The 144,179-nt window shown below is 36.4% G+C and overlaps 1 protein-coding gene across 2 annotated transcripts; it reads left to right on the top strand.

Annotated features, from left to right (window-relative positions):
* The first annotated feature begins 48,167 nt into the window (after nucleotides 1-48,167).
* Nucleotides 48,168-109,242, top strand: LOC131067819 (putative potassium transporter 12). Of its 2 annotated transcripts, none has more exons than XM_058002982.2 (9): nucleotides 48,168-48,627; nucleotides 58,112-58,337; nucleotides 58,631-58,876; nucleotides 66,843-66,893; nucleotides 67,380-67,640; nucleotides 67,763-67,815; nucleotides 67,954-68,068; nucleotides 68,160-68,414; nucleotides 107,588-109,242. In XM_058002982.2, exons 1-9 carry the CDS (start codon nucleotides 48,496-48,498, stop codon nucleotides 108,631-108,633), a joined length of 2,385 nt encoding a protein of 794 aa, XP_057858965.1. In that variant the 5' UTR covers nucleotides 48,168-48,495; the 3' UTR covers nucleotides 108,634-109,242. The 2 variants fall into 2 exon arrangements, with proteins under 2 accessions (XP_057858965.1, XP_057858966.1); XM_058002983.2 differs by lacking the exon at nucleotides 48,168-48,627 and adding an exon at nucleotides 50,249-50,397.
* The last annotated feature ends 34,937 nt before the right edge of the window (nucleotides 109,243-144,179 follow it).

Below are 144,179 nucleotides of genomic sequence, written 5' to 3'. Positions count from 1 at the left end.
GGCATTTTTGACAACCTAGCCTTATCAACTTGCCTAAACAACTTAGACATGCTTAAAAACACTAAAAAAACATGTTTCAATGCTCTTGAAGACATTAGGAGACCTTTTTGGCAATTTTTCACATTTTTGCCAAAAAATGTCAACTCAAGGCCTAAAAGGCAAAACTTGATCTCTAGAGCCCAAAATGAGATCAAAACCACTAAACATGACCCAAAACAACCTAAAACAACAAAATAAACCTAACACAAGACTTTACAAACATAAAATCATTAAATACCCAAAAATGGGAGTTTTACTCAACTAGGTGCTCCTGCACCACATGGTCTTCTTCCTCCATAGTTGTTTGGTCTCATTCTTCTTCCCATTTTTACACTTAGGAGCAGGGCTTACCATCTTCTGCTGATGGGCCTTTTCTTTTCTGGACTCCGCATCACAACCGGAAATAGTGCTATAGTAGCACACCGCATCCATCCCAACTTCATGTTTGGGGAATCTCTTGACATACCGGTTTTACCATCTTCTTCTGGTCATGCTGTTGTGACTGGCAACCAAAACCGGTGGACCTCTTGCTCTTGCAGGGACATTTCTCCTTTGGTTCCATGCAGGTCTCTGACTTCCATATGCTTTGTATTCACCTTTCTGCTGAGCATAGTTATATCGGCCTCCATGAGACTGCAGGTTCCTCTTCCTACACTCAAACTCTCTATGGTCAAATCCATTGCAGTTATAACATAAAAAAATAGATGGGTTCTTTCTAGCATACCCGGGAGAGGGGACACGCATGTATCTACTCTTGGATACTATTTTCTCATATGCAGGAAATCTATAGCCATCTGATTTTTTATACCTAGGAAGCACACTCTATCTATTCCTAGACTTCATTTTACACTCTTCTGCCCTATGGCCATAATCTTTACATCGAAAACAATAACTGGAGAAAGGAGGCTTATTACTTACAAATTTATTTTGCCAAACATAAGGTGTTCTTACTAGTTTGGCATCTGCATTTCTACTTCTTTAGGAATGGATCCAGGGTTGTCCATTCTTTGCAGATCTTCCATCTGATCTCTTCTTCTGCCATGCTTGTCTTGACTTGGTGGCAGCAACATTTCTTTGTCTTCTACCGGTAGGAGGTCTTCTCCTATTCATGCTACCGGTAACTCTATCTTCCCTCATCTTTCCTCTTCCTTTCAGATTTCTATTGTTTCTCCATGCAACACCATTCTTCATCCTCAGCTTGAGCTCATCTTGACATTTCTCAAGTTCTTTCTTGAGGAACTCCATTTCAACTATTCTCTGTTGATGCTCTTTATCCTTTGTCTCTAGCTCAACCTTTAGATCTTTGCACCTGCATTCCTTGGTGTCTTTTTGTTGAGTCTTTAACTTTGAGATACATTTCTCAGATTCTTCAAGGCATTTGATCAATCAATTTTGCTCAACAACTGCAACATTCTTAAACAATTTTTATTCATTTCTCAGATTCTCCATTTCACTTTCCTTCAAGTCCAAGACTAATTTCAAATCATCAGTCAATCATTTTGTCTCTTCTAGTTGAGTGGTCAATAAACCAACCTTTTGGTTTGATACTTCAAGGCAGGTTCTCAACTGGCTACAATCCTCATGAACTGATCTTTTGTAGTTTTTAAAATCATTTCTAACATTTTGAAGCTCTTCTAGAGCACTTACCAGTTCACACTCAAGATCTACTTCTGCATCTTCTTCTTCTTCATCATCATTTCCAAATAGATCTTGCTGGCTAGATCTATTTACCTTTTCTCCTACTTCTTCTTCTTTTTCAATATCGTTGTCAAACACATCATATCGGTGCGATCTATCTGCATCATCCCCTTTTGATGTGTGATTCGCAATGCCTGTCTCATGGGCCATGAAGAGATGAGTCTCCACATCACCAATGTTGTAGCAACACTCTGAACTCCCTCTGCCATCTTCACATGTATCTTCAGCATTGTTCTTCATACTCTCACAAGCTGATTCAGTTGTATAGGGTTCATTTCCATAGAGTTTCTTTAGTCTATCCCATAGACTTTTTGTTGATTTACATATGTCCACCTATGAAGAGACATCACTGGTGAGCCCACTGAATATAACCTTCATGGCTTCTTCATTGCACAAGCATCTTCTTTCTTCTTCAAATCCAATGGGAGGACTGACATTCCTAGGAAGACCATTAATAGCCGACATCTATACATCAAACCCTACAAAGGATAGGTAGACTTCCACTCTACAACTCCAAATAGAATAGTTTGAACCATCAAACACAGGAGAAGGGATTGATACTAAACAAACCATTGTGTCCTTACACCAGAATCTACCCAAGCTGGAGAAAGCTCGTATGACTGGGAACCTACGCTATGATGCCAATTGTTAGACATAATGCACCACTGAGAGGGGGGTGAATTAGTGGTTCTCAAAATTTTCCCTTTTACTATCCTATGTGATCATACCAGTTATTAGATCTAACTCAGAATAGACTTACTGGTTAGTGGGGAGACCAACACAAATGCAATCACACAAGGGGACATCACATAACACTAGTATGTATGAGGAAAACCCAAGATGGGAAAAACCTCGGTGAGCAATGCTGTTGGAGTCTACTGCTCCAATCCAGCCTCACAATGAAACTCTGTTACAATGTTTAGGACACCAACCCAAGGAGTACCAACCCCTGACTAATTTATGGGCACCAACCCAAGGGAGCTACAACCCGTACTAGTTTATGGGCTACAACCCAAAGGAGCTACAACACCTGCACCGAGCTACAACTCAGTGATCACAATAAACATTCAAATACAAAAGTAATCATACTGTTACAAGTGAGTCTTGTAACCATCTCATATACCTCTCTCTGCCAGTGAGACGCCTTCTCAGTTGTACCGGCTCATTCTTCTGTTGCTCTCATTTGTTGCTTCCTTGCCGATAAACTCTACCGGTTCACCTCTCTTCTGTTCTACTTTACTGGATCTCCTCCTTACTGCTCTTCTCTTCACCGGTACTACACTCTGTCGGTCCTTTGTTTGCCTTCTCTGCAGCTCTCTCCACTTCTGCTCTGCCGGTATAAACACTACCGGTTCTGCACTGCTACCGGTTGAACACTTCAACCTGGTTCACCCTCACTCCCAGTCTCTCTTCTCAGGTATGCATTGAGCACTTGACTAATTTTCTCTCACATGCAGAAGTAACACTCAATCACTTCACAACAGCTCTATCCTCTTCTCTTCAACAACACTACTCTCTCATCCAGCGACACTTAACAATATCTTTGGCTTGCATATTTATAGCCTGGTTTTCCTGCCAAAGGCCTATTCAAATTCTAGGCGATTAGGGTTTCCTCATCATCCTCGAGGAAAACCAAATCCAATTAGATCTTGTCTGATCCGATCGCCCAGACAGTTGTTTCTTCATCATCGCCATTGTCTTGCCTTCTTGATCACGCCATCTATCTTTGGCAATCTACTTTTTACCCTGTCAGTTGATCTCTTGGTCAAACACCATGATAGATCTTGTGGTTTCCTTCATCTGCCTCGATCTCCTCAATCAATTTGAGCTGGTTCTTAGTTGTCCTCCAGACCTCGAGCCGCAAACCTCTTCCATAGCTCTACAACACGTCTCATGATTTGTGGGATCTACCATTAATGTCGACCAGCCCTACAACTACTTCATTGATGTACATTCCATCTACCGCTGCATGTGAGTCCCCCACCTTGACTCCACATGGCATCCAAGTCGACCACCTGCTAGCTTGTATCTTCATGTTGGTCTAGATAGGATCACCGACTAAACATTCTGTCGATTCCTCTTTCATGCCAATTTACTAACCCTATCAGTATCTCAGATTGTACTGGTTAACTCCTCATGTCTATACTATGTTGAACTGTCAGTGGAACTCCTTAACTGGACATCAGACATGTCTATCCAAAGCATGCTCATCTTCATCTGGTAGGGAGTCTTCTTCATCTACACCTTATCCATATTATCAGTGACCATTCATACCGGTAAAACCTCTTGATGACACCATGTCATCAACCTTCCACAGACTCCATCTTTAATCGGGCTAATCTTCCTATATCTGCATCTACTCAGCCATGCCTTCTCCCTAATCAATTCTGGCCATATCTCTACCAGTTTGTCAAAATGACAAACTCATTACTCTTCATTTGTATTGGTGGAGTAACACCTAGTCTTCTACATCCTATAATGCACTTATGTGACTTCCCTGTTTGTGAAGCAAACCTTCAAACAGGCACATGTGATCCTGTGAGGTTAAATTCACTGTCAATCATTTCATCTCATGATGACTGCATCTTCATCCGGTGGAAGTCCTGTTGTTCTGCAACCATAGCATACCGGTGATCTATTCATCCTTCTCCTCCCGTGTTGATGTGATTTAGGTAACATTTTGCCTCTTCATCACAAAGAACTTCCAAGCACCTTTCTCATCCTTCTTGTATACTGGTCATGATCTTCGCAAGCTAAGAACCACTCACTTGGTTGATCTGACTTCTCCATGTCAACACATCACTTACCAGTTGACGTCCTTTCCTTATCGGTGAAACACTGTACCGGTAGCCTATCTACCTCATCCACACAAGTCAGGCACTAACTTGTGTACCGATAACACCAGTGGTCATCCATCTAAATGACATTCTCTTCCTTACCTTACCAGTGTCCTGCAACACAAAGTGATATCAAAGATATCTCAACCTGTACTCCTCCTTGATAGTGTTGTACATACATCTCTCATACCGGTAGTCATTCCATACCAGTTGACATCAATGACAATACAATGCCAACAGAGAGTGCATTTGGTCCATCATATGATACCACTTCAAAATATCAAATTGTTCCTTCTCCACCTATAGAGACAGTGGTTTTACCTTCATTGATTGAGACTAGTATTCATTTTAAGCTAGATAATTCATCTCTTGTTGTTGATTTATTAAGTACTATGAGTGAGTCATTGCAAGTAGTATCTATTTGTCTTCATGATTGGGATTCCTATTTGACAGATATTGCTTCATTGTTTGTGGAGTCTCACATTTTAAATTTGGAGGACACATTTGAGGGTTTGTCTCTCCTATTTGATGACAGTCATGGCACAAATATTGTCACATCATGTTTGTCTTTGGATCTTGTTCAAAATAAATTTCCATTGGATCCTTGTTTGTCACCTTATATTGTGATTGGGCATGTACCTGATTGGTTTGTGTCATCTTCATCATCCAAGGACTTGGTGACACATGAGTAGTTTTTATAGACATAATCCTACATTTGGATTCCACTTCCTACCAATTTCTATCTAGAATGGGAAGTATTCCTACATTTGTACTTGGTTTATCTTCTTCCTAAGGGGATAAATATTGTTTGTAGGCATTAGACTATGTTTTATCTTTAAACACTCACCATTTATGTAGGACATTATACATTATGGGGGACCTATGTAGTCTCTCTCTTTCCTTCCTATGGGGGAATACTTGATTTTATATATATCGTGTATGTAGTCCTGGGGGTATCATTGATTCCTCCATGCATCATCATTTCTTGTTTCTTTTTTCTCTCTTTTGGAGAAGACTTTTCTCCCACCGAGTTTTTCTCCTTTTCTCAGTTTGTGAGAGTTGCATTGGTTTGTTCATGGGTACCTAATCATGCCTTTTTTGTTGAGACACATTCATTATTGGATTCATCATTAGCTCTTTAGCATATCCCTAAGTGAATATTAATTAGGGGTGTTGGAATAATTGTGACACATTATCTAACTATTAATTAATTAGGTCATTTAATTACTTTATTCACTTAAGCTAAACTTAGTTATTTTTTCCTTTTATTTAATTAGGCTAATAATAGCTTAAGTTCTCTCATTCATTATGATTGTGACACTTGGCACTAGCTAGTTTAATCTTACATTAGGGTTTTGCATCTAGGGTTTCGTTCATCCTTTCATAAGGATTCATTCATTCATTGTAATCACAATCCTTTTGTGCAATCAATACAAAATTCTTAGGTTGTGTTGAGAAAATTATCCTTACTTGATCTTTCTTTGTGCAAGGTGGTGTGTTTGTAGAGGATTCTTGGCTTGTGAGGTTGAAATCATCAACTTCTACACATGTGATATCATATTTATAAAATAGTGATATTATTTTACAAAAAATATCCTATATATATATAGTTGTGCAGCTATTTAATTTAGATCTTGTTTTTGAGTTTATTCTGGTGAGGTAGTCATATGAGATTAAAGCACATGTTTCAATCTCACACTCTAATAAATGAATTGACTTGGTTAAGTGATTGGTCTTAGTGTTCTAATTTGTGAGTTTTTGTACTATTGAGTAGTGAGATGGTGACATGTGGAGCCATCTCAGGAGCTTGTGTTACTTGAATTATTTGATGACCAATCTAGATTACATTTGGAGGATTTTATCATTAAATGTGTAAGTGGTATTATTTGATGACCAATCTAGATTACATTTGAAAACCTAAGTTCAAACCCTAGCTTTAGCTTGAACCTAATAAATAAGCATATGAAGTTTGGGTTTGATTCTCATGCCTTAGAAAATCAATTGTTTCCACATAAAACAATTGGTTTCTCCTTCCATAAAATCATTCAGATCCCAATTATGGATAAATCATGTTCATCAATTAAACTACTTGTGTCAATCTCTCCTTAATTACTTACCTTGCCTTAGGGGTATATTCATATAGATAGATTAGCAAAGCCAATTTGGTTTATTTATAAATTTTCCCATATGCGAGCTCTAAAATTAAATTTGCACCTTGGCCCAAGGGAATGTAAGTAAAAGGATGCATACTGTAGTGTCCTAAAATTGCGACACTTGCAATTTCGACCGCATTTGGGTCTTCACGATGGCGACGCAACACTGAACCTGAATGGAGACCCCGAAACTTGTCCACAACATCAAAAACTGCATTTTTCCAGCACCCTGCTTGATCCCTCCTTGCACCCTGCTGTCCCGGGAGGTGGGACCAGAGTGCCCAATGCCTTGGTCCTTCAGGACCAGGGCGCCCAGCGCCCTGGTCCCTGGCCCTATTTTGGGCCCGGTCTCCTATGGGGCTTCGGGTCTTTAAGTTTGCAAATTGGAAAATAATCTTTCCTGGTTGGCCCAAGGTCAAAAAAATCAGTCTATCAACCCTAGTTGGCAAGTATATAAACTACATTTCCTCTCTCATTTTGGGAGGATGAGGGAAAAAGATGGAAACGATATTCAAGCATTCAAGCATTCCTTCAAGCAATTGATCATTCTAAGTCTCCATTCAAGGCTAAGTGTTGCATTCAAGACAAGGATTCAACCATTGAAGAGGAGATCACATACTACAACATACAACATACAACAAACAACAACATCTACACCTTCGCATGTAAGAATACAAACATTCTTACAACAAGGTACTAGTACTTGTTTTACATTACAAACATTTACATTTACAGCATTTCTCATTTCTTGGTTAATTCCAAAACCGGGGTTTGACCTAAGGGCAAACCCCTAATCCCTAACCCCCCAATCGTCTTCGCTTTTCTGTGTGTAGGTTGCAGGTACGCGGCTGAAATTGAAGATCTGGAATCCTTGTGCAGAGACGAACAGATCCCCCTTCATTTCGCGGATTTTTCGGAGGACCGTGTGCACGTCAAGCACCATCGTCCCGTCAACTTTTGCTCAAATTTGCAGGACAGCGCCATCTCGACATTTTACTGCTAATTCCAGGTCCGCAGCTTCATCCTATATCCCTATCTCAGTTTATAAGCGAATCTTTCTCACTTTCTATGCATTCCTAGCTTAATCATTCTATCCACATTCTTTACAAAAGAGGGTAGCCTTGTTGTCTTAACCCTTGAAACTCATTTAGAATCCAATCTTGCATTATGTGGGATTGGATCTTGTGGGTTTCAACCCCTCTTTTGAATGTAAAGTCTCCCCTAAGTGAAAACCGACAATCCTAAGTGACCCCCCCTTTTCCCCTTTGGACTGGTGGAGGGAACACTTAGGGTTCGCTCATGATTTTCCGCTTTACATTTTGGTGAACCCGACGTGAACATCCTTTCTGACTATTCATGGTTAGATCTGAAAATTGGCTTCCTTGATTACATTTCCATGTTTGATCTTTTGCAAATTTTAGAGGTTGATTGCATAAAAAACCCTAAAATTTTCTTTTTAGTAATTGAGCTTGTGAAATGTTTAATTGTTAATGCTTGTTTCAGATCTGCCCTTCTACTACAAATTATCAAATCATACCTGTGCTTTAATTTTGAAAATTAAGTGGTTAAGTGTCAAAACCCTAATTTTTAAAACCCTCTTGATTCAACCTTTGTCCGACAATTTCACTGATCAAAACATCTCCAAATCAGCTGTAACTTTGGAATCCGCAATAAAATCATAAAATCTTTCATCCCTGAAAATTTGGAAAAAAGTTGCGAGCACCGTGTGCACCCCGAGCGCCATCGTCCCCGACATTTTTTCCGAAATTTCGGGAGCTAGATCTTACTGTATTTTTCTGCTAAAAACCAGAATTTTGGCTGATTTTATCAATTCTAACACTTTCAAAATTACAGTCAAAGTTGGTCTTGTGATTGCTTGGTTTAAGGCTTCTAATCATTCAAAAATTGTTGAAACTGAAATTCATGTCAAAATTGTGTTTCTTACTATCCTAAATCTGAAAAGTGTGTTGGCATTCATTCGAAATTTCAGTGCTTTATTCAAATTCTTGCAATTTGTGACTTTTGAAATTAAGTGTTTAATTACAACAACTTTGATTTCCGCTTTCAAAATTGAATTTTGCGTGAAATCGAGTCAGTTTTTAAAATTCAAAGCTTGCATTGCTCTTAGTATTCCCTCTAAAATCATACAATTCAAAATTTCAGTTTCCCTCTCTTTTTCAAAATTCAAATTTTGCATTTTTCGACAATCTTGGTAGGGTTCAATTTTGAGATTGCAACTTTAATTTGGCCTATCTACAAATCATAAAATCACTCAATTTTTTCAAATTAGCTTTAAAATCATCATAACTTTCATCCGTGCAAATTTTGAAAAAAGTTGCGAGGACCGTGTGCACCCCGAGCGCCACGATCCCTGACATTTTTTTCTGAAATTTCGGGAGATTGTCGTGATTGCATTTAACAGCTTAAATCTAGAAGATTGGTTGATTTTACTGAAATTTGCTACCTCTAAAATTCAAAATTTTCTCTCTCTTTAGTGCATGAGTTTTACAACAATAAGCCCTACTTACACTATTCCCGTTAGACGAAGCCGTAGAATTAAGTCTTTCCGAGGTTTAATTACCGAGGAGATGGAACCTAATTTGAATAGCCTTTTTAACGAGGACACGGGTAATTCCTCTAATCCTCCTAATGATGAAGAAGCTCTCCATGAGGTTTCTGTAGAACAACTTTCGAAATTGGATAACCAATTTGACAATTTTCGACAATGGATGTCTCAAGAATACCCTGATAGTCAAGCTCTTCCTTTAATTGAGGGTCTAAAACATATGGTTCAAAGTGATAAGAATGGAATTGATATTTTGCGTGGTATTGCACACATTGTGGATTCAAATGTGATGCCTATGAAGAGTTGTGCTGAAACTTTGGGTTATACACAACCTCCTACTCAAGTCAATCATTCTATTCCTTTGACAACTTCTACTGCTAGCATACCTACCTTTACATCAAACATAATGACTACTTCTATACAAGACATTCCTCCTATGATCACCAGTCATGGGGGCAATCCCTCTTCTTCAATTAACCCTCTTCCTTCATTCAATCTGACTTCTTCATTCATTCCTTCAATGAGTGTTCCTATTTCATCTCCGCAAATGAACATGACGCAAGGGGGCAATTCGTTTAACCATTCCATTCCTCCTTGTAGTGTTCCTCCTTTTCAAACATCTCCTATGACTAACTATCATAGTGTCCTGCCACCTTACTCTCTACCTTCTTTCAATAACATAACACCTCCATCACAATCTAACTCTTCGACTGAAGCGACCATTAACAATCTTGCACAAACTGTCTCTTCTTTACAGCAACAAATTGCCTCTATGAATCAATCTAAGTTTAGTGTGCCTACATTTGATGTTGCAAGCCCACTTTCTCTTGACATTGTTCGAGCTATTCCCCCTAAGCATGTTGAAATTCCACATTTGGAGCTTTATAATGGTAAGGGTGATCCTCTAACACATGTTAAGACTTTTCAAACAATATGTACTGATTTTGCTTATGACCAAAGGTTGCTTGCAAAACTGTTTACTAGAACATTAAGAGACAAAGCTCTACAATGGTATTGCCTGTTGCCTTCTTATTCTATTACTTCTTTCGAACAACTTGCAAATGCTTTCATTCAACAATTTCAAAACAATATAAGTCCTAAAGTTACTTTGATCGATTTAATGCATTGTAAACAAGGTGTTAAAGAAAAAGTGACTGATTTCATTGGTAGATATAAGCATTTGTATTCTCAAATTTTTTTTCCAGTACCTGACAATGATATTCAAAGAATCTTTATTTCTAATTTACAAAAAGATATTCGAGATAAACTTCTATTTTCTGAGTTTACTTCTTTCCAACAGTTGTGTGCAACTCTTCACAATTATCAACTGACTGTGACTCAAATGGAACAATCACATCCTATGGCTCCGAGTGATAAGGGTGATAGTAGTCAACAACCATTTGGGAAGTTTAAACCGAACAGAGAGTCCATTAAATTCAATGAAAACATCATCAACAACAATGTGAATGCAACATCAGGTGTGCCTCCTATTTCTAAGTTTTTCAAGAAAGAAAGAAAGTTTACTCCTTTGAATGAATCATTGCATAGTATTATGAATAAGTTATTGGAACAACATGTGCTTACTCTTCCTCCTATAAGGCAAATTGATCCTGCAAAGATTACTTCACCTTATTTTGATAACAAATCTTTTTGTCAATTTCATCGTCAACCTGGGCATGATACTGAAAAATGTTTTGCTTTAAAGGGTAAAATTCAAGATTTGATTGATAATAATACTATCTCTGTTTCTGGAGTGAATGATAAAGGCAATACATCTGTAGCTCCTCCTAATCAAAATCTTCAGATTTTCACTGATCCATTACCTTCTCATACCTCTAATGCGATTGAGACTAATGATTCCTCTTTCTCATCTGATGGTCTTGTGTCTATGACTCCGAATGTGATTAACTTTATAGAGCAGCAAGAAAACCCTAAAGAACCTTCCATCACATTTGATTCTAGTGAAACTATCAGGGCACCTGATGGTCCTTTATACATAGTTGCAAAAGTCAAGAATACACCTTGCCGTGGAGTGCTTATTGATCCTTCGTGCATGGTTAATGTTATTACTGAAGAATTTCTTTTTACTTTGCAATTGAATCAAGTGATCTATGACAAAACAGATGTGGTTGTGAAATTATTTGATGCATTTTCTTCTCCTACAATTGGTTCTATTACATTACCTATTGAGGTCCATAACAAATCCCTTGATGTGAACTTTGCTATTATTCCTTCATCTGAACAATTTCGTGTGAAGCTAGGCTATCCTTGGCTATCTTCCATGAAAGCTATTGCTTCTCCTATTCACAAGTGTTTGAAATTTCCCCATAATGGTGAAGTTGTTACTGTCAATCATAGTCTCTTTAAACCAGCTGAAAGAACTTCTAGCATTCCTATTGATTATTTTTGGCCTAAACAATTCCAATCTCTTCCTCCGCGAAGTGATCATCTTTTCAAATCTTATCAAAAGTGGAAAACAGATATGATCCTATCTCTAAGTGAACCTAGAACACCCAAACTTGATATTCCTATCGTTCTTGAGAAGGAAGTTCTTCCTTTGAAAGATAAAACTAATGTCTTTCCTCAAGAAGATTCCCAACCCATCCCTATGGATGTGACTATGTCTATGCCTAATAAACTTCCTAAAAGTAGACCTATACCTCCTCGTCATGATGGACTTGGTCTCCTTCCTAAACCAAATATTCTTCCTTTATATGGAGCAGTTCCTCCTCCTTCTTTTTATAGAGAGAAGAGACCTTCTTCTTCTCCTATTATCCAACCTAAGAGACCACAACCTAAACACCCAAGTGATAAGGATGAGAACATTCCTCCTCCTCAATCTTCTCAACTTCCTACTAAGACTAGACGAAATCGTTCTGCACGTGAACGCCGACGAAAGCGTCATCTTAGAGCTCAAGCAGCTGCTTCTCAAACTTTGCAATCCTCAAAAACACCTTCAACAAGCATTATTCCATTTTCTCCTCAGCCGGAAATTGAGCCAAAATCTCCTAAACATAAGATGCATGATGGTCTTGATCCTGTGCGAGTTAAAGATCCTATTTTTATAAATCTTGATGATGATATAGATGAAAATGTTATTCATGATGAAAATGTTACTTCTCTTGTTTCTGATAGTGAATATGAACTTGTTGATATTGATAACCATTTATCTAATGAATTTTCTAAAGCACTTATCCTAGCTCCTAGACAAGAACAACGTGGCTTGGAACATGAACATAGCCCTTGTTTGGATCTTGTGATAGCTCCATCTACTGTGTTGGATGTTCCTCCTCTAGCGTGTTCCCTGCCTTCCCGAAACATTGATCAGCAAGATCGGGGGGTAGATGACGTGCTAGACTAGTTTCATTAGCATAGTAGATTCTCTCCTCCTCTCTTTTGTTACTTCTTCTATGTGTTATCCTCATTCTTCTATTTGTTGTCCTTAGTGTTGTCTACTTGAGGACGATGCAAAGCATTGCGACCTCTTTTGGTCTCTCTCATGTTGACTCAGAAGACACATGTGTTCCCTTCTTCTAGGTGACCTTCCTTGATTGGGGAATGAAGAACAATTATGCATACATACATATGATATACATGAATTATCGTACAGCATACTGACCCCGAGGAAAGCGAAGTCACCTCGTGCTTTGTGTTTTGTGTCTATTATCCTTGGGTTTATCTCACACTTGGGGGCTAAATCTTTGTGATAACGTGCTCCCTTCCCTTCTCATTTCTTATGTGTATCACTACCTTAAAGCAATCACCCCCGTTGAGGCGTGTGCGATCGCTTTAACATAGGGGGGCATACACCCTGTTCATATCTCTTCAAGATACTTGAAAATTTCTTGACAAATTTAGCTTTGCCTTGAAAATTTTTGATATCTTTCTTGCATGACTCATAGTGAGGGAACCTTACTACTGACAGTCATGGTTCTCCCTTGCGATCTTCCCTTTTACTTTGTCAATCGAAGTCGTAAGATCCTTAGTCCACTGGGGGCTTGGTGTGTCTTGCCTCCTTGACGTGGTGAAAGTCTTTCAATGTTGTTTCCTTGTACTTTATCGGAAGTATGAGCGTATGCTTATACTCCCGCTAAAGTGGGGGCTAAATTTAGCGTCCTAAAATTGCGACACTTGCAATTTCGACCGCATTTGGGTCTTCACGATGGCGACGCAACACTGAACCTGAATGGAGACCCCGAAACTTGTCCACAACATCAAAAACTACATTTTTCCAGCACCCTGCCTGATCCCTCCTTGCACCCTGTTGTCCCGGGAGGTGGGACCAGAGCACCCAGCGCCCTAGTCCCTGGCCCTATTTTGGGCCCGGTCTCCTATGGGGCTTCGAGTCTTTAAGTTTGCAAATTGGAAAATAATCTTTCCTGGTCGGCCCAAGGTCGGAAAAATCAGTCTATCAACCCTAGTTGGCAAGTATATAAACTACATTTCCTCTCTCATTTTGGGAGGATGAGGGAAAAAGGTGGAAACGATATTCAAGCATTCAAGCATTCAAGCATTCCTTCAAGCAATTGATCATTCTAAGTCTCCATTCAAGGCTAAGTGTTGCATTGAAGACAAGGATTCAACCATTGAAGAGGAGATCACATACTACAACATACAACATACAACAAACAACAACATCTACACCTTTGCATGTAAGAATACAAACATTCTTACAACAAGGTACTAGTACTTGTTTTACATTACAAACATTTACATTTACAGCATTTCTCATTTCTTGGTTAATTCCAAAACCGGGGTTTGACCTAAGGGCAAACCCCTAATCCCTAACCCCCCAATCGTCTTCGCTTTTCTGTGTGTAGGTTGCAGGTACGCGGCTGAAATTGAAGATCTGGAATCCTTGTGCAAAGACGAACAGATCCCCCTTCGTTTCGCGGATTTTTCGGAGGACCGTGTGCACATCGGGCGCCATCGTCCCGTCAACTTTTGCTCAAATTTGTAGGACAGCGTCGTCTCGACATTTTACTGCTAATTCCAGGTCCGCAGCTTCATCCTATATCCCTATCTCAGTTTATAAGCGAATCTTTCTCACTTTCTATGCATTCCTAGCTTAATCATTCTATCCACATTCTTTACAAAAGAGGGTAGCCTTGCTGTCTTAACCCTTGAAACTCATTTAGAATCCAATCTTGCATTATGTGGGATTGGATCTTGTGGGTTTCAACCCCTCTTTTGAATGTAAAGTCTCCCCTAAGTGAAAACCGACAATCCTAAGTGACCCCCCCTTTCCCCTTTGGACTGGTGGAGGGAACACTTAGGGTTCGCTCGCGATTTTCTGCTTTACACATACCTATGTGCAAGTAAATGTGTTTTGAAAGGAATCTATTTAACACTTAAAATAACTCAAAAACACAAATCAAAGAAATAATCAAGATTCGGCTAAAAAGAGACTGAAATGTAACAAAATCCATTGCAAGTTGAGTATGATGATCTCCTCATCATGCAGATTTTCCCAATACAATTGATTTTGATGTATGCTCATGGCATTTCAACAACATAACAATGCTTAAAGGATTTGGATGCAAGACTATGAAAAATGGCTAATTGTTGGTAGTATGAACGAGAGGGGAAATGGAATGAAAGGAATATGATTTGATCACGAGGATCAAGGTTGGATATGAGATATGATCTCTCAACTCACAAGATGGTGACAAGTGTCACCATGGGATGAGTTGATAATGGATTGGTACTTTGCAAAGTAGCCTTGGGATATGGAGAAGATCTTGCCATAAGGATGTTTCTTGTCCATATGCTCCAAAGGCATGGAATAGAAATGAATAAGGATATTTTTATTCCTTTAGAGTACTTGGGAGGACAAGAGTCATGGGGGTCTCTTCCTAAAAAGGGAATGCAATTAAGGTTGAGTGGTTTTGGAGGATAGCTATTTATGGCATGGAGTTGACCCCTCCCTAATCCAAGGGATTAGAAATGTGTAAATTATTAAGAAGGGATTAGGTGGAATATTAGGAGGTGATTAGAGGCAAGTGGGAAAAGCTGGAGGATGTGACTAGGGAGAGAGAAAAGGGTGGATTAAATGAATTTAAGAAATTCTTTTTGGAGAGATAGGGAACTTTTTAATTAAATTAAATAAATTGGGGAATTTATTTAATTCAATAGATGAAATAGTCAAAGGTTTATGATGCTAGGTAAATTTATTAAATTAATTACCTTAGGGAGGTAGGCAGAAGAAAATAGAAGAATATAAAAATTAATTATTTAATAATAAATTATTTTATTAATGATGATAGCGAGGCTAAACAAATAATATGAATAAAATTGATCAAATAATAGTGGTAAATTTTAGGGGTCCACAATACCATATTTTACCTTTAATCCACCCTTAGATCTCCAACTTTCCCAATATTGAAATAGACTAAGTTCAAGGTGAATCTTTCCTAATGAAGCTTTCTATAAATTAAGATTCGTAGATGCCTTTAAGAACCAAACTTTGTATTAACAAATTATTTAGGGATTAGAATTTCATATTGTGCACTTGGTTAGTCAAGGGACATCCCTATCCATCTATTGTTGATAATCCTTGGCAAACCTTGAAAATTTCCACATCCCAAGAAATTTAACCATGTTTCATATGGAGGTCAAGTCTAGGTTCGTTATCAAGAAATTTCATCTCTCAATTTTCTATGGAATGATTATCATGACTAGTTTTTTATATTTGAGACTCGGTTGTCTCTATTTTCCTTGACTTCCTAATTAAACATTATTATATTTTCGATAACTATGGCTAAATTAATTTATCCTAATAACTAACACATGTAATATTTGTTTTAGATTTAGAAAATGCCAAGATTCAAAAAGATCTTTCCCAAGGAAGATGTTTGTAAGGTTACTATTAAGGTTTTTGAAGGTGCAAGTTACAAATTATCTTGTGTTGATAGTAACTAAGATTCAAGTATTGATTTAACTCAAATGTCTATCCGCAATTTGAGTATCTATTTAAGTGTGAATATATGCTCATTTGATACTTTTAGGTGTGTAATCATTCAACTGTGTTATGAAAGAGTCCTATGATGATGTCTTTCTATACTTAATCCTAGATGCATAGTTCAAACTATTTGAGACCAAATCTATGTGTAATAGTTAGATATCAATATTTTCGATTTAGAAGCCAAAATTTTAAAAAATTTAAAATAGGGAATAAGACCACAGAAATGTTATAACTCATGCAATAGAATTGTATGAATTAGGCAAGACATGTCACATATTCATTGGAATTCAATACTTCAATAAATATATTGACACCAAATTATTTGTTAAAATCATACATCAAAGACATCTTAACAAAAAAATGTCAACTTAAAAATGTGAAGGTTCATGATAGTATATAGAAAATACTCTGATATTTATTAGTATATAACATTGAACAAAATAATGTGAACATAAAACTATTAAGATTTACAAAACTATTAAGATTTACAAGAATACATAAAAAAATACTTTGATATTTGTTACTCACTATTTATATAACCATAAAAACTAAAATACATTATACTTAAAAAATATTTTATAAACAATAAAACAAAAACAGAAAAGAAGTTGACTAACATTAACTTTGATAATTACTTGAAAAGAGGTATGAAAGTCTAATCTCACTTTATATATAAAAAGTAGGTTAGACAAACAACTTATTTCAAAACCCATATTTAAAACAAAGTGTTTATTATTTAGCCAAATATCTATCTCATATTATCTTGAATATACACTTTTTTTTAATGAACAAGTGTCTAAAATTCAAAAATAGTTGACTAACATTAAATTTAATATCACTAGATAACATTAACTTTAATAATTAGTTGATAAGAAGTGTGAAAGGTTAGGTAAAAAAATATATTTTAAAATCGATATTTAGAACAAACTTTTAATTAATTTAGCCAAATATCTATTAATGATATTTTGAATGTACTTCTTTTCTCAATAAATGTCGATAACTAAAAAATCATTGACTAACATTAACTTTAATATCACTCCTAACTTATTTCAATTTAAAACATATTCTTTATTTATTAAAACAAAATATTTATTTATTTAACCAAATATCTGTCTAATAATGTCTTGAATATACTCCTCCTTTTATGAACACTTATCTAAACTAAAAAAATCATTGACTCGTATTAACTTTAATAATTAACTAACATTAACTTTAAAAAAAAAAAATTAGATAAAAAAAACATTTCAATTTAAAACAAATTGTTTATTTATTTAGCCCATACCTCTCCAATATATTGAATAGACTCGTTTTCAAAAAAATAATCAATAAAAATGAAAAGCATTACCAAATAACAATAACAATAATAATAAAAGTGAAGAGCATTACCAAATAACAATAACAATAATATTAAAAGTGAAAAGCATTACCAAATAGGCGTAATAAAAAATTCATCAATCATGCTACTTGCCTGGACACGTTGCAAGAATTAATCCACGTTACCACGATGAAAGTGACAGCACATTTTAAAACATTATCTTGACAACTACCTAATAAAATAAAAAAATATTCTGTAATGTATTTGACATTAGAAACCGTCTTGTAGAGGAATTTTCAATTTTTTTCTAAGCTCAAAGAAATCCATCTATAAAATATTCGATTCCACGAATCAGAATATACCCTTTCAAGAATTCAAAGAACAAATTTATAAGCTATAATCAATTATTTTAATGGCAATTATTGCTTCTTTATTTATCCTATTCTGAGTCAAACCCCTTGTATGCTCTGAACAGAAGTATGGTGACGTCATGCTTCCGTCACCTATTCTTTTTTAAGGTTTATTTAATTGCGTCATCCCACGTGTAGGAATTTATTGCCGTTGCTGTCTTGTCTGAACGGAACGGTGATTCTTCTTATTTAATTACCGTTTCTGTCTTGTCAGAACGGAACGGTGATTCCTTGCTTTTTTTATCGTGCACTAACGGAGGTCCGTTGAAAGTAGCCGGTTGGGGAGTCGGTCACTTTTTTTGCTTTTTCTTACTTGTGGTAAATCGGGATACCTAGGACTTGTTTGTTACAATGGTAAATTCTAATTACTATTAAAATATGTTAATATTGGTAAAAAAAATTATAATGATTTTTTTTGTTATGTTAAATATATAATAATTATATTAAATTATTATGTTTGAATGTGATTTATATAAAAAAATATTATTGTAAGGTAGGGTTGTATATAAAGAAATATGTATTTTTTGAATTCATATAATATATGTCTCAAACTTATCATAGGACATTTTTTCTCAAACTTATCATAGGACATCATTGTGTTATAAAAATAAAAAATATTATAGTTTAATATTTTGTGTATAACAATTAATAGAACCATCTTACTTCATTAATATACAATTCTTCCAAAATATCCAGTAGTTTTTCTAGTATAAGGATCCCATAGCTATTAATGCTTGCTAGTGTAGTGTATTTAAGAAATGGTTTATCTAATTAAGTTATAGGTTACTAGTTTTGTAAAATTAATAAACTATTTTATATAGAAAATAATTGTATTTGGATAAAATCTATATAGTAAAATTATATTAGTTCTTATGTAACATAACATAATTTTGAACTAGAATGATGTCAACTCACATTTATAACACATATAATGGTGAATTTATTTTGTAATATCTTTTTGTATTTTAATGTTGCATATATTGATGTGGTCTTGAAGAATAGATTAACAAGGATATGACATAAAATTTGTGTGACATTGTGTATTAGATGAATATGTTAAAGACTTTAAAATTAAGTTCTAAATAAGGTTGTGTGACATTATCTATTAGATGAATTTGTTAAAGATTTTAAAATTAAGAAATTTGTGTAACATTGTCTATTAGATGAATATGTTAAAGACTTTAAAATTAAGTTCTAAATAAGGTTGTGTGACATTATCTATAGATGAACTTGTTAAAGATTTTAAAATTAGGTTCTAAATAAGAATCATATATTTCAGTAACTTATGCATATTTCCACCTAACCTAAATAAAATCATATCTTTATTTATTTTGACAAAAAAAATTAGAAATTATTTATTAGTGAAAATCATGTAGATAATCAATGTGAATAGTCTAATATATAGTGTTCAACTATGTGTAAGATGTGTGTTGCTTTTTAATTTGACTATTTGTAATTGTTTGTGTATGCAATTCATTTGTAATGTTAGATTTCACTTTTTTTAACATTTAGCTTTTAAAATACATTTTCATTTTAGTTATATATTTACACGTGTCTTTGAAAAGTAATATGTGCAATAGTCTCTCTTAAAATTATTACGTTCAATAATGTGTGTGTGTGTGTGTGTGTGTGTGTGTGTTTTCTTGCTTTGTAGTCATTTGTTATTATCAGTGTCCTTACATGTCTAAATGGTCATGAGTGGTCAAAAACTTATTTTTTTATTATACGATAAATAAATTCATGTCAATGGATAAGAACAAGAATTTGCACATGTAGCCAATACTACAATATGAGTCATGGGTTTAAGAAACACTCATAACCCAATTAATGTCCCTTCCTAGATACACTTGCACAAACCCAAATACTACACTTGATCACCTTAGGCATGTTTGCACATCTCTAAGGATCCATTCCAATCTACCAGATATATATGTGAGATTTGACCACCATAAAAAAAAAATTCTATCATTTGGCATCTTCAAAGAAAATCCTAAAAGGTTCTTATAAGAACACCAAGTCCATATGTTTAAATTTTAATGTAGTTAGAAAAGAGTACAAAGTTGTAGAGATCAAACTTGTAATCATATGAATGTTGATGCAATAAAATAACACTATTATTGCGATATGAACACTATCACATAAAAAATGATAGAGTTGTGTGGGTCATATCAGTACATAAAATTATGAGGATAATCTAGTTTATATTCCATCATTCCACTTCCAACATATTGAATTATATGTGATTATAAGTTACAATTAAAAAGGTATGATTGAATCAATGAATAGTTCGCTCTATCAACCATAAAAAAAGCATATACAATAAAAAAACACCATACAAAGAGGGATGCAACTACATGTAATTGCATATTGATAACAAAGAGACAATAACCGAATAACATAAAAATTGATACATGTTGAAACCAACTCTTGATCCAAAACCAAAATCAAACAATATTAGCCTTCAAAAATGACTAGACTTTATTTAAATCCTATCTTCTCACTTCTTTTCTACTTGTAACGCCCCCGTTGTGAGGCCCAGAGGACTTAAACAAATAAACCAATGAAAATGCAAATTTTTACCATACAAATGCATGGAGTGACATGATACAACATGATAAAGACATAGATGTACAAATATAACTAGCAAAAGTCCTCAAGGCCCCACAATGATGTTACTCAAGAACAACATTAACCAAACATACCAGAACATAAGAGACCTTGAATAAAATATGTTAACATTGTCTATTACAAGGATCATGGTACATAATACATTTCCATGAGATATACATGTATGATCATCAGTTACATCACAGGGTATCCATAAGGATATAATCTCCATGAGTACAAACAATGGAGTGAATGCATAAATCTGGTACAAAATGAAGGTCTTCAATCTCCTCAAGAGACATCACATTCATGATGCAGGATGAACCAAAACCCAATGGGTGTGAAAAGAAATCCACCCAACATGTGGTACCATTAGATCCACCCCTCATGCTAGGAGGTATTAGCCAAACCCAAGAGACAGAAGGAAGTACAAGATGATACAAATGAATCACACGAGGCTCACAAGACTACTGCCACAAGAGACTCACAAAATTACTATCACAAGAGACTCACAAGATAAACCAACCAATTCCAGAGGCCTCAAGCAAACCAAGGAAAATAAAGTAACCAAAAGAGTCCACTAGGTATGCAATAGGGAAGAGTGTCATCACTAGGTTGTCATTGGTTACCCTAGTGAGTCTTCACTAGGTCTCGGCCCCCATCTTGGGTTACCCTGGTGACCTCTACCGACCCTCAGCCCCCATACAAACACTAGTGGACCACACCAACCTTTTGAAAGGACAAGATTAGTGGATGTCATTTTAAGCCTTCTCTACTTACCTTAGACCTAAACAAGCACCCGAGAATAAGAGAGGCAACAATTAATCTTTTTAATGTGATCTAACTACCCACCCAAGTTCATTGTTTGAGATTTCCACTTGATTACAAAACCCTCATTGAGTTACCCTAGCGACCACTTTGGGTGTTGACCCCCAATGAGAGCCACTCCCCCTTGACTTGCACCTAGGAATCCAAAATTCAACACAGGGTCTACGACACCCAAAAACACCAAGAGTCAAGACCCCCCCCCTCTACCATAGCAAGGATGACTCACTTGCTAGAACATGATTACAAACAAGGAGGTACAATATGAACAAAGAATGATTGACTAACATAGAATTCATACAAGACACCAATCACATTACAATGAAGGACGAAGAGTAACCATACACAATTAAAAACTCAAACATTGTCCTAGCCTCTAGAACCAAAATACATTAAAACAACATATTTGAGTTTCCCACGATGATAGACAAGTACCAAAAAAAAATACAAGGTCTCATCATGCCAAACATAAGAGAACCCAATCATAATCAAATACCAAAGAGACCATAATAACTTCTATACATAAATTAATTCAAATTAACATTAATTTCAATAACCCAAAAATTTAAATCATTATAACTCATTTTATTCCTAATAATTTGCACAATAAACTGACATTTTATTATTCAAAACATTAAAGTAGTCGTAACTCATTCCCACAAAATTTTGCTATCATTATTTTGATCAACAACAAATTAAATGAAATTCCAAAGTTCATATATGTATACATATGTACACACACACACACACACACACATATATACATATATGTGTGTGTGTGTGTGTGTGTGTGTGTGTGTGTGTGTGTGTGTGTGTGTGTGTGTATACACACATATATACACACACATATGTGTGTAGATAACATATATAAATATATAATTATATATATACACACGCACACATATACATATATATATATATATATATATACACACACACATATATATATGTGTATATGTGTCTGTGTATATATATATATATATATATATATATATATATATATATATATATATATATATATATATATATATATATATATATATATATATATATATATATATATATATATATATATATATATATATATATGTTGTGGCTATTCCAATAAGTCTATTATTATTTTAATACCAATCAAAATAATGATAGCAAAATATATCTCATACTTAAAGTAGATATGTCAGTCCAAGGTCAGTACATAAGCATATAATCTAACATCTAAACATCCATAGAGATAAAATGCATAACCAACATCATATCATAGAGTCATGACAAAGGTCATTACATTAGAGAGTATCATCCAGTCACATAAACAACATAAGAGGTCGACCAGAGTCAACCTGGGTTAAAGAGAATCTGACCAAGGGAGGGGCATTACACTACTAAGAATGTCCTCTCTCTCTTTAGTTTAGAATTATGTAAAATTCTAATTTAATGTTTATTGTGTTTTGTTCTATGGTGAAAGAACCTCAAAAGATAAAAGGGAACTTTTTTATTTATTTTGGTGAAACTTTTTATACTAAATCAAAATAAAAGAACAATTACAAGGGAGAAGGCAACCAAAATGCTATCAAGAAAAATAAAAAAATAATTACATTATAACAACCCAAAAAATTCAAAAAAATGATTCAAATAAGAGCAACTCCAAAAGAACATAATTCCAATACATAAGAAGAGAATCAAACTCTAAACTTCAAAATATGATGTAGTTGTTTTGAACATATAGTATTTTTTTTCATGGACCTTTAACATTTGTCATTTGATCTTTTCCAAATGGTTGTTGATCTTCATATGTTCTTTAGGATACACTGTAGTTGAGAGCACAAAAAAATTGTTTGTAAAATAATGTCAAAATAGAACCTCAGCATTTATGTTTTTTGATGAATATTCTAGTTTTAAAAAATATCCACTCATCTACTTTTCCATATATCAAGTAAAATGATATGCCTCATAGAATTCACAATAGTAGTCTTCTAAAAACCTAAGCCCAGAATTACTTCTTTCCTAAAACATGATAAAAAAGTAACAGAGAGATAATTAAAAATAGCATTCCTATTTTTTTTGTCCACATACAATGCCAAAAAATATGTTTCAAACTCTCATTATGTTGACAAAATGGGCATTTATCTGGTTGAACCATAATGCATCTCAAGTTGTCACCCATATGATTTAACCTTAAATTTAAATCCTTCCAAGCCAGAATTTAGGCATTAGCATTAACTTTGGACTACGAAAAAAGAGTGCTCAACTTTTTTCAAGTCTTTTCTTGGAATCTACATTTCTTTTTTTGATTCAATCTAGGATTTAAATGTAAAGTTGACAAGAGACTCTTATATATCTTTTATAAAGGAAAACAACCAAAGTGATGTTTAGATAGCCACCACCAATATTTGAAGAAAATACATTGCAATGGATTGCAAATATTCATCTAACAAGGTCTATAGGAACCAAATTTATAAAAAAAAACAAAAAAACCCGAGGCTTAAACATGTTTAATCCAAGCTTATTCTTAATGTTTTGCTAGGTAGCCCAATCTGCTCCCACAAGCCCCTGCACTTTTGAACCCCTTTATCGAATAAGTAGTAAGCTTGTCTTTGAAAGAAAACAAGTAGTCGACCTTGATATTACATCATTATATTCCACCAAATAGATGTAGACCCAAAATTAAAACCATATTGCAATGAATAATTTTTCCAATTCAAGCATTTGCATTCTTGTTGTCAAGCCTTCCATATGGATTGTAAAGGACATGGATATTTAATATTGAAGAAAGAAGCTAACCACCCAACATATTGCCATTTACTTTTGATTGTTCCTTAGATAATATGATGATAAATTGAGTTTTTCCAAGGTTCTTCTCTAGTAACGACTCTAATTGTCAATTTCAATGATAGACGTTCCCCTTAAGTTTTGAGATTCAACGAGCCTGGCCCACCTTTATCTTTAGGTTGGATATAATGTAACTAGGAGGTGTACTTGAAACCAACATTATTGCTCCATATAGACCATAAAAAAGTGGTGAACATATTCATCTAGGCAACCATGATTTTTTTTAAAGCATCTAATAAGAGGAGTAATACACACCATGTGATTCCAAAATTGTAGGATTAACAACTTAAGTCTTGCCAATTAAAGATAAAAATTTATTTCACTAAGTGCAAAGTTTATTTTTCACCTTATTAAGAAGTCACTTCCACATATTGAAAAGGGAAACACCCAACCTAAAAGGGATGTGCAAGTAAAGAGATTTTTTTTTAGGTTTAATTTCTTTTTGCTATTTAAGAATCCAACGAGGAATTGGATCTTGTTGCATCATAAAAAATTCTATTTTGTAATTGGCTTAGAACAAAAAACAAAACAATAAATATTAAGGACTCCCATCACATTATTAATCCCTTCTTCAAAATTTTAAAGAAAAAGCATGCTACCATTAGCAAAATGTGAATTGATTATAACTACATTATTAGGGATGGCAATATTGTCGATCTTGTGTATTTGATTGTACTTTTATAGTAGGTAACCAAGGGCATCAATAGTAAGATCATAGAGAAAATGAGACAAGGGACAACCTTACCCAATTGAACTTTGTATGGGGGACGTGTCTGAAAAATCTTTATTTATTATCAATTGAGCATTGACATCATTAAATGGCATTTGAAAAATGTTTACATAACTTGGGACCAAAACCTAGCCATTGTAGCATCTTGAAAATAAAGCTCCAAAACATTATATCACAAGCTTCATAAAAATCTAGCTTGAGTAGGAGGGCATTTTGACTTGATTGTTGAGATCATTCTATAATTTTCCATGCAAGGACAAGATTATATAGGATAAATATCCCACCAAATAACCTCATTTTTTCTAGCTTGACAATCCCTTTTGCCACAAGTTTAACCCTTGAAATTATGACTTTAGCAATTTGATTTTGTAAGAGGTGTTAAGCAATGCAATGGGACCATCCAAACATAGTATCATCATTTTCCCTTTCAAAAGAAGTTTGATAAGGCCCTAATGAACATAGCTCCAAAGCATCCAAGTATAATAGATAAAAGTCATATTTAATATACAACTACATAGTTTGATGGAACTCCTCTAAAAGCCCATCAGTCCTAAGACTTTTATTAGCAACTGCAAAAAACACAACACATCCTAAGTCCTCAATGGAAAGATCATAGTCTAAAAATGAGCTATAATCAGTATCCACTTTCATGAAGATATGATCTGTAATTTAATATCTCACAAAATTGGTGAACCAAACAAAATTATACGGTTATTTTTTACAAGAGTTCTATAACATTTTTACAAAATTATATGGTTATTTTTTACAAGAGTTCTATAACATTTTTATTTATGCATTATTTATGTTTTTCTTTTATTCTTATTCTTATTTTATTTAGGTGTTTGGATTCATCTTTATGTATTATTTTCAAAAGATTAAACTTTGAAGTGTTTTTTTATTTGATTTTATTATGTTTTTCTAGTGATCCATTGAAAGCATTTAAGAGTTGGTCACCTTTTGTTTTTCTTCTTTGTTGTAATTTGATATAAGAATAATTTACTTGTTTAGTGAGTTGGGAGGTAAAATATAATAATTATTGAAAAAGCATTATGGTTTGATAATATGTAATTTTTAATTTAATATTATTTTTATATTAAAGAAGTAAAGTATTTAAAATGTAATTAAAAAAATATAATTAAAATATTGATAGTTGGATGAAACTTATATAAATAAATGTTATTCGAGATAGTGCATATACACAAGGAAATGCGTATTTTTTAAAATCATTATGTCAAAATCATAACTTTTTGTCTCAAGTAAATAAAATAGGTTATCATAGTGTTAAAAAAATAAATAATTGAGTAATATATATAAGACCACTCACATTGGTTATCTACACATTTTTCTACAAATAAACAAATATGTAATTTTTTTATGAAATTGTTTGATGATATGTAATTTTTACTTTTATATTATTGTTGTATTAAAGAAGTAAAGTATTCAAAATTTAATTAAAAACTCATATTAAAAATATTAATAGTTGGATGAAACTTATATAAACAAATGTTATTCAAGATAGTGCATATACACAAGGAAATGTGTATTTTTAAAAATCATTCTGTCAAAATCATAACTTTTTTTCTCGAGTAAATAAAATAGGATATCATTGTCAATGTTAAAAAAATAAATAGTTGAGTAATATATATAAGACCACTAACATTAGTTATCTAAACATTTTTCTACAAATAAACAATTTTGAAACTTTTTATCAAATTAAATTATTTTATTTGGGTATAGGTGGAAATAAAAAAAATTCCTCACTCAAAGCTTAATTTAGTTTTTTAATGATTCATCTAATAGACAATGTCACACTAATTTTATGTCATACTATTGTTATTTCTTTTCTTTAAGCCCATATAAATATTTATACATTTAAATATAAAAATATTTTTAAAAAATTATTGTTATACATTCTAAGTGTATGGTGACATCATTTTTAATCAAAATTATTCAATCATGTATATTGACTAATGTATTTTCATTATATACAATTTTGGTTTGAAATGTAATTGAATATGATGAAGGAGCTTTTTTATGATTTCATGTTGCTAGAGGAGAATGATGTAGGTTAATCCTTGCAAATAAACTCTATATCCCTAGGTCATAGTCAAACTGAAGAGAACTTCCTTCCTCTATCAAAAATAATCTTGGTGAAGGGACTTACTTAGTTAACCTAAAAAATCACAATCCACCTAACTATAACATGAAGCACATTATTTTCCCATGCAAAAGGGGGTTGCTCATGTTGGAAATATAATTACAAAGCTACCCATGCTAAATATCACAATCTTGAAGTAACCCAAGGAAATAAAGAGAAGAGCTAAACTTTGACCAATTTTTGTACATACAATGTTCATTCAATGCAACCTATAGTACATCAAAATAAAAAAAGGATATCAAAAAATAAAATGAGTATATAGGTAAAAAAAAAAGAGCTATCACTTTTCATGGTTGTAATACTGTTACATTAATTGGCCTCTTTGTTTAGGTTGAGTCTGGGATTGAGTGTTCCAAAACCATAAGACAAATTTTTTTACCTAACCACACTCCTAATCAACATCCAACTTTTTTCCATGGGTATCAAACTGAAATAGCCTTATCTCAATCGCATAATCAAGTATATTTTCTAATGTCTAAATCATAAACATGATTCACACCACAATCAAATTGCCAATGCAAATGTCTACATTAGGAGAACATGAAATGAAGAACCAAGTTTTTTTAAGTTGTCCCTCAATTTTAAGTTCTATTTCCTAAAGGTAGTAGAGGAGGTTGGCCATAAAAAAAATATTTGTCGAGATGACAACATTGGTTGTTTCTTAAGTGTAACATTGAATAGGATACTAAAATAAAATTTGATTGGACATAGTTAATTCTCTTAATAAATTTTCCATATAACACATATCTTGCCCCACACCACCTTTCAGTCCTTCCTTAACATGTCTCTAATACACCCATTATTAACATAGATCTACTCCCATAATTTTGCACTCCTATTATCGCACATTCCAATTAACATATCAGAACTCCATATTTTTCATTAGAAGGCTTGCATAAATAAAAATATAAATAAATTAGAAGAACCATTGAACGAAACTTTCGTGCACCACACCATACATAATGATTATTGCATTATCCATTATCTTGTGATGTCATATCACATCCTTCTCCTATAAGCCTTGATACACCATGTTTTGGTAGGTGTAGTGGCATAAAATTGTGACCCTTGCAATTTGCGACCACATTAGGGTCTTCACGTTGGTGATTTGAATCCCCAAGCCTGATCGGAGACCCGAGACTTTCTCATCCCCGGAAACTACACTTTTTTTGCCCTCTGCACTGCCTGAACCCGCTTCCTATCCCGAGACAAGGGCAGGATATGGGTGTGGCACCCCGCCCTTGTCCCTGCCATATTTCAGGGCCCCCCTTTTCCTATCTTTGCATTGGACTTTGGATAAAGTGGGAAAAAATTCCCTGTGTCGGCCTATGACGAAAAATCAGTCAATTAACCCTAATTGACGAGTATATAAGTTGCATTTGTCCTCTCATTTGCATAAGTTCAAGAGGCAATAAGTTGGATAAGAAAAGAGTGGGCATAAGTTCAAGCAATCAAGCATTCCTTTCCAATATTGAGCATTCTCAAGTCTCCCTTCAAGGCTAGGTGTTGCATTCAAGTCAAGGATTCAACCATTGAAGAGGAGATCCCTTTCAACATTCAATTCTATACAAGAAAATCTACCTACATTCTATCGACAACCTCCCTTGAGGTGAATTATATTTTAGTCTTTCATTTATATTTACTTGCAAGTACTTTCTTTCATCATGTGGTTAATTCCAAAATTGGGGTTTGACCTAAAGGAAAACCCCTAATCCCAATCCCTTTTCCTCTCTTTTTTGTGTGTAGGTTGCAAGTGTGCAGCTGTGTTTGCAGATTCAGACTCCATTTGCAGAGGCGGAAAAACCCTTTTTGTTTCACGGATTTTTCAGAGGACCGTGTGCACTATCAGCACGGTCCCAACAACTTTTCCTCAAATTCATAGGACAAATTTGCCTCGACATATTATAGCCAGATCCAGGTGCACAACTTCATCTCGTGCTTCTATTCCAAGTTATAATCAGTTCTTTGCTACTTTTACACTTATTTTCACAACACATATGCAACCATTTTCCATTCTAAAGGAGGGGTTAGCTTGTCATTTCTAACTCCATCATCAATTCATTTAGTATTCAATCTCTTCCCTAAGAGATTGGATCTAGTGAATTTCACCCCTCTTTTAAAGTAATGTGGATAAAGTGTTTGAAGGAAAATCCGCAGTGAAACTTTCATCTCTCCTTAGAGGGAAGGAAATCTTTCCTCTTGATCTCTCCATCATTCACTTTTCCCCACATCACATTAGCTATAATGGTTTAAAGAGGATCACTTGCACCATATAAATAAATTTTATACTATGTTCTTAACTAATACATGTGACTTATTTCCTAGCACTTCACAAGCTATGCCTTGGGTTATTTTTAATACTTTAACCCACATTTCAAATTATTATTTTTTGAATTTAGTGTAAGCATTTATTCATCACTTTTAATTCAACATTGACCCTGAGGGTTCACTTCACTTACAAAATTAGTATATTGCAATCAAAATCGGGTCAAGCATGTATATTATATAATTGATTCTATTCATCATTTTCCCAAATGGTATCTATGCTACCTAATAACTCTCTTTTGGCCTTTTTTACAAAAAATATTGTGCCAGTTATCCAAGAGAAATTTGTGCTTCAAATGTATCATTCATTTTATTGGCTTATTTATGCATACATCAATTTTAAACAAAAGTTATTGTAAATTAATATCCTTAAGTATAGGAATCCTCCTACCCCTGCTCCTCCATGAAATAAAATTCCTGCATTAATCTAAAGAATATATCTAAATATAGATTTTAAATTCTTACACCATGCATGAGATTATGCAATTTTCATTTTATTATGTTTAAATGATTCAATAATCAACATTTGGTAATATCATATTTTATCTTAATCCATTTCATTTTGTTGTACTCAAATGCCACATCTTGCAAAATGTACTTGTCTTCACATTGGATGCTAAATTTTCTCAACACTGATGTTTTGAACTTCAACAACCACATATTTTACAAGGAAAAATAAACTTCAAGTTAATAAATCGTTTTAGCTAGCATTTTATCTTAGTAATCTCTCCATCCCTTCCCTCAAATTGATCTCATAGTATTATTATGTAATAAAATTAAATGGGGCGTATGCATCATCCTATTCCACACTTAAACATTGATTGTGTAATGGTTATGTTCTATCCAATTTGATAATAACTTCATTCCTATCTCATCTAGCATGATCTCTTCTTTTTCCTGGTTCATATTATGGGGTTTCATGGTCACGACTCCATGAATATTTTATATAACATGATTTTATATCCTTTTCAACTTGCTTTCAAAAAGATATGCGGGACCACCTAGATGGTACATCTACTCAATTGCATAGAAGGATGGGAGATTTGTAGTGTAAACCTAGTAGGCATTAGAACTTGGCATGGATGATCACATCATAGTGTGTCCTAGTTGTGGCATGAGATAAAAAATAGTTGTGGCATGAGATAAAAAAATGAGTGTAAGTTTCCAAATATTACAAAACACCTTCAAATGAATACACACTTTCAAATGAAGGTCCTTCCATTAAAGGTGATGTCATCTTGACCTTGTAATGAAGGTCTACACCTTTTGACTAAAGGATTTCTTTAATTTAAATGTTTCATGTTTAAAATCGTTCATTTTAAGGACCTTAAAATGATGTTACCTTCATTCAAAGGTATTTTTGATGTTATCCTCTCAGGTACTCACTAAGTTTTAAAAGAAAATTGTGTTGGAAATCAAGGTGAACAAAATTACAACTAATAGAGGTTGATGCGATCTAATAGCAAAAGATGAATCTTCCAATCTTCATCACTATGAAAACATCTAATAATGCATTCACCTATTTGGAAATATTTTCCTTTTGCTAAAGGGATAATGACATCTAACACCTCTTATCTTTGATTGAATGCAATGTCAATGAAATTATAGGCAAACCTTTACCACCATCCATATAACCTATAAAAGATGCAAGGTTTTATTCACAAGACGAACAATATCTCTAAGTAGCTATGAAAACTTTGTTAACAATATGAATTATTTAGCAAATGAGCATGAAACACACATCAACGTCCATATAACTATAAAGATAAAATAATAGGTTTGTTTTTCATGTTTTGAGGTTCTTTTATTTAGATATAAGTATTAATAACCATTAAAGTATGCTTTTAGATTCAAAAATAAAGAAGGATAAGAGGTTTCTCATAGAAATGACATGAGAATATAAGGGTCATAAAGCTTAATGATTTTAAAAATTTGGCATTATTCTATTGTATCTTTTCTTTAGATTACATGCAATTGGGATTTGATATTAAAATCATGCATTTTTTCCTATCTCCTCAATTATCTAGCTATGTTTCATAAAGATCCTCAATTATCTAGCTATGTTTCATAAAGATGTAATTACACACAATTCTATCCCTTTTTTGCATGGTAGTGTCATTCACAACTAATTTTGATCATTTATAGAGATTTCACTATCATGATTCATAGATATTAAACCATGTCTTAGAATCTCGGCTAAAATTATATTAACTCAAATTAGAAAAATGAAACTTAAACTAGGTTGTCATTAGAAAATTTTGTATGGACACAACTATAAGTGTGTTTTTTCCTTTTAGTGCAATATTTTCCATATAGCCATAGTGACATCCTTAAATTGATTAAGAATTTGTATAATTATGGTTTCATCCTTTGTAACTCTATAATATTTATCACTTAAACAATAATTTTTTTCTATCAAGACTATGTGGTATTGTATGCACCTTTTGGGGCATGCCTTGAGGAGGTAGAATAGTAGAAATTCCTTGACGATGGCCAAATATTAACAAATATATTTGATAGATTTGAATGGGGCCTTGGAAATATAAATAATTTTCTTAGATGAGCACATGTAGTATCCAGGGTGGTCTCATGGATCCTTGTGAAAGAAAGTTGAGAATGATATAAAATCATGTTGTATATAATAGTTATGGAGTTATGACCAAGTTGATCTCTATGAAACTCTATAATAGGGCTTGGGAAAAATAAGAGATTGTGCTAAATGGCATAGTCATCAACTTGTTATTAGGTTGGATGGCATAACCATTGCATAATGCATGTATAAGTGTGGAAAATGATAGGATATATCTCCCCTCAAATTAATTGCATAAGAGAATTATGGGATCAATTTGAGGTGAAGGAAAGGAGAGATTATTGAAATGACATGCTAGTTAAAGTAATTCATTAACTTTAAGTGTATTTTCCTTTATAAAATATGTGATAGTTTATGTTTACAATATTGGGGATGAGAAAATTTAGTAGCCAATGTGAAGATAAGTGTTGTGCAAAATGTAGCATTCAAGTACAACATAATTGAACATGCCTTGATAAAATACATGATATTGCCAAATGTTGAGGATTGAACCATTTGAGCATAACAAAAAACCACAAATCCATGCATAGTGCAAATATTTAAGAATCAAATTTAAACATATGATTTTAGATTAATGTCACAACCCTCCTTTATCACTTTTTGATTTAAGTACAATTATATTATATTTTGGTTAAGCTATTTAAAATGATTGAATAAATGTTATAAAAGAATAAAAATGAATACACACACACACTTGGAGAATTTAATTATTTTTATTTATTTATTTATTTTCCACTCCCAATTATGGCACATGTTGTAGGAAGAATAAGAAGCTTCTAGAGGAATCTTCACCACTTTGCATGTAACTCCCCCACTAAGTTTAATCAATTTGCATGAGTCCGATATTGGAAAAGAATCTCCTTTTTAATTAAAATTTTCTAGATAGTGGAAGGGAGGGATTTTTCTTATAAAATGATATGCAAGTTTCAAAGAAGGGAGTTGATTATGTTTTGAAGGAAATATCCCAAGTTTTTCTTTAGTAGTCTCATTTTTGTTGCAAGATTTTTAAGTTGTTGTTTGAAGGATCTCTCTCAAGTTGCAAGGAAGGATCAAAGGATAGCTAGAAGATTCAACATCAAGCTTCAGTAAACCAGGTTCTCTCCTTTTGTCATATGAGGAATTTGTATTTATCAAAAAATATATATAGTTTCTAGATTCTTTAGTTGAATATAGTTTTCTGAAAGAAATCATTTTTTTATTTGCTAGATAGGAAGAAAATCTATTTGTTTTCTTTAAAGAATTGCAGTGATATAATTCCTTCTCTTTTTAAATACAAATGCAGACTTCTCTTGCATATTTTATTTAATCTATTTAAAAGGTAGAAAATCAGATTTCTACTTTTCTGTTTTCTCTTGAAAACTAGAGATGATATTGAATATAAAAATAAATAAATCTCTCTCTCTATGAATGAATAAATAAATCTCTCCTTCTTATTTAGGAATAAAAGGCAGCTCTATTATTTATTTTATTTAGGAAATATGCACATAATCTTGCTTTTTGTTTTTCCAAAGATTGTAGATCTGTGCAAAAATCATATTTCCTTTATTTTTAAATCTCTTTTCTGAGATTAAACTTCTTCCCTATGTGATTTGAATCTTAATCCTTATTTCTTCCCTCAAATTCATTTCTCTGGCTCTTCGAATAGAAATCTAAAAGAAAATCTCTCTGTGAATATCAGTTGAAATTGAAGAATATATCTCCCTGTGAATAAACCTCTGTGTTATTCATCCCTGTGAATGAATCTTTACTCTCATTTGATTTCATTATTATTTTTATATGTAGAAATAAATCTCTCTGTGAATAAGGAAATAAATCCCTCTCTGTAAATATTAGATCCTGAAATCCTTCCTCTGAAAGCTTTGTTTAACTCAGCATAATCATCTATTTTTCAATTATCTGTACATTGCTGGGAACAAATTAATCTCCCTGGGTTGTTTCATCTCTGTGATTAAATTCATATTCACATAAAATATTCCTTTTGTTATATTTATATCTCTCTTATATTGTAAATAGACTGGAAATAAAACAGAAATATATAACCACACACACACACACACACACACACACACACACACACACACACACACACATATATAATTAAATTTATATCAAATGAAAATGAACATATTAAACATTGCAAGCAATTTTAATTTTGAAATCATGTCTTTCAGAATTTATGAGTATCGAGCGACGTGCAGGCTAGTGGAGGCGGTTTAGTAACTGCCAGGGAAGTGGTACCCTCCACTTCCCCTGCGGTCACTGTCACGGCAGTGGCCGCAAGGTAGTGGAGGGGACCACGGGGTCCCCTCACCATTGCGGGCCTGCTTCCGCAGTACCCACAGTGGTGATGGGACCTGTGGGTCCCACTGCCACTTCCTCCCTTTCATCTTTTTTTTTTTTTAAATGCCATTTCAATTAAATTCGTGGCAATTTGTATAATGTTAATTTTTTATATATATATAAATTTTAGTTTAATAAAAAAATTTAACTTAGGTAAATTTTTAGATTTATAATTAGTTTTAGCAAATTTATAAATTGTAAATTAAATTATACCTTCTTAAGATCCACTTAGCAATTTATCCATGTCAATATGATTTGAAGCTAAATTCTATTTTTGGGACTAGTGACTTTATAGGTGATATTCTTGCATGTAACTTACACTACCTTCGCCTCATGCAAATTCCTTACGTTGATTACATTTATTGGCGTTTCCATCTCCATGCAAGTTACACGTTTAATTATTATTATGCAAGTTTCCTAATTGTAATTATTATGTAAGTTATAATTCAAGTTTTGAATAATAAATAATTTTAGTTATGGTTTTTATTCCATGTAATTCATCAAGTAGTTAATTCAATTAATTGAGCTTTGCAATGTCTAATTATACGCATTCAATTCATAATTATTTCCAAGTGTGATGTTTATCATAAGTTAGAAAATTAAATAAAAGATGTTGGAAAACCAAAACCTAGCAGCGTTCGGTATATACAGTGCCTTTGGGTCACGCTTACGGGTAATGTCGTCGTGTTGAACTACTGCACTTAACGCCTAATAAAGCTGCAACAACGACGTTTGTGGCATCGTCCCTATAAATCGTCGGGGAGTAATAAGGGACACTTGGAAGTTAAAATCCAAGGGGCGGGTAATCCCCCTTGGATCGATAATTTAATAAGATAATTCTAAAATGATCTTTCATTCGCTGAGTTAACCATAGTAAACCCCTGTTAGGGTTGATTGAATGGAATGCTTTTATAAAATTGATTTAATCTCGAAGAATTGTTGTCGATTGACAATTGGTCAAGGGTGATGCTTATGATAAGAATTAGGATCTAGTTGTTTTAGGCCACAAGCAATAGGCCATCTTGATCCTTTGCTTAAGCGCTACCATCGTGGGTAGCAACCGCAGAGAAACTGTCTAGGACATTGACCCTAGAAAGGGTTGCGTACCCACTAATTAGTTTACATCAAACCATAGAGTAGAAAATAGAACTACATACTTTACGCCTTGATCCCATGCCGAAGCGGGTATGTAGGCAGTCTTGGGACGGAGTTGTCCCTCATACTCAAGCGTTCGTGGGTGGGGTCTAGGCTTGGTAAAAAGAAGGATTGAGTAAGAATCCTAATTTGAAAGATAAGTATAATAAAATGGAAAAAGTAATTCAATGCATACTCGGAAGGAATCCCGTATGGATTCTCTTGACTTCCCGAGGCTTTAAGCCAAATTCCAAGGTGGAATTCAAGCTTGAATTATGTTATTTAATTACTCCTAAGGACAACGACCTTGGTGCACTTCTATTAGAAGAGTGTAGTACTTAGTGAGTGGCTCAGGACCCGAATGGTCCCGATGAGTATAAGTCTCTGGCCAGAGCACCTCCTATCCCGATTGGATAGATGCCTGCCCCGTATGGATAGATGCCTGCCCCGTATGGGTAGATGCCTATCCCGTATTGGATAGATGAAATCTTATGTCCTGTATGGACTGATGCCTAACCCGTATGGTTAGATGCTCATCCAGATGGATGAATGCCTAATCCAAATGGATGGATGCCCAGAGTATGCAATTGAATCAAACACAATGATTAAATTGAAGAAAAAAAAAAGAATGGTCAATTTTGTTGGGTTAATTAAGGTGGGTTATTACATGTGGTATCAGAGCAAAGGTTCAAATCTAGGCCTTGTGCTCACTTCAATTTATACAACTATGGGAATGTTTTGCAATGGTAGAAATTAAATTTTAAAATCCTAAATCAAGAACTAACTACATAATTTAACTTTCAGGTATAAACCCTAGAATGGCTAGGGAAGTAACTAAGTGTTGCTGAGGGCAAGGGTACAATTTCCTTATTTTGAACAAGGGTAGACCTCTATGTGGCACCCCTAGGATTGTATGATGTAATTATTGGAATGAGTTGGTTAACAAACCATCAAGCTAATGTAGATTGCTATAGCAAAGTTTTTGAATGTTTGGATGATGGAGGAAAGAGGGTCAAAATCCAAGGAAAGTTTAATCCCATTAATATAGAAACCATATCAGCCATGCAATTAAAGAAGGAAAGAAGAAGAGGAGGCCTAATCTATATGGTTGAAATTGATGAAGGAAAAGAGGAAAATACCCCAACCTTTGAAAATACCCCTTTCTTAAAAGAATTCAAGGATGTATTTCCAGAAGAATTACCTGGCTTACCCCCCAAAAGGAAGTTTGACTTTTCTATCGACGTACTATCGGGAGCTGAACCAGTATCAAGGGCACCTTACCGAATGAACACAACTAAATTGCAAGAGCTCAAGATGCAATTAGAGGAACTCTTAGCTAAGGGATTGATAAGGCCAAGTTTATCACCATGGGGAGCGTTAGTCTTGTTTGTTAAGAAGAAGGATGGAACCTTAAGACTATGCATCGACTATAGGATGTTGAACAAGGTCACAATAAAGAATAGGTATCCCTTACCTCGAATAGAGGATCTTTTTGACCAAATGAAAGGAGCAGCAGTTTTCTCAAAGATAGACCTCCGGTTAGGATACCATCAACTCAGAATTTAAGGAGGAGGACATTCCAAAGACAACTTTCAGGACTAGATATGGGCATTATGAGTTCACAGTAGTTCCATTTGGTGTAACCAATGCCCCAGCCGCATTTATGAACCTAATGAATTATGTAGTCCATGACTACTTGGACAAATTTGTTTTGGTATTTCTGGATGACATATTGATTTACTCTAGGAATGAGGAGGAACATTTAGTACACCTACAAATTGTTTTGCAAAGGTTGAGAGAACGTAATTTATATGGGAAATTGTCAAAATGTGCCTTCTTTGAGGAAAAGATTCACTACCTTGGGCATATAATATCAAAGGAAGGAATAGCAGTTGATCCAGATAAGATAAAGGCAATAGTAGAATGGTCGATCCCTAAAAACGTTTTAGAGGTAAGAAGCTTTATGGAGCTAGCGGGTTACTATAGGAGGTTTGTGGAAGGATTCTCTAAGATAGCAAACCCCATCACCTCATTACAAAGGAAGGGTAAAAGGTTTGTGTGGACAGAACAAAGTGATAAGGCATTCCAAATTTTGAAAGGGAAACTAACTTCAGCACCCATTCTAAAGGTACCAGACCCGAATGGACATTTCACAGTCATAACTAACGCTTCTATTGAAGGCTTAGGAGGAGTACTTGTCCAAGATGAAGGGGTAGTAGCTTACGAATCCAGAAAGCTAAAGACTTGTGAAGTCAATTATGCACCCCACGACTTAGAGTTAGCAGCGATTGTGCATGCCCTACAGAAATGGAGACACTTCTTACTAGGGAAGCCCTTCAAGTTAAAGTCAGATAACCAAGGACTAAAGTACATCTTTACCCAACCCCACTTAAATGCCAGACAAAGAAGGTGGTTAGAGTTTCTAAGTGAATATGATTTTAAAATTGAATATATTAAGGGGAAGGAAAATAGGGTGGCAGATGCTTTGAGTAGGAGGAGACACTTGATGACTATAGCAACATTCAAAACTTCTTTCAAAAGGCAAGTAATGGATGAGCAGGGTCACGACCCATGGTATGAGCAAGTCTAATTGACATTAGAACACGATCCAACCGATCCTAAGATTAAAGGGTATACATTAGACGAAGATGGGTTGCTCAGATATAATAATAGAATCTATATTCATAATTCAGGAGACTTAAGCGAAGTAGTCTTGTCGGAGGCTCACAATGCCCCTTATTTAGGGCACCCGGGGGTTAATAAACTTTATGCAGATCTAAAGAAGTTATACTTTTGGCAAGGGATGAAGAATGACATAGTCAAGTATGTGGCTAAATGTTTGGAGTGTCAAAGAGTAAAGGCATAACATAGACATCCAGTTGGATTGTTACAATTACATGGTGTACCTCAACACAAGTGGCAAGTTATTAGCATGGATTTTGTGCAAGGGTTACCCACGTCACCTTCTAGACATGATACAATAATGGTGGTAATTGACAAACTCACTAAGGTGGCACACTTTATATCAGGGAACCTGACGGATGATGCACCTACCTTAGCTAGGTGCTTTGTTAAGGAAATATTTAGGTTGCATGGAATGCTAGAGAAAATCATATCAGATAGAGATGCTAGATTCACTTCAAGGTTTTGGACAACTCTTCAATCAGCTATGGGAACTCAACTAAATTTTAACACTGCATACCATCCTAAAACAAACGGTCAAACAGAAAGGACAAATCAGATTATGGAAGACCTACTCCGCATGTACTGCATGGACCAACAGAAGAAATGGGAAGAGTACCTACCTCTGGTAGAGTTTGCTTACAATAATACATGTCAAACATCTTTGGGAATGGCACCTTTCGAAGCATTGTATGGTAGACCATGTCGAACACCTTTGAGTTGGGATAGTCTTGAAGATAGAGTAATTGTTGGACCAGATATGTTGAAGGAAATGGAAAGGAAAACTAAGGAAATTAGGCAAAGATTGAAGGAAGCCTCAGATAGGCAGAAAGTTATGCAGACAAAAACAAGACTCCAAGGGAATTTGAGGTGGGAGAGAAAGTCTTCCTAAGGGTTAGGCCACACAAGAGTTCCATAAGGTTTGGGAAAAAGACCAAGCTTGCACCTCGCTATGTTGGACCTTTGAAATATTGGAAAGGATTAATCCAGTTGCATACCGGTTGGCCTTACCTCCCCAGTTGAGCCGAATCCATGATGTCTTCCATGTATCTCTTCTTAAAAAGTATGTACCGGATGAGAAACACATTTTGAATTGGGATGCTTTACAGGTCCAGGAAATGGGAGGAATAATAATAGAGCCATTCAAAATCTTAGAGAGGCGCCAGTGCCAATTGCACAACAAAGAGGTTGATCAATGCAAAGTGCAATGGAATCAGTATGATGAAAAGAATGCCACATGGGAAGATACTAAGGAAATGCAACAGTTGTTTCCCTTTTTGTTTTAATCATGATCTATAGACTTTTTTTGGATGCATTCAATAAGCGCATCGGGACAATGCACAAATTAAGGGGGGGAGGATGTCACAACCCTCCTTTATCACTTTTTGATTTAAGTACAATTCTATTATATTTTGGTTAAGCTATTTAAAATGATTGAATAAATGTTATAAAAGAATAAAAATGAATACACACACACACACACTTGGAGAATATAATTATTTTTATTTATTTATTTATTTTCGACTCCCAAATATGGCACATGTTGTAGGAAGAATAAGAAGCTTCTAGAGGAATCTTCACCACTTTGCATGTAACTCCCCCACTAAGTTTAATCAATTTGCATGAGTCCAATATTGAAAAAGAATCTCCTTTTTAATTAAAATTTTCTAGATAGTGGAAGGGAGGGATTTTTCTTATAAAATGATATGCAAGTTTCAAAGAAGGGAGTTGATTATGTTTTGAAGGAAATTTCCCAAGTTTTTCTTTGGTAGTCTCATTTGTGTTGCAGGATTTTTAAGTTGTTGTTTGAAGGATATCTCTCAAGTTGCAAGGAAGGATCAAAGGATAGCTATAAGATTCAACATCAAGCTTCAGTAAACCAGGTTCTCTCCTTTTGTCATATGAGGAATTTGTATTTATCAAAAAATATATATAGTTTCTAGATTCTTTAGTCGAATATAGTTTTCTGAAAGAAATCATTTTTTGATTTGCTAGATAGGAAGAAAATCTATTTGTTTTCTTTAAAGAATTGCAGTGATATAATTCCTTCTCTTTTTAAATACAAATGCAGACTTCTCTTGCATATTTTATTTAATCTATTTAAAAGGTAGAAAATCAGATTTTTGTTTTTCTATTTTCTCTTGAAACCTAGAGATGATATTGAATATAAAAATAAATAAATCTCTCTCTGTGTGAATGAATAAATAAATCTCTTCTTCTTATTTAGGAATAAAAGGCAGCTCTATTATTTATTTTATTTAGGAAATATGCACATAATCTTGCTTTTTGTTTTTCCAAAGATTGTAGATCTGTGCAAACATCATATTTCCTTTATTTCTAAATCTCTTTTCTGAGATTAAAACTCTCCCCCGAGTGATTTGAATCTTAATCCTTATTTCTTCCCTCAAATTCATTTCTCTGGCTCTTCGAATAGAAATCTAAAAGAAAATCTCTCTGTGAATATCAGTTGAAATTGAAGAATATATCTCCCTGTGAATAAACCTCTGCGTTATTCATCCCTGTGAATGAATCTTTACTCTCATTTGATTTCATGGTTATTTTTATATGTAGAAATAAATCTCTCTGTGAATAAGGAAATAAATCCCTCTCTGTAAATATTAGCTCCCGAAATCCTTCCTCTGAAAGCTTTGTTTAACTCAACATAATTATCTATTTTTCAATTATCTGTACATTGCTGGGAACGAATTAATCTCCCTGGGTTGTTTCATCTATGTGATGAAATTCATATTCACATAAAATATTCCTTTTGTTATATTTATATCTCTCTTATATTGTAAATAGACTGGAAATAAAACAGAAATATATAACCACATTTAATTTTATATATATATATATATATATATATATATATATATATATATATATATATATATATATATATATATATATATATATATATATATATATATATATATATATATATATATATATATATTATTAAATTTATATCAAACGAAAATGAACATATTAAACATTGCAAGCAATTTCAATTTTGAAATCACTCCTTTTGGAATTTATGAGTATCGGATGACGTGGAGGCTAGTGGAGGCGGTTTAGTAACCGCTGGGGAAGTGGTACCCTCCACTTCCCCTGCGGTCACTATCACGACAGTGGCTGCAAGGTAGTGGAGGGGACCACGGGGTCCCCTCACCACTGTGGGCCTGCTTCTGCAGTACCCACAGTGGTGATGGGACCTGTGGGTCCCACTCCCACTTCCTCCCTTTCATCTTTTTTTTTTTTAAATGCCATTTCAATTAAATTCGTGGCAATTTGTATAATGTTAATTTTTTATATATATAAATTTTAGTTTAATAAAAATTTTAAACTTAGGTAAATTTTTAGATTTATAATTAGTTTTAGCAAATTTATAAATTGTAAATTAAATTATACCTTCTTAAGATCCACTTAGCAATTTATCCATGTCAATATGATTTGAAGCTAAATTCTATTTTTGGGACTAGTGACTTTATAGGCGATATTCTTGCATGTAACTTGCACTACCTTCGTCTCATGCAAATTCCTTACATTGATTACATTTATTGGCGTTTCCATCTCCATGCAAGTTACACATTTAATTATTATTATGCAAGTTTCCTAATTGTTATTATTATGTAAGTTATAATTCAAGTTTTGAATAATAAATAATTTTAGTTATGGTTTTTATTCCATGTAATTCATCAAGTAGTTAATTCAATTAATTGAGCTTTGCAATGTCTAATTATACGCGTTCAATTCATAATTATTTCCAAGTATGATGTTTATCATAAGTTAGAAAATTAAATAAAAGATGTTGGAGAACCAAAACCTAGCAGCGTTCGGTATATACAGTGCCTCTGGGTCACGCTTACGGGTAATGCCGTCGTGTTGAACTACTGCACTTAACGCCTAATAAAGCTGCAACAACGACGTCTATGGCATCGTCCCTATAAATCGTCGGGGAGTAATAAGGGACACTTGGAAGTTAAAATCCAAGGGGCAGGTAATCCCCCTTGGATTGATAATTTAATAAGATAATTCTGAAATGATCTTTCATCCGCTGAGTTAACCATAGTAAACCACTGTTAGGGTTGATTGAATGGAATGCTTTTATAAAATTGATTTAATCTCGAAGAATTATTGTCAATTGACAATTGGTCAAGGGTGACGCTTATGATAAGAATTAGGATCTAGTTGTTTTAGGCCACAAGCAATAGGCCATCTTGAGCCTTTGCTTAAGCGCTACCATCGTGGGTAGCAACCGTAGAGAAAATGTCTGGGATATTGACCCTAGGAAGGGTTGCATACCCACTAATCAGTTTACATCAAACCATAGAGTAGAAAATAGAACTACATACTTTACGCCTTGATCCCGTGCCGAAGCGGGTATGTAGGCAGTCTTGGGACGGAGTTGTCCCTCGTACTCAGGCGTTCGTGGGTGGGGTCTAGGCTTGGTAAAAAGAAGGATTGAGTAAGAATCCTAATTTGAAAGATAAGTATAATAAAATGGAAAAAGTAATTCAATGCATACTCGGAAGGAATCCCGTATGGATTCGCTTGACTTCCTGAGGCTTTAAGCCAAATTCCGAGGCGAAATTCAAGCTTGAATTATGTTATTTAATTACTCCTAAGGACGGCGACCTCAGTGCACTTCTATTAGAAGAGTGTAGTACTTAGTGAGTGGCTCAGGACTTGAATGGTCCTGATGAGTCTAAGTCTCTAGCCAGAGCACCTCCTATCCCGATTGGATAGATGCCTACCCCGTATGGGTAGATGCCTATCCCGTATTGGATAGATGCCTATCCCGTATTGGATAGATGAAATCTTATATCCCGTATGGACCGATGCCTAACCCGTATGGTTAGATGCTCATCCCGGATGGATGAATGCCTAATCCAAATGGATGGATGCCCAGAGTATGCAATTGAATCAAACACAATGATTAAATTGAAGAAAAAAAAAATAATGGTCAATTTTGTTGGGTTAATTAAGGTGGGTTATTACAATTAACCTAGGAATTTCATTTCATGGAGGAGTGGGGGTAGGGGGACTCTTATAGTTGAGATGTTCATCTCTAAGAACTTTCACTCAACCTTGATAGATTCCATAGATGATTCAAAAGAAAATGATACATTTGAAGAAAGAATTTCTCTCAGATAATTAACATTATATTTTTGGTAAAAAGGGTCAAAGAAGGTTCTTAGGTAGTGTAGAGACCATTTTAAAAATAATGATGTAATGAAAAATATATTGGTATGATCATCAAGATATTAATTGTGCATTATACTAATTTTGTAAGTGAAATCCTAGGGTCAGTGTTGAATTATAAGCAATGTATAAATCCTTACAGTAAATTCAGAAAGAATGTAATTAATTATGGGTTAAAGTAAAAACCTAATCCAAGGTATTGTTAAAGTGTCAGGGAACAAAACAATATTTTATCATCATATGTGAGTTAATAGCATAGTAAAATTTCTTTATGTAGTGCAAGTGATCCTCTTTAGACCATTATACCTATCAAAACCCGATGTTCCAAGGTTTGTAGGACACAATATAGTGGATAATGAATAGTCATTTTGAATAGTGTGGTGTATGAGAGTGATAGAACTTAAATTTAATGACACTTCTAACTCATTTATATTTTTATCCATGAAAATCATCTCATGAGCAAGAAATTATGGATTTGTGATATATTGACTTGAAGGCATAGTGATGGGCGTGGAAAATTATGAGAGCAAATGCATGTTAAAAAAGGAGAGTGCTCCCCTAATTTAATATTTTGAACAAAAGATATACAAAGATGAATCCAAACACCTAGAAAAAGCAAGAGATAAACATAGGTAATGCATATACTAATTGTTTTTAAACTATTATAAAGGAAACCATGTAATAGTTAGGTTCATCGAAAGTAAATATAATGAGTTCTTTTTATCTTTTGAGGTTATTCACCCCAAAATATATATCATCATGAATATTACATTATTATTGTACATTCTAAACCAAAGAGGGAGAAGATGTTACTAGTAGAAAACAAGTGAGAAGATAGGGTTTAAAAAAAGTTAAGTTATTTTTGGAGGTTGATGTTTAATTTTGGTTTTGCTTTAGACTACACTAGATTAAGAGTTGGTTTCAATAACATGAATTAATTTTTATGTTCTTGGGTTATTGTCGCTCTTTTTTTTTTATATCAATATACAGTTTCATGTACTTATAGCTCTTGTCACATGGTGCTTTTTTGTCGTAACTGCTTTTATGGTTGATAGTTGATCTATTAATTGATTCAATCATATATTTTGATTTGTAAACTTATAATCACCTAAAATTTGACATGTTGGAAGTAGAATGATGAAATCTAAATTAGATTATCCTCATAATTTTATGCAATGATGGTGACCCCTATAATTCTATTTTTTTTATGTGGCAGTGTTTGTATGACAACAACAATGTCCAATTATTGCCCCCAACATTCATATGAATATAGGTTCATCCTCTTCAACTTTGCACTCTTCCCTACCTACATTAAAATTCAAACATATGGACTTGGTGGTATTATAGGCACCTTTGAGGACTTGTCTTGAGGATATTTAATAACATTTTTTTCTTGATGATGGTCAAATCCCGCAAATAGATTTGATCGATTCGAATAGATGCTTGGTGATATATAGAAAAACCTAATGTAACCAAGTGTAGTATTTGGTTGTGTAAGTACACTTACGAGGAACAATAACCAAGTTATGTGTGTTTCTTTGGTCTATGGATCATATTTTAGTATTAATTATATGTGCAACCTCTTCCTCTTACTAATTTTTTTTAATCGGTAATAGTTATATTTTATTAATTAAAACTAAAAGGTACATTTGCATCAAAATTTCCAAAAAAAAACCACTTCCCCAAACCACCCACAAAAACCATCCAAACCTCCCATCTAAAACCATAGTTTTCAAAAACAGTATACCGCTCAAACCCTACCCCACCCCCACATCATCAAGAGCAGAAGTTCAAAATTACATCATGCCAATCAAAAATCTAGCCGAAGTGTTCAAAATTATAGAAAACATAAATTTAAGTTTTTCAAATAAAATACTATCTAAATGAAAAGACGTGCCCAGAAGTACCTTGGTCCAGAGAATTCCTCATCTCTCTTTCTTCACAGTTGCTCCAGCCGAGGCATGTGAATCTCCAGTTGTTATTTCTGCACCTTCAGCCGCTAGCCCACACAAATTTGGTCCTTTTGTCGTGTCACCAAAGCCACTAGCCACACCACCCACTACACCCTACCTTGCCAATTCCATCGATAGCTTTCTCGTAATCGACCTCTTGCATCTCATCTCATCCACCATTCTCACCTCCCCACCCTCCTACCGAATTACATATTCGATGTCCATTATCTGGACATAGACCATCATCCCTTCTTAGCCTCGCCTCACGTCATCCCTAAAACGAACTCGAGCTTCCTCGTGGCGGAAAATGAATTGGATTTGAGAGTGCCTCACCCGCAACTCCACATTTTCCTCTGGGATGCCGTTAGAGAGATTGAAACCCTAACCCGACACAACCCATTCCAACAAGGACTCCATATTTAATAGATACTCCTGTGGAATGATCTTCTTCACAACTTTCATCACATCCGTGCAAGAGTAGCCCAACTCCAGTCCCCAAGCCATGATGAGAGAGTAAATATCCGCTCTGCATTTGTATATGTGGCCGATAACCACCACCTCTTCACCCAGGACCAACTGGATTGCCTTAAAAAACAACGGGTCTTTTGCAAGAAACATCTTCTCGAGCTTTTTCAGTGGGACGGGTCCCTGAAAAGCTGGCATTAGCTTGGAGGACTGTAGAGTAAACTTTGCTTCCATTCTAGTGCTCGCTGGAAAAATTTGCAGAGAACTTCCAATGAAATCTGTCAAACACAGTTATCTTCACCAACTTACATACTATTCTCATTAAATGCACGAGCATACCAAAACTAGAATTAAGGTAGCACACTTCACCATTGCCGCCATTTCAGAAAGCATTCCACAATAAATGCGCATTAACACACGACCTTACTCATATGAAATGCCGACCTACTGACATGAAATTTGAAATTGCTGGCGTACCAACTTAGCAGGAAACCTTAACTCCATCTCACTATGCCTTCTTTACAATCACACCACCTCACTTTCCCTAGTGCGAGCTCACACGCTTCATTTGAAAGGCCATCAACAATGACATTTCCTCCTCTTTTCACATGAGAGATGCAAAAGTTTTGGAAAGATTTAAGCTTTCCACTAATAATGTGTATGTATTTATTCAATTTCCAACACGGTGTATTGCCTTTGATCAAAGCATTGACTACAATTTGGGAGTCACCCTCTAGATGTACCTTCGTTACCTTCATATTTACTGCCAGATCAACTGCAAGTAAAGCCGCTTGAGCCTCCGCCTCATTATTGGTTCCATCTTATAGCCTTCTTGCACCTGTAAAGAGGATCTTCCCTTCATCATCACAGGCCACACATCCTGCACCTGAAGTCCCTAGATTACCTTTTGAGGCCCCATCAAAATTTATTTTCACCCACCCCTTCTCCGGTTTTGACCATTTCACCATCTCCCCATCCAGGGAAGCAGACAAAGGATTAACCCTAGGGAACCTATGAACGGGTCTCTTCCTCTTACTAGTTGACATGAATTTATTTCTTGTAATAAAAAAATATTTGTGATAGTTCATGTAACCATTTGGGAAAGCAAGAAGAACGATAAAAACAATGACAATAAAATAAGAATTATAATGTTGAGATACTATTGCATATAATAATTTAAAGGGATACCATCACACATAATAATTTTTAAGGACACATATGATAGTGTCTAAGATAAACATATGACTGAAATAAAAAAATTTAAAAGTTTAATGTTGAAAAAATGAAATACAACATCAAAAATAAATTACATACATTTTAAAAATAAATGATCAAGTTAAAAAGCAATATACATCTTACACATAGTTGAGTAACCTAACCCTAATTATAATACTTTTAGGCTTATAATTATGATTAGAGTTAAGAGTTGGACCATAAAGTCTTATAGAACAAAAAAATTTACTAACTCTAATCCTAACCTTGATAATATTTCTAACTACATTTCTAATCCTTAACTAACCCTACCATAACCCTTTTCCTAACATCTATGTTCTAATCTTAGTCACAACTCTAATCTAAACCCTATTTCTAACCTTAACCATAATCTTATTTTTAATCTTAACTAATTCCTACCCCTAAATTTATTATCTGGTTATATAAGAAGCACTTATCATAAAATTATAACAAGCACTTATCATAAAATTATAACACCTTACTGCAATACTACTAGGATATATATCTTTTAAGAATCTAAATAAAATAGACTAAGAGATACTTTCTCACCTACTCTACTTATATATGAAAAAGTGATTAAAAATAGATACCTCAAAAACTATCTCTAAAAATTTTATATATATATATATATATATATATTCTCAGTCAAAAGAATACCCAACTTCTCACAATTTTATTAAAAAATTACTTGCTTAACTTCTCACAATTTTATTAAAAAATTACTTGCTTAAACTCATTACAGCTGAGTCAAAAGAATAAAACGCATACAAAGGCTCCCAAGTATTATCATTGTCGTCTAACCACACTTTTTAAAACTAAAATTACACAGACATACAGGAGGAGGCCCCCATTTATATCGACATCGATTGGGACGGGATTATTAAGAATTGTAAAATATAACACATTAATATCTAAATTAAGACGTATAAAATGATTTATTTATTTTTATGGAAAAATCTAAGAAGAATGACTTTTTTCAAGAACGAATTCTATTCCATCGAAAATTTACTTTACAGATTGGGTGGACCCACCCTGGTATCGGTGATGTATTTTTACCAATTACCTCTCCAGACAAATTTAAAAAAAAAAACCCCACGAAAAAAACGTTGACAGGTCGCGGGATCGATTCCTGCGGGCCATACAAATGAGTGGTGATGCCAACACGTCTAGTGGGGGATGACCTCGAAATTTGTCTCCTCCATGAATATGACATGCTATGTTGGTCTATCTCTGATTATGCTGTCCGGATGTGTTCGAAAGTGCTGAGTAGGAGCAATTTTAAGAGACCAGATTTCTTCTTTCATATATTTTGTATGATGTATGGATATGCTGTTAGCTTCTGCAAGTCTTCTCCTCTGCTAAGCTCAGAGCCCGCGACTTTCTATTGTAAAACCATTTTGTAGTTTATTTATATACATGTAACTTTCCCATAAGAACGAAAATGGCATCAATGGAGATTGAAACGTGCGGGAGCGGCAGCACCAAAGGGCGTATGTGGTCTCTTGATCAGCGAATCGACCAGCCCATTAACGACCTGGAGGCCAGACATGTCAGAGCTATGGATACCAAGACGGTCAGTTAGTTTGTTAGAAATGAATAAAATCTGATTGCAGTTTTTAGTTGTTTGAATTTACTTGAGGGATTTCAATTCAGTTGAACTGACAGATAGAGATGATTCTTAGGGAAGGCGAGGGGTAGGAAATTTTCTACTTAAGATTCCGGGGGAGATTAGGAGAATAACACTATAAATATTTGAAATCTAGATATTTCATATGTTTAAGCAATATTAAAAAGTGATTCAGAAATCATAAATAGCATTCAAGTGTGACGAATAAGAAAGTTAATAGAATTTAAGCATAAAATTTTAGTATTTATCAATCTGTACCTTTTGTACATGGTATACTGTTGAGGGAGATGCATAGTTGTCTATGTGCTACTATACTTCCGTCTTCTGATATCTGATGCTAACTATGGATCTAGATATGTATATAGTCATACAATGATGCAGAAGGTAGAGGACTGCGATAGAAGATGACATATATGTTCATCAATATGGGACTCTTTTCCTTGTTGACCTGCGGTAGAAAATTAACAATAAAATCTGGTCCACAGAGAGGTCATACAAGAGGTCCACTCTTACAGACTTAAAGGCAGTAGCACCATTGTCGGCATTTGGCGGTATCACATATTTTGAGTTGATCTTAGCTGTCTGGCCTGCAGGTATGGAATCCTGGCAAAGCTATTGATGAAGACTCTGCTAGGTTTTGGTGTGTGCTTGGATGATGCCATGCTTGATCTTCCCAAAATGGTCCACGACTTTGTCATTGGATATGTGTAGTATATGGTGAAGATGGATTGATGATCTTAGATGTATACCAAAACCATGGAGGTGCTTATGCAAATTACAGACCAGAAAATATGAATTGACGTGATACAAGGCCCCAAAAAGGGCTTAGCAGTATAGTTAAGAGTTATATTTAGAGAATCAACTTAGATCAGTTTCCACACAAAAACTGTGCAAATAGATTGGAAGAAACCCCCTTTACAATAAATGGACCATGGAAGTTTGAAGTCTTTTGATTGTTGATGTTTTAACGTGGAGTTCTGAACAACTGACCTAAATTGGAACCTCAATCTATGACCTCCGAAATTGAGAATTGTTACCACTAAAAGATTTGACTAATAGTTATTAAATTATGTTTTAGAGTTTAGTCTAATTTTTTCATTTTAACCATAAGTTCTAAATCCATGGAGGGATTAAGGGTTGCAGGTGGATTGGAAAGATGTGCAAAACTCTCTCTCTCTCTCTCTCTCTCTCATGATATGCAATTATAGCTCGAAGATTGGGCTTGTTAAACTACCATTCACACTTACACATTGGAACTAGAGCGGTCTATACTCTATACCAGTGGCTCCTGCAGGAGCCAGTCAGGCATGGATGCAACTGAGGGCAGATAACTGGGTCCGGACCTGTGTCTCCTGCAGCAAACAACCCAGTCGCACTACCCAGCCTCAGTGGATGACCTCTGCCTAATCATTTGAAGGACTCAATGCCTATGCCATGACTATCTAGAGGACTAAGCTGCAGTGGACTTGCTGGATTTGGTCATATACAGCTCTGTATATGTGAAGTTGGGCGTAAATACTTCTGTATATGGAAGTCAGATCAGGAGCTGCATGTGGTTACATTCTGCCGAATCCTGTGAAATGCTTATACTTTACTGATGGGTGTTTAGGCATGCTGAAAAACAGGGGGCTAAATGTGTTTATGTGGAAGTAGTCTCCATATCTGAAAATCATGATGGCCTAGCTTGGTTGACTAACTATTTTGAGGTTCACAAAGGTGAGTCCCTGGTTGCAACCCACTGACTTTCTTTTGTCTCTCTATGTGTGAAATAAGGTTTAATAACTATGGTGGAACCAGGTAGACACATTTAAGAGGAAGCCTCAATGCATTTAACATTTTGCATCCATATTACTTTGTTTCTTCCTTTTGTAAGCAGGGCAGAGGGGGAGTGGTTGGTTGGAGAGGGGATAGTAACCTGAATGTTATACATTCACCATGAGAGTGATACGATCTCCAATAAATAAGGGAACTTGATTCCTTGCTAAAATTTACTTGTGCAAAATAGAATTCCCAATTTCCATTCGGCCATGAAAATCAGTGGATGGTCCAATAAGGTGTCCATTGTTTGGAGTTATTTCCTATTTCAAAGTTATTACTTAAACTTGTAAACAATATGTTGGGAATTTTAAATATAAGTTTCACTTCTAGATTATGTTAGAATCTATTAATCATTAATCTTTTAAATTTTTATTGCTGCTAGCCTTAAGTTCTATATCTAAGATCTGGGAGTGGTAATCGGAGTCTATCAAGTTGGAACTTAGGATGCCAGTGAAAGGCACTTGACTGGTTGTTGCAAGAGAATATCTGTTACATATGCGTGTAGAAAGTGGCTACCTCAGAACTATTATTTGTGAAATACCAAGCTGGGTATTCTAGGTCATGGCATAATATATAGAGCATTAATTATTTCGATGTTTACAACTGTCACTTATAATTACCAAATGTATGGACTATGCAGATATTTGTGGGGTGTTTGTATACTTGCACATGAAAGAATCCAATGTCTATGGGTAGCTAGATGTGGTTTAGAACTGAGGCCTCAACATCATAATAAATTTACATTCATTTTATCTTTTTTAAGGGAGCAGTAATCTGAGTGGTAGAAATGAACATTGAAAGAATTGAGTGTTCAACGGAAACGCGTTTCCCCCACTCCAGGCCCAAGTGCCCCCGTCCCCGAAGCCCGTCCCCACGCCCCCCCCGTCTCCCTGTCCCCAACGACCGTGGATTTAGAATTCAGATCCTGATTGCCCACTGCATCCCAAAGGTAAGATTATCAGCAAGCTCTTGGTAAGCTTACTATGCCATATTTTGATGGGAGCAATAAGTGTACAGCTAGAGCATGGGTGCAAAAGCTTGATAACTACTTGTCATTGAGACCAATGCTTGAGGAGGACGCCATAAGGTTTGCTACTCTACATTTAGAAGTGGCTGCTCATGAGTGGTGGTACCACGGATTGGTCACTCTTGGCCATAATCTTATTACTACCTATGATGAATTCACTAATAGATTGATAGAAAGATTTGATGTCAAAGATCCTGAAGTAAGTTTTCGTGAGCCTGCACAATTGAAGCAACATGGAACTCTTGAAGCTTATGTTGTTGATTTTCAGAGGTTATCAGTCATGGTTCCCAACATTAGTGAAAGAAGATTGGTTGTCTTGTTCATGGAAGGTTTGATGGAGCCATTAAGAGGCTGGTTGAAAGCTTTTGACCCACCATCATTACAAGAAGCAATGAAGAAGGCTAGAAGTATGGAGTTCGCAGCCCCGAAAAGCAAGAGTTCGCAAAAAGAAGTTCCTTCTACCAACAATGAGAGTCCTCAACAACTTGCTGATAAGAAAATGAAATCAGCAATCATGATAGATGAGGAGACACGGGAAGAGTCAAGGAGAAATAAATTATGTTTTTGGTGCAAAGAGCCTTACAGTAGAGAGCATGATTGCCCTTTGAGGCCTAAGGGCAAGGCAAATCGTGCAATGTGGGTGTATTATGAGGATCTCGATTCTGAAGCTACGGATCAGTCAACTGCTTCAGGGGATGATCAGGGTGGGAAAACTTCAAAAGAGTTTGGGCCCGATGGGAATCTATCTCCTATGGCGTTATTTGCTGACGAGTAGGATGAGGTTAGTTTTTGATTCAAAAAAACAGTCAATGGACAATGTTGCATTGCTATGCTTGACATTGGAGAAACGTGTAATTTTATTGATGAGGGATTTGTGGCCAGATGTAGATTGCAGACAAAGGATTTCAATGTATTTAGAGTCAGAGTTGCAGATGGATATACCCTCATGTGCACTAGACGGATAGGTAATCTCACCTTACAGCTAAATGATTATGAGCTACAACTTGACTTCTATGTGGTCGACATGGGTGCAGTGGACGTAGTTTTGGGCATGAAATGGCTCCAAGACATTGGAGTGTTTACTCTCAATGTACCTAAGTTGGAAATGAAATTTGAATTGAATGATGAGACTTATGTGTTGAGAGGAATTGCAGATGGGAGCCTACATTCCATTTCTCAAAGTAAAGGAAAGAGTAGGAAGAGAGAACAAGTGGTTATTCAGGAGGAGCATGAGATGATTGACAATCCATTGCTCGAGTTTGATGCTACATGGCTGTATGATAGTCCACTCTATGATTTGGATGTTGATCACTCTCTTGATTTTAGTCCTGATAAAAGTGACATTTGGGATCCTTCCAATGCATCGGGATTTCAAACAGGATTCATGGAGGGAATTTCATAAGTGTATATAGTGAGGAGTTCATATAGCTTCACATTTGATCCTCATGTACACGACTTATTTTAGATGCACAATTCGGGGGTGCATGTGATGGATAGTTTATTTGATAGCTCACTTTGTGCAAAGATTGGGAGCAAGTATGATCAGTCTCTTGACATGATTCCTCTTGAGGCTTATACTCGCGCGACACTTGATGAGGAGATTGAATTGGTTCAACAAATTCAGTTAGATGAGGAGCTAATTGATGATGATAGGGACATTACACAGATCTTCCCTTGGGATCCAGGTGGGACGAGAGTTTCTGACAGCCATGATTGCTTGGGGACAAGCAATTTTAGGAGGGGCGGATTGTAATGTCCCCGTTTTGGCTTGGAGTTGTTTGTGTATGAATTTTGGAGAAACAAGGGGAAAAATATTTAATTTAATATTATATAAGTTGTCTCATTATTTTTCTTTAAAAGGAGATGACTTTATATTTTATTAAATTAATAAAGTGACTAAATAAAAATAAAACAATTAAAAGTCAAGTAAAAATAATGATATTAAAATATTATTTCTAGAAGCTTCTGGAGATGGACTAAAAAAGTATAAAAGAACATCTAGTCAAGCTTCTAGGCAACAAGGAATTGATATTTGTGTTGATTGAGTTTTGTGGAGCCAAGGGTTTCTGTAGATCCTTTCATTCATTGGGAACGATAACTCCCATTGATAGCATAACTGAGGGAGTGAAAGATCTCTTGAAGGGTTGCATTTGTGGGGGTGATACTTCAGTCATCTCTTTAGAGCTTAACTGGTGGCCAAGGGCCAAATTTAGCTAGGGTTCGATTTTGGAGGAGTCAAATGGAGGCATTTGAATGTTAGAGGACTTATCGATTTACCTCAAGGAGTTGTTGCAACTACCTATCTCTGAGTTATATTTCAGATTTGGTTTCAGATCTGCCTCGGCTGAAGGGAGCCACGATTTTGATAATTCTGGCCCACATTGGCATCGATTTCACCCTCTAATTGGATCACTCTAGTTTTTGAAGCAAAAAATGGAACTTAAAGGCTGCAAATAATCTAGTTTGATTTGCACTCGAGGCATTAGTCATTTTTAGACTTTACAATAGCTACAGGGAAGACTGCATTTTTTCTCACAATGGCCTATGAATGCATCGTTTTCATCTTCCAGCTGGGGCATTTCCTTTGTGAGGGAATATAGTGTTGTCCTCATTTTTGGATTTTCAAAAATGTGACAACCCCTACAAATTTTTGTCAAAAAATGAAAATTTCACTCTATGGCACGCTTCCCGAGGTAGAATTTTACCCTACCCCTGGACTAGACTAATCCTCAGTCCATCCTCAAACCACGTTTTTAATTTCATCGCGTTTCGAGTTTGTTTGCTATGTTTTTACTTCAATTTCGGGTGTTTTCTTCTTGACTGCAAGTGGGAAATTTTCCTTTGATTACAAGTTTTATTTTTAAGTTAAGTTATTTTTGTGACTTGTTAAAGGAATTTTATTTTCCCTTTACTAGTCTTTTGTTGAGTTGTTTAAAACTTGTAAAGGGAGTTTTATTTCCCTTTTACATGTATTTTAAACTTGTAGTTTTCTCTCACAAACTTGATTTTGCCTTAATGCATGAAAAGTGAACATATTAAAACTTGCAAATGGGTTTTAGAAACCCGATTTCATATGTTATTTGCAAATTTTAAAACTTGTTGCCCTTCTCCAAGAACTCGACCAGCTATTGAAGTCGAATTTGTTGAAGGATTTAATTGATTTTTGTGGAGAGATTTTAGGAGGAGGAAGGCGTTTTGAATCCTAAGCTATTTTCATGCATTTTGAAACTCTTTTTGTGCCATATGGTAGTCGTTTTTGCTGGTTCAAAGGTGTTAAAATGGCAAACACGTGTTCTTCAAATGCCACGATTTACCTCTTGGAAGTGCCACGAATCCTCCTTCTCTTGAGTCGTTTTGGCTTCTCTTACCTAGGTGTGGGGATTGGAAGCTTCATTTGACTGATTCTTCATGCATTTGTTAGGCGTTTTTGCTGCATATGGCGTTTTTGAAAAACATGGCTAGGGTTTGAATCATCTTCTTTTGTCTATTTAAGAGATTCATTCTCTTCTTTCAAGGATTGCTTCTTGTTCTTGGGAGGTCGTTTTTGTTGATCAAGGTATGTTTTCTTCTCTTGTTCTTGCTTTCATTTCTTGTTTTAGGTTGTTTTAGTTTCCTTGATCAAGTTGTATATATGTTAGTTTTGTTTTGCTCTTGCCTAAAATCGGTTTTGTGAGAGATTTTCCCCTTTGTTCCAAGTTTGCAAAGCAATTTGCAAATTGCATTGTCTTTCCCCATTTTCCCTCTTTGCTTGCATTTGGGATTTAAAAGTCCGATTGCAAGTGTGATGAAAATAGTTGATCTACCCCTTTGGTTGAAATTTCAAGTTTCAAAGTCGGAAAAATGCTCATCCTTTCAAAATTGGGTTTTTAAAACTTGATTACAAGTTGAAAGTTCTTCCCATTTTCATAAAGATGATCTTCCCAAAATCTTTTCATTTTCACTCATATTCATTGCCATCATCCGTACATACCATTCTCACCATTTCCTACATGTCAAAATCTCATTTTTCACTCACTACTTCATTTTCCTTTTTACAAGTATACTTGCATTCGGGTTTCAAAAGCCCGATTGCACATTTGTTCTTCCCCACTTATATACTTGTAAAACGTTCCCCAAGATCTGAAATTGGTCCAAAATGCACTCAAAAAACACTTGAAAATGAGTTTTAAAGGTCCAATGCAAACTTGTGTTTACCCATTACACATATGAAGTTGCATGTTTGTTCTCCACAATTGCAAGTTAATGCTCTTGTTTTTCCCACACATGTAATGCAGCTTCCAGAACCCGAAATTCACTTGTGAGCCCATTTTTGCATTAGTTTATCCCTTCCTTTGTCAGTTCGGTTTGCACACACGATCTATCAAATCAATGGATTAAGGCATGGGCCTTATTTTGCAAGCAGATTTCAAGATTGGAGGATGATACAAAGAAGAGATACAACAACAATTCATGGTTGAGAGCATAGAATGCTTTCAAGATAGAGATGGTCATGACATGAAAAGAGGAAGGCAGCCCTTTCCCTCCTGAAAAGCCAGTACTACCCCAAGCAAGAAGATAAGGTTGAAGTTCGTTGGCCAAGGACACAAAGATCATTAAGGATGCAAATTCCCGTTCCGGTTCAAGATGTCTTCACTGATCCAGAATACTTCAAGTTCTAGCATCCTAAAGCAGCATGAAGATCATCACAAACAAAGGATGAAGCAGTTAGAGTCGTGTCTTTGGACACATAGAATAGTTTTAATTATGCATTTGTAATTTTGTTTTGACAAGTTACATGTAAAAAATAGCTTTGTAATTGCAAGTTAACTCATCACTTGCACTTTTGTAATTACATGTAAAGCAACTACAAGTTGAGTTCAATTAGGACTGTAGTTGGAATAAGTCATGGTGGTTGAGAGAATTTCTCAAGTTAGTTGGGATCCTCCCACCTTTTTCTCAAGGCTTCTCTCCTATAAATACTTGAGGGGGTCTATTGTAATATAAATCTTTTGGCAATGCAACAAAATTCTGTCAGTTTGTATGTGCACTCTAAGACTTTGAGCTTAGATGTAAATCAAATTGCTTTCAATAAAAGAGGCAAGTTGTGTTGAGACTTTGTGCCAATTCAAGTTGTTATGTGATAACATTTTCTAGAGTTGATTGTGATTTTTGTTCTATTGTTCAAGAGAGATTTAAATTCAATTTTGGAGACTTTGAGCTGCTAATTGTATTTAGAGTTATATGTTTGGTTTTCAGATTTGGTCTTGCAGACTTTGAGCTGCTTATCATATTTGAAACTAGTGTGGAAAGCTCAAGAGGGAAGATAGCTTGTAGACTTTGTACTGCTTCTATTTTTAAAACTTGTGCATGTAAGGTGAAGTGCATCATGTAGTTAGACTTTGAGCTGCTACATACTGTGTTTGGTTACTAGAAAATCATCTACAAAGGTTGATAGGACAATAGAAGTGTCGAAGACTTTGTGCTTTCATTTTTGTTTTCCCGTCCCGGGGAAGTGACGGAGGTCTTTGTGCCTTCATGGAAACTTTGCTTCCCTTTATGTTCCAAAAATCCTACAAAAAAGTCTCATTCCTGTATTTGCTGTTATTTATTTCCAATTGCTATTACTTTTCTGTGAAGAGAAAAGAGTATAGTTTTTCTTGAAAGAAGAAGAAAGACTGCTGTCCCATCCATATTAGACTAGTTTAGTTTGTAGATAGGGGGAGCCTTCCCTAAATTAGGAGAGTATCATACTCACACACTGTGGCTGAAACCACAATTTTGCACATCCCCCAGGTGTACAAAATTTTCAACCAACATATAGATGGTTTTGATGCTTGAGAGAGCTTGGAGGCTGTTGATAATTTACTGTTGTCTGAAACATATCAGAACAGGGGTGGCTAGGAGAAGGTTATGGTTTTTGGCTTAGAAGGTCTCGATTCATTGGATATTGATTGCTTCTTCATCAACAACATAAGGCGCTTATATAATTAGGTTCTTTGTGATTATTAGTTACTTGCATTGTCAGTCTTAGTCATCTAATGTCACTGCTGTAAGAGAGCATTTACAGTCATATGAGTCTATTATTGTAAGCCAAGAGACTTGGTGAATTGCATAGTATTTTGTACTTGGAACTGCATTTAATAAAGGGCTGTGATTTGGAGTCATATAATTGATGTAATGTTGCATTCATGCTCAGCATGTTAGATTGCTTGCCAACTGTTTGGCATAATGTCACTCGGCTGTAGATGTTGATTTGTACTGGCATTATTCATGTAGTTTAAATTATTAGTTTTCAAATTCAAGAATTTGCATTTATATGTTCAAACAAGCAAAAACCAAAAACTGCATCAGAATCAATAACACACAGAGTTATGCAAGCCTGTCCAGTGTCAATAACACGCAGGGTTATTCAGTCTGAAAATTATAACAGCAGATTGAAGGTTATTAGACAACTGTTTGTCAATATTCCCTACACAATTCAGTCATATAACAGCAGGGGATACTGCAATAGGAGGTTCTTGTTTAAAAATTTGAATGATGCATTTCTTGCTAGTATTTTCAAATATAAAAACACTAACATCTTGATTTACTCTATTTTTGATGCAGGAGCTATCATATTTAATGATTCTGCGTCTTGCATTTCAAAGTCTTGGGGTTGTTTATGGAGACCTGGGTACATCCCCACTATATGTTTATAACAGCATATTTCCAAATGGCTTTGATGATGGTGAAGATGTGATAGGAGCTCTGTCATTAATCATATATACATTAACCTTAATTCCTTTGGTCAAATATGTCTTTGTGGTCATGAGGGCTAATGACAATGGAGAAGGTAACATAACACGACTAGGCATTGCATTTCATAAATTTCAAATTTGAAATATTGTGCATATATGTTGCTTAATATCTCAGTTTTATCATCTGTTAATCTTTGGCATTTGAACCCTGAGATCCTGGTGTATTTTATTCAAAAAATTGATCTATTTTGATCTCTATGCTTATTTTTATGTTAAATATTTTGTTTTTCTATCAACCTTTCTGTTTATAAGTCTTATTCATGCTCGGCTTCTTAGCATTCATATAAATGTAATTTTATTAACAGTATCGTACATTGCTGTGTTGTAGGTGGAACATTTGCTCTATATTCACTACTTTGCAGGCATGCTAAAGTAAAAACTATTCCTAATCAACACCGAACAGATGAAGATCTTACAACCTACAGCCGACAAAAAATAGAAGATAAATCTTTTGCAGCACGAACAAAAAAATGGCTGGAAGGCAAACTCTACCGCCGAAATGCACTCCTTATTCTTGTTCTTGTTGGCACCTGCATGGTTATTGGTGATGGGATATTTACTCCCGCTATATCAGGTAGTTGGTTTTGAAGAATTTGCATTTGTTCTCATTTATTTCTAGTGGCTTGGATTATAACTACTTGATTGAATAAGAATATATTTTTGTTAGAAAAAATCTTCTTTTATTTAATTTTTATTTTTTTCTTCTTGAATATTTAGATTATTATTGTTTTCCATCTCAATTTTGTAACGATTTATGAATTTACTGATAAAGTGAAATCTAGCTAATGCTATAGATGCAAAGCTTTAAAATGCCAATTTCAGGCACTCGTGCGATTCAATGTAGGACCTTTAGAGTAGTATGAAAAAATCTGTATTTGGGGAGCACCATCAGCTCTATGAGGATTTCACATTTAATAGGAATAATGGAGAGGGGATAGAATAGTGCCAAACATGTATTTTTAAATTTTAATGTCCACGAGGTAAAAGCAGCAGCATAGAATAAAAAAAGCTGCAGATCTGGTCATGAAGAGTTGAATGAATTGGAGACGAGGCATTCTTTATTTGGATATTGAAGAGGCGATTAGCTTGCAAATTTGAAATTTAATTTAAGGTGTCCTTTTAGACAGAACAATCAAAATGTCAAGATAAAATTAAAACTATTCATTAATTAATCATATAATTAGTTGCATTTTTCTGATACTGTCATTTTGGTAAGTTGCATTCTGAGTCCTGAAATGTCATTTAAAAGTTATTACATACATGCTTGATGGAGTTGTGTTACTTGGAACACAGGCAACATGATTATACATAAAGGGTTTATATTGAGAAGATGACTGGGCTTCAATTTTCTTCCAGTCTAGTCAAGACTCAAGACTGTCTATGCTATATCTTATATCATGTATTCTTTTCATACTTTTGTAGATAATGTATGGTTTGTGCATCGTATGTAAAATACTTTGTGTCTGGTGTACCATTTTACTTTGTGATGCAATGCTTAATTTTATCTCTGATTCTGAAGAATTTGCACTTGTTCTCATTTCTTTCTAGTGGCTTGGATTAAAACTGCTTGATTGAATAAGAATATATTTTTTGTCAGACAAAATCTTTTTTTTTTTTTTTCTTTTTGAATATTTAGATTATTATTGTTTTCCATCTCAATTTTGTAATGATTTATGAATTCACTGATAAAGTGAAGTCTAACTAATGCCATAGATGCAAAGCTTCAAAATGTCAATTTCAGGCACTCATGCAATTCAATGTAGGACCTTTAGAGTAGTATGAAAAAATCTGTATTTGGGGAGCACCATCAGCTCTACGAGGATTTCACATTTAATAGGAATGATGGAGAGGGGATAGAATAGTTCCAAACATGTATTTTTAAATTTTAATGTCCACGAGGCAAAAGCAGTAGCATAGAATGAAAATAAGCTGCAGATCTGGTCATGAAGAGTTCATAAATTGGAGATAAGGCATTCTTTGTTTATATAGTGAAGAGGCGATTAGCTTGCAAATTTGAAATTTAATTTAATGTGTCTTTTTTGACAGAACAATCAAAATGACAAGATAAAATTAAAACTATTCATGAATTAATCATATAACTAGTTGCATTTTTTTGATACTGTCATTTTGGTAAGTTGCATTCTGAGTCCTGAAATGTCATTTATAAGTTATTACATGCATGCTTGATGGAGTTGCGTTACTTGGAACTCAACAACATGGTTATACATAAAGGTTTTATATTGAGAAGATGGCTGGGCTTCAATTTTCTTCCAGTCTAGTCAAGACTCATGACTGTCTATGCTATATCTTATACCGTGTATTCTTTTCATACTTTTGTGCAGAATGTATGGTTTGTGCATCGTATGTAAAATACCTCGTGTCTGGTGTACCATCTTACTTTGTGATGCAATACTTAATTTTACCTTTGTTACCTTTACAAGGTTATTCAGGATAGAGAATGCTTGAGCTGCAAAGTGGCAATTTGCAATAACTTTAAATTCTGAAGCCTTATCTGGTTTTCATTTATGTGATATTGATCTGTAATTGACTTGGATATTCTAATGTACAATTCTTCAATGCAGATCAAATTTTTTCCTATGTGCTGATCCAATGCAATTTTTTATGAAGAAAAATGATACATAAGGCTGGAATTTGATTTGTGTTACAACTTACAACTTACAGCTATGATCTGCCATCTCCATCTTTTATGAATTTTTTTTTTTGTGTACATGCTCAAATTTGTACCTAGACTGTTGAAAATTAATCTTATTACTTGTGTGATTCGGCATCACACCAATTCAGTAGTATCAAAGAAACGGGACTCAGACTCGGCTCGGACTCGGCAAGGCCGACTCGGACTTGGACTCGGGACTCGGTGTCAGACTCGGCTGGACTCGGGAAAGTGAAAAACTCAAGAAATTTAGAGATTTTTAAAGATTTAAAACTTGTTTCAGACACCCTTTATTGAATACACCTTAAAGACACAAAAACATCATCAAACTCGGCTCATTTGATTATATACACAAGTATACATCAATCACATAAGCATAAACGCAAATTGTAGCTGAAGAAAATAACAAACATAGATATATAAATATTGTCAAATGTATACAATATTACAAAACTCCTGGAATAAAAAATCCATGTCATCATATGATCATCATCAAATGTTTCATACAAATACCAAAGGTAAATAGTAAATACTAAATACAACTACAAGTGTACAAGCCTATGGCTTAGAGGGCCGTGCACCCTCTTGCCCTGGCCCCCTGCGAAGGCGTTTAAAGTAGGTCTTGGATGATTCAGCAGCCATAGTCACTCCCCGTGACACCATGCCATGCTCACCAACATCAGGAACAACCGTGTCATGCTCACCAACATCAGGAACAACTGTGTCACTTTGAGTCTCAGTATTTCCTGTCTCTGCTCGTGCTCTTTGCTCCTCCTCTGCCATCGCTACAGCCTCAGCCTGTATATCTACTTGGTCGATCCAATCAATGTCATCATCACTAAAGACAGCTGTAGGAGTCCCAGGAGCTGTCTGATTCTCATTGGTCCACTCTGCTTCAAGATCAACCTCATCTAGAATGATAGGAGAGATGTCAACTAATTCATTCTTTCTCATTCTCAGGCGGAGGTTGTAGTGAACAAAGACAAGATCATTCATCTTCTCCACAGATAATCTATTGCGCCTCTTGGAGTGTATGTGCTCAAACATACTCCAATTGCGCTCACAACCTGATGTGCTGCATGGTTGGCTCAAGATGCGAATGGCCAACTTTTGAATATTTGGTGTCTCTGGGCCAAAAAAGCTCCACCAATGATCTGAGTTTGAAATGAGAAAAATAAATAAAATTAGTCTCACTCATGAACTCATTTAACAAGTTACAATATAGTATTGAATAAAACTAAAATTAAGCCTTACAATTTATTTTTACCTAGCATCATAGTTGTCTTGCCGTCTTTGGCGACAGGACGAGAGAAGGTCTCCCCTTGTGCACCTGAGAACAACTGTAACTCTTGAAAATGGTCTATTTGAGAAGTACCAGCAGGTCCCATCTTCTCCATGATTGTGTATATCCCATTAAGGACCTCCACATCAGCCTTGAAAGAAGGGATAAAACGAAATGCCGGATTCAGATAATAGGCTGCCGCATGGATGGGCCTATGAAGCTGATGATGCTATCTCCTATCAATGATCTCCCAAATGGGACCATACTTGCTCTCATCTCCTCCATAGACGAATTTGATGGCCTCCTTCGCCCTATCCATGCCCTCATATATATAGCCCATTGCGGGCTTATCTCCATCCGCAACTCGCAACAAAACCACCAAGGGCTTAACAAACTGCAAAATTGAAAATATTGTGTAATTTAGAAAAATGAGCAAATAAGAGAATACATATAATAAGTTATAAAACATGAAGTTAAAATTTAAATTGTAGAATTTATAAAAAAATTACCTTCACTATCTCATCACAAGGGACCCAAAAGCCTTGCTCATCAAAAATGCAGTCTGCCATATCTTTCCCTGCAGGGGTGGTAGCATAGGATGAGGAAGACCACTCCTCACCAACAATCATACGTCTTAAGGCAGACTTAGACCTAAGCATGGACTGCAATGTGAGGAAGTTTGTGGCAAATCTTGTGATTCCTAGACGAGCTAACTCCTTCTGCTCTGTGTGTTGTCTCATAAGAGCCAACACCCATGAACGATTATATACAAATTTGCAGATATTTCTTGCCCTTTCTACACATCTCTTGACCCATGGGATTTTTCCAATATCCTCCAACATGAGGTCAATGCAATGAGCAGCACATGGAGTCCAAACTATAGATGGGTGCCTCTCCATCAATAGTCTACCTGCAGCAACATAATTTGTTGCATTGTAAATTGTAATTAATGGAGGTACAAACTACAAGATAGTAATTAATTTGCAAACAAAATTAGTTTGTAATCAAAAGTTTACCCGCAGCAACATAATTTGCTGCATTGTCGGTCACCACCTGTACCACGTTCTCCTCACCCACATCTTCAATCACCTCCTCTATCTGCTCACATAGGTAGGTGGCATTCTTGCAATGGGCGGAGGCATCAATGGACTTGATGAAAGCGGTGCCCCCTGAAATAAAAAAATAAAGCTAGGTCAATGATCATTCAATAAACCATTAGATAAAAAATAAAAAATTAAAGACTATATGAAACTAAAATTAATCAATCACTTGCGGAAGAAACAAGAAAATTAAGGAGAGTTCTATTTCTCCTATCCGTCCAACCATCAGTCATGATGGTGCAACCTTTAGTGCTCCATATCTGGCGGCGTTCATCTAAATCTTTCTTCACATCATCCACCATTTGAGACAAAATGGGTCCCCTCAAATCACTCTCACTAGGGGCTTTGAACCCTGCCCCGCATATGGTAATGGCATCAACCATTTGTTGCCAATAAGGAGACCTCTCGCAAAGAAACTCAATGAGATAAGTTAAGTATAAAAATTCAATTAGATAAGTTAAGTATAAAAATTAAAACAATCAAAGTTATCAAACATAAAAGTTAGTAAAACATTCACCTGGCTACAAAGAATGGAATACAGCTGTAGCTCCAAAACCTGCCAACTGCCATTTTAGCAGCATCATGGACCTCCTTGTTCCAACCCATGCTCTCAAGCGACGGTTGGGACCCAGGAGTAGTGCGAGGCACAAAGAAGGAATCCAACCTAGATTTACGAATCCTAGGTCCAATGGCAACACTCCCACTACAACTACTGGTGCTAGGAGCATGAGAAGTGGCGGTGGCACTGCCACTTATAGAAGCAGAAGCAGAAACGGAAGCACCAGCAGTAGCAAACGGAGTGGGACGATATGGAGGTAAGGAAGAAGGGCCTCCAACACAACCTAACTGTGTCCCTCTTCCTAAAACTGTCTCTCTCCCAATGGCCGCTCGATCCTCCTTTTGTTTCTTTTTCCTTTCAATCTCCTCAACCATTACATAACATTCACGTACGGCCTCAGGGACTGCTTTTAGGCATGGTTCGGCATCATGTCCACGCACACCAGCAATATGGTATTTCAGCCTATATATACCTACATGGAATATTGTTTTGCAAAACATACATTTTGTTTGCCCCTTTCCTTGCCCTGGAAAATCCTCATGATATTTCCAAGCAGGGTCCTTTCTAATGGGGGGTCTAGAAGCTGAAGTAGACATTTTAGGATAGTTTTGTGGAACTTGAAGTTGAGGCAAATAATAAAGTGAAGTTTGCTGCATTAAAACATTACAAATACAAAATAAAATTAATACATATTACATACATTCAAAAAAACTAAAGTAGGGTTTGTCAAACCCTATTTTAAAAAAAAAGAAATTTACAAACCCTACATAGTACAACACCACAACTACATACTACATGCTACATACAAACATACAAAAGATTTTGAAAGAAAATGTAAAACTTTCAAAATAAATGAATAGAAAATGGAATTTTTGCATACAAGAAACAAATTAATCTTCAAAAAAACAATCTTACCTCTTACAACAAGCTTGAAATGAGCTGCAAAGTCTTCCTATCCAACTCTTGATGCACCAAATCGAAACACAATGCAGCTCCAATGTGACAAATTGAAGAAAACTTGAGCTTCCTCCTTGCTGGTTTTTCTTCTTTGCACCTTTGTTTTTCTTCCCAACTCATTTTACTCCTTTTTTTGCAAGTGAATGAAATGAAAGTCACTTTTAGGGATAGAAGATAATTAACATAAAAAAACGGACTTAAAAAAATATTGCAAAATAATTTTTTTTTGTGTTTTTCTTTTGGCTTGATGCCGGCCGAGTCTGGGGCTTGGGACTTGCCGAGTTTGGCGAGTTTGGGCCAAACTCGCCAACTCGGGACGAGTCTGAGTCCCTGGGACTCGTCGGGCCTGACTCGTACTCAGACTCGCCGAGTCTGGGCGAGTCTGGGTGAGTCCCGTTTCTATGAGTAGTATATGACTGAATTTACTTCTATTTGCTGCTGTAAATCATGAACTATGCTTAAAATCTGCTTAACATAGAGTTCTAACGCTTGCTCAAATGCTGGAAATGACATCGGCATGAAGCAACGAACAATTGAACAAATAAAGAACACAGAGACAGCATCATGAAACAAGAGAAACATGATAAATTCTGGAGAAATCCAATTTGTGAAAATTCCAGCAACTTGGGGCTGTGCCTCCTCATGTCAATTGACACTAGCAAGATTACAAGCTCTATTTGGAGCCACCAATAACACTGTTGGACTACAGCAACACCTCTATGGTGCATCTTATTGCTTCTATATAATGCAACTTACTCAGAAATTAAGAACTACCCTATAACACCTCTTACATTCAATATGGATGCATACAACATCTCTAGATTGAACCCTGGTTGATGATAGGTGCAATTGCAAGAACCTAGTAGGCATGTTATGCATATATTGGACTAGTAAATCTCAACAGTTAGGATGTACAACTCTATAGCTTACATTCTGGGTTGGTGTTTGTTGCATTTGGCACTTAAGTGGCTGAAATATCTGCCTGCCATATTTTGTGGCTGTCAAATCTACTTGACACATTTGTTGGTCGTCCAGTTTGTTTGACACATTCATCAGCCATCAAATTCACTTAACATATTTTTGTGTCATCAAGTTTGTATGATACATATCTTGACTGATAAATGTACATCATGTTATTGTTTTCTTAAGTTAGAGATGCCAGAGGGGTTTGTAAAGGTTCATATCATTCTGATAGTCTCAATCTTTTGAAGGATTAGCGTGACTGTCTTGTTTTGATTCTCTTAGTCACACGTCATGAAACTGAATTATGACAGAAAAATCAATTAGTTCAGCTGTTCAATTCCTGATCTGATGCAGCTTAGTTGACATGGCCATTTTATTGTCTGACATAAACTCACTTTTAGTGCTTGATCAAATGTAGTGGGTTATCTGAATACTGGCAGATTGGCAGTATGGATACAATTAATTTCTGTTTAATAGGTTCCTTGTACATTATGCTTTTAATCTGTATTGGAATAGTTTGTTCACATATTGTGTGAGCTTATCCATATGCACAAACAGTACATAATGCATTGGTGTATTGCAAGCCATAAACATGAAAAGCTTAACCTTCCCATGTATATCCCTCAAGGCCAACTGCAGTCTTCTATTGCCATGCCTATTGTCATTTAGCAATACAGTCTGTCAGATTAACTGCAGTCTTTCAAAGTAACAGCTTGGATTCTATAAAATAAATTTGTACCCGGAAGACCTGATTTTGCATACTTATCTATCATTTTAGAACACCTGGCCAGGTTCTGTGTAAGACAGTCAGGGATATATAGCAGTTCATATCAAGCAAAACATTAGCACTGGCTCTATAAGTACTCCATTATGTTATTATTTTATTTTTATTCTTGTTTTTTCCTCTGTCCAAGTAATATAAATATGTTACCATATTTTATTTATGTATTATTTATCTGTTGTTATTAAAAGCTTAGGCTGTTCTAATGGAATTATATGTTTTTGCAGTCCTTTCTTCTGTTGGTGGTATCAAGGTAGATCATCCTAACATGAACAATGGTAAGCTAATCAAAATCTATTTGACCATAAATGTTTCCAACTTCTGATCCGTGCTCATATGATAAGATTACTTCAATTCTTATCAGTAGTCAACCATGCATTATTTTAGAATTATTGTGTTATTGATTTTGATGTTTAATGGATTTCTAATTTCAGAGCTTTGATATTCTTAACAAAATGTAAAACTAAATTATGCTCATTAAAGAAAAGAAAAACAACTCAAGAGAAGATTGTTATAAATAGGTTGAAAGTTTGAAACGATAAATTTATGCTTCTCCTACCTCAACTCTCTTACTTGGCAGCCTGTTTTTACATGTCACATGCTACTGTCAATTGGCTAAAAGAAATTCTAGGACATGCTTCATCAAATGACATCCAATAGGAATTTAATGACATCCTGTTTGTTTTGTTGAAAAGGATGGAGAAAACTGTGGGGCAATCCCTATGATATATCTGATATTGCTGACAGTATTTTACTTCTTGCAGATGTAGTGGTGGTTGTTGCATTGGTCATCTTGGTTGGTCTTTTTAGTTTGCAACACTATGGTACAGACAAAGTTGGATGGTTATTTGCACCAGCAGTTCTCCTTTGGTTCCTGTCCATTGGAAGTATTGGAGCTTATAATATTTGTAAGCATGATACACGAGTCTTAAAAGCTTTCTCTCCTCTCCATATAGTGCGCTACTTTAGAAGGGGAAAAAAACAGAGCTGGGTTTCTCTGGGAGGGATTATGCTCAGCATAACAGGTGAGAAATTATATTTCTGAGAAGTAATTCATTTATATTTGTTGTTATTGATGTCTTAGTTTGATATTTCATGTACTTGAGAAGGGAAACATGTCTTGCTATAAACTTCATCAGTATTTCAGGTACAGAAGCACTCTTCGCTGATTTGGGCCATTTCTCAACCATAGCTGTTCAGGTAAAGTCTTTAACATGTTTGTTAAAGTAAGAGGCTTCTGTAGTCTTCTTTCTTTACGATTTTTCAAGTTCCCACAGAAGTCTTTTTCTCTTTCATCTTGAGGTGCCTGTCATAAAATTTCCCTCATTCTTTGTGCAGATTGCATTCACTTCAGTTGTATTCCCTTGCCTGTTATTGCAATACATGGGACAAGCTGCATATCTTATAAAGAATCCACAAGATTATAGAGAAGCCTTTTATAGATCGATTCCAGGTTGGTCTTATTCAATTACAATCTAATGCCTTTCCTTCTAGCAAATAATATCAATCAGTATTAATTTTATGGTGGTTATGCTGTCCTATAGATGCAGTTTATTGGCCGGTGTTCATCATTGCAACTGCAGCTGCCATTATTGCTAGTCAGGCAACAATATCTGCAACTTTTTCAATTATCAAGCAGTCACTTGCACTTGGTTGTTTCCCAAGGGTAAAGGTGGTTCACACATCAAAAGATTTCTCTGGACAAATTTACATTCCTGAAATCAATTGGATTCTTATGGTTCTCTGCATCATAGTTACTGCGGGCTTCAATAACACAACTCAAATTGGAAATGCATATGGTATGCTTACAAGTTTTCTTATTACCCTGCACTAATTTTGTATGTTATTTGAAGATCTCTTGATTCCCAATTCTGATAAAATCTGTTGATTTCAAGATTCTAAGAAATCTTGAGGTCACCTCCAGACTTAAAATAAAGAAGATTGGTTTCTTGATTACACCTTATGTTTTCAAAAATGAGAAAAGGAAATTAAACATAAAATTTCCACAGTACAGGAAATTCGAAGTTAGAGGTTGATGCCATGATGGTACAAGAAATTGTATCTCCTATATGCTCTGGATGCTTGGCCTCAAGTGTCTATGGTTTGAAGTTGAACAATAATTAAGCAGTAGTAAGTTGAAAAAAAATGGAACTTTTAGTAAAACATGAACATTTTTTAAGGATTCAAGTGAAAATATGTAAACTATTTACAGTTAAGAAATGTGGCTTTTTCTTTTAAAGTTAAATAAGTAAAAAAGGAAAGGAATGTTTCTTTTGTATTTTAATTCTTTTGTCCTCCTGTGAAGCTTATATTCTCAAATACATGTTACAATACCCTTATGATTATTTTGGTCCTTATCACTAGTCTTCTCAATTGGGTCTTTGTTAATGGTCGAATTTGTTTTCCTATTCCTTTGCAAAATATGTGTGGTCTGTCAATTGATAGTGGAAAATTCCATAATAGGTGTGGGAATATCACCTTGAATAGAGTGGTTTCCCTTTATGTTTGAGAAGGGCTGCTCCCTCTTATGATGGCATGTTTTGAATTTTTTTGTACTTTTTACCAAGAAGCACTAAAGGAAAGGAAAGATAGGAAAAGAGAAAGGGAGAAACCTTAGATAAACTGAATATGTAGAGGAACACTTGTATAACTTAGAAAAGAGGAAAAGTAAAGTAGATTAGAAGCTCCTCGCCCCCAAGGGCAATGGAAATGAGAGTTTAATTTTGCATCATGGAGCTGCTGAAATCTCACAGAAACACAAAATTGAAAAATTTCATAAGATTTGGGAACATGTAGGTGATACAAAGCTTCACCATTCAAACCCATTTAGCTATCCAAAATATGCACTAACATGCAAATTCCAAAACATTTTTTGTTGTTAAATATAGTTGGGTTAGGCATCTAGGATGTAATCTCCCCTACTACAAGGCTGCCAATTTACCAATAATCAACACCCATTATAATATTATCATGCCTTAAATTAATTTATTCAACCAGATAACCATTTATTTATAGTACAATTGATAGTGGCTATATTCAAGCCCCAATTCTTACTTCCTTTGTAATCCTCAAATCTGGATGGGGATTTACTTGTCTAGGGCGTGATAACACCACCTCCATACGGGCCTAGGTTTCAGGAACATCTGTCCAGACCACCCTTGGGGCTCACCTATTTTGGGATGCATTTACTCCGCCTCTCTCTAACAACATCACACGTTTCCTTATGGGGGAGCAATAGAAATGATTAAGTAATTGGGCTATGAATATGCTAGTATCTTCTGTATTATGAATATATATGTAATTAAGTATGACTGTCATACATATTGCAGTCTATATTAATATTACTATTAAATTCTGCATAAGAACACTATTGGGCTTCGTATATTAAGCATATCCCATGCATACCACCAAGAACAAGGATGTTAGTGCCTGTAATTTAATAACAGTTCTGATCTGATCTTATCGATGGTGATGTTACTGGATGTTTTGATTCCTTTCCTTTATATCTCTCAATGTGAGGGAGAGATCACACCTATTCATCATGTATGCCCTTTGGCAAGAGACACACCCTTTCACCATTAGCACCCTTTGAAGGAGTGCAACTCTTCATTATTTCTGCCCTTTGAAAGGGACACAACCTTTCACAATCAGATCTACACTTCTTATTTAAATCAGATCTGCACTTCTGATTCCCAAATTATCCCCCCTTCAAATGATTTCACTTCCCCCTTTTATACCTTATGTTTGGGGGAGTCTCAACTTATCATTTCATGCCTTTTGACCATTCATTAACTTTAATCAAATTTTAATTATATTTAATTATATTCTTTTATATTTTAATTTTTTATTCTTTTGTATTTTAATTTTATTATTATTAAATTATATTTCAAAGTGGGGACATTACAGTCCACCCCACCTAAGATTTCTTGTCCTCAAGCAATGATCATGGAGTGTTCAAAATGTTCTCCACCACCTTATTCTTCTCTTGAAATACCTTTTATAAAATCTTAGGTTTACTTCAGATTTCCTTGTATCTTTTATCTTCTTTAATGTTTGCACATTAATTACATTTCATATACTCTTGATGAATCTTCTTTTATATCTACATTACACTACTTCAATAAAGCTATAGTCTTCTGTTTATCAAAGACTTTTGGTATATAAGCCTTTTATCTTTTAACTCACATCATACTAATTTACTTCTTCACAAGTCTGCAATGATCTTCATAGGATCCTCCCTTTGAGACTGGTGTATGAGTTTTATCTGATTTCTTTTCATTTACATACTCCCACACCTTTCTTCTTCATTTTCAATATATATATATATATATATCTTCAAAGATATGCATTTTCCTTCTAAAATAGACATGCCTCTTCACATCTAATAGATACATCCAAACTGGTCACTCTCCTTCAAAACCAAATTATTTCTTTTTATAATTATCATAAATCGCACCTCTTAAAAATAATCACTCAACAAACCACTGCATATTAGTGGCTATAATAAATCGGTGTCCTCTATTATAATGAGTCGCACCTTTGGATGAGGATGGGCCTTTAACTATAATTAATTTGTTTTATAAACTGTGGTAACTAACTTTGGTGAGTTGGCCAGCATCCTTTGCATACCACTTTGAATCGCATCTTGTTTATTTGTTGCTTCTGTTATCCGTGTGATCAATGCTCTTTAACTCTTTTTGATTGCTGTAGTCTGGTCGAGCATATCAATTTGTCTAATGAACTGTTGTTTATCTTCTAATCACGGCAGTCTGAGAAGACATATGAACTCACTGCTTACATTTTTCCTCCATGTGTAACCATCATTGTATGCTGATCATGTTCCCATCTTAAACAATGGTAATCCAATATCCTTCTACCACTAATCACATCTTAATATGGGGTCACTTATCTTCCATATAAAATCGCTGTAGACCATCACAAAATGATTCCCAATATGAAATGGCTTTGCAAACACCCATGGAATAAACATGCTAGAAACACATCAGGTACGAACCAAAACACAGAGTGTATGAACCAAAAAACGGAGCATACACATGAAAACTCGAAGCATACACATGAATTTATGCAAACACAGACCACACACATAAAAACACAAAGCATACACATGAATATATGCAAACACGGAGCATACATGTATTGTTACATTTCTTCTTATTGACTAGAATGATTTCATTGATGGCATGATCAAAGATCTGATACCAATTGTAATGCCCCCTACTAGGAGGCTTCCACTTTCCCAACAATCAACACTCTTTACTTAAGATTATCATGCCTTAAATCAATTTATTCAACTAGATAACCATATTTATTCACAATACAATTGATAGTGGCTATATTCAAGCCCCAATTCTTACTTCCTTTCTAATCCTCAAACCTGGATAGGGATTTGCTTGTCTAGGGCGTGATGACACCACCTCCATAATAGGGCCCAAGTTTTAGGAACATCCATCCAAACCACCCTTCGGGCTCACCTAATTTGGGATGGATTTACTCCGCCTCTCCCTAATAGCACCACACCTCTCCTTACAGAGGAGCAATAGAAATGATTAAGTAATTGGGCTATTAATATGGTAGTATCTTCTGTATTATGAATATATATGTTAATGCAATTAAGTATGTTTGTCATACATATTGCAGTCTATATTAATATTACTATTGAATTCTGCATAAGAACATTATCAAGCTTCATATATTAAGCATATCCCCATGCATACTGTTATCACAAAAGCTTGCACCCTTGCTGAGTTATCAACTCAGCAACCTTGTGAAACATGGAAACAACCCCGAAGTGTGGGACCTTGCGCAAGGGGAGTTGAATCTCCGGAGAAGGCCGACTTCCTTCTCAATCCAGGTGCAGGTGTTGAACCAACTCAACACTTTAAAACTAATTCCTAAGCCTATCCTAGCAACTTGCAGAGGTAAAGGGAAGAGAGAATGCTTGAAATAGAAGGAGGTGATGCACCAAGAAGAGATTGTTCCTCTCCCCACTGAGATGACACAAAGAATTAACTGAAACACCTAGGAGATGCACAAACTTCAGTTGCATGAGTGACTCCAATGCATGCATGGGGGTTAGAATTCGCTAAGTGTCAAGAGGGGAGAAAGATTCCCACAAGTCACACCCAGAAAACAAGTTAACACAACATATATGGAGAGAAAAGCCACAAGACATACACCTATGATGAAGGTAAGAAAACATACACAACATGCATAGGCTGAAAGAAGGCAAGAATGGTGATTTTCAATTAATTATAAGGCCAATGGCCAAACTTACAGTTGCATAAATGCAAGATAAATACAAGAGAAGTGGGAGAGCATGGGATAGCTCAAACCAGCAGGGAGAGAACCCTTTACAATGAGGTTTAAAAACCTTTATATAGAAAAATGGTTACAAGAATGATCATGACCCCTGCATGTCAGTCTGGAAGTGCATGCACTTGACTCGTACATGCAAGCAACCTAGCCATACCCACAGAGGGCAATCCTGAGAAGTTGGATTGACTAACCTTCCAAAGTCAGACATGGAATCCTGCCAAAAACATTTAATGCACCCTTGTGGCTCCACAAAAGAAAGTGCACAAGTCACCAAAACTGTCGGAGCATTTAAAGCCTTGAGTGTCGATCACGCCATCCGGAAGTGTCCCCAGTCGGAAGGAAGCTCGGACTCCCAAAGTGAGGAAGACAAGGGAAGGAGCAAGGAACTTCGGAACCTCGGGGTTTCGGAGAACTTCAAAAGGCTAAGGAAAGAACTTCGGTACCTCGGGGTTCCGGAGTTCCGGGATAGAGAGAGGAAGAGAAGAAAAGGAACTTCGGAACCTTGGGGTTGCGGAGTTTCGGAGGAACTAGAGAGAGAAGGCAAAGGGGGAAGGAACTTCGGAACTTCAGGGTTCCGGAGAGAAGAAGGGGAAGCGAGGAAGAGAACTTCGGAACCTCGAGAGTTCCGAAGAAAAGAAGGAAGAAGGGCTAGGAGGGAACTTCAGAACCTTGGGGTTCCGGAGTTCCGAGGAAGGCAAGGGAAGGGAACTTCGGAACCTCAGGGTTCCGGGGAACTGCACAAAGGAACTTCAGAACCTCGGGGTTTCGGAGTTCCGGGAAAAGAAAGGAGAGGCATCAAAGGGAAGGAACCTTGGAACCTCGAGGTTCGGGAGTTCCGGGGAAGAAGAAAAGGCCAAGGGAGGAACTTCCTCCGGACAAGGCAACACTTCACACTTCATGATTATTCTCTCCTTGATCAATTGGGGCAGCGCTGGTCCATGGAACATATCTCTGATCGGTTCTCACTGATGGACCAAGGGTGTCATAAAATGACAACATTTTGGCGATTTTTGCGGGATGCTTGCTTGCTAAGCATGAATTCCAGAAGCCTTAAGCATCCATTGGGCACTGAGTCATCAAAAGACCCAAACATGTGTGTGTCATCACTTGGAGGAAAACTAGAAACTAGAGCGCACACCCTCTTAAGGAGAACGTGGCATGTGCATAAGCACTTGTGAAAGCAAAACAACCTCTAGTCTAATATTTACATAGTCATCAACACCCTCTTTAGAAGCAGGGCTTGAGATGAATCCCATTCACTGGGATTGGAATAACTTCGCCATCAAGCCTTGAGAGATGAAATGCATTGGCCTCCTTGCAACTAGTGATGACATATGGGCCACTCCAGATAGCATCAAACTTGGAGTGTCGCCCAACTTTGGCTCTGTCTGCATCCCACTTGAGAACTAGATCTCCTTCTTTGAAGACCCTATTAGTCGCCTTTTTGTCAAAAACCTTCTTGACCTGCTCTTGATGAGTCTCAAGTGTATGCATAGCCTTACTTCTAACCTCCTCCAGCTCCATCAGCTCAGCTAGCCTTACTGTCATGGCATCATTCACTGTTAATTCCAGCTGATGTGCTAGTTCAAGAGAAGGTAACTCCAGGGAAGTTGGGAGTCTTGCTTCCTTCCCGTATACTAGCATGAAAGGGGAGTTACCAATCGCCCTCTTAGGTTTGATCCTGTCAGCCCATAAGGCTGTCTTCAACTTAATATGCCATGCCCTTTGATTGTCTTCAATTGTCCTTTTAACTATCCTGATGAGGTTCTTGTGGGAAGATTCAGCTAAGCCGTTACCCTGAGGGTAATAGTTGGATGATGTCTTCAAGTATACACCATGCTTAACTGCAGTTGGGTTCCAACAAATGCCCGGGCATTGTTTGATATGATGGTGGAGGGAACATCAAATCTTGTCGCAATTCCCTCAAGGAATTCCAATACTGAGGCCTCAGTGGCATCCCTCAATGCGATTGCCTCTGTCCACCTAGTGATGTAATTTGTTGCAGCCAAGATCCACTTATGGCTAGCACTAGAAGGTGGGTTTATCATGCCAGTGAAGTCTAAACCCCATTGGGCGAACGGTTGATCTGCATGGATGGGATGAAGAGGTAGGGCAGCTAGTCTTTGCTTCCCAAAGAAGAGAGCACATTTCTTGCAATTCTTCACCCATCTATGTGAGTCACTGAATAAGGATGGCCAGTAATAACCAGCCCTCATTATTTTGATAGCCGTAGTCCTTGCAGAGAAGTCGCCCCTTGAAGAGCCATCATGAAATTCCTCTAACAGTCTGCTGACTTGGTTTTGCTCGATGCATCTTAATAAGACTCCATTAGAGTCTTTTCGAAAAAGAGTGCCATTCACTAGGACATAGGGAATGGACTGCAACCTGAAATGCCTTCTTTTAGTACTGCCCAGACCTTGGGGGCATCGACCTTCTATTAAGAAGGTGGTCATGTCACCTACCCAACTGAATTGAGTGTTGTTGCCAGTTGGTCGATCCTCTTGTAACACAAGGGCGACCTCGGAAGTAGTCTCAGAAGATGAGACAAGCTGTTCACATAGACCCCTGCCTCTTACAAGCTTGGTGATCTTGATGTTGATGTCATACTTCATGACCTTGGTTATCCACCCAGCCCTCTTCTCACTGATATCCTTGTTTAGAAGGAAATCCTTGACACTTGCATGGGGAACTAAGAGCTGGATCCTGTTGTTGGACAACATGTGTGTGAACTTTTTTAATGCCCTTACAACAGTGAGGACTTTCTTTTCTACATAACTATACTTAAGTTCACAGTCCTTTAGCCCCTCACTAAAGAAAGCAATAGGTTGCTCCAAATTGTCACCGTTTAGCTGTGTTAGGAGTCCAAAGAAACGGGACTCGGACTCGGGACTCAGAGTCAAACTCCGCTAGACTCGGGAAAGTGAAAAACTCAAGAAATTTAGAGATTTTTAAAGATTTAAAACTTGTTTCATGCACCCTTTATTGAATACACCTTAAAGACACAATAACATCATCAAACTCGGCTCATTTGATTACATACACAAGTATACATCAATCACATAAGCATAAACGCAAATTGTAGCTGAAGGAAATAACAAACATAAATATATAAATATTGTCAAATGTATACGATATTACAAAACTCATGGAATAAAAAATCCATATCATCATATGATCATCATCAAATGTTCCACACAAATACCAATGGTAAATACAACTACAAGCCTATGGCTTAGAGGAGCATGCACCCTCTCGCCCTGGCCCCCTGCGAAGGCATTTAAGGTAGGTCCTGGATGATTTGGCAGCCATAGTCGCTCCCCGTGACACCATGCCATGCTCACCAACATTAGGAACATCTGTGTCACTATCAGTATCTCCTGTCTTTGCTCGTGCTCTCTGCTCCTCCTCTTCCATGGCTACAACCTCAGCCTCTATATCTACTTGGTCGATCCAATCAGTGTCAAACTCGAAGGTTAAATTTTCCCTACTTCTATTGATGCAGTTTCCCCCCATATTTTTCAATAGGGGTTTGGGTGCAGCGCCCCCAAGGTGGGGTCAAGGGGCATCGCCCCTTGCGGGGTCAAAGGGCAGCGCCTCGGGAGGCCAAAAAGACTTTTATTTATTATTAAAGGCATCAGGTGTTATTTTTCTATTGGCTGACATGTTGTAACCCTAATTTTTCTCATTCTCAGGCGGAGGTTGTAGTGAACAAAGATGAGATTATTCATTTTAAAAAAACTTTAAAAAATGCATTTTTTTTTGCCTTTTTTGGGCCTTGCCGCCTGCCGAGTCCTAGGCACAGGACTCGCCTAGTTTGGCGAGTTTATGCCAAACTCGCCAACTCGGCGAGTCTGGCGAGTTCGCCCTCTGGACTCAGACGAGTCCGAGTCTGAGTCCGAGCTCGCCAGACTTGGGGGGCATGTCTCGTACTCGGACTCGCCGAGTTCGGGACTCGGCAAGTCCGAGGCGATTTTCCGATCTTTGGTTAGGATAGCTGAGATGCTGGATTCTCCTCCGAAGGTATAGAGGATAAAATCCCTTTCGTAATTAGGATTGACAAGGGTAGGGGCCTGAGCAATTGCTTGTTTGATCTCTTCGAAACTGGTCCTTCCCTCCTTGGTCCAACTGAAAGCCAAGTTTTTCTTCAACATGGAAGTGAGGGGTTTTACCATGGTGGCAAGGTTGGGAATGAACCTCCTCACAAAGTTGATCCTACCAAGGAAACTTTGGAATCCTTTCTTGTGACTCGGGAGTGGAAGAGAAAGAATAGCTTCCACTCGCTCTGGATTAATGGTCAAACCCTCCTTGGATACGATGTGTCCTAGCAATCTTCCTTGATCAGTAGCAAATACACACTTGCTAGGGTTCAAGGACACACCATACTCCCTGCATTTCATGAACACCTGTTCAAGATGACCAAGATGGTCAGCTACATGCTTCGAATAAACAGTTATGTCATCAAGGTATACAAGCACAAACTTTGCTAATACACCCTTGAAAGCCATGTCCATTGCTCTTTGAAACGTGACACCTGCATTGGTTAGCCCAAAGGGCATTTTACAATAAGCATAGGTACCCCACTTAGTAGTAAATGCAGTCTTTTATTGGTCTGATTCTTGGACCAAGATCTGATTGTAGCCTGAATACCCATCCAAGAATGAAAATCTTTCCGAGCCACTGACCTTTTGGAGAATTTGCCCCATAGAGGGAAGGGGATAGTGATCCTTGAGGGAGGCTCTATTGAGGTCCCTAAAGTCTACACATAGTCTGATTTCCCCATTCTTCTTCCTTACAGGGACAAGGTTGGCCACCTAGGAGGAGTGCTTGATAGGAAAGATGATATTGGCTTCTATGATCTTGGTCAACTCCTTCCTCATTAATGGCTCAATCTTGGGGTTTATTGGCCTTTGCTTTTGTCTCACTGGCTTTGCATCCGGGTTTAGCTCTATGGTATGTTGGGCTAGGCTAGGGTCAAAACCCTTCAAGTCTTCATAGGTCCAAGCAATATGTCATCATACTTTTGGCAAAGCTCAACAAAGGCCTCTTGCTCGTTTGAGGAACACACCTTGCCCAAGTTTAAGGACCTACCCTCAACAACAACAATTGGCTTGTAATCACCCCTCTTTGCGACCAAGTTCATTTTCTTCTTCAACTGATCATCCGAGTTGAAAATGCCTTCCAAGGTAACTAGACCTTTAGGCAACTTGTTGGAGTTGAGCTGCATAATTTGATCTCCATACTGGTCTTGCAGCTTAGACTGATTTTTATCAGAAAATTCTGCTTCAGTTTGCAAGAAGTTGACGATTTGTTGATCGCTTTCAAACACTTGCCAATTCACCTGATTGTCTGGGACAACAGGCCTCACAACAAGTCTGATGTGTTGCTTCTTCTCACTTGCAACATGCGCTGGTATGTCGAATTGAGCACTAGCCACTTCAAGCCTATCAGCATGCTTGTTCTGACCCTTAGGAATGCTCTGGATATTGAAGGCCTCAAATCCTTCAATCAAATCCCAAACCCCGTGTTTGTATGATTTGAGTAGGTTGTTCTTTGCTATACTTTGGGCTCGGATGTGGTTAATAACCAACTCACTATCTCCAAATACTTGCAAAGATCTGATCTTTCTGCTTTGTGCAAGTTGGAGACCTTGGATCAAGGCTTCATACTCAACGACATTGTTAGTGCAACCAAATTGAAGCCTAAAAGAGAAGAAATATTTCTCTTGCTCAGGAGAAACAAGCATTGCCTCGACACTTGCACCATTCTTGTTTCTTGAACCATCAAAAAACATGTTCCATAACCCCTCTGAGTCTCCTTGTGTCTTGATGAGGTTAGGAATAGGAGTATCCTCTTCATGGATACAATAGGTGCCAAGCCCAGTCTTTTCAGTCTCAGCTAATGGATCAAACTGAAAAGCATTGGCCTATTCGTCTAGCAAGCAATCAGGAACCTCTTGCAAAAGCATTGGCCTATTCGTCTAGCAAGCAATCAGGAACCTCTTGCAAAAGAGGCAGGCTCACGGACCAGTACACTCCTCCCCCTCTTCATGCAAAGTGCAATTCATGTTTATAGGGCTGGGGGTGTAGGGCTCTATGTGGTTTTGGGCAATGGGCTCTACCCTTATGGTGACCTTGGTACCATACCTTGTTCGAAATAGCATGTGGGATCAATCAGAAGACAGGTACCTACCTATCTTGGCTGTGAAGTCTCTAGACAGGCAGATGGCAAAGAAGGCAGGGAGGTCGATGATTGATATGTCTTGCAAGACAGTGCAACCAGGGCATGCATGCAAGGTTAACTTCAAATTTTTCACCACCCCTACTGTCTTAATAGAAGTGCCATCTAACTGGACCACCCCTTTGGTCACAGGTTCGTATTCTATGCCAAGAAGATCAACTACCTTCTTAGGCATGACTGAGCTACTAGATCCTGAATCTATCATGCAATTGTGAACTAAGCTATCTCCTATGATCAAGGAGAGATAGAAGGGGGGAGGCTTGCTGATCTTGCTTGAATCTTCCTCCTCCTTGGGTTGCACCAAATTGGTGGAGACTGCCCTTTCTCTGATTGCTGCCTCACCACTTGACTGATCGACATCCTTCAGTGCCTCCCTAAGCAAATCCCTTTGAGATGGGATTGAAAGGGCCTCCCACATAGTGACGTTGAGGTTGGCCTTCTTCATTAGATCAACTATGTTGAAAGGAACACCAACTGACTTTAGAGGCCCCTTTGAGGCTGCAAGGTCTGCCTTTTCTCTTTGGACGACTTGGGCCTCCTACTGCCTCTTGTTTCCTTGCATGGTACTTTGGCTTGTATCATGGACGGCTACATTGGGTGTTGGAGCTTGGGCTGATGTTGAAGGTGAGGCAGCCTCCATGGCTCTCTTCTTTGACCTTGCATACTGCAGCATGGACTCACCATTTGTTTGGTTCAAACCACAAAATTTTGTCTCCTACCAATTTACAAAGGTAGAGTCCCCTTGTAAGTGAGCCTGAGTGCCAACACTAGGCTGATTTGGGTCATAATGTTGGCCAAAAGTGGTCGGCTCATCTTGCACCACTAAAGTTTGGACAAACCCTCCATTTTGGCATGCACCTTGGTTGTGTGGCTAATTACACGGTTGACACCAATCTTGCTCTTGGGCGAGGTTATTTTGCATTGGAACTATCGCCTTTGAGTTGCTTGCGGTTATGGGGTTCACACTATTCAAAGGTCTGGCGTTGCTCCATTGGTTTTGCCCTTGAAAGGGTGGCCTATTCTGCTGATAGTTTTGATTTTGTGCTTGGTAAGGTCTACTATATTGAGTTTGTTGCCTTTTTAGTGCCACGAAATCATTGCCAAAGTTTTGCAGTAGAGCCTTGACCTCATGGAGCTCATTGGAGGATGTAGAGAGTGTGGATGATTGTCCTACGGGAGCCATGGGGATAGGAGCCAAGGTGGGTTGTTGAGTAGGAGCTTCTGGGAAGAGAGGCATTGGAGGCCTTGGAGCTATCTTCCCAGCCTGAATCAAACAATTTTCTGCTCTTATGGCTACGTCATATGCACCCGGTAGAGAGGCTCCACCCATTGATTGTACCATGACAACTATATCAATGTTGAGAGCTCTAAGATAATACAAGAAGCCATGATTTGGCAATGGCTTCACTAGAGCAGGAATTCTATTCAATGTCTTATGGAATTTGAAATTGAAATCTCCCATGAACTCGTGGGGTGCCCTCTTGATCGTAGTCAACTGCTCCACAAGTGATAGGTGGTCACTTTTGTCTTCGAAATGGTTGCACTACCTCTCCACCAATTCATCCCAATTGTGAATGGAGCTAGACTGCAACCCTCTATGCCACTGCAAAGCTTTGCCTTTCAAAGATGTGGCTAAGAGTTTGATAGCAACATCCTGAGTGATATTATGGACGGAGTAGATGTTTGCAATGTCTTGAATGTGCTCAATGGGCGTAGTAGCTGTTTCACCAGTGAAGTATGGTATACTCTTCAATGCAGCCACTGGTATGTCACTCCATTGAGTCAAAATAAGAGGACTCCCCCCATTGAAGGTAACAAAAACCTGATTTCTAGCCATGCGAAACAATGGTCTATTGATATGAGTGGTGGGAGCCCTTGATAGTAATGGTCTTGCAAATGGAGGAGTAGAGCGAGACTTGGGAGATGGAGTGTTTACAACCTTGACACCCCTGACTGGTGACAATGAAGGTCTACCTCTCCGCCTTCTAGAGCTTGCAGATGGGAGCTCTACGAATTGGAAACTACCTCTAGAAGATGCCCTTGTATGAATTCTGGGCATGAAATCCGCAACCGACCTCGGAAGTTTGGAGGTCCGGAGTTGCGGAGTATGACCACTTCGGCACCTCGGAACCTCGGGGTTTCGGAGTGAGGAAGTTCGGGTGTTCAGAACCTGGGGGTTCCGAAGTTGCAAGGTTGAGAGAACTTAGGAACTCGGGGCTCCGGGGTTTCGGAATTCAGCGACTAGTAATGGAAACCTCGGAGTTCTGGGGTTCAGCAAGTAAGCAGAGTTGCCAAGTGCTTGAAGATGAATGCCTCTAAAGGCTGAGATACTAAGAATAGCACTGAATCCTTAGTATGTAATTCGAATGAGGTCCCACCGGGATGCCAAAAACTGTTATCACAAAAGCTTGCACCCTTGCTGAGCTATCAACTCAACAACCTTGTGAAACATGGAAACAACCCGGAAGTGTGGGACCTTGCGCAAGGGGAGTTGAATCTCCGGAGAAGGCCGACTTCCTTCTCAATCCAGGTGCAGGTGTTGAACCAACTCAAAACTTTAAAACTAATTCCTAAGCCTATCCTAGCAACTTGCAGAGGTAAAGGGAAGAGATAATGCTTGAAATAGAAGGAGGTGATGCACCAAGAAGAGATTGTTCCTCTCCCCACTGAGATGACACAAAGAATTAATTGAAACACCTAGGAGATGCACAAACTTCAGTTGCATGAGTGACTCCAATGCATGCATGGAGGTTAGAATTCGCTGAGTGTCAAGAGGGGAGAAAGATTCCCACAAGTCACACTCATAAAACAAGTTAACACAACATATATGGAGAGAAAAGCCACAAGACATACACCTATGATGAAGGTAAGAAAACATACACAACATGCATAGGTTGAAAGAAGGCAAGAATGGTGACTTTCAATTAATTATAAGGCCAATGGCCAAACTTACAGTTGCATAAATGCAAGATAAATACAAGAGAAGTGGGAGAGCATGGGATAGCTCAAATCAGCAGGGAGAGAACCCTTTACAATGAGGCTTAACAACCTTTATATAGAAAAATGGTTACAAGAGTGATCATGACCCCTGTATGTCTTTCTGGAAGTGCAGGGAAGTGCATGCACTTGACTTGTACATGCAAGCAACCTAGCCATACCACAAAGGGCAATCCTAAGAAGATGGATTGACTAACCTTCCAAAGTCAGACATGACATAAGTCACCAAGCATGGCCCCGTACCTCCCTAGATGGAAATCCTGCCAAAAACATTTCATGCACCCTTGTGGCTCCACAAAAGAAAGTGCACAAGTCACCAAAACTGTCGGAGTATTTAAAGCCTTGAGTGTCGATCACGCCATCCGGAAGTGTCGCCAGTCGGAAGGAATCCTGAAGACTTCGGAAGCTCGGACTATCGTAGTGAGGAAGACAAGGGAAGGAGCAAGGAACTTCGGAACCTTGGGGTTTCGGAGTTCCGGAGAACTTCAAAAGGCTAAGGAAAGAACTTCGGAACCTCGGGGTTCCGGAGTTTCGGGATAGAGAGAGGAAGAGAAGGAAAGGAACTTCGGAACCTCGGGGTTGCGGAGTTCCGGAGGAACTAGAGAGAGAAGGCAAAGGGGGAAGGAACTTCGGAACCTCGGGGTTCCGGTGTTCTGGAGAGACGAAGGGGAAGCGAGGAAGAGAACTTCGGAACCTCGGGGTTCTGGAGTTCCGGGAAAAGAAAGGAGAGGCAGCAAAGCGAAAGAACTTTGGAACCTCGATCTTCCGGAGTTCCGGGGAAGAAGAAAAGGCCAAGGGAGGAACTTCCTCCGGACAAGGCAATACTTCACACTTCATGATTATTCTCTCCTTGATCAACTTGGGCAGCGCTGGTCCATGGAACATATCTCTGATCAGTTCTCACTGATGGACCAAGGGTGTCATAAAATGACAACAGATACCACCAAGAACAAGGATGTTACCGCCTGCAACTTAATAACAGTTTTGATATGATCTGATCAATGGTGATGTCACTGGATGCTTTTGATTCCTCTTCTTTATATTTCTCAATGTGAGGGAGAGGTCACACCTCTTCATCATGTATGCCCTTTGGCAAGAGATACACCCTTTCACCATTAGCAATCTTTGAAAGAGTGCAACTTTTCATTATTTCTGCCCTTTGAAAGGGACACAACCTTTCACAATTAGATCTGCACTTCTTATTTAAATCAGATTTGCACTTCTGATTCCCAAATTCTCGCCCCTTCAAATGAGTTCTCTTCTCCCCTTTATACCTCATATTTGGGGGAGTCACAACCTATCATTTCATGCCTTTTGACCATTCATTAACTTCAATCAAATTTTAATTATATTTAATTATATTCTTTTAGATTTTAATTTAATTTTAATTTTTATTCTTTTGTATTTTAATTTTATTATTATTATTTATTATTAAATTATATTTCAAAGTGGGGACATTACATAGGAGCTGCAAAATTTAGCATTTATGTTTGGATTCTGGTAACTTGCAGTTCACCAAATCCAATCTCAGTTTTTCTTTAATCTTGTTGTAGCTTCCAACACAAAACATCCGTGAGCCAATCATCATATTTAAAACAACTTACTATATATATGTATACACTTATAATAGGGGCAACTGATGCCTGAAATTAAGGACACTTGACACAATGTGAACAAAAATATGGTTAACAGTCTAACATTTCCTTCTCCAGAAATCCTTGAGAGAAACTTGACCAAAAAAAACCTAAGCCTATAGAATACTATGTTTAATGGTATACCTGAATAGACAGACAGGTGACATATGGCATAGCCTGGATTGAACTGTCATTATCACCATTAACCTATAGGCTTGACCTTGTTGAGATCCTGATTCTTCATGATAGTGTGAAACACTCCACCATGCAGTCCAAGTGAATCTTCGCTTTTTCCTTGAGGCCATTGGAATCTTTGTGCAACAAAAAATTTCCTACTGCCACATAGTAGCACTGGAGGGCTGAGTGTCGTTGAAGATATTCCTATTGTTAGCATGGCTTCCCGTCTTGCAACACCATCTTCTCTATTGATTTCTTTGGCTAGGCCCGAAAGCTCAAGCATCCATATTTGTAGCTTAGGTTCATTAGCTCTCCAGTGATTTAATCCACAAATCTCTCAAATACCCTCTGCCCATTCACATGAAGGAGGTCATTTGCTATAGTTTCCACATTCGTCCGCAACTTAATCTTTCCTTTGGCATTCTCCTTCCTTCCACTTGCTCTAGAGCTTGATTCCATTGTCAAGCTCTATGTTGGTTCAAATCTTTGTAGCCACATAATGTACGTAAGAGGTGATAAAAGGAGATGGATGTATTCTAGATCTGCTTGTGCCCAAATACAAGGCCACATACCCATTTAGAGAGCTTGAAGTGTAATAAGATCCCTTTGAATCCTTCAATGTGTAGAAGTCATGATGATGTTGATGTGAATAGAGCATCTATTGTCCTTTGCCACTTGCCTCTATCTTGCTATACACCTCGTGGCATGATTATATACATACATATACATATATGTATACATACATATACATATACATATATGTACACACACATACATATATATGTGTGTGTGTGTATACATATATATATATATATATATATATACATATATAATACATACATATATATACATACATACATGTATATGTAAGTATGTATGTGTATATATATACATAAATATATATATGTATATATATCTATATATATGTCATGCCCCTGCCATGAAGGTGATATCCGTTCCTTACACAAGTCGTCTTGCCAAGAAGAACGATCAGATAATTCTATTATTAACAACGGCTGGGTTAAGACTGAACAGCAATAATGATAATCAGTGATTAGCATATAACAATGAAGCAATCTTAACCAAACAAAAGACTAAATGATTAGTTAAGATAGGTGATCCTTCAAGGGATGTGTCTGCAAGGAATTAATTAGGAAAGTAATGGAGAGGCATTGTTAAAGAGACCCAATCCCTCACAAAAGAACAATTCCAAAGATCGCATCTCTTGAGGGAAACAAGAGGATATAAAGCCACAAAAGGAAGAAGTCAGCAAGGTACTGGAAGAAGAAAGATAAACATTGGATAAAAACCAAGAATCGGAGTCTCAGCAGTATCTAATTAAGACAATAGTCTATATCAAAGAAGCAATAATCTGCAAAAAATTGTTAAGTTTATTCAAATTCTGTGATTAAGAGGATAGAAGAGATGAATATATAATCTGAAATCAAATTTGAACTGCTGTAGTGTAACTGGAAGGATGCACAACACTTATCGATTCCAGTATTGTTTTCCTCCTCATTGTATGCGTGTTATATATATGTGAATGAGGGGGTACGTGGTGAAGAGATATGTCTTCCCACGTGGGAAGACACATCTCTCCCCTGCGTACCACTCATGATAACCCAGCACGTTAACACCATTAAGATCATCGTTGATTGTGAGGAACGCGATTATGAATCGCTTAATCATAGCCCGTTAACATGAAAGGGTGTGACCGGTGGCAAACACCATAATTCGATTTAGATTTTATTTATTATTTATTGTTAGCGTATATACTAATAGTTTATCTATTAACATATATGTTAACATGTAATTAATCCATGCATCGGAATTATGAAATTGTACGACTGACGTTACAAGAATTAACACTCCCTCTTAGCTAGGGAGGACACATTTCATGTTAGAGAAAACATCACAATTCATCCATTGATTGTGAAGAGAAAAGATATCACACCATAGTGATATTCAGAGATATGGTTCAACAATGAATATCAAGTCTCATGATACTCACCATAACTCATAGTTATCAAGTAAGGTATGTGCATTGGCATTAAGTCACATGATGCCTACCATATTGATAATGATTCATGGCATGTCCACGAATATTATGTCCATAATATTCACCATGAAGATCTCTATCATAATTATGGTTTATTTAATGATACCAACCAGCTGATATCTACCATAATGTCTCAGAGATATATACTATCATGACATGTCCATAGATATCAAGTCACATGATATCCATCAAGATAGATAAATTGATAAATATAAAATCATCACCTTACAATATCAATTTGAAACAAGTGTTCATTATTGAAAAGTCGTCATCCTTTAATAATGTTCACAGGGGGCCCATGAAGTCATGGAGTCACACACATGATAAAAGAGTTTACACATTAAACATCTTAAATATATTAGTATATCAGAATAAATGAGACTCTCTCAAAATTAAATAACATTTTCAACCATACCAAGTTTATCTCTAAAGTGTTCAATCTTGATCCTGGAGAGAGGCTTGGTAAGAATGTCTGCAATCTGATCACTTGTACTAATATAATTCAGTTGGATCACATTCCTTTCCACCATATCTCGAACATAGTGATAAAGAATCTTAATGTGTTTAGACCTGTCATGAAATACTGGATTCATTGAGAGCTTGATGCAACTTTGATTATCACAATAGATGACAATAGGATTTAAGGGCTGACCAAACAGTCCTACAAGCAATTTCCGGAGCCATACTGCTTCTCTTGCTCCCATGGAGGCTGCAATGTATTCAGCTTCTGTAGAACTCTGTGCAACTGAAGATTGTTTTCTACATATCCATGAGATCATTCCTGATCCTAAACTGAAGCAACATCTTGATGTGCTTTTGTTGTCAACTATGCTTCTAACCCAATCAGAATCAGTGAATCCATGTAGGTCAAGGTCTACATGTTTATATTTCAAGCCAAAACCAATAGTTCCTCGAAGATATCTCAGAATATGCTTTGCAGCAACAAGATGTATTTCCCTAGGTTCACACATGAACTGACTTAGTGTATTAACAGCATAACATATATTGGGTCTTGTGTTTACCAAATACATCAGAGATCCAATAATCTGTTTGTAGAGGGTAGGATCTGCAAACTCTGATTCTGCAACTGCTTCCTTTAGCTTGTGCAAATTTATCTCCATAGGTGTGGTCATGGATCTACAATCCATTATTCCAAATCTCTTGAGTATATCAATTGTGTATTTTCCTTGATTAAGGATTATACCATTTGCCCGCTGCCAAACTTCCAATCCAACGAAGTAGTGAAGAATTTCTAAATCCTTCATATCAAACTCAAAGGCTAATTCTTTCTTACACCGAGAAATACGATTATCCTCTCCTGTGATTAGTAGATCATCAACATAAAGAATAAGAATTAATAATTCACCATTGATTACCTTGTAGTAGAGATTTTGATATGCTTCATTCTTGGAAAATCCTAATTTCAAGAGATAGTAGAGATTTTGACTTCTTTTCTGAATGGTAAGATTGAAGAAGAAGTTTATTTGGAGCAACCTGAAGGTTTTGTGATTCATAAGGCTGAATCACATGTCTGCCATTAGGATTTTCATAGCGATTCATAAGACTAGTTTCTTGGAATCACTCCCTTTCTTAACTTCTACCATTGAAGCCCGTTGCTTGATCCTGTCTGGACACTTCATTGCATAGTGCTCATATTGGTCACATCTGAAACATTGTACTTCATAAATGTCTCTCTTTTTCTTTGAAGACCCCTTTCCATTTGAGCCGTTGTCCCTCTTTCTCTTAAAGTTCTTCTTCTTTCCTTTCTCGTGAGAATTAGAGTTTAGAACTTGAATGTCCTCATTACCATTGTTTTGTTTTATTCCTCTTGTGACAAGCCGAGATTCCTCTTGAATGCAATCGGTTTTCAATCTATCAAACTTAGGAAATTTAGAACGAGCATTGATTCCTTGAATGAACGATTCCCATGAGGTAGGAAGTCCATTTAGGGCCATCATAGCAAGCTCTTTGTTGTCTACTAGATGTCCAATAGTGGATAGTTGATCCCTAAGCTCAGTGATCCTCAAGAAATAGGATGTAACTGTCTCTCCTTTATTCATCTTTATATGGTGTAGTTGATTCTTCAAGGTGAGAGCCTTGCTAGTGTTGTTGATTTCATAAATGTCAGCTAGGGCTTTGAACATCTGAAAAGCCGTCTCATATTTAGAAATAACTGGCACAATGTGGTCTCTCACTGAATCCACAATTATCTTAAGAGCCTTCTCATTGTCCTTGCTCCACTGAATTTTCTCCGTATCATCCAAGGGTTCAGGAATTTCACTTTTGACATGGGAGTCAATTTTATTTTCCTTCAAAACAAGCATGATCCTGAATTTCCAAGATACAAAATTTGATGCTCCATCTAGTCGATCTTCAAACCTAACTCCGGTTGCCATTAGGATTATAGGAATGTGATCTACTAAGAGTCGGGTGAAAGTCTATATGATCGTTACAGAATTTAATTTGATCTTCCTTAACTTAGCTCTGATACCATGTTAAGTTTATTCAAATTCTGTTAACATATATATACTAATAGTTTATCTATTAACATATATGTTAGCGTATATACTAATAGTTTATCTATTAACATATATGTTAACATGTAATTAATCCATGCATCAAAATTATGAAATTGTACGACCGACGTTACAAGAATTAACAAAAATCACGATTATACTTGATTAATCTTGAATCCTGGAGTTAGCCAATTTATATCTCGATTCACAAAAAAAATCGTTGACCAATTGTTGACCCAATTTTCAACAATTTTCAACAACCTTTTGCATTTAAATGATATTAAAATCATGTTAAAAGCCCCCAAAAATGGCAAAAAAAGTGAAAAAAATCTTTGTAAAAAGTCACAAAACTCTAGAAAAACTCGTGAAATTACTGTGTTGCTTAGAAATAGGGCTGATCCATGACAAAAATGTTGATGGGTGTTCGTGACCACACCAACACAGAATAAAGTTTTCCAACAGTCACTTTATCCTCTCTTGATCAAAATCAGATGTATGCTAAGATTGCAGGAAGATCATACATTGACTCCAAGGTTCCAACTACGTACTAGCGACTTTACTGTGATATAGACTCGTTTGGTGGATGTTGCTGGTAATCCAAGGGGACTTACGTTTGGGTCATTTTTTCATTTCTTTGCTGTGGGTGGAACTTCATCATCAGATATAGCAATTCTATGATGCTTCCGCTTCAAACGAACTAAATTGGAATGAACTGAAAATAAAGGGGAAAGGGTTTAGGAAGACTAAGCTAATTCTAAGAACTTGACAGATAACAATGATTAGGCGAGATCGACCACACTTTATTTCGCCAGTTTTAGACAACTACATAAAGTGGGTGCAATCTTCAAAGATTGTGCTTATAGATTTTAAACCATTAATGAACACCATCAAAGAACAATGTTCATCCAACAATCCAAATTAAGAACGCACACATAAAATAGCTTAGTCCAACCTTGCATTGCTGATAGAAATCATCTATCCGCAAAATGTATGAGCATATTGATCTCACCAGAAAGCAATGCAATCTATCTCATTCATCTAAATGCTTGAACCAAATCTAAACTAAGCGAGGAAGGTGAAACCATGCAAGTCAAGAAATAACACATATGAACACCATCAGAGAACAATGTATCACTGTCTATTACTTCAATAACTTATCGCAACAATTTCATACAAATCTCCCTACTTTACAAATGAAGGGGTGAACCCCTTTTATAGGCCTCCAAGAGGAAAATGGACGACCCAGATTACAAACCAATCAATGGCCAAGATTGAACATGCAAAACCCTAACTAGGGTTTGACCAAAGATTCCAAGTATGACACCAAGTAGTGGGAATAAACATTAATAAGGAATCACATCCACTACCGATTAATTGCTCCATGCTCTAAAATGGCGTCCATAATGCATTAATTACCCATTACATTCAAAGATCGCCCACTGTGCATTAAATGCACTTCATCCAAATTCACCCAACATGCAATAAATGCACCACTACCTCCTTAAATATGACGGTCGCCATGCATTGAATCAGCCGCCACTTGGTCAAACATTCCTAGCAATGAATGGGCCACCATGTTGTCATGTAGTCAAAAGATTCTTGTCCAAAAATGGATGACCATTATCTTGTTCATTAATGGCGAATGCAATGAATCTGGCAATGATGGCTTCCAGTTCTCCCATGGAGAGACACTTGGCACATTCTCCAGCTTGAATTTCAGTGTTGAAATATCCTCTTCACACTTGGAGATTTTCCCGCCTTGGAAGAATTTTAACAATTTTTTCCACTTTAGAAGAAATCCTATACGTCCGGAATTCTAGGAGAGAATCTTTCTAAAGAGATTTTTGTCCTGAAGGAAATTTCTTGTGTTCTCATGCATACCTTGTCTTGGAGAAAGATTTTCTGTCACCTAACCATTTTTTCCATGTCTGAGAAATTTTGTCCTATCCGGAGTTCTGGAGAGAGAAAATCTTCATACTTAGCCAATTAATTTCCTATTGTTTCAAAGAACTTTGTCCTAAAGGAGGGAATTTCCAACACTTAGCCAATTTTTCATCATTTCCAATAATTCTGTCTTGAAGGAAGGAATCTCCAATACTCGGCCAATTTTTCATTGTTTTCGAGAATTCTGTCGTGAAAGAAGGAATTTCCAACACAACACCAATTTTTCATTGTTTCCAAGAATACTATCCTAAAGGAAGGAATTTCCAACACTTAGGCACAATTTTGTTGTTGGTGAAGGAATTTCGTCCCGGGAGGAAAATCCTCCTTGACTGGATTTTGGCGCTCTTCATCTTTCCTTGGGCACATTTTTTATGAGGTGAAGGAATTTTATGAAAACTGGAAATTCCTCCTTCACTAGATTCTGGTGCTCTCCACCCGTGTTGGAGCACATTTATGGTGTAGTGGAGGAATTTCTTTCAAGAGGAAAATTACTCCTCAGCATGGTTTTGGTGCCCAACTCTGTCCTTGAGTGCATGTTGGGAGGATTGGAGTAATTTCCAAGAAACGAAAAATTCACCTCTTGCTTGGGCACATTCTTGGGGTGATGGAGGAATTTGTGAAGATGAAAAAATCTTCCTTAACATGAAATTCTTGCTCCATCTTTGTCCTTGAATTCATATAGAGTGGAGGGAAAGAATTTAAACTTTGAACTTTTTCCTCCTTGTCCTTGATTTCCATGTTCTCTTTTTGACTTGAGCATATTTTGCACTAGAGAAGGAATTTTGAGGCTCTTGGAAATTTCCTCCTTGATGTCCTTTTGGCACCCAACTCCAACCTTGGGTGCCATTTGCCTAGTGCACATGAATTTCTATCTTGGAGGATCCTCTTGACCATTTTGGCGCTTCTCATCAACATAGAGCGGATTTGTCACATGGAGGAGGAAAATTGCTTAAGGAGAATTTTCCTCCTATACCTCTTTCTAGCGTCCTTCTCCTATTTTGGGTGCCATTTGACTACGGAGGAGGAATTATTGATACTTGGACCTTTTCTTGCTTGACCCCACATTGGTGCCTTCCTTCAGTCTTGGGCGGAAATTTCACTTGGTGAAGGAATTTGTGCCTTGGAGGAAAATTCCTTTGCCATTTTAGCGCTCTCTTCCAAGTTTGGGCACTAATTTCACTTGGTGCAAGATTTTTTCACTTGGAAGGAAATTCCTTCCTTACCCTTGTTTGGCGCTCCTCTCCTAGGTTGGGTGCTATCTTTGTCATGGTAAAGGAATTTTGATGAAGTTTGGATTTTCTTCCTTGACTTGTCCATTTCTGTTCATCATCTGGATTTGGATGCCATTTTTGGATTGAAGTGGATTTTTCTTGCCTTAGAAGGATTTTCTTGCTTTTTCCACTTCAGTTAGCCATTTTTCTAATCAATTGCTTGCTTTTTCAACTTTTTGGATTTGGACTTGGATTTTCAAGAATGCTCTGCCTTCAGTGTCTTTGACCACTGCCTGAGGTGGACCTGCCAAAAATAGACTTACTAAAAATTGTAAGTACTTCCAAACATCAAATTAGGGCAAACCGGGATAGGGTGACACTAAAAATAGACTTACAAAAAATAGAAATTGCTAAAAATAGTAAGTTTGTTTAAATGCAAAATTAGGCCAATCCGGGATGCAGTGAAACTTACTAAAAATAGAAACTGCTAAAAATAGTAAGTGCTCAGAATTCACTCAAATTTTATTGGTAGCTTCCTTGAAGGGTTTTGACTTCATTGCAACGTTAAGATTTTCCAAAACCCTAAGAAAATGACCTCAAATCTAAGTCTGAAGGGAAAAACCCTAAAATAGACAAAGCAGGTTTCAAACTTAGTCAAATTTGCTCAAAACACTTGTAGACTTGATTAGAATTTATCAAAAATACTTGCAAACCGGGGAGACGGAAAGGATTGTTGCGAAAAGACCAAAAGAACCACAACCAAAAGACCAAGAGGACCAAAAAAGCAAGGGGGCCCCATTTGCAATGGGGTGATGTGTGAAAAGGTCACAACAAGAATCAGAGTCAATGTGGAATCAATGTTGAAATATTTTGTTTTTTTATCCCTTAGTTTTCTTTTTGACCTTTGAAAATCCCTAAATAAAGGAGTGGGAGGAGTAATGGCAGTCATCAATCGAATTTGAAAGGGCCTCAATCATCCTAAATCGTGCGGGGCATATGAGAGTGTCAAAGCAATTGGCAAATCTACTCTAAATCGCCGCTTCAATATGACTCAAGCTCTCTGCACACCCCGCCCATGGATTCTATTGCGAACAAGTATATAACTAATATTGTAAACTAGTTTTAAAATTAATACTATTATGCAATATTATAGATGGCACTTTGATGGGGAAGGAGCAAACCCCTATTGTTTATAATTAATAGTTATATACTGATGTGAGTATTTTGGTATGAACGATAATATGTGACATTCCGATTAGGTTCAACTATTACTGTTTTGTATTGATATAAAATAGGCATATTATTTGGATAATACATGATTGTTGTTATATATACTTAAATATATTGTTATTCTTGTTACCATGTAATCACTACATAATATAATAGATACATTGATTCCTTTTAAGCTTCATTCAGTCTACCATCTTGTTATGGAGGGGAGATATGGGCATATAAGGAAAGCAAGTAGCCCGGTGGTCCATTCGAGTTGAGTTGGGAGGCCGATTGACGGATGTAATTTTGTGCCCCCGGATTTGATGGATAGGCTCAAGGTGTCTTGTATGATCTCTCATGGGCTTCATAACATGGGTGAGTCGTTGGGTAAAGCGTCAAAGGATTCTCACATATGCTATGACTATTATGATGATGAATAGAATTCTGTTTGTAACCTGTTGGATTATATGTTTATTTATCTTTTGATAACTAATCTGACTGCAGGTTCTAAATCAAGAAAGTAAGTTACATTTCCATTTTCGAACACAATCCAACCCTTGTTGGGAATTTGAGGGTAAATCAAGTAAAGTCTCAATAGGGGACATTACAATATATGTGTATATATGTATATATACATTCATATATACATACATACATATATATGTATGTATATATACATACATACATATGTATGTATGTACATATGCATGTTTGTATGCATACATACATATATACATACATACCTGTTTATTTCAATGGGATATAATGAAAGGAAATAAAAAATAAATATAAATGATATAGTAAACTGAAGTGAAAGCACTTGGTATTTGTATCCATTAAACGATCGAGAATTATTACAAAGAAAAGTAGGCTTCTCACTGATACAACTCTGTTCTTGATCTTTCCCAAGAAAAACCCTTGCCAAATTGGCCACAAACTCCAATGGAAATCCCTTTGAATACACCCATACAAACCTTGTATGGATCTGCCCACCGATGTCAAAGCAATATGCCCTTTGACTTTGAGATCTAAAGGTTTTCGTCATCAAATCTGTAAGCCTCTTTTGTTACGCAACTACCCAAGAAGAATATAATAGCTTTTTTCTCCAATCGCAAAAGATGCTCACTCTCACTCAAAAAGCCTCCTTTTATCCAGTCACTCCTCTTTTATATTTTTCTGCCAAAATCTTATTAATACATTAGGCCCACTAAAATTGATCCCCCTGATATCAAATGTCACAACATTATGCATCAAAGCCTTTCCTCGGGTCTTAAGTCAAATTTGTATTGTATTGGAAATTACATGAAGTTGAATTAGGAAATACTAGACCTTTGCCCAGATATTGCATCATAACTTGAGATTGGCATCTAGGACACCCAAGTGTTGAAAACCTAGATTATAAGACTCAAAGCTCAATGCAATGGCTACATGCATGCCATAGTTCAAAGTGTCCACCCCCCTCGAATGTATGTTGGAATATAGGACCATATTTCATAAAGGCATAGTTTAATCAAAATCTCCTATTGAAATCTTAGTGCGCACCAAGTGACAACATTGCACATCCCATGAATGGCTCATGTTAGTGGTGTAAATATGAACGAATATAGATGGGGCAGGAGGAGGATTAGTTTTTTTGACAATTATATTCATGTGTTCAAATCTCTCTAAGGGAACATCGCAATTTGAATTTGTTGGAGGCTCAAGATCACCATACAACTACCTAATTATGGTCATGGCAATGATAGGGTAATTATTGTTCTCTATGTGATGTAGGGTGTTCTTAGAAATTGTAAGATATATTAGTTTGTAGACCTTGTTGTAGTTTAGCCAAGTTTGTTTCTATTCATTGTCACTCGGTTCAAGAACAAGTCCATGGAGATATGATAGTAGATCCTACTTAAGTTAGTGACTCTTTATCGCTTCTTTCTAGGACAAGTAGTCTCCTCTGTGTAGGGTGGCAATAAAAGGGTGAAACAAAATGCCTAAAACATGTTTGAACCCCCCTAGAATGGAATTAAATCTTAGTTCACAATTACAAAATACCCATGTATAAGCTACGACCCCCAAAACAAGTACATGTGATGACACTTTATAAGATTAGTGTTTTTGTGTTCACCCCCGACCACCTCCCCCCCACCCCAATTAACTCAATTATGACACCCTTATTAGGTACATGATGTGGCACTTTACAATATAGTGCAATTACAATACCTCTTTATATTTTGTAGTTGTTTTACAATTTCAAGAATGTGAGAGAAAGTTGAAAGTATAGTCTCAGAGAAAATTAGATCAAATAAATGGCACCAATGTGTTGTCCTTGGAAAATTCTGCACCAAAAAAAAATGACTTGTTGATTGGAGTTTGTATGTGGAAGTTATATCTGTTTGACGTTTGAAAAAATAGAAAAAATATAGATAAATCTCTAAGAAAGAGATTTTTTTGAAAAAGCAAACATTGTGAGAAAAACAATTTACATTACTGTGAAGTGAAATTTTAGCTCATTTCAATAAAAGAATGAACCAATAAATATGCGTGGCTAAGAAAAGGCTTCACAAAATCTGCCTATCAAATTAAAAGTTGAATTGGTAGGACCTTTACCCCTAATGGCAAGCCAACATTAGTTTTGTGGCTAGAAGGTGGCACCACTAGTGAGATTGTAGACAAGCAGTACATGAGCGACGGTGGTGGTGGCATCGGTGAGGCCTTGGGGTCACTCAACTGATAGAGAAGTGGTGTGTTGGTGATTGGGCAATAGAGCTCTAGTGTTGGTGGCACAAACTTGGGCTTTGGTGGAGTGTTGGTGTAGTAGGCATTAGAAAATATTTAAAAGGCTACCAGCTGTAAGCAACAAGCGTCAGAGCTAGCTCTAGTTGCTAGAAGTTGTAGGCTGGTGATAGCTTTGGGTGGGTCCCAGCCTCCAATAGCTTTGTCCATGGCAAGTATTGTGATGTCCCCTTCTAATTAGTCATCACTATCAGGTAGATTAGCCTATAATTCTGACCCTCGTAGGCTAATGAGTATGGACATAGGGTCTCTTTCAGTTGGTATCTACTCTAGGATTCAGTATGCTTTGGTTTGGCTTTCGTTTTGCATCATTTGAACTTCATTTGCTATACTTACTATTTATAGTAAGTCAGAAGTTGATTGAGAAGGACCTTTCTATTTTTAGAAAGAGCATATGGTCACATGGGGAAAAGCAGGATGGACTCCTGTTTCAGACGACATCTCAAAATGTTGAGTATTTTGGGAGTTATTAATATTTTAGTGGCCAAATTAATATTAAATCATTAAATGGCTTATTATAAAGTTATAATTTAACTTTATAATTTCACTTAAAGTTGAGGATTGAGTCATCATTGGAAGGGGCCAATTATTCAATTAATTTATGGAAGCCTAAGCTAAGGTATTTATTGAAGTATTGGAGTCAATGAAATGTTATTTCATTTAAATGTTTTTTTTAAAAATACCTTTTTGGATAAGTTCAAACTTCTCTTGGAGACTATATAAACCTTGGAATGAGAAGTTCGATTCATTATGTTTGATGATTATTTCTCTTGAATATTGTGAGCTTTGGAGTTTGTGGAGAGACAAGGGTTTCCTGCAGATTTTCAGAGATTTAGACATTGGAGAACGTGCATTCTTCATTGTCAGAGATGCTTGAGGTTGTGAAATACCAGCTGAGGATAGCTTACAGGATTGGCTTCACCCAGAAGTAATCATTGTGCAGATTGAAGGACTGTTCACAGGGCTATTTATCAGATTTAGTGATCATATCATTGGTGTGACTGGGAAAATTAAAAATTCATTGTTTACTAGCATTTCTGTCAACATACACAGCAGCAAATAACAGTACGGTTTTCAGAAAAAGGGCTGCCACATGAAGAGGGTTCGATTTCCATGAAGGAAGCTGCAATAAATTTCGAACTCACCAAGGAAGGTTACGGCTAGCATTGGGAAAGGCATCAGTATCAAGGGCACAAATAAATCCTATCGATTCTTGGAGATTTTGAGCATTTAGTAATTGCTTTTTGCTAGGAGTTTGAAGAGAAGAAATCTGATCATAAAATCGGGTATGCATGTGAATGACGATATTATGAAAATTTATGAATAAGAAAATTAATAATGATTCCTGCCCTTATTTTTATGTGATCAATTTAGTTTCAATTTCAGATGTTTACATAGTTATTATATGCATTGCTTTTTTGTATCTATTAAAATAATATTTTATAATATAAGTTTAATGCTCAATATTCTTGTAATATAGTCGATAGATGATTCTCTGCAGTTTCTTTTTAGAAACTTGCCATTTTTTGTAAATTTTGTATTCTATAAGAGACTCGATCTCTTTTGCAAATACGCAATCTATTTTTACCAATTTGTGCCAACCATACATTTTTTGAAATCTATACCTGCTTTTGCCTCTGTTTCAGATTCACGCCCTTTCAAATTTTCTTTTTTTTTGTGCATTGGGAAATGTGCAAGATGGTGTCGTTGACCAATTTGATGTTGGAAGGTAGTCAACGATTTAATGCCAAAAATTATAACACCTGGAAGCAACGCATGCTAACAATTTTCAAATATCGTCGCCTTGATGATTTGGTTTTGGGAAAATAATCTCGTCCTTCCACAGTCGGATCAAATCAGGACAAATTTGATGATCGCAATCGAGAAGCCATCATGCTCCTTAAGCTCTCTGCCACATATGACCAGTTACCTCAGATTCCTTTTGGCAAGTCAGCCGCAGAAATCTAGAAGCATCTGAAGGAGTTGCATGAGACATCCGACGAAAGCCGAGCGTTCTTCCTGAAGAATCTGTTGTTCTCCATCATGATGGATGAATGAATGTCCTTACAAGAACATCTCACAAAGATTAAGGGCATTCGAGATCAGCTTGAAGCTATTGGTCGGAAAATGGAGGAAGAGGATATGGTAGTCATTACCTTGAAGAGTCTACCAAAATCCTACAAGCACTTCACAGAGACTCTCAACCTTATGTCTACGAATGTTGATTTGAAATTTTCGGAGTTGTGCACCAAACTTTTGCAGCAGGATTGTTGGAAACAACAGTTTGGTAGCGGTGCCACTTCGTCCTCCTCAAAACAAGCTTTTGCAGCCAAATCCTTTCACAAGGATAAAGGCAAAGCTCAGTCATCTCAGTCATCTCAGCAGAAGGGCTCCAGTCAGTCACAAGAAGGTTCGAAGAAGACAAAGGTTCAGTGCAATTTTTGTCACAAATATGGCCATATGATTAAGGATTGTCGCAATCATATAGCTTCCGAGCAGCGGAAGCAGGGAGGGTCTCAGCCTAAAGCCAATGTTGCTGAGCACACGAAGCAGAAAGAGTCTACCTTTTATGCCTTCATGGCTAAAAGACCTGCAGACCATGTGAAATCTTTTGCTTGGTATATTGATTCTGGTGCTTCTCGACATTTCACTCACATACGTGATTGGTTTACATAATTCTCTCCTTATATTGATTTAGTTATTTTTGGAGGAGGTGAAGAGTATACCGTTGTCAGCAAGGGCAACGTTCAGATACAGTTTGGTGGGAGGAATCTCATATTCCTCAATGTATACCACGTTTTTGGCATGGAACTAAACCATCTCTCAGTGAGAAATTATGCGGCATTCTCCTTAGCTAGATGTCATCTTCAGTGCACACAAGTGTTCGATTGTTGATTGTGCGACGCACACTACTATAGCTGTTGGCATTGAGGATCATGGTCTTTACAGACTTGTGGATACAGGTGATTCTCTTGAGCATGCCTTTGCAGCAAAATCCTCCTCTATCACCAATCTATGGCATCAACGATATGGTCTTTTGAACATACACTACCTTGCTCAGCTTGTTTGGAAAGATTTAGTACATGGCCTACCTGAAATTCAAACTTAGAATCAACGAGTTTGTGGAGCTTGTTAGGCTGGGAAGTAGCACATGACACCGTTCAAGGATGGTGACTCATGGCGAGCCTCTAAGGTACTACAGTTAGTCCACGCTGATGTATGTGGTCCAATGAATACTCCTCCTGTTACTCGGTGCAGGTATTTCTTGCTTTTTGTTGACGATTTCAGTCGTAAAATGTGGGTGTACTTTCTTAGATAGAAATTAGATGTGTTTCATGTATTTCAAAAATTTAAGGCCTTAGTAGAAAAAGAGTCCGGTTGTTCTATTATTACTCTTAGGTCTGATAATGGGGGGGATTTTTGTTCTACTGCTTTCTCCACTTTCTGTGATACACATGGCATAAAACGTTAGTTAACAACACCATACACCCCTCAGCAAAACGACGTTGTAGAATGTCGCAACCGCACCATTACAAAAATGACTAGGTCTATGCTGGAACACATAAATGTTCCTAAGAAGTATTGGGCAGAAGCAATGTTTACTGCAGTCTATCTCCTTAATAGGTCTCCCACTCATGCTGTTAAGGGGAAGACTCCTGAGGAAGCATGGAGTGGTTGCAAACCCAGGATCAGTCATTTGAAAGTTTTTGGTTCTTTAGCATATGTATGGATTCCAGATGCCAAGCACTCCAAATTGGATTCCAAGAGTCAGAAGCTCATGTTTACAGGGTACAGTGACAACCATAAGGCTTACCGGTTGATTGATGTAGACACTGATCGTCTTATCTTCAGTTGTGATGTTGTCTTTGATGAAGATCGAGGACCATTTCAGCTTTCCTTGTCTGAGCAGAATTATGAGGATTAGCCTTTGAAGGCTTCTGATTTGGGTGTTCGTCTTCCAATTGGTTCACCTGATGGGAGGGATGATGCAGATTTTGTATTTAATGATGCACTACCTAAATTTCCTCCAGATGAAGCTAATCTTCCACCTGTTCCAGATCCTCTTCCACCTCCAGTTCCGGTTATTACTCCATCTGATGTTGGCACTTCTACTCTCTGGCCTAAGTGGTGGGCTAAGATCATCAATGATCTTCGTCCTGATGAGCTCATTGAGGGTAGATCTTCTAGGAATAAGGGCAAGCAACAAAATACAATTAACTTTTCTCTCATGGCCAACATTCATATTATTTATGAGCCTCAAACTTATACAGAGGCAAAAGGGATTCCAGAGTGGGAACAAGCAAAGGATGCAGAATACCAGAGCCTTCTGAAGAACAACACTTGGGTTCTCTCTGATCTTCCTCTAGGGAAGAATCCCATTAGTTGCAAATGTGTGTATAAGGTCAAGTATCATTCAGATGGTACCTTAGATAAATACAAGGCCACATTAGTTGCTCGAGGATTCACATAGCGGGAGGGCATTGATTATGAGGAGACCTTTGCTCCTACTGCCAAGATGAGTACAATTCGTCTTCTTCTTGCTACTGCAACTCACTTTGGGTGGAAAGTCCATCAGATGGATGTTAAGAGTGCCTTCCTCAACAGTGAGTTGCAGGAAGAAGTCTACATGACGCAACCTCCTAGTTTCAAGGTTGCTGGCAAAGAACATCAAGTATGTAGACTCAAGAAAGCACTCTATGGACTCAAACATGCTCCTTGAGTGTGGTATATTAAGATTGATCACTACTTGGTTGCTCATGGTTTTCAACGTTGACCTTCTGACAGTAATTTGTATATCAAACGCTCTGGTGATGATATTCTCTTTTTTGTTGTCTATGGGGATGACTTGATCATTATTGGCAATTCAACACATTTGATTGCAGAAATCAAACAGGATCTATGCAAGGATTTTGATATGACAGATTTGGGGCTTCTCCATTATTGTTTAGGTGTTGAGCTTTGGCAGATTGATGGTAGCATTTTTATTTCTCAGTCTAAGTATGCCAGGAACTTGCTTGACAGGTTTCGAATGCAAGATTGTAAACTTGCTTCCACGCCTATGGAGACATGACTGAAGTTGTCAGCCGAGTCTGATTCTCCTCCTGCAGATGAAACACAATTTAGGTAACTAGTGGGCAGTCTCATCTATCTTACTGCTACTAGACCTGATCTTAGTTTTGCAGTGATCTACATTTCACGCTTCATGACAGCCCCCAAGGCTGATCATTGGGTAGCAGCGAAGTGTGTGCTGCGTTATGTGAAGGGCACCTCTGATTATGGACTTTTTTACACTAGGAGTCATGATCCTAGACTCGGTGGTTACATAGATTCAAATTGGGCAAGTTCGGGATGACAGGAAATCAACATTTGGACATGTGTTCAGTTTGGGATCTGGTACAGTCACATGGACTAGTAAAAAGCAGCAGGTTGTGGCTCTCTCCTCGACAGAAGCAGAGTATCGAGGAGCAATTAAGGCAGCATGTGAGGCAGTTTGGCTTCGTTGGATGCTTGCGGATATGCAGATATCTCAAGAAGGTTCGACTCCCTTGTTCTTTGATAATCTGGGAGTGCTCAAACTTGCCAAGAATCCCGTCTTCCATGAAAGAACCAAGCACGTGGAAACTCACTGTCACTTCATCAAAAAGCTTGTTGAAGACGGCTTAGTTCAGTTGCAGTATGTTCCAACTGCGGATCAGACTGCTAACATTCTCACCAAGTTGCTCAGTCTAGATAAGTTTGCAAAATTCAGAGGGCATCTTTGTGTAGTTGATAGATTGAGCATTAAGGGAGGGTATTAAAATTATATTTTATAATATAAGTTTAATGCTTAATATTCTTGTAATATAATCAATAGATGATTCTCAGTAGTTTCTTTTTAGAAACTCGCCATTCTTTGTAAATTTTCTATTCTATAAGGGACTTGATTTCTTTTGTAAATATACAATCTATTTTTACCAATTACATGTTGTAATAGTATCAAAAAACCCCAAAAAATTACAAAACAACAAAACCCAAACAAAAAATAATACCAGCATTAGTAGTTAGAACCAGCAGGGTTCTTTACAAGTATAGTGTACCCCTTTGTTGTATGTGCTTTAGCTTATATAAAAATTCATTTCTTTTAATTTTTTTTACAATGTTCAAATTACAAATAGTAAAGTTTAAATAAAAACTGTATGCCGGAAATGTGGGATCAAACTGCAATAGAGAAGAACACTTCAAACATACACATTAAACATTGCATTAGAGTTAGAAATCAAAACAAAACAAAGCAAGTTAATGAATCAAAACTCTTTAAAATTGTTCCATGCTCCTCTATCTCTAAAGATCTCTAAGATTCAAGATGGCCCTCACTTGGAAGAGCACTCGATCCTCAAGATGACAACCTAGAGAACGAGATTTAAATGATTCTAGGATCAAAATGGATGCAACTATGATCCTAGTGAATGATCTAGATATGAAACTAGATAATGATATGGTGCAAGATATTGATATAAATCTAAAACTAATATGAAAATGATACTAAAACGAAGCTAACATGATATATCTAAGATTATAATGCTATAACAAATGATCTAAAATGCTATTCTATTAAAGAGAGATAACGTGCTTAATGTTATGAGACTATAATGTAGATGCATAAAAACTTGATATGGAGAATGAAGAATGAGAGCTCTATTTATAGGGAAAATAGGGAAATGGAGGGTTGAGATTATAGGGCTAGGATTGAAAGTTACTCAATCCATGTTTACAATTTTCACCAATGAAATGGTGACAATTGTCAACAAGAGGTGGCTTGAGAGGAGATGCAAGAGGCATTAAATGCCTGAGAAAACATGAAGGTTACCTTAGGAGGTTGGGTGAAGGTTGGGTTAGGGTCATCCCTTGGATAAAGCTTTTACCCAAGGGGTAAACTCTTGTGCAAGGGTTAGATAGGACAACTAGGGTCAAAACCACGAGTGTTTGATGAGACCCTTGAGTTAGATGAGGGTTAAGTTAGAGAGAAAGTCTCTAACCATGAGGGGAAGGTTGAGTTAACCATTAATGGTTTGGAAGACTTCGGGGAAAAATTTGTAAGAGTCCTTCCAAATTTGGGGGAACTCAACAAGTTAGCTCGTTGAAGAAATATAGCCTTAAATGCATTTAGAAGACTTTCGTCCAAATTTGAGAAGTGACTTCCTCAAATTTAGGGAAAGGACATGATTAGGAGTTGATTAGGCCAATTAAGATAGTTTAGAAGAATCTAGAAGGCTCTAGAAGAGGTTTAGGAGGCAAGTGGGAGACGTAGGAAAATGCAAGTGGGGGGATTTAGGATTTTAATTAAAATAAAATTGCTTTATGTCAACCAAAATAGATGCAACTTGCATACATACAAGTGGGGGATTTTATAAATAAATTAGATTTATTTATGTGCAAAGGTCAATTTAATTAAATGTAAATTTAATTAAAAAGAAGAAAGGGGAATTAATTAAATAAAGTGATTTATTTAATTGAAGGCTAGAAAAGGTTTAGGTGAATTTAATTAAATAAACTGAATAATTTATTTAATCAAATAGATGAAAATGAAGAAATTAATTAAATAGGATTTAATTAATAGGAAAATGGGGTTAAAATAAATATTAAATATTTATTTAAGAAAGTGGTCAGATTTATACGTCTACAAAAACCATGTTAGACTTGTGTAGGTACATGTACGATCTTCACTTGCAAATTTGATTTTGCCTTTGGTTGTCCTGCTTCAAATTTGGAAAATGGATAGTTGATTTATATTTTTTGGCCACTTTGGATGCAATGGAAAGGTCTGTTTTGTGCCAAAGTGCTCCAACAAGTGAGCTGTTTGCAAAATGCAAATAAAAACCAAAACCCCATAGGAATGTTTTTTGCTAAATTGATTTCATGATGTCTGATGAGGATAAATGAAAGCCTATTTTGTCTAACTTGACTTTTTTGAATGCATGGAATGATCTATTTTTTTCCCTGAATGCCTCCTAAAATTAGTGGTTTGAAAAACATCCAATTCAAAAGAATATAAACTCTATAGGTGAAAGAAGCTAAAGATAATAGCCCAGATTGAACTATTGTGCACCTCAATCGCCTTGCTCCAATGTCATGTTAGATTTAATAAAGAATTTGCAATACTAAATGTCTCTAAGGACAATAACACAAGATGACACTAATTTAAATGCAAACAAGATGAAAATAACAACATTCCAATATCTGTATTCATGGATCACTGTATACTTATAGAACAAAGAAAATGGACCGCAATATATAGACTCCAGGCAGGTACAAGTTAGGATGACAAGTGTCTCAAAGGGGCAGTGAACTAGAGGATTGACTCAACTGTAGGAGTAGATGCGTTCAATGAACTCACCTTAATGAGGGAAATTTGGCACTTAACTATTGTCAATCAAGGAGTGAATGAAGTAGAGGTGGCAAAGAATCCCATCAACCAAGGGAGTTGACATGTACTCTTATATTCTAATTTCCTTAAAATAATAAATGAAATTAACTAAGTAAACTTAATATAAGGTGCAGTTATATAATTACACCAACATGTGTTCCATGCAATCCCAAGCAATTAAAATGAATTATTTGGTTTCTTAAGATGTAACTTACATTGACATCTAATTATCTCTCAAATCATGACCTATCATGTGACAAAGCTGCTAAGCTCTATATCAGTTTATAAATATGGTAAGAAGCTACCTATTTCTGATGGGCTTGTTGACATACAAGTGTAGACACCACTTTCTCATGTAATATGCTAGGGTCGAGCCCTATCATGTTTCAAAGCTGCTAAGCTCTATAGACTTTTATAAATGTGGTAAGAAGCTAACAATTTCTGATGCACTTTACTGACATACACGTGTAGACACCACTTTTCATTAGTAATATTCTAGGTTGAACCCCCATTCAAGTCAAACAATTATGTCCTACAAGCAGTTTAAGAGGTTAATAATGCTTTCTTAAAGTGTGATGTATTGTGCGGTGAAAATAAGCTGGCTAAGAATGTGTAATATATAGAACAACCATTCAATTTCAAGAATTGTTCCCAGAAGGAAAAAAGATGTGTTGAATTACTCATCAATATATTGTCAAGATGGAATAGTTTATACCATGTCACACACTTGGAGAGTACATCTCGGTGCTATATTTCTCCAAATTTCTTATTTATTGCTTGTTAGTAATTGTTTAGTGTAAATTTTCTAGGATTTAAGTCCTTGGTTCTCCTACAATCTCACTATACTGTTTCTTTTCAACCAGAAACATGAAAATAAAGTCATAAGTGGATATACAATCTCACTATAAGAGGTTAGCATTTAGGCTTATTGTATGCCTACAAGAGTCTTCAATTGGATTGGGATTATTATGTGGTGGGATTTCTCTCATGATTAGATAGTAAATATTTTGTCTTTAAATGACATACTCCGAAAATTATTCATCTAGCCCGTTCTGTAATGAGCATGATTATATCCATCTCAAGCTACTCTATACAGCTCAAACCACTTCATCAGCCCCTACCTTCCCCTTTGAGTCACACACTGTCTTTGAATTATCTTGATTCTTAAGTATCTTCCTCCTAATGGTAAAAAATGTTTTTCTATTCTTCAGCGTCTATCACCTTGGATCATTAATCTCACAATTTTCTCGTTTGACTTCTGCTTTCTCTAGTTATCTCAATCTTTAGTTTGTGCACTTTACTGGCATAAACTACCATAATACCAAACAATGACCCAGACTGGTGGAATCATACAAACGTCTGCACAATAGACTGGGTTTGGCAACTAGGCCATTTTTTTCTCAGCTATGTTATATGCCTATAAGAGTAGATACTGTTTTGTGTCTTTTGCTCTAGTAACGTTTGGTGTTATAACTCTTTTTTTGTAACCATTGATATATGTAATCTTTTCACTGTGCTACACCTTGTGGCATGTTACAACAATCCCATGACAATTTAGTGAATTACTTGTTTATATATTATAAATGCACACACACACACACACATGTATGTAGGTACTGATATATAGGCATACTTGTGTGTATATATGTAATATACTATGTTACATGGGGATGCCTTCCCTGGGATTTTCCTGCCATTACTGTTCTTGGGATGTTTTGGGGATACGAGGACATCTAGGAAACATTCCCAGGTCTGTCTCCAATCAGAAGAAAAGGTGGGGACATCCTAGAAATGGGCAAAATTTGGCAGGGGATGGGCAGCTGTTCCCTATGGCTGAGCAAGCAAAAAATGTCAGAAATTGAAAAAAAAACAGAAAAAAAGGAAGAGAAACAAAAGATAAGTAAGAAAAAAGGATCATAGTTGAAAATTCTGCTGCATTAAAACCAATTTGGTGGTTTTTTATAGTCGTGGTGCAAGATCATTTATGTAAATTTGGTGCTACATCCAATAGCAAATTGGAATATTGACAAGTGACCTTTTGAAACCACAAGTTAAAATATCTGATGCAGATTGTTACATATTACCAATAATGAGCGAATGATTTCTTAAATAGTCATTATATGAGATTCTCATTATGAGCATGCACTTGTGATTTGGCTAGTTTGCAATCACTTAAGACAAAATGGAAATATAAATCTTTACCTGCAATGATTACCTGAACTTTATGGATACAGTTTTTTTGTACAACCATGCATGTGAGAAAATAAATAAATGGGACAAACTGGAAGAAGTTCACACTAGATTAGAAATGACAACAGATAATAGATAATTATTTTTTAGTTTTCAGGTTGTCTTTTTCACAGTGTCCTGTGATGTTAGAGGCTTCTGGAGTCTCCTGTGTAGGAATTGTTTTCCAAACTTTTCAGATCCTTCTAGTGGATCCATCGTTAGGTAAAAACAATAATAAGAGATTATCAACCAAGCCTGATAGGAAATAGTATAGTTGCAATTGGAGGTTAAATTGCTGCTAGGTCTGGAGCACACACACACAAGCTGATGCTTAACTCACTATGCAAACTGTTGGGACACTAGCTAGCGTTTCTAAGACTATTAACTGTAACAGTTTACCTCATAACATTGACAATGAAAGCAATTAAATTTTGTTAATTTATGTGGACTCTCATGTGATTTCTCATATCAGCTCCAATGTTATGTAATATAGTTCCATGATAAATATGATGAATGCCTTATATATAAATAATAAAAATTTCTGTATTTTTTAATTTTCCTTTTTTTCAATCAACATCCCTTGCCATCCCTAGAAAAAGGCCTCCCATTCCTTACCATCCCAGAAATGCATCCTGCAGTCCTCAGTTGTCCCCATCCTGCAAACACCATGGAACATATTCATACATACATAAATATTAAAATATATGCTTGGAATGTGCCTTTAAAACCCATAATCCATCTGATCTCTTATGACCCACCATGTGGATAGAATATTAAAATAGAATTGGAGCAGCTCAAGCCTTCTAGAGTTGAAAAAAACCAACTTTTAAAATGAAGAGAAAATCAGTTTCAGACAAGTTCTTGATAAAGAACAGCATAAAATTAGGAAAATTGTAGGACTTCTCCCATATCAGGCAAAATTTGAAGAGATGGAAACTTTTTTGCTAGTGTTGCATAGCAATAGATATCTTATAAACTAATAATGGAAGGGAAAATGTAGGATTTATTATTTATACATGCATATATTGGTGAGTCTAATAACTTAATGTGCAGCTTATTTTGAATATTTTTGAAAAAGTATCTTGGTCCTAATTTGTGCAGGATTAAATGTCCAAGCAGAGTTTTTGCTTCAGAGAATGATTCTGTATTTGAATGTGTTTTCTGGCAAAGAATTTTTTGTGAAGACTAAGATACTCATGATTTTAACAAGCAATTGGGTTGCTTACAAACAGGTACTGCAGTTGTAGGTGTTATGCTGGTGACAACAATTTTGATGGCGCTTATCATGTTAATTGTGTGGCGCAGTAACTGGCTGCTAGTGTTCATATTTTGTGGGTTCTTCTTGTTTGTGGAGCTTGTATACTTCTCAGCTGTCTTATTCAAAGTGGACCAAGGAGGTTGGGCTCCACTTGTGATTGCATTTGTATTCCTCATAATCATGTATGTCTGGCATTATGGTACACTGAAAAGATACGAATTTGAAATGGAGAGCAAGGTTTCTATGGCATGGATTCTGGGTTTAGGCCCGAGTCTTGGTTTGGTTAGAGTTCCAGGGGTTGGCCTTGTATATACAGAGCTTGCAAATGGAGTGCCTCACATCTTCTCCCATTTTGTTACTCATCTTCCTGCAATACACTCTGTGGTTGTATTTGTATGTGTGAAGTATCTGCCAGTAAATACTGTTCCTCAAGAAGAACGTTTCCTTGTAAGGCGCATTGGCCCCACTGATTTCCACATGTTTAGATGCATTGCAAGGTATGGTTACAAAGATCTGCATAAGAAAGATGACAACTTTGAAAAAATGCTCTTGGATGCCCTGTCCCAATTTATCAGGAACGAGTCGCTGATGGACAGTTTCTCAGATTCTGAGGAGTACACCCTTGGGTCACAGCAGCAGTCTCAAAATGCTCCTAGTCTCTGCATAGCAAATGGAAATTCAATCTCTTTAGGCATGGTATCAGCAGATTCATCTAATGATTCAATTATCTCTGAAAGATCTTCTCCACAACAACAACCAGGTTACCGTGTTAGCTATAGTGCTCCTCAACATCCAACATACAGAGATGAATTGCAATTTTTAGCAGAGTGCAGGGATGCTGGGGTGGTACATATCCTTGGAAATACTGTTGTAAGAGCAAGGAGGGAATCTAGTCTCATTAAGAAAGTTGCAGTTGATTATATCTATGCTTTCCTTAGAAGGATATGCAGGGAAAATAGTGTCATTTTTAATATTCCTCATGAAAGCCTTTTAAATGTAGGCCAAGTCTTTTATGTGTAAGGAAGACTGGGTGAGCGTTGAAATAAGTTGAGTAAGATGTACAGTAAGCGTCTCCTAATGCATGCAGAATAAGTAGCAAAGCCTGCTATCTTTTGTACTATATTGCTAGTTACTAATGCATATCCTTATTCTGCATCTGATTGAATCCTTTCAGTTGGAAAGTTAATTACTGAATATTTTTTAGCATTCACAGAATAAGTGCCTGTTGTTTCAATATGTGGGACCAAATCTACAATAATAGTCAAGTGGCAGGGGATTCAGAAGTGCTGACACCTAAAAAGCAACGAGACCAGGTGCAAGACCGATGGGATGGGATCTTGGTGTAAGCATCACCCCTTAGAGCTTGGCAGTTTAACTGGGGAGGCCAGTCATTTGTGCTATGTGGAAAAGGCAAACATGGTTTATTTCAAACTTTTGCAAATTTGTACAATTTATTACAGATATATGTATATGTAGTATGTACATATGGGAAGTGAAATCGATTGTTTTAATGTGGAACTAATTGTTAAAATTAGTCTCAGTCGTAACTCTAAACAAAATCGTAATCTGTTTATTAGCGCCCAGAAATTCGATTTTATTATACTTGCGATTTAATTGAGATTTATTTAAGTTAGTATTAAACTAACATATTAGTTTTCTATTGTGATGTTTGATTTAAGTAATCCCGCCGGTGTAGAAGGATCATGGCTCCACACAGGGGTCACGACCGTATGTGGAACCACGTGGTTCCACATAGGATCGCAACCCCCTGTGGAGGCACGATCCAATGAAGACAAGTGATATATATCCGCCACCCTTTGTTGAATAAAAGATTGATAAGTACGATACATGCTGTGAATGGTAGAAGATATAATTGCTTGGTCTTCGTATCTGCAGAGGCAAATTGATAAGACATAAAAAATCAGTTTTATATTTCTTTAAATCAAATGCTAACAGTATAAATTCATTGTCTCAGAATTCTGATTGTTCTGAAAGTTATCACAGTCTATTTACATTTACATGGTATTAGAGCCTAACTACTCAAGATCCGAATAGACTAAAAACGAAGTTTACATATCAAATCGAAGATTTCTAAAATGGCCAACACAATTAGATTTGAGGACAGATTCGAAGGAGCAGCAAATTTTGTGGCTTGGAAAGTCAGAATTATGATAGTATTAAAAGAGAACAAAGTAATCAAATTCATAAAAGAAGACAAGCCCGAACCTGAAGATGAACTTGAGAAAACTGTGTGGAATGAAGGAAATGATAAAGCTGTAAAAATTGTGATAGATGCAGTAAGGGATCACATAATACCACTTATATTAAAATATGACAACGCTTATGAAATGTTCAAAACCCTTGAAAGGACGTATGAGATAAACAATCCGAGCAAAACCCTAGCTCCTAAAAGATAGTTGAACCACATAAGTATGAATAAAGGTGAAACAATAAACTCATACTTCATGAGGATAGGTTCACTCAGAGATCAACTGCAAAAACTTGATTATCATGTCGAGAAGCAAGAACTATCAATGATTACTCTAGACGGATTACCTGAATCCTGGGAATCATTCAAACAAGGCATAAATGCAAGGGATAAATTTACAGAGTTTGATCGACTAAGGGATGACTACCTCCTTGAAGAGTCAAGGCAAATGAAAGGGGGAAATCACAAAACTAAAGATGAGGACCTCCACATTCTGAATACCGACTCCCGTAAGAAAGGCAAGAAGAGAAACTTCAAGAAGAGAAAATCCCATCATGGGAAAAGCTTTCATAAGAAAGACATGTCAAAAATCCAATGTCATAGATGTGATCAGTACAGACACATGTCATTTAATTGTCCTAACAAAGTAAAACAACAGGCATCATTCACCAAAGTAGAGAGGAACATAGAACTTGAATCTGAGAAGTTTGTATTATATTCAGCACTATCAAGTCAAGCTTCAAACAAGTCTAACACTTGGGTGATAGACAGTGGATCGTCAAGACATGTCATCGGATTTAGAGAATTACTAGACTCAATGGAAAAGGGATCAAATGAAGAGGCAACAATAGGGGATGACTCTGCACATCTTGTAAAAGGTGTCGGGACATGTACAATCAGACTGAAGTTTGAAATCTCAATCCAACTCATCGGGGTACTATTTGTACCAGGCATCGAAAGGAACTTAGTCTCTATCTCTGCACTTGAGGACGATAGATATAGAGTCTCATTCATAGAAGGAAAGGTAATGGCATGGCCAAAAACATCCACCTCTAAAAGAGCACAAGTGATTGGTTACAGACAAGGGCACCTATATGAATTGTGTAATGAGCCAAATCAAACCTTACTTCATGAAGTCATAGATCTAGCAGAAATTTGGCATAGAAGACTAGGGCACTTACATTTTCGTGCTCTACCCTCTATGGAGAAATTAGTCACAGGACTACCTAAACTAAAGCCAATTCATTCAGATGTTTGTAAAGGATGTGCACTAGGATAAACACTAAAAGCTCTTTTCCTTGCAGTTCTAGAAAAACTAAAGGAGTACTAGAACTAGTTCACTCTGACTTATGTGGGCCTATGTCTGAACCATCACTAGGAAACACGTTATACTATGTAATCTTTGTAGACGATTTTTCTAGGAAAACTTGGATTTATTTTCTTAAAAGTAAAGAATCTGAAGATATTCTTAAGAAATTTAAAGAGTTCAAATCTATTACAGAAAATCACTCTGGTAGGAAAATCAAAACTCTTAGGATTGACAATGGTAGGGAATACACATCAGAAATATTTAAAGAGTTTTGTAAAGATATTGGGATTAAGAGGGAGTTCACTGTACCCTACAATCCTCAACAAAACAGGGTTGCTGAAAGAAAAAATAGAACAATAGTAGAAGCGGCAAGGGCTATGTTGTTAGATCAAAACCTAGAAACTGCACTTTGGGGAGAAGCCACTAATACTGCTGTATACATTCAAAACAGATGTCCTCACTCTCATATTGGTGACAAAACTCCTGAAGAAGTCTTTATTGGAATTAAACCTGATATTAGCCATCTCAAAATATTTGGATGTCCTGTTTATATTCATGTACCTAAGGAGAAAAGAACTAAATTAGAACCTACTGGACAGAAAGGGATTTTTGTAGGATATAGTGAAACATCTAAAGCCTACCGAATATTCATCCCTAGTCAAAGACAAATAGAATTAGTAGAGATGTCATATTTGAGGAAGATATAGCTATTAACAAAATAAGGAGTTCCATCACACCTGAAATCCCAACTAATTCCATTAATTTGGAAGAAGATTCTCTTTCTGAAACTCAAAGGGAGCATCCCGAGGATTACACCTTGGAAATTGAGAACACTATAACAGAGAATCCCAGGAAGAGACCACTATGGGCCACTAAAACCGTATAGGAAGCAGAATCCTTTGCAGCACCTAGAGGAACATTTAGAGAAAGCAAAAGACCTTCAAAGAGAAAGCAAAAGACCTTCAAAGTTTTCTAGCTATGTTACTCTAATGACAGACCTCATAAATGCTGAACCTTCAAGTGCCGGAGAGGCTCTTAACAACAAGTATGGAAGGATGCCATGATAGAGGAATATCAATCTATCTTAAAGAATGATGTGTGGAAAATTGTGCCTAGACCTAAAGGAAAATCAGTTGTATCTTCTAAATGGCTCTTTAAAATTAAGCATGCTGCTGATGGCAGTATAGAAAAACATAAGGCAAGATTTGTTGCTCGAGGCTTCTCACAGAAGGAAGGAATTGACTATGAAGAAACATTTGCACCTATTGCACAATACACTTCTGTCAGAACAATCCTGGCTATAGCAGCATCTAAAGGATGGAAAGTTCATCAAATGGATGTAAAAACTACATTTTTGAATGGAACAATTGAAGAAGTATATCTAGAGCAACCTGAGGGATTTGAGGTAAATAATGCTAAAACACATGTATGCAAGTTAGAGAAAGCACTGTATGGATTAAAACAAGCTCCCAGAGCATGGTACGAAAGAATTGACAGTTACTTATTAGAGATAGGTTTCTCTAAGAACATTGCTGATCCAAATCTGTATTTCAAAATAATCAAAGGTGAAATGTTGATACTCATATTATATGTAGATGACTTATTAATTACAGGTGAAGATCATCTCATTGCAAAATGCAAACAGGAACTAGCTTCAGAGTTTGAGATGAAGGATTTAGGTCTACTCCATTATTTCCTTGGATTAGAAGTATGGCAAAAACCAGATGGTATTTATCTAAATCAAGGCAAATACACCATTGACATTTTGAAGAGATTTGGAATGATGAATTGTAAGCCAATGTCATCTCCTATGGAAACAAACCTACATAAAATAAAAGAAGCTATAGCAGATTCCAAATTTGCAGATCCAACATTATACAGACAGATTATTGGATCATTAATGTACCTAGTCAATACCAGAATTGATATATGTTATGCAATAAATGCACTCAGCCAACACATGGTTGAACCCAAAGAAATACATTTGGTTGCAGTAAAGCATATATTGAGATATCTACAAGGTACCTTGGACTATGGACTGCATTATGAACACACTGCATTGAACCTACATGGATACTTTGATTCAGACTGGGCTGGAAGCGTGATAGACAGGAAGAGCACTTCAGGATGCTGTTTCAGCTTAGGATCAGCTATGGTATCTTGGATCTGCAGAAAACAATCATCCGTAGCTCAGAGCTCCACATAAGCTGAATATATAGCTGCATCCATGGCAGCTAAGGAAGCCGTATGGTTGAGGAAATTGATAGTAGGACTATTTGGTGAAAGTCTGAAGCCTACTATCATTCATTGTGACAATCAGAGCTGCATTAAACTTTCAGTGAATCCAGTTTTCCATGATAGATCCAAGCACATCGAGATCCCATATCACTATGTAAGAGACATGACAGAGAGAAAGGTAATAAGACTGGAATATGTCAATACAGGAGATCAAACAACTAACATTCTCACCAAACCCCTAGCAAGAGTGAAAATTGATCACTTCAGAAGGTATCTTGGTATGGTTAAAATGTAATTGATGTCTAAAATTTATGTAAACTTCTTGGTCATATATTTGAGTATATGAAGTATGTAACCTTTTCTTGTGTTCATTCCTAAAGGATGACGATTCTTTAGTTAATGAACACTTGTATTTTAACATTGTAAGGTGACGATCTTATAAATGTTTGGAAGATCATATAAACTGAAAATCAGACAATTTGAATATCAGTAATATGATAAGTTATAGTAGACATTATGTAAGCGGATTAATGTCAGTGCACATACTATAACAAGGATATCAAAGTGAGTATATCCTTGGTATCACAGGCTGATACTTATAACAGGGATATCAAAGTGAGTATATCCTTAGTATCACAGGCTGATACTTAAAACAGAGTGAGTATATCCTTAGTATCAGAGGTTGATACTTAAAATTGGATATCAAAGTGAGTATATCCTTAGAATCATAGGCTGATTCTTCACACCTAGGTGATGTAATTATCATGAGATTAGTATTGAGCTAAAATTAAGTTTTAGGCCTATACTCCTAAGACTAAGAGGGAGTGTTAAAATTACTCTCAGTCGTAACTCTAAACAAAATCGTAATCTGTTTATTAGCGCCCAGAAATTCGATTTTATTATACTTGCGATTTAATTGAGATTTATTTAAGTTAGTATTAAACTAACATATTAGTTTGCTATTGTGATGTTTGATTTAAGTAATCCCGCCGGTGTAGAAGGATCGTGGCTCCACACAGGGGTCACGACCCTATGTGGAACCACGTGGTTCCACATAGGATCGCGACCCCCTGTGGAGGCACGATCCAATGAAGACAAGTGATATATATCCGCCACCCTTTGTTGAATAAAAGATTGATAAGTACGATACATGCTGTGAATGGTAGAAGATATAATTGCTTGGTCTTCGTATCTGCAGAGGCAAACTGATAAGACATAAAAAATCAGTTTTATATTTCTTTAAATCAAATGCTAACAGTATAAATTCATTTTCTCGGAATTCTGATTGTTCTGAAAGTCATCACAGTCTATTTACATTTACACTAATTAAGAATCTGCTAGCTAAATATTCAAATATCTAAAAATTTGAAATTAAGCCCCTTGAAAAAGACAATCAATTAGAAAACATCAATAAGACAAGAGTGTGCTTAAATAGTCCTGGAGCTCCTAACAAGAAAAACTGAAAGTTGGCATATATATGGATATTAACTCTTGTTTCTTACGTCAAGACCAACCAATTAGTTTTCATTTAGTTCAAATTTTGTACCCTTGGATTTTGACCTCAGGACCAAGCTCAAAGGAAATTGAATCTTGCAAATCTGCCCAAATTCAGAAGACACACTAAAGTGAAGGAATTACACGCTAATCCCTATCCAGGATGATCACTTGCGTTCCAAAATTAAGTTGATAATTTGGGTAGTGCAGGTGGGGCAAATCAATTACCTTTCTTAATGTAGCTTATAAATTTCAGTCCTTTGCATTGTAGGAGTTAACAGCCATAATAAGGTTTTGCAAAGTGAGAATCATACACCAGTTCATTGATCAGTTCTTCACATTGTTTTGATTTCTGGGTAAAATAGAGGACTTTAATTAGGGGTGACATTTTTCATTATTGCATCCAAATTGGAGAAATCTATTGATCTAAATGAACATATACTTGGCCAGTAAAGAGGTGATAAACAACCTCAATGGCTCGCATTTCATCCGGATTTGTATTATTGAACTCCTCCTATATGCTATGAATTTACCGTAATAAAGTTTGTATGAATTGCAGTAGTGAAAGAATAATTCATTAGAGTTGTAAGGTCTGTTGTGGTTTAAAAATTATTTGTAAGGAAGCAACTCTAGAATTGAAATACAAAGAAAGCACCATTCTATGGTAAATTGGTCATCAAGGCCCAAGGATTAATCCTGAAATGAATCTTCATTGCATCTGGGGGAATTTATCTTTTTGTGATGATGGCAGAGGCATTGGGTAGATCTCTATATTCATCAAAAATTGCTGGGGACATAAAAGTTTATTGGTGATAAGGGAAGTAAATTTATTTTGTTTTTGACTTTTTGAAGACAGGTAATTGTTTGGGGCAACTGAACGGAAGTAATTTGAAAGGTCAAAGAAGATCCTTGATGAATAATACCGTACATCTGGGCAAAAGATTAATTCCAATAAGCAAATATGATTCATCCGACAAGAAAATAGGATTGAAAAGAAGATAGATGGAGGAAGGGATATACATGTTGGAGTCATTTTGAGAAACTTGAGGATAAAAATATGATTCTAAAAAATAGAGGGTTACTTAGAGGCACACACATTTACCTAGATGAAGATTTGACATTTGATCAACAAGAAGTACAAAGGAAAGAATGAGAGAAAGTGAAATCAACAAGAAATGAGGGAAAGCGGGTATGGTTGAAGAATGGAAAAGCCTAAATCAACGATCGTTTTTCAAACAAGAAATAGGGAATAGGGGCCCCATGGGAACACTTACATGTTGTAAGTTGGAATAGCAAAGGATACCCATGGAGAAGAGGACTTGGATTGGAGCCCATAGCAAAGGGAAAAGACTATCATTCTTACAAAAACTCATGAACATGATGGTTGCAAAGTTTAAGATTTTGAAGGATATAAAAAAGTTTTAGTTTGGAACAAAGAGAATGAAAGGCAGTTACAATGCTAATAGATGAGAAGTGACAAAGAATTGTTCAAGATGAAAAAGAAGACACAAACAAATAATTCATATGACTGCAAATAACAGAGAATGGGGAAACTTTCAAATTGGCCGCTTGCTCTTTTGCTTTGAAAAATTTAAAGTTCTATAAGAAGAGAAATTCAGACAATGAAAACCTATATGCCTCACTAAAAAAAGATATCTGTACTTTCAACACACTTGGAGACATAGTGTTATTGGGTGACTTTAATGCAAGGACAATTAATAATCAATCTTGTTAGCTCAGCAATGAAGAAAGAGGGGAAAACAATCCTTGATGGCTGGAGGAAGGTGGAGGTCAATATTGGGAAAGAACTTCACAAGATAGTAATGACAATGTGACTCAGTTTGGGGCATAATTACTCAGGATTTGTATTTTGTATGGCATGGTTATTTGTAATGGCATGAAAGATTGGCCAAGGTCAGGGGGTATTACATGCAAAACTTATAATGGTCAAAGTGTGGTGGACTATGTGATTTGCTCCAAGAATTTTATTTCTAGATTGTTGGAGTTTGAAATTGGGAACTGTCCATTTGAGATGAAATCTGTCCACTTACCTCTTCTTGTTAAGGTGGGTATCTCTCGAATTAGTCAACATGATAAACATGCTCATCACAAGCAAAATAATATCCCACCCCAAGGGTAGAATACTCATAAATAAGGAGAACAGAGAAATCTTTAGTGTTGTTCTTAAACAACATTTTCATTATCTAAAAAATTAGTAGTAAGGGTAATACAACCAATGAGATGGGTGTTCACAACAGTATGTTGATCCTACTAATTCACAAGGCTTTACATGCACGCAAAAGGTCTCACCCCAAATTGGGGGCTGCAAACACTTTTCCAGCAAACCCGTGGTATGATGAAAAATGCAAGGCATCCAAGAGATCACTAAAGGAGAAAGGAATGGACAAAGAATAAAAGAAAAAATATGAAAAATTGGTGCAATCTAAAAAAGCAGAATATGTAAATGAAATAAGGAAGGCATTGATCACTCTTGGAAAACCTCTTCGTCACCACCACCACCACCACCACCACCACCACCACCACCATCATCATCATCATCATCATCATCATCATCATCGAATAATTGTCGATCATGATCATCATCTACTTCATCTTCTACTTCCATCACATTATACTTTATCGACCTTCCTCTTGGATCATGTCTAACAACAAATGACCAACCCGGTTTATGTGGAACCTCTGAGTAAAATACTTGCTCACATTGGCTTGGAAGAACATAGGCTCATTCCCAACTGGTTCAAATGACCTTGTATTAACCATTGTAAAACCATTATCATGTTCAATAACAATTCTATTAGGATAATTTTTATTACAAACAATATTACAAATGTTCAATGGTTAGAATATGCTAGGGCACTCCTTTATGAGCGAGTTCATGAGAAAGATTATCCACATGTTGTCAACACTTCTATGAAACTTTTCACAGTGGATGATATTAAACAAGGAATACATAATTTAGCAAGTGGTAAAGCACAAGACATAGATGGGTTACAAGAAGAATTTATAAAATGGGGGATTGAGACTCTTGCCCCTCACATAAAAAGAATTTCCAATAATGTCATCAAGAAGGCTTCCAAGTGGAGTGGACAACTAGTGTGGTCATCCTTCTTTTGAAAAGTGATGATATCAATAACCCGTCTAACTACCACACGATTATGGTCAACCCTCTCTTTGGCAAGCTCTTTGGGAGCATGTTAGAGCGAAGGATCAATAGTTGGGCAAAAAAGGAAGGTAAAAGGGAAAAAGGGTAGGTAGGTTTTAGGTCAAGACACTCTACTATTGATCATTGCATCATCCTTAGACACTTGATGAAAAAAATATGGGACACTCAAGGTGAGGAAGCCTACTACCGTTTTGTTGACTTTATGAAAGCTTTTGACATGGTACTTAGAGACAAACTATGAAGCAAAATGGAAGAATTAGACATCCCAAATGTATATAGGGTTGTTGTACATAGACTTTATGATAAAGTTAGGGCTAAATTAGAACAAGTGGAGGTATATCAGAGTGTTTTGACAGTGACATTGGAGTTAAGCAAGTCCACCCTTTATTTCCCACTCTTTTTGGGCTATACATTGATAAGTTGGAGGCATGATTAAGAAAGACAGATGAGGATGGTATTCGGTTGGCAGGTTATGTGGTGAAACTACTTTTATATGTTGATGATCTTATCCTAATTTCAAAATTGAAACATGGGCTAAGAGAACATTTGAAGGCATTAGAGCACTTTTGTCAAGAAGTTGGGATGTAAGCGAACATCTCCATGACCAAAATCATGATTTTCTCATTAAAAAGAAAGGATAAGCATATTACCTTTCTCTTTGAAGGTAACCCACTAGAAATAGTGAAAGAATACAAGTATCTTGGAATTGACTTCCACAATAAGCTCAATTGGGAGACTTGTAGAACAAAAAGTATACAAGGAGGTTAGGAAGCTTCACACTTGCTTCAAAATAAGTGCAAAAAAGCTTAACTTCGAGATTGGAAAACCAAAAAAACCCTTTTTGGTTTGTTGGTCACACTAGTGGTCCTTTATGGCTATGAGGTGTGGGGAGGCAACATATCAAATTGTAGCTGGAGACAAATAGAAAGAATCCAAAAACATCTTATAACAACTAATCTCAAAGTTAAATTCACAGTCCCATATGAAATTCTTCTAGCTTAAGCATAAAGTTTTCCATTGGAAGCATCAACAATGTTATGGTTGATAAGTTATTTAAAGAAGGTTGAAAACATCGATAACCAATGTTGGCCTAAAATGGTGGTGGAGGAGATCCTTGACCGTAGGAAGAAAATGTGGATGAAGCAAAACAACATGGATCAACAAGTGGGGCATTGATTTGCATGAATGTCCTAATATGAATGGTGAAATAAAAAGTTATGTGATTGAAAAATTTTGAACTACCATGTGAACAAATCAAATTGGGCAAAAAAAAGCATATTATATCAAAGAGTTTAACCCAAAAAAGGATGGGGTCAAATCATCTCAAATGTAAGATCGGTAAGTGGAAAATACCCAAGGAAACTTGAGAAGAAAGAGTTTGCATGTTTTGCAACAAGGGAGTGGAAACATAATGATATTTCATAATGGAATTCTCTACCTATGAGGATATTCATAGCCAATATGAAAAATAGCTTAAAAGTTGACAACATGCACCGATTATTTGAGGAAGACAAGATTAACCAAACAACCAGCCTTCTATTCAAAATTAGTAGTTGGAGATCAGATATCAAAAATAATCTAAGATAAGTTAATGGTGTTCATCTTGGTCCCATAGATTGTTTAGTCTCATGGACATCATTAAAATCTTTCATTCATCCATTCATAAATGTTTAATTTGTTCTTCAATTAGCATTTTTGGTGACAATCCCAACTAGCAGACGTTCTGGGTGTCAATATTGGATTATTTCCAAATAAACATATAGGTATGGGCTTGTTTTTTTTGGAAGGGGATGATAGACAAATTCAAAGGGTAGAGTAGCATCATGGAAGGGTAGGTGGTTCAACCTAGAAATAAGAATTAACTTTCTCAAATCAATATTATGGTCCATATGCATTTACCCATTTTCTATCATGCTTGCCTTCCATTTGGTCATGATGTACATCAACATGATTATGAAGAATTTCTTGTGTAAGGGGTCTTTGAAAAAGTACCCATTGTACCTCTAAAATGGAGAAATGTTTGTCCAAGCTTATATGTACAATATGCTAGACAATTCAAATAACCAGAAGACAACTGAGAGGGGGGGGGGGGTGAATTAGTTGTCACAGATTACCAGAATCATTAGCAATTTAAACTTTAATACCGGAACCCAAAATATTAATACCGAAATAGCAATTAAACCAATTAAGCATAAACAATAATCACATAATAAAAGCCATCCACATAACACCAAGATTTGTACGTGGAAAACTCGGTAAAGGGAAAAACCACGGTGGGAAGCCTACCCACAATCAGATAATACTTCTGTAGTAAGTATGTGAATTACAATTGAGGAGCCTGCACTTGCAGGAAGGCCAACAACCTAGAGCGCACTGTTCATCACAAAAGGAGCCTCACTGACTACATAGAAATCCAGACTACAATCCGGAGAAGTGTTGAACTGCAAAAGATAAGGTCTCCTATGCCTGAGTACAATTCCAGTTAAGCTCAATACCGGAGGACTAAATCCTCTTACATATACCCAATTTGATCTCCAATGATCGACCAAATCCTCTGCCTGAATGATATTACATTATTCCACTAGTAAATTTGGGGCTAATTTCCGACGGCCTATCATCGGAATTTCGACTACTTTTCGTCGGACTGTCGACAAATGAAGCCGTCGAAAACTTGTCATCGGACTTCCTGACGATGCCATTGAACGTTAGAATTCCGACGACATCGTGAACTCTTCCGACGACGACCATGATCGCTCGTCCAACCAAAAATATTGTCGGACGGACGTCGGAATTCCGACGCTCCCCCACTAATATGCATCGACGACTGTCTGACAAGGAAGTGCCGTCGGACATACAACATCCTCGTCAGATGTTTCTTTAGTTGGCATCGGAATTATGATGGCTACTAGAAACTTTGCACCGACGAGAATGCTGTTGGTCTGATGGTTTGGCCATCGGTGCAAAGTTTACTTGCCGTCGGAATTCCGATGGTTATTTATTTTAAAAAAAATAAAAAATTGATTATTCTATACTGTGACTGGCTCTCCTTATCTAGACATAAAGCACACCTCATTGATATGTACAACGAATGGTATTCTATCCCCATCAACTACCAATAGGGGGCATAGGTTTCAAGCTAATATGAGGGGCACTGGTTATAAGCTAATATGAGGCGAACCATGGTTGAGATGGTCCAACTCCTAAGAGGACTGTATGAACCACTGAAACTAGTAAACCTATTAAAAATGGGATCAAAGGGAGCAGCTCTAGTGCTGATAGGGAATTAGCTAACCCAAATACAAGAGCCTTTAAAGCCAATTTTCTGGAAAAGGAAGGGACACCACCAATGGAAGAAGAGCAACCCAATCAGAGAGATGAAATGACAAGATTCATGATAAATACAATGCCCTAAGTGTTGGCATATGAAGAGACACTTCCTTTACAAAATTGTATGAGATGAAGACAAGGAATGGGCATAGGAGGAGAAGATGTGATGAGAAACCCCAAAAGGACATTCAACACTGCTTTGGAAAGATCACCATTCCCACCTTTACTATATCCGATAGCACTTCAGCAAGAGCTTGGTTGCAAAAATTGGACGCATGTTTCCTTTTGAATCCTAAGTTTGAACAAGAGGCCATCAAGTTTGCCAACTTGCATCTTGAGGGGATGACTCACAAATGGCGGTATCATGGCATGATGGCCCAAGGGAAAGATTCAATCACTATAGAATATTTCAGCGAGACATTGATAAAACGATTCAATAGAAAGGATAGAGAAATTCATTTCAAAAAGATAGCACAACTGAATCAAGAGGGCATAGATAAATAGAGAATACATAAGATTTTGAAGGAGTGGCGAGACTAAACCAAACTTAGAATTGCAAAACCTAAGGGCTAGACCTAGTGTCTCGGGGGCTCATCACAGATGGCCTTGCCTATGTGAAGGCGTATAGACTTCGTAGTTCTTGAAACTATTTAAAACCCATCTAACATGATGGTATATAAAGGAGTGGGTATGCAACCCTTTCTAGGGTCCCTTTACCCCAGACAGTTTTCTCGTCGACTGCCACCCACTTAGGTGAAACATAGACGATGACCTAGCTAAAACAAAAGGTCCATCTATAACCCATAAACCAATGTTGATTGTAAAATAGTGATAAAAGTAAAACCAGTCTATATGCTTCATTAATGGATTATCTCTATCACATTTATGTGATCTCCCAAGAGTTATAAACACAATTTTTATTCTTACAACTCTCATGATAAGAATGACTCTTAAATCATACAATTTTCAAGTGATATAAAGTACATGACTATGATCATATCTATAAAATATGATCATTAACCAATACTACTTACCCCCTAATGAATACCCCACTCAATTTGCATCATGGCATCATATTATAATGTTGATAATCAAAACAAGATCAATATAATATAGCTAAATTTGACATCATTTCAATCATCTAGTAGGAAGCAATGGTCCTAAAACCATCATAATAAATCAAAACATGACATTACGAATCTGCTACTTAGGAACCTCGAGAAGAATGAGAATTATTAATGATCTCAAACTTGGAATCTTTGAATATGGACCTGATGACTCCAGAGTCCTCTTTTGTTTGAAATCTTTGAATATGGACCTGAATGCTACACCAACACCAGACGACACTCAACATACCCACCCCTAAAACTCATAGCTGTTGTCACCTCATGAAACGTTATGATTGCAAGATAAGCATAAGATGGGTTTGTTAAAAAGACTTTAGAATCTTTCAAGAAAATGTGATTGGCATGGTGAAACCCTTGTGAAAAAAAAACCACACCAAAGAGAACAATGCTTGTGTTATTCCTTCAAATGGGTTACAAGAATACTTCTTTCTAAATTCCTCTAGCACTTTATTACTGCTACAACCTACAAAACAACTTGTCTAACCTTCTAGACCAAGCTCCAATTCACAAAATAAATAAAGGTGAAAACATGAGATGGTTTTGCAAAACATTTTACAAGCCCAATTTCACATCTCATCAATTGAAAAGGAATGCATTTTGATTTCACAGTATAGAATGGTTTCTCAACTTGTCTATTATGTTTGTCACTTGAGGATAGGCCAATGGGGAGATTAATAAATTTATTTGTTGAAGGGTTTGGGGGAACTCTATGAATCACTGGACACTTTCTTATCAATAATGAGATTTGTGGTATTTTTTTCTTTATTGAGAGGTAGAAATATTTATAGCTTCTCTCATTAAAAATTCCAAAACACATTTGTTTTTTCTAATTCACATGGTTTGATGGTGCAGGAGCACCCTAGGGACCTAGGTTTGGCCAAAACGGTCAAAATTTGAGAGATATATATATATATATATATATATATATATATATATATATATATATATATATATATAATTTATTTATTTATTTTATTTTTTGTGTTATTTCATTTAAATAAGGCCATTTGAGGCCATTATGATGTATTTGGACCTAATTGGGAAAGTTTGAGGTCCATTGGGCAAAAATTGTAAAAAGTTGTCATTATTGTCATGACAACTTTTTAAGATTTGGTTGGGAGGTTGTTTTTTGGCGGTTTGAGATTGTAACCCACTTGGATGGGCATTAATAGGCCTTTGTCACACCACCCAAGTTTGTCTTGTTGAATTTTGAAAGTTTTACTAAATGAAGTTGGAGATTTTTGTTCATACAAAAATGTTTCAGTCTGATTCTCATTATTTTTAATTGTGAAATTAATCATATTTTCATTAGAAGTCGAGTGGATATGGTAGAGAAGTGAATTACCTTCATTTCATATTTTGTAGCATTGAGATCCATTGAAATTTGAAGAAGATATCACTATTTTTCCAAAAACTATCAAAACACTCACTAGGGTTTCCAATGAGTGGGGAAAAAATGTATTTTTGGCCTTTTCACCGTTAAAAACTCACACTACTAGTTGGAAAAACTCTTGTAAATATGTATTTTCATTTTCTTTCTTGCAGGTCTCCAAAACCTCTGAGACACATGCTAGATTTGATTGATTGGTATGATATTCATCATGTATTGGACCTTTGGGATAACAACATAGAGAAAGTGGAATATAAGATAGGTGAGAGTGAAGTGCCTTGGATGGAATGTTAGAAGAGATGTGTGGGACCCCTGCACACCCCATAGAAGCCATAAAAAAGTGCCATAGACCAAATATTAATGACTGTCCTAAGGGTACTAATTGTGACAATCACAATTTTACCAATGATACTGCCTACTCAAACAAGTTGTGTTTGGAAACCCCAGGTGTGGATATGAAATGGTGATGAAATGTCCTAAGAGTAGCCCTTACACCAGTATGCACAAACCTTGGTGTCACAACGGTGTTGGTGTGGCCTTGGGCCAATGGTGTTTGACTGTTACAATTAGGACAATGATCTCAAACACAATTTACGGTGTTTATAACTCTAATGTCCCAATCTACTTGTATATATTTTCACAAAACAATGAACAACCCAACCATAGCTATTAATAATATTTCCCCATAAAATGCATGGAAAACGTATCATCATTGATAGGATAACTGACTTGCATTTAGTAAGAGACCTCAATGTGTGGAGTTTCATGTTGAAAAGATTACTTGCAATAAAGATATTGAAATCAACGAGACATTATGCATTCAAAAATCCACAAGGAAGATCTAATATTTATGAAAGAAATTGAAAATCAATCTAAGTTACATGTTTGATATCTTACTTATATCATGGCACCATAAAATGTATATATGCACTCAACATACCTCTTTGCTTGTTTATTTGAGAATGTTGCTAGGAATTAATAGGTGAATGATACATTGATCTACACATGAATCACTTGTACTTTCCTGATACTTTCATCCCTTGGTCAAGGCTGCGTACCCCCTAACACTTGAATATTATTTCCACCCTCTTGATTACTTGAAGTCCATGCTCAAATCACACTAAATCACAATAGTTAGTAGAAAATAGTGACCATAGCCAAGGAAGCCCAAATTTACTCATACTCAACATAATAAGAAATAACTAAATCATCTGGACCATTATTCATAACATAACCTCTTTTCACATCATGGAAGGCCAAAATTACAAGGAAGGCCAAAATTACAAGGATCACGCTTCTTCGAAGGAGCCATTGTTTAGAGCCACCAAACTATCAACAAGAGTAGAAGCTATTAGGCTCATACAATTTTAGGACATATAAAGAGTCACCTTAAAAAACCCACACTAATTGCAAAAGATCAAAAGCTTTCCTAAAACAAAAGTATAATATAACATAAGGATGGCGATAGACTATAAAAAAGAAGAATGATCTCCTTATCCTTAACTACTCCCAAAATATTAATTATCATATAGAAAATATATATTAAAAAATATTTAACATCTAAAATATAATGTTGTTATTCTTTTCCTTTGTCAATTTTGTTCTATCAAATATTTTATCTAATACTCTTTTAAAAATAGTGAACCTTACCAACATTAGAAATGAGGTGGATGTTGATTTTAAATTTTAAAATAAGAAGTAGTGAGTATGATCAATGTTGCTAAGGTTCTATTCATATTGTGTAACAAGGCACAATAGGATAGGGATAGGAAAGATTGACTTGCTACTCTTCAATTTCATATGGTAGTTTAATATATATTGTGGACTTTTTTAGACCGTATGTCTTAATATATATATTGTATTAAATGTCTCTTTGTGGGACTACGTGCCCACCATCCATCCTCTCTTTTATACATGAAAATACATTTCTTTTCATTGACCAAAGGTGGACAAAAATATTTCACCGAAAGGATATCTTAACCGATTCTCGTTGAATCAGAAGCGAGAAAAAAAAAGAAAAATTATTGAAATATTATCTTCACAATTTTGTCATCACGAGTGCAAACAATCTAGTGAGGAGGACAAAGCTGAATAGTGTGATGAGGATTAGAGCCACCCAATCTAGGAGGCATAATATGAGACTCTTTTTGAACCAATGCTAAGGGCTATAATGATTTGAAGCTTCTCTTAAATCCTCACATTTTGTTGTCACATAAGAGAAATGTGAAGCAGAACTGGGCAGAGAAGATTTAAAGTCTTAGAATGAGGTCGATATATATATGGATGGTAATATTTGAAAGGATATATGAAGGATATATGAAGGATATATGAAGGATATATGAAGGCCATGGTAGAAGAGAATATTTACTTCACACTAAGTGAAGCTATGGAGGTAGTTGCCATGGATGTAAAGTGGGGAGTGTAAAGGGGTCTTTGGATTCATGAAGAACATTAAGGAGAAAAGGTTAGTTATATCAAGGAAAAATAAAGAAAAAGGGAAGTGATAAAGAAGGGAGGAAGAAAATAGGGAAGAAAGTGAGGAAATAAAGAGGGAGATATAATTTATTTTGGTATGTAGCCTCTACTACTCTTTTTCTTGTTGAATTATTTTGCAATATTTTGAGAAGACTGCAAAGCATGAAGTAATGCTCATAAGGCATGAAGGAGCTATGTAAAGCACAAACCATACATATGAATACATGCAAGGCATGAATCATACATGTAAACCATGAAGTAATACATAAATACACATAAGGTACAAGCATATATTAGAAAGGTTCTCATGGAGTTGACATGCTAAAGACACATCGATCATGAAGCATAAAAGAGAGAGGTATTCATGGGATAGACATTTGAAAACATCTCATTCATGAAGTAACAAAATGCTAAAGAAAATGTCAAGTAATAAAAAAACTTACAAGGATGAGGCATATTCATAACTTTTGTAGTCCCACCATGGATATCAACACTAGAAGCAACTCATACTATTAGTGTACATACAAGACAATATGGGAGTTCATTATACCCAGTAACTTGTGGTGTTGTTGTTCATGTTGGCTTTGCTGGACCCTGCAATTAAGATTCAATATACACTATTCAATAAGATTAACTGTGCAACATAATGATATATTGAAAAGTGTGTTATCTTATTGAGCTTCACTTGGTTTCGAGAATAGTTTAATATTCTCTACTTAACAGGGCCAACCACGTGAAGGTGGAAGCTCATTTGGCCCCTTCCCTCCCCTAACATTACTCTAAATTCCCCGTTAACATCTAACATTCATTCATTCTTTCTACCATTAATAAAATATAACATTCATTCATTAATATCACATAACGTTCATTAACACATAACATTGATTAACATTAATTAACACGCAACATTCATCAATATTAATCAACACATATCATTCATAACCATTCATTAGCACATAATTACATTCATTAACACATAAAAATCAGTCATTATCAAATAAGGTAGATTACAATCATTTCTTTTTTTGTTTTTTCTTTGAAGCTATGAAAAGGCTAAGTGGAACATCGTTTTCTTCAATATTTCCCCCCTCTTTAGTTGTTCCTCCCTCTGCTCGTGATCTCGATGTATGCCTAGTCCTATATTGAGGACAAGGACACTGTAGCGAAGGAGGGTCCTCTGCAATAACAGAGAAATGGGTTAAATTCAAAACATTTTTTATTATTGGTACAAGTATTTCATTAATTTAGAGAACATAACTGTTGCACTCTTTACTTGATGGGGCCACATCATTTTGTCTAGCCTTAACCTCAACATGCTGAACACCCTCTAGATCATCTGGAGTTGAAATACTAAAGGTTACATTAGTGCTGAACACCAATTGCAATTATATTTGCTTAAAGGAATAACATTGGTCCTCTTTACCTGATTGGGGAACATCACGTTCCTGACGTTGTGTATCCGGATCATGCTCCACTTGGTCACCACCGACTACAAGCTCTACAATATTAACAAAAAAGGTTACATTAATTACTACTCTAATTACAAATTAAGATATTTAATTGTATTAATAATTACATAAATAAATTTTAATAGCAAATGAATACCTCCACTACTGGGATGCACATCCAGACCTTCATGTGCAGGTGGTGTTTCACGATTAGCAGGCTGCATTCCAATGCCATGCACATTGTTATGATTGCTTGCTTATTTAAAACAAATATAATCACTTTATGTTGGAACTCCATCAATTAGATTATTTGTAAAGTATTCAATTTGAAACAATTTTCATTTAGCTTATTTACTTGTGTGACAGATGCACCAGAAGATTGTGTTTGCCCACTCAATTTTCGTAGCTAATCAGCCACAGCTATATAGCCTTGTTGGTAGGCAATTATCTTGTCATCTTCTGTGGGCACTCTATTGAATTCAGAGCCTTGCATTTTTGCTTGGTATCGTGAATTTTGCTTGCATTGTTTGATATAAAAAAATCATTTGCAATTTATAAATATTTTGATGTGATATTTCATTTACAGATACTTACAATTCGTGCGTCAAGTTTCATATAGCCACCAACGCCGAGTTTGTGTTGCCCGTTCTTTTCTTGTCTTGCCTTGGTTGCCTTTGATGTGTCACTCAGTCTATGAAAAGTTTGAAATATGTTAGATTATATAAATATAAAGAGTAATTAATTAGTACATAATTACATTCTTAATAGTATCCCGTACCTTCTTTTGGCGTCTAGTGGTGTATTTCCTTTTTTCCTTTCAATTCTCTCCTTCGCATCCAAAATCAGGTCCTTCCACTCCCTCTCTGGAATCATGGGGGGACGCTCGTACTTTAGGTTCTTCTCTAAATGGGTTATGTATTGGTCCCTCACATACTTTAGATATATGCCAGCTTTTTCAAGGAGCTTGATTTTGTCAAAGGTGTCATTTCCAAACCACTCAGCCAGATGGTTTGTCAATTCATCTTTTAACCTTTTTGCTTGGTCATTCCACCTTTTAAAGCAAAAACAACCTCTTAGATTCAGAAATGAACTGAAGCTACATTTATTATAGTTCAATAAATGGATCAAAGGAAAACTATTCTAGCAATGATATGAAATCAAAATAGTGGATTAGGGTTAGTTCACATATGATGTACCACCTTTTACGTATGGTGGGCCTAAATATCTGCAATGCAATGTCACTAAGGTTTTTATAAAAAATATCATTTCTTGCAAAAAATTCATGGGATCATTAGTCCAAAATGAGTGATCAGAAAGTGAATTACAATTAGACTATATAAAATAATAATTTTAAAGTACCTGGAACCTTCTATATATTTAAGGAAATCATTTCTTCGTCGCTCACCACCAATGTGGCTTGCAACATTCCCGTACTAGCAATAAAAGAAGATCCAGGAAATGATGGTATGTTATCAGCAGTAGTCGCCTCTGGCGCATCCTCATGTGCATTTCCTATTGCAGAAAATGAATCCACTACGAAATGCCCCCAAGAAAGAATGCTTGAAGGGAAATAAACACATAACAGAAGATAGAGCAAAAGAGGGATCTACCAATAGTGGCCGGGCCAATATGACGTGCAGTAGAGGATGTCTACATGCTACGTGTTACCGACATTGCAGTCAGTAATACAGGTGGGGCTAACCTCTGATGAGGTGCCAGTGGCATTTGCACAAGAACATTGACAACACCTGAAGAATAATACATTAAATATATGAAAAGTGCAAGAATTGTAAACAAGATGAACCTTTATTATGAACACTGACAGTATCAAGTATGATGTATTTTGGGTACTCAAAGTGATAAGCCAAGCAAGTGATAAGCCAAGAAAATCGTCATCACCTGAACTACCTGCAACACCCTGATCATGGCCACCCGTTTCATGAGGACACATAAATTGCTATAAAAACAACACGTACATATTTTAGTTAATGATATAAAAGAGAATAAAATATAAACCATTATTGAACTTTTGTTATAATTAAAGCTTTCATTACTGCTTACTTGCAAGTTTTGTGCTGTCCGCATCAATACTTGCACCCTCTCTCGTATCTCATCAGTCTGAGACTCCACAGATGCCAAAGCAACAATCTCTTTACTAATTTTTCTAAGAGACTTTTTTATCAATTCCATAGGGTTTGTGGAATTTCCAGGGTCATCATCGCTTAATCCTTTTGAGTCCACATCCCTAGAGAGGTGCTCAAGTATTGTAGCTCCCTTTCCCTTTCCCCGAACATCTGTCTGTGACAAAAATATCATTAACAATTACAAAATTAGTCTAAAATACTCAAAAAAAGAACATAATAATGTAACAGTTTGCTTCTATCTAATTTGTACAATTACAATGAGGTTTACCTGCTAGGTAGAAGTGTTGCGACCTACATCCCTGTCTGTGCTATGTGATGGATCCATGTCGCCCTGTGACAAATAAAAAATATAAAAATGTTAGCGAAATTAAACCAATAGACTTAGCAAAAAAGCTTCATAATAAAATCATATATTGGAGTCATTAATTGGAGGTTGGTTAATTTAAATGGTATATAGTATGTACCACCCCCATGATAGTAACTTTCTTTGTATCTATACGATTCAAACTGTAATCAATTAGAAGCTCTTCCCCTACACTTATTGATTTTATCGCACATACGAATACATGATTTCCTTCGCGTGCCTCAAATATGCAATTGGGTTGTTTATTAGTTGACCCAAGTCGCGTACTATTTATAAAACCTACAATATTCCCTGTTGCTTTTGGCCTTCCATCAAGGTATACAACCACTTGTTTACTTTGATCATTATCTTTCTATTGTATATAATTTGCCGATAGTGCATACCTACGTATAGTTTTTTATATCGAAAATTTGCATCCAATTATTGTAATTGTAACAACGTCTGACAAACTCCATCAATTCAACAACTTTGTTGTAACATACCTTTATGCCGTCCATGGAAAATAGGCCCAAACCATGTAACAACGAAGGTTCTATGCGATATATCCTATCATTAACAAAAAAAGCGGTGTTTATTGGAGGAAGTTCCTTGGGTACCCATTGTTTTTGTAGATGTTTGTACCTCAAGGGCACCTCAATGTCGCCTTTGGTCTCATCATTATAAGAACATGACCCCCCTTGAGCAAGGAAAAATTTCATGCATTTATTGAATTTTCTTCTAATTGTTTGACCTCTAGTTGATCTCCCTATTGTAGACCTACTACATGTCTCACTTTTGTTTTCTATTCTCGCATTTCCCTCACTCGAGGAAGACACATATGACAAATACCTATTTGGTGGTACTTGCACTCCATCAAATGAGAGAGATATTTTGCAAATGAGGGTAATGTTGATGAAGAAGTCGACCCTAAAGTTGATGTTGAGATTAAAATTTGAATAAGTCCAACTGGGGCCTCAAGTGTTGATAACTGTATTAGATTTGCTGCTAATGTCGAGGTTTGAAAAATTGAGGAAGTTTGTTTTCCAAGTAATTTTTTAAAAATAAACTATTTGTATAGGGTGTATTGACTAGTTATACCTGTCAATCCATGAGACTGTGCAGGATCCTCATCAAAGGGGTTCAGGTTCCCACACATGTAATTCAATTAGCTTATGTTAGCTAAAAATTACATAGTACACAACATGAACAACATGAATTTTGTAGACATAAAGAGTATTAAATAAAAAAAGATGTTGTCATCATAATCATTGTAATTTTTTTAATTCCTTACCTTTACTTTATGTAGACTAGGCAAAACCCTCAACTAAATGGTTGACGACATCTATAGTCAATGACTTGTTCCCACCAAGGGTGACAACATCACACAGGGACTATATATGAAATCAACACCATCAATTGAGCATCATAAGCATTACATTTGTAAGTTGATAAACAATAAATACATACACAAGCATCATAAGAATCACATGATGTATCATCATATATGCAATTGAGCATCATAATTAGCATCACATATGTGTCATCATAAACATGTAATCCATCACATATGTATCATAAATCACCATCCATCACATAGGTAATAAACAATCCACATTCTATAAAAAAACACAAAGTTCAAAAAATGTCACATGTATCATCATAAACATGTAATCCATCACATATGTATTTTAAATCGACATCCATCACATAGCTAATAAACAATCCAAATTCCATAAATAAACACAAAGTTTAAAAAATGTCACTTAAATAGTCACTCTCCCTATATCCATCTCCTCGGGGTGGCATAGTTCTACTATAAGGACTTGCTAGAGGTCATGGAATATTAGAATTCAAAACATAATGAATTAATTATGTAACCATATAAGTCAAAAAAATTTCTATCAAGAAATCAATATTAAATAGATAATATACTAATCACATACCTCATACATTTCATTCATCATCATGACCATCATGATCATGATCACCACCACCACCACCACCACCACCACCAGCAACATCATCATCATCATCATCATCATCATCATCATCATCATCATCATCATCATCATCATCATCATCATCATCATCATCGAATAATTGTCGATCATGATCATCATCTACTCCATCTTCTACTTCCATCACATTATACTTTATCGGCCTTCCTCTTGGATCATGTCTAACAACAAATGACCAACCCGGTTTATGTGGAACCTCTGAGTAAAATACTTGCTCACATTGGCTTGGAAGAACATAGGTTCATTCCCAACTGGTTCAAATGACCTTGTATTAACCATTGTAAAACCATTATCATGTTCAATAACAATTCTATCAGGATAATTTTTATTCAATCGTAGCCTATACCATTTGACGACGAACAAAACTAATTTGAAGGAATTAAAGTCGCATTCAAGTATATCATCCAAAATGCCATAGTATCGATTTTGAGATTCTTGAGGATGTATGTCATTTCTCGATGAAATATTTGTCACCTCAAAGACTGCAGTTATCCCATAATCACAAGTTTTCTTCGTGTCATCCAACATTTGATGCAAAATTTATGACCATTGCAGCACATAGCGTTGTGGTGTTTGACCTGCGATATGTCAAACATGTAAAAATTATTGCATCGTGAGTTGATAAACATATGGGTGATTAATAAATTTATACATACCTGTTTATCTCTTAAACCATATGCTAAATCAATTTCCCTTTGCGTAACATTGGAATCTCCATTATGATGAGCTTCTTTAACCAATGAAGCCACACCTTCCCATGTTAATGTGCGAGCAAAATGTTGACAACGTTCAATCCATACCGTCATCCAATCAAGATTGTTTGCAATATACAAATGTAGTGCATCCCACTCTCGACCAACTGTACAAAAAATAAATAGACGTCTTACAACCGATTTATTTTGAAGATTAAGAATTAATTAACTACAATAACTTCTTATAATTACCTCTCACTTTCCTCAATCTACCTTTCCCCATCAAGTACTTCCCTTCGAATTTGTTAATGGGGTTGGGATCCCAAATGCGATCCATGTGGATCTTTTCTGCAAACTTAGGAAGATATTCAGAAATGTACACCATAGTCTGGTATACCATATATCCCTCCACCATAGAACCCTCAAGATGTGCTCTTTGTCAAACCAAAGCCTTCAAAAATTTCAAGTGCTTCTCAACCATCCACATTGAGCTAGTGTGTATAGATCCACACAATTCAATCTCCTCAACTTGGTGTATGAGGTAGTGTTCTTGTGCATTGAAAAAAGCTCAAGGTAGACACTTTTGCATTTCACACACTAGATGAGGAATTTTTCTCTTCCAATATTTTATATCTTCTGTATGGATTTCTTTACATGATAGCCACCTACAAGATATTCAAGACGCAAAAAAACATATTACATAACAAGTAAAACAAATCGCAAATATAATATATATACAATGAACTAAACAAATATCACTACTTACCTCATGTATTTTCCAAGATCTTATATGACTTGCTTGACATTATTGTCAAAGTCATCTGGGAGAGATAGAGGTAGAATGTACTACAACAATTATAAAATTATCTATTCATTTTTTTCTAACATAATACAATGAAAAGTACATGTGTAGTATACAAATATATAGTAAAAACATAAGAACATGAATTACCTTAATGAAGGTATGCCAATCATGCATTTTCATCCTTGGCCCAAATTCACTTTTCTTTGATATGAGATTCTTTATGTGTTGGCATTGTGTTGTAATTGATGTCAACCGGTATGGGATGACCACCAGTAGAAGAGATGTATGTGCAACATTGTTATGAAGGAGTACATGATGTGATATCTTGGATATCACCTTGTGTTGCAGAACACCGGTAAAGGTAAGGAAGATGACCTCAGAGGTCATTAGTACACAAGTTAGTTCCTGACTTGTGTGATGAGATAGAGAGTTGTTTTGAGCGGTTGTTTGTGATGAAGATGCATAATGTTATCTGAATCACATCAACACTGGAAGAGAAGAATGAACCGATATGCTATGAGGTTGCAGAATAGTAGGACTCTCATCAGATGAAGTTGCAGTCATCATGAGAAGAAATGACTGACAGTGTTTGTACTTACACTGGTTCTCATGTGCCTATTTGAAGATATGCTGCACAAATAGGGAACTCACATGAGCAGATGACAGATTGTTACTCCACCAAGTAAGTGGGGCTTATCTCCTATATGCATTGAGTGCATTATAGTTTGGAGAGATATGAGTGAAGAGGTAAAGGCAAGCACTTGAAGGATCACACTAGATCTACTGGTGAATTGAAGGAATTCCCCAAGTGCTTAAGATCAAGGTTATACACTAAACCAAAAAGAGAAGGCATGATTAAGATGCTAGTACAGAGGAAGTGTGAAGTGTTTGTCACCTTGACAAACCAGTAGAGGAAGAAACAACATTGATCAGGAAGAAACGCTGAGTAGATGTAAATATAGGAATCTAACCTCACTGAAAGAAGATAGGAGTCTTGTGAAGGTTGATGACATGGTGTCATCAAGAGTGGTAACTGGTATATGAGTCCATTTGTTATATAAGCAAGGTGCAGTTGCGAAAGATTTCCCATTTGTTGGAATGAGCATACTTTGGATTTACCAGTCCAGAGACTAGTTTGAGAGTCCCATCAACAGTTCAATATGAGAGCAGATATGATAAGGTAATTGGTAGAATGGTTGAGACCGGAAGGATTAGCAAACTGACAGAAGTAAGGAACCGGTAGGGTGGTTGGTCGGTGATCCTACTTGGACCTACTTGAAGTGCCAAGCTGGCAGATAGTCGATATGGATGCCACAAGGAGTCAACGTGGCAAACCTGCCTTTGGATAAAGATGGAATGTACATCAACAGGGTTGTTGCAGGGTTGGTCAGTTTTAATGAAAGGTCACACAAATCATGGGACTTGTTGCAGAGCAATTGCAGGGGTTTGAGGCTCGAGGTCTGGAAGACAACTATGAGTCAGCCTAGAGTGATTGAGAAGATCGAGGCGATAGAGAAAACTGCACAACAGATCTTTCGTGATTGACCAAGGAATCAACTATTAGGGTAAAAAGCAAGTCGCCAGAAATGGAAGGCGTGATCCACGAGATGCGATGTGTTGTGCATTTAGATGTCAGAAAGATAAAATCATGCAAGATCTGATTGGATTTGGTTTGCCTTGAGGATGGTGAGGAAACCCTAACCACCTAGTTTTTGAATTGGTTTTTGGAGGGAAAACCAGTGTATAAGTATACAACAGAAGAGGAAGAATAAAGCTGCTAAAGAATAGACAATTGGGGGATTGATAAGTTGAAGGTCTCTGTAGGGAAGAAGAATTTATCCCAGTGCTCAATGAGCATCTGTGAGAAGAGTGAGAGAAAGGGAGAATCTGGTTGAAGCTTTCAACCGGTTGGAGTGAAGAACCAATAGTATTTATACCGGTCAAGCAGAAGAGAATGAGACTATAGAGATGGTAAACAAATAAACAACCACGAGTAGAGCAGGTGAAGAAAAGAAAGAAGAGTGAGTTGGTGTAGCAGAGAGAATATCTCACCGACATAGCAAAATATTTTAAATGGTTGCAAGACTCACTTGTAACATGATAACCACTTATGTATTTGATGTTTACTTTGTGAACACTGAGTTGTAGCTCGATGCAGGGATTGTAGCTCCTTGGGTTGGTGCCCTAAAGTCAAGGGTTGGTGCTCCTTGGGTTGGTGCCCTAAACTTTGTAACTGTGTTTTATTGTGAGGTTAGATTGGAGCAGTAGACTCCAACAACATTGCTCACCGAGGTTTTCCCCATCTTGGGTTTTCCTCGTATATGCTGGTGTTATGTGATGTCCCCTTGTGAGTGTGTTTGTATTTAAGTTAGTCTCCTCCCTAACTGGTAAGTCTGCATTGAGTTAAATATAGGAACCGATATGTTCACAAAGGACTGCAAAACAGGAAAGAGATTTGAGAACCACTGATTCACCTCCTCCCCCTCTCAGTGGTGCATTGTGTTCAACATTATGTTCATAGCAAATCCTGTGGCAAATCGAATTTTTCGTATGACTTCTTTTATAGAATTGCTTTGCTAGTTCGTTAATAACCAAGGAAGCTCACTTATATTAATCTGGTCTCCATGGCTATTTTATTGAATGACATTTTTCATTGCATGATTGGAATCCTGAATGTCACTACAAATTTTGACAATTTTTTCTTTGTCATGCCTTCCATCCAATATTGTCCATAATGTCTCTATTATATTCTTTCCAATATGCATAGTATCAAACAAATGCACAATTTGTAACTTCTCGTAGTAGGGAAACCTACTAAATTGTTGGGGATAAATTTTTAGTCCCTTAGGAAGGTGGTCATTTATGTCTTGATGACCTTCACGATCATCAATCACATCATCAGTAAACAAAACACAATAGAAAATATGTTTTATGACATAAACCATTAGATGGAATGGCATTACCTTGATGATTAATTCTATTATATTCCAACTTCCATAGGTGAGGTGTCATTCTTCATGGCTTTGATGTATTCTCTTCTTTCCCATTGAAAAGATGTTTTTCAGTATTTCGATACTTATGATTTTTGTGGAGAAAGTGCCTATACTCATCAAACACCTGCTTTCCTAAAATTTTTGAATGACGAGATTTCATCTTTGGACCACAAACTAGACATGCAAATTTTCCCTTTGTTTGAAGACCTACAAGATAATGTATAATTGGATTAAATATGTTAATTTTTTTAATTATAATTATCATGCGCAACTTGAACACTATAACATACCACAAAAATGTGTTAGCCCCGGGGCATCATGTATTGTCCATACAAGCATCACATGGAATTGAAATTGTCTTTGTCCTATTGGTCTAGAGAGGTCATACATAGTGACACCATTCTATAACTCCAACAACTCGTCAATAAGAGGCTCGATATATACATTCATATCTTTAACTTGGTACTTACCTAATCGAATGAACAAAAACATTACATAATTATTATGACCATTTTACTGCAATATTTATAATTAAATGTAGATGACTATATTTAAATGATATAATACTTGGAACAATCATTGCCAACATTATGTGCTCCCTCTTTATTGACATCCATGGATAAATGTTATTGTTGATAACAAAAACAGGCCACACTGAGTAAATAGATCTCAACCCTCCAAATCAATTGACACCGTCCGCTGCCAATGAAAGCCTGCGATTACGAGGTTCTTCTTTAAAGTGTGGCCACTTTTCCTCTAAGTCCATAAATGATGAACCATCCACAAAAAATTGAATAATGTCATCTCGACTTCTATTGCGTGCATGGTAATCCATAAATTGTGCCAAGCTAGTGCACTTGAATAATCGTTGCATACGTGGAATACTGGGAATATAGCGAAGAACCTTGCGAGGAACCCTTTTTGTTATTTGATCTATTCTATATCTACTGATATGACATTCAGGGCATTCGGTTTGAAATTCATGTTGTTTGTGATATATAATATGATCATTGGGACAAGCATCTATTGCTTGATACTCCATTCCAATATCTTTCATAATGGTAGATAATTCTCGGTATGAGCAAGGTAAAATATTTGATGGTGGTAACAAAAACTCACCTATCAATCTACAATAAAAAAATATAATTTGTTAATATAAAGAGTATTAATGGTACAACATGATTCACCATTTATTAACTATAATGACATATATGACATACCTTAACATACGTGAGATTGTTATGTTGGATAAACCATTCATAACCTTCAAGTTCACCAACAAGAATACAACGGAGAGAAGAGTTGTCTGGGAGCCTTCATAAAAGGCCTCAGATGCCTTCTCAAGTAGAGGGACATCATGAACAACATCAAGGTCATCTTCATCGTCATGATCAGCTGTGCTAGTACTAAATGTGTCATGGATCAATATATTTGTACCATCATCTTCAATTGTGTTTTGTGGCTCATGATCATCATCTTCCATGGGATCATTATCTTAAGCTTTGATATTCACACCTCCATGTTCCTCCACTTCGAATACCATATTCTCTGGGTTGTGTTGATCCATATCATGTGCTCCGGGGTGCTCGACCTATATAAAATTGATAAACATAAATAAACCATGACCATGATCTCATCATGAATTGATTTCTTATGTATAAAAATTGTTAAAATGATATAATGAAAAACTTACCAATGGATGATAATCATGTCCACCTTCAATGTGACCAATGTTTCTTAGCTGTTTTGATTAGAAGTCTTCTAGTCTTTAACCCCTTACAAATTTTGCAGGGACAATAACATTTTCCATCACCTTTTCTTTTCAAGTTAGACCACAATCTAGCAATTGTCTCCTTATTTTGTTGTTCACTGATATTGTCTAACATGGTCTTTCTTCACAGGCAAAAAAATCGGGTTATAGAACTAATTATATAGAAGTTGAAATCTTAGTTATGAAATCACGTTTCAGTATAATATACCAAATTAAATTATTTGAACATAGAAATTATGCAAATTGAACCAAAACCATTTAACTCTTCTTTTTCATCTCAAAACATATCTAATGACTTTGTGGTGATTTAGAGCAGGTGATATAGCCATTGAGAGTCATAGACCCAAGTTAGTCATAGACCCAAGTTATAGAGAGTCATAGACCCAAGTTAGTCTAAAAGGAAAGTAACTATCCATTCCCATGCTCATGCATACTTACATGACTAATGCTGCCCTTGTGTATCCTAAACATTGGAGAGACCTTATTTGAGTTGCCTAATCAATGTGGTTGCTGTCCTAATATGAAATACTGAGTTCTACCCTTGCCTCTACATCAAACTTCTCACATCATGTTTCTTCACCAAAACACACTATTCCCAATCTTCACCAAAACACGCTTTTTTGCTTTCTAGGTTAGTTGTCTTAGCTTAGTTGGTTGTTGTCAAGTCTTTGCTGTTAACCTTTTGTTCATTGTTTCTCAGGAGTTGATCAAGTCTTTCTCTTTGAAATGAAGTGAGGTTTAACATTCCCTTTGCCCAGCCAAGGCATGATCCCTTCCACTTCTATCAATCCTATCACTGGGTGCCCAAACCCAATCAATCCCATTTCCATTTCCTCCCATTTCCACCTCCCCTAATACTCTTCACTTCCATTTACCATACCTTCTAACTCACCTACCTTCCTATCCTCTATTCTTTAACCACCTTTCATACCCCATGCCTTAACCTCCTTCAGATCTTAACTTAAACCTACCCTTCCATCTTACACCCTCACTTCCCTCCACTAACTTCCTTTCCACCTTACCCCTATCCCTATTCTATCCTAGCATCTCCCTTCCCCTCATACCTTATATCTCACACTCCCCTCCACAATACCTACCCCTTTACCCCTTTATTCCCCTAAAATCACATATTCTAACCCACATCCCATAAGTCTTACTTCCTTTATTTCCCTAAGCCCACCTCTACCACACACCTATTAACCTACCCTTTCCATCTTATCACCTACCCCCATCCTAGCCTACCCATATCCTATCCCTATCCTAACCTACCACCGTACCCCCTTACCCTTTTTCCTTGCCCCTTATAACTCCCATTATAACCTACATATAAAATAATGAGATAAAAGAATGTGCCTATTCTGTAACACTGGAGCAGTAGAGACAGAGAGACATTTTGTCATGAAATGATTGGCATATAGTGACATTTGTGCCATTTATGAAGACATTTTAAAAATAAATAATTTAAACACGCTTTTTGAGGAAACAAAACTCAAAAAAATGAAAAGTTTGCTAATTAAAATTCATTGAAGAAGGACATATCTTGAGAAGAGGTTGCATGTTGTTTAAAGTCATAATGCCTTGGTTTTATAGGGTTTGTGTTGTCTGTGGGTCCCATGGGCTACTTTGGCCTCGTGGACGTTATTAAAATCCTGTTGTTCACCAAAAGTGATAACCCAAGACACCTGCAAATCTATCTATGAGATAGCCGATCTCAATCAATGAAACACCTCAGGGCTTGGACAACATAACATAGGATCCTAATGATCCTCCTACACTTCAGGTTCTGCTAGACCTAGGGGGGGACACCCTTTTGATGCATTGAATACAACAATCACAAACATAAGACTGCATCAACAATGAGCAGACAAACCATTCCACAAGCTCACCAAATTAGGAACACACTACAGATTGGCTAGATCTATATAAATCATAAATAAAAATAGAGCTTGGAATGAGAAGAACACACCCCTAAACATAAAGGGAAATAGATTTATCTTTTAAATTGTTTGATCTGAAAGACATCCCCAAACTTGTAAGATCAGTGCCTTATCTAAGGGCAACAGAGTCACACATCAAACTATAAATGAAACCTTATACTGCAAATCCATCTTCATTATTAAATATTCATGCATTTAATGCCTTGCATAAATGCATTACTCAACTCACTCACAAAAAATATCAAATCCAGACACTATATTCCATTATTCATGGTTTATTACAAAATTTAAATTCTTCCTTGAAGAATCCCTGCAAACAATCACAATTACCTCCTTGAGATAACAAATCTCAGCCTCCTTGAGGATCTGATTTGAATATAATGAAAATACAAATCCAGAGACAACTTCTGTGTGAATTTGTGCATGCCTTACATACACAAGAACCTGCAACTAAGAACACCTATAGCAAAGAATTGAACTCCATTACTGAAAGGATAGCCCTGCTCTATACAATCTAGAAGAATACTCATAATTGGAAGCCATGAAAACTGGAGCCATTCTCATAGAATTCTGGAACCCTTACAACTGAGAAGAATTGGGAATAAAAAGAGGAGGGAAGAAAATCAAATCTGCAACTGAAAATATCAAATATCTTCTCTCTAATTGAATTTTACTCCCAGCCAAACTGCTTCCAAAATATCCCACATTTGTCAAAATTAACTTCATAATCAGATTCCTCATTTCGAGAGCTTTCCAAAAATATATAACACTTTATACCTTGGCCAAAAATTGAGTACTGGGCGAATTAATTCCCCAATGTGCACCATCATTTAAATTTTTCATTTATTAATATAGTTTAAACTATATAATAAACAATTTTAATTTTCATTTTTTGCCTCTGATGTGCTCTGACGCCTTGCCATGTGGTGGCCTCCGATTGGTCGATGGGGTTGACCAGATGCCACCTGGGATGACACCTCATCACTGCCACATGTTCGCTTGCTCATCCGTCACTTGGTTGCCATGTGTATACCACCTCAGCACCACGTCATCACCACTGGACTGCCACCTGTGCGCCAACTATGTGCCATGTCACTGCCACCTCACTGGGACCCGCCTGCTGGACATTTGACTGCATCCGCCACCTGGATTTCGCAACTTCACCGGGTGTAACTCGCGTGCATCTTCCTTTCGTGAAATAGCGCGCACCGTTGATCCATCTCGAACTTGCTCACTTGTTAAGCCGGCCTTCCTCTGCAAAATTTTGCCTGTCTGCCTTGAGAAGCGTGCTTGTGTGGGGTCAACCTGGTCGTTGCTCAGTCATCTCCTTTGTCACCTCGAGAAGCGTGCTCATGCATGGGCCCGCCTTGGGCGCCATCAGGAACCATCTGTCAAAAGCCTTTAAGGCTTTGACATTATAGTATGGTGGAGCCTTATACTTAAATACCAAAAAGTTACACTTCCCAACCAATGTGGGATAAATACTTTTAGCCTAGGAATGCCTTTTTGAAGCTTTTCCTGAGTTTTAACGGCGATTTTTTTATTTGCATGGATTTTGATGGCCTTTTCAACCACGCACAGGAGGGAGAATGGGCCTGAACATCCATGTGAGGAGGGGATGGTTTGGCTGGAGTTGTAGAAACTTATTTACACCGACATTTGTTTGCTATATCTTTTAAAACTAATTACTTGCCACTTCCACGCAACAGGGGAATTGTCAATAGTTTCAATTTGCTGAAGGTTTCAATGCCTTGTAATGCCACATTGCTCTGACAAAGCCTCTGCAGTCTATTTCCAACTTCAACGCCATGTCCAGCAAGCACTCTGGCATTTATCTTATAATTTTCATTGCTCTTCATAAAACACATAGAATTTTATGCCCGACAATGTGCATTCATCAAAGTTTATGAGAACCATTTCCAACATTTTCTCCAGATAAATCGATGCCCAAGTGCTGTTTGAAATTCCAAATGGTTTGAAGTCTCTTTATCCTCCACTGGCTTCCACGCAGGGAGGAAGTTGCTGTTGAATGAATTTGATCTGAATTCCACATTGCATTGCATGCCACGTGAGAAAGGAGGATGGATGCTGCGGTTCCTTAGTTCTTTCCACTCCACACAGAGGGGGGTTTATGGCTTTTAACAGCCAATTGCATTTGCTTGAATGTATTTTGTGCCTTCCCCATACTCTGCATTCTACTAAAGCATTATTTTAAGTTTATTGTGGTTGCTGCTGTTCAACGCCATCTATCATCTGCCATCCATTGCTAGCAGAGGAAGAGAAGGGGGAGGCACGTGAGGAAGAAATCACTGCTGGAGCACTCCAAACACTACGCTAAACTCCACGCACACTGCATTCTTCAAAAGACTCCAGCTGCTACTTTACCTTCCCTGTCATGCAAAGAGGGGAGTCATGCCAATTGCTATATGAATTTAGTTTTGAATTTTAACCCCTTTTCACAGGCCACGTGAGGGAAGGAATGCCAAAATTGCATTGGCTGGAAACATCAACACCTTTCTAAACTCCACAGTAGAGGGAAAATTCACCAAGTTCACTTGTTGTAGCTTGATGGTTTCTATAGCCTCTTCACCAGCCATCACGTGAGAGGAGGCCAACAATGGTTTTCTATTTCTATGCTTCTTTTCTTAACAATTTTACATTGCCAATTCACAAACCACGTGAGCTTAGATAGATGGCTATACACCAACCAATTTGCATTTTCATACTTTTTGTTTATGGCAGCCTTTGGTATGTAATCGTCCAAAATCATTACATGCGGCAGAGAGGGTGAGATCAACGTGAGCATTATCCAGGATTTCAAGTTTTTTAATAACACCATCGTGAAGGTCAATGGTTGCTTCTATCTTATCTTTATCAACCAATTCCCACACTCCTCCATTGCTTACATCTAGCATACAAAATACCTTGGTTGTATAGATCAAGAGAGGCATTCCCATTTTTGCATTATCCTCTGGTGGGAAACATATAAGTATTCGACTCCAACAATGGACGTCAACATTACTCTAGAAATGCTCATAAAGCCAAGTCGCCAATAAAATAATGCGCGAGCATGAGCTAGGTCGGGCCCCAAAGTGGGTCCGACTAAATTTTTTTTCGATTTCAAGCAACTGGCCTTTGAAATACTTCACGGACCTCAAACATACCTCTGGAAACGATCGGCATCATTAATCCGCATTTTACAACCTTCAGGCAATTACGCCACAATTTTCGCATTTAATCGCAAAGACGTAATTTTCAAACCCGTCAAAGCACCTTTCTGGAGCTCGCCATCTGACAGGCGTGTATTCTGATATACAAGGATGACTTCTACCAAACGGTTTCTCAAGACGAGTCCCAAGCGAAGAGATATTAATTTTTGAAAATGCCCAACTGGCTTTGTCGACACTGCGGACCTGATGAAGTCAATGTCCTGGCAACACATGACGCCTTTCTTAAAAATATCAAACGACCTCCGTAGGCCCTCAAACTTGAAACACAGGTACCTTTAAGTACATATTAAATCATTGAATTCTCAGTTCAATCACCAGACTGACAGGATGCAAATGGTGCACTCACAAAAATGGCTACATTAACTGATCTAACACTGGAGTGCGGATAACTGAATTTGATGGTAAAATGAGCTCTTTTGAAAACCGATCAAA

The sequence above is a fragment of the Cryptomeria japonica genome, chromosome 8 (assembly GCF_030272615.1).
Source record: "Cryptomeria japonica chromosome 8, Sugi_1.0, whole genome shotgun sequence".
In the NCBI taxonomy this organism is placed as follows: Eukaryota; Viridiplantae; Streptophyta; class Pinopsida; order Cupressales; family Cupressaceae; genus Cryptomeria; species Cryptomeria japonica.
Note: the sequence above shows the minus strand (reverse complement) of the source record. Positions and strands in the feature narration are given on the sequence as shown.

What these genes read in the sequence shown, in the direction of transcription:
- LOC131067819 (XM_058002982.2), top strand. Translation starts at nt 48,496, where the DNA reads ATGGCATCAATGGAGATTGAAACGTGCGGGAGCGGCAGCACCAAAGGG. An exon ending in ATTTACTCCCGCTATATCAG is followed by an intron (nt 58,877 to 66,842) that starts GTAGTTGGTTTT and finishes ATGTTTTTGCAG; the next exon opens with TCCTTTCTTCTGTTGGTGGT. An exon ending in GATTATGCTCAGCATAACAG is followed by an intron (nt 67,641 to 67,762) that starts GTGAGAAATTAT and finishes TCAGTATTTCAG; the next exon opens with GTACAGAAGCACTCTTCGCT.